General features: G+C 46.6%; 1 protein-coding gene across 1 annotated transcript; it reads right to left on the bottom strand.

Moving 5' to 3' along the window:
- Positions 1–4,448: 4,448 nt before the first annotated feature.
- Positions 4,449–101,963, bottom strand: LOC140372470 (protein kinase C-binding protein NELL1-like; the record flags this gene model as incomplete). Its single annotated transcript, XM_072459568.1, has 10 exons — positions 4,449–4,577; positions 7,728–7,827; positions 10,253–10,326; positions 15,812–15,914; positions 20,344–20,478; positions 36,394–36,476; positions 39,041–39,113; positions 41,391–41,487; positions 97,289–97,459; positions 101,813–101,963. Coding segments are annotated over 10 exons (1,116 nt in total), but the record flags the coding sequence as incomplete, so codon positions are not given.
- Between the last annotated feature and the right edge of the window lie 16,434 nt (positions 101,964–118,397).

Genomic DNA, 118,397 nt, shown 5'->3' with positions numbered 1-118,397 from the left:
AACATGAAATTTGGCGCAGAGGTAGATGGTGACAAGAGAAGTAAAAAATATTATTACGGCAACGCCGTCCACTCAACCAAATGTCGGCCATATTGGATCAAAAATTGCTAAGCATGACTCGGGAGTTTTTACAAACGTCGTACTTTTACGAACTCCTCCTCCTATTTCTGCCGTTTGCGCAGATAAAGTCCGAATTGCGTCAAATTTGAATCAGTTGTTAAACCCTTTACCCTAAACCTAGTTTTTCGAAATGTTACGAAATTTGGCACAAAATTCAATTTTGGCATCCCGATCAAAAAAGTCAATGAGACCCATGTCATATTTGTTACGGCGTAGCCATAGCGATGACAGAAACCGTCCATGTTATTCCAATGGGGAAATCTCTGAAACTTGAACATGACATTTTATACTTTTACAAACTCCTCCTCGGGGCGTTAGCTCTATTAAGGAAAATTGGGGCGCCAACTCTTGCGGCGTTGTGGCGGCGGCGTGGCGAGGGCCGGTCATCTTATTATTTAATAATGATATTTATCATTATTATAATACACTCAGTGTCAACTATAACAGGAGACTGATGGTTCTATAAGTGTTACCTAGCAACCAGACTGTAAACAAGGCCAAAACCCATATAAATGACACAATAATTATGGTTTGACAAATAATAATACTTAACTCCTTTATTACATTAAATTGTTCTTCAAACAGTCAAATTGTCTCTTTAGAACTCAGCTCTACTTCCTGTCATGTTCAGCTCTACTTCCTGTCATGTTCAGCTCTACTTCCTGTCATGTTCAGCTCTACTTCCTGTCATGTTCAGCTCTACTTCCTGTCATGTTCAGCTCTACTTCCTGTCATGTTCAGCTCTACTTCCTGTCATGTTCAGCTCTACTTCCTGTCATGTTCAGCTCTACTTTCTGTCATGTTCAGCTCTACTTCCTGTCATGTTCAGCTCTACTTCCTGTCATGTTCAGCTCTACTTCCTGTCATGTTCAGCTCTACTTCCTGTCATGTTCAGCTCTACTTCCTGTCATGTTCAGCTCTACTTGCTCAACTTCCTGTCATGTTCAGCTCTACTTCCTGTCATGTTCAGCTCTACTTCCTGTCATGTTCAGCTCTACTTGCTCTACTTCCTGTCATGTTCAGCTCTACTTCCTGTCATGTTCAGCTCTACTTCCTGTCATGTTCAGCTCTACTTGCTCTACTTCCTGTTATGTTCAGCTCTACTTCCTGTCATGTTCAGCTCTACTTCCTGTCATGTTCAGCTCTACTTCCTGTCATGTTCAGCTCTACTTGCTCTATTTCCTGTCATGTTCAGCTCTACTTCCTGTCATGTTCAGCTCTACTTCCTGTCATGTTCAGCTCTACTTGCTCTATTTCCTGTTATGTACAGCTCTACTTCCTGTCATGTTCAGCTCTACTTCCTGTCATGTTCAGCTCTACTTCCTGTCATGTTCAGCTCTACTTCCTGTCATGTTCAGCTCTACTTCCTGTCATGTTCAGCTCTACTTCCTGTCATGTTCAGCTCTACTTCCTGTCATGTTCAGCTCTACTTGCTCAACTTCCTGTCATGTTCAGCTCTACTTCCTGTCATGTTCAGCTCTACTTCCTGTCATGTTCAGCTCTACTTCCTGTCATGTTCAGCTCTACTTGCTCAACTTCCTGTCATGTTCAGCTCTACTTCCTGTCATGTTCAGCTCTACTTCCTGTCATGTTCAGCTCTACTTGCTCTACTTCCTGTCATGTTCAGCTCTACTTCCTGTCATGTTCAGCTCTACTTCCTGTCATGTTCAGCTCTACTTGCTCTACTTCCTGTTATGTTCAGCTCTACTTCCTGTCATGTTCAGCTCTACTTCCTGTCATGTTCAGCTCTACTTCCTGTCATGTTCAGCTCTACTTGCTCTATTTCCTGTCATGTTCAGCTCTACTTCCTGTCATGTTCAGCTCTACTTCCTGTCATGTTCAGCTCTACTTGCTCTATTTCCTGTTATGTTCAGCTCTACTTCCTGTCATGTTCAGCTCTACTTCCTGTCATGTTCAGCTCTACTTCCTGTCATGTTCAGCTCTACTTGCTCTATTTCCTGTTATGTTCAGCTCTACTTCCTGTCATGTTCAGCTCTACTTCCTGTCATGTTCAGCTCTACTTCCTGTCATGTTCAGCTCTACTTCCTGTCATGTTCAGCTCTACTTGCTCTACTTCCTGTTATGTTCAGCTCTACTTCCTGTCATGTTCAGCTCTACTTCCTGTCATGTTCAGCTCTACTTCCTGTCATGTTCAGCTCTACTTTCTGTCATGTTCAGCTCTACTTCCTGTCATGTTCAGCTCTACTTCCTGTCATGTTCAGCTCTACTTCCTGTCATGTTCAGCTCTACTTCCTGTCATGTTCAGCTCTACTTCTTGTCATGTTCAGCTCTACTTGCTCAACTTCCTGTCATGTTCAGCTCTACTTCCTGTCATGTTCAGCTCTACTTCCTGTCATGTTCAGCTCTACTTGCTCTACTTCCTGTCATGTTCAGCTCTACTTCCTGTCATGTTCAGCTCTACTTCCTGTCATGTTCAGCTCTACTTGCTCTACTTCCTGTTATGTTCAGCTCTACTTCCTGTCATGTTCAGCTCTACTTCCTGTCATGTTCAGCTCTACTTCCTGTCATGTTCAGCTCTACTTGCTCTATTTCCTGTCATGTTCAGCTCTACTTCCTGTCATGTTCAGCTCTACTTCCTGTCATGTTCAGCTCTACTTGCTCTATTTCCTGTTATGTACAGCTCTACTTCCTGTCATGTTCAGCTCTACTTCCTGTCATGTTCAGCTCTACTTCCTGTCATGTTCAGCTCTACTTCCTGTCATGTTCAGCTCTACTTCCTGTCATGTTCAGCTCTACTTCCTGTCATGTTCAGCTCTACTTCCTGTCATGTTCAGCTCTACTTGCTCAACTTCCTGTCATGTTCAGCTCTACTTCCTGTCATGTTCAGCTCTACTTCCTGTCATGTTCAGCTCTACTTCCTGTCATGTTCAGCTCTACTTGCTCAACTTCCTGTCATGTTCAGCTCTACTTCCTGTCATGTTCAGCTCTACTTCCTGTCATGTTCAGCTCTACTTGCTCTACTTCCTGTCATGTTCAGCTCTACTTCCTGTCATGTTCAGCTCTACTTCCTGTCATGTTCAGCTCTACTTGCTCTACTTCCTGTTATGTTCAGCTCTACTTCCTGTCATGTTCAGCTCTACTTCCTGTCATGTTCAGCTCTACTTCCTGTCATGTTCAGCTCTACTTGCTCTATTTCCTGTCATGTTCAGCTCTACTTCCTGTCATGTTCAGCTCTACTTCCTGTCATGTTCAGCTCTACTTGCTCTATTTCCTGTTATGTTCAGCTCTACTTCCTGTCATGTTCAGCTCTACTTCCTGTCATGTTCAGCTCTACTTGCTCTATTTCCTGTCATGTTCAGCTCTACTTCCTGTCATGTTCAGCTCTACTTCCTGTCATGTTCAGCTCTACTTCCTGTCATGTTCAGCTCTACTTCCTGTCATGTTCAGCTCTACTTGCTCTACTTCCTGTTATGTTCAGCTCTACTTCCTGTCATGTTCAGCTCTACTTCCTGTCATGTTCAGCTCTACTTCCTGTCATGTTCAGCTCTACTTCCTGTCATGTTCAGCTCTACTTGCTCTACTTCCTGTTATGTTCAGCTCTACTTCCTGTCATGTTCAGCTCTACTTCCTGTCATGTTCAGCTCTACTTCCCGTCATTTTAAAATTGTATTATTTCATTTTCCTTCACAAACTGCAGCTTATGTCAAATATGATAAATGTTTCACACCAGACGACACATCAGAGCTTTCAGTTTGTGAGATTTAAGTCTATGTTTCCGAGACTCCGAGTTTTAAAGGTTAACGAGGTCAGTGTGAGGATTATTAGTATTAATCGGTTTATAATTGTGTTATTATGAAGTAATTATCGTTAACTGCTAACGACGTCTGCCACCTTCAAACAGAGGACACAGGTTCAGTCTGTCAGACCTGGTCCAGGTCCAGGTTCTGGTCCTGGTCCCGGTCCTGGTCCCGTTCTGGTCCCGTTCTGGTCCCGTTCTGGTCCAGGTCCTGGTCCAGGTCCTGGTCCCGGTCTCGGTCCCGGTCCCGCTTGGTCCTGGTCTTGGTCCTGGTCCTGGTCCAGTCCTGGTCCCTGTCCTGGTCTGGTCATGGTCCTGGTCCCTGTCCTGGTCCTGGTTCTGGTCCAGTTCTGGTCCTGGTCCTGGTCTTGGTCCTGGTCCTGGTCCAGTCCTGGTCCCTGTCCTGGTCCTGGTTCTGGTCCAGTTCTGGTCCTGGTCCTGGTCCTGGTCCTGGTCCCTGTCCTGGTTCTGGTCCAGTTCTGGTCCTGGTCCTGGTCTGGTCCTGGTCCTGGTCCCTGTCCTGGTCCTGGTTCTGGTCCAGTTCTGGTCCTGGTCCTGGTCCTGGTCCTACCTTCACAGTCGGTCTGGTCTCCGTGTGCAGAGGCGTATCCATGGCGACAGGTGCACTGGGCTCTGGTCCTCAGGTTTTCACAGTTTGAGTTCAGTCCACAGACAAAACCCTCTGAGCAGAAGTCGTGACCTGCAGATGGACAACGAGAAGACACATGAAGGCCACGCCCAAGCCAACTGACCCTGGTTTAGTCCTGGTTTAGTCCTGGTTTAGTCCTGGTTTAGACCTGGTTTAGACCTGGTTTAGTCCTGGTTTAGACCTGGTTTAGTCCTGGTTTAGTCCTGGTTTAGACCTGGTTTAGACCTGGTTTAGACCTGGTTTAGTCCTGGTTTAGACCTGGTTTAGTCCTGGTTTAGTCCTGGTTTAGACCTGGTTTAGACCTGGTTTAGACCTGGTTTAGTCCTGGTTTAGTCCTGGTTTAGACCTGGTTTAGTCCTGGTTTAGACCTGGTTTAGACCTGGTTTAGTCCTGGTTTAGACCTGGTTTAGTCCTGGTTTAGTCCTGGTTTAGACCTGGTTTAGTCCTGGTTTAGTCCTGGTTTAGACCTGGTTTAGTCCTGGTTTAGACCTGGTTTAGTCCTGGTTTAGTCCTGGTTTAGACCTGGTTTAGTCCTGGTTTAGTCCTGGTTTAGTCCTGGTTTAGACCTGGTTTAGACCTGGTTTAGACCTGGTTTAGTCCTGGTTTAGACCTGGTTTAGTCCTGGTTTAGTCCTGGTTTAGACCTGGTTTAGACCTGGTTTAGACCTGGTTTAGTCCTGGTTTAGTCCTGGTTTAGACCTGGTTTAGTCCTGGTTTAGACCTGGTTTAGTCCTGGTTTAGTCCTGGTTTAGACCTGGTTTAGTCCTGGTTTAGTCCTGGTTTAGACCTGGTTTAGACCTGGTTTAGTCCTGGTTTAGTCCTGGTTTAGTCCTGGTTTAGTCCTGGTTTAGACCTGGTTTAGTCCTGATTTAGTCCTGGTTTAGACCTGGTTTAGACCTGGTTTAGACCTGGTTTAGTCCTGGTTTAGTCCTGGTTTAGTCCTGGTTTAGTCCTGGTTTAGTCCTGGTTTAGACCTGGTTTAGTCCTGGTTTAGTCCTGGTTTAGACCTGGTTTAGTCCTGGTTTAGACCTGGTTTAGACCTGGTTTAGACCTGGTTTAGTCCTGGTTTAGACCTGGTTTAGTCCTGGTTTAGTCCTGGTTTAGACCTGGTTTAGACCTGGTTTAGACCTGGTTTAGTCCTGGTTTAGTCCTGGTTTAGTCCTGGTTTAGTCCTGGTTTAGACCTGGTTTAGTCCTGGTTTAGTCCTGGTTTAGACCTGGTTTAGACCTGGTTTAGACCTGGTTTAGACCTGGTTTAGTCCTGGTTTAGTCCTGGTTTAGTCCTGGTTTAGTCCTGGTTTAGACCTGGTTTAGTCCTGGTTTAGTCCTGGTTTAGTCCTGGTTTAGTCCTGGTTTAGACCTGGTTTAGTCCTGGTTTAGACCTGGTTTAGACCTGGTTTAGTCCTGGTTTAGTCCTGGTTTAGTCCCGGTTTAGTCGTGGCTCTTCTGTTTTGGGACATTTTATATTCAGAGTTCGTCTTCTGTTGAAATTCAAAGTTCGTGCTCAGACTCTCAAGTCCCAGGTTCAGGCCTGATCCAGACTCATCTATAAGCCCCGCCTCTTCACAGAGACAAGCCCCGCCTCTTCACAGGGATAAGCCACGCCTCTTCAGTTTAAAACATGGAACAGACGAGAGTTTAATTCTCATATTTTGTGCTGTTTTTGGATCAAAACAGACGAGTTTTAAATGTGTTTCTCGTTCTGTCGTTATAAATATTCACACGGTTTATTTTTACCACTCACACAGCCGCCTCGTGTCCAGTCCTGTCTCCACCTGCAGCCGCCCCTAAAGCTAGTGTGTGTGAGGGGCGTGGCTAAAGCTAGTGTGTGTGAGGGGCGTGGCTAAAGTTAGTGTGTGTGAGGGGCGTGGCTAAAGCTAGCGTGTGTGAGGGGCGTGGCTAAAGCTAGTGTATGTGAGGGGCGTGGCTAAAGCTAGTGTGTGTGAGGGGCGTGGCTAAAGCTAGTGTGTGTGAGGGGCGTGGCTTAAGCTAGTGTGTGTGAGGGGCGTGGCTAAAGCTAGTGTGTGTGAGGGGCGTGGCTAAAGCTAGTGTGTGTGAGGGGCGTGGCTAAAGCTAGTGTGTGTGAGGGGCGTGGCTAAAGTTAGCGTGTGTGAGGGGCGTGGCTAAAGCTAGCGTGTGTGAGGGGCGTGGCTAAAGCTAGTGTGTGTGAGGGGCGTGGCTAAAGCTAGTGTGTGTGAGGGGCGTGGCTAAAGTTAGTGTGTGTGAGGGGCGTGGCTAAAGCTAGTGTGTGTGAGGGGCGTGGCTTAAGCTAGTGTGTGTGAGGGGCGTGGCTAAAGCTAGTGTGTGTGAGGGGCGTGGCTAAAGCTAGCGTGTGTGAGGGGCGTGGCTAAATCTAGTGTGTGTGAGGGGCGTGGCTAAAGCTAGTGTGTGTGAGGGGCGTGGCTAAAGCTAGTGTGTGTGAGGGGCGTGGCTAAAGTTAGTGTGTGTGAGGGGCGTGGCTAAAGTTAGCGTGTGTGAGGGGCGTGGCTAAAGCTAGCGTGTGTGAGGGGCGTGGCTAAAGCTAGCGTGTGTGAGGGGCGTGGCTAAAGCTAGTGTGTGTGAGGGGCGTGGCTAAAGCTAGTGTGTGTGAGGGGCGTGGCTAAAGCTAGTGTGTGTGAGGGGCGTGGCTAAAGCTAGTGTGTGTGAGGGGCGTGGCTTAAGCTAGTGTGTGTGAGGGGCGTGGCTTAAGCTAGTGTGTGTGAGGGGCGTGGCGTTTGAAGCTCTCGTCATGTCGTGCTTTGGATCATGTTTTTTGTGATCTATTATATTATCCGGATAAGACACGCCCCCTCTGTCCGAGTGGCCGCTCAGGTGTAGTGCACCTCGGCTTTACACTTCTGAACATGCTCAGAGTTTGTGCTGTTCTGCATCGTGAGCTCGTCGTATCGTGAGTGAAGATCCGGATATTTGCATTTAGAGATCTTAGAGATTAGAGATGGTCATGTCTGCGTTCAGTCCAAACGCAGCAGAAGGATTTTCTTCAGCCGAGCACGTGTTTCCAGAGCGATGCAGGGAGATGCTGGAGCGAGTGACGGATGCAGCGTTTAGAGCGAGCAGATGGAGCTTTGCAGCCTCGTTAGGAGCCAAGAAAGAGGAATAATGCGGAATTACACGAGCGCCAAAGACACAAACCGTTTAGAGTCTCGTTCCGCTCGGTTTAACACGGATGAGCAGGAGTGTGGGAGGGCATCTGGGTTAGCTACCTGCACAGACGTTGCAGCAGCGTCCTTCTGGAAGAACCCGCTCAGTCGCACTGCAGTTCAGCTCCGGACACGACACGGACACGTTCACCATCTGACCGTCCTGTGGAACCACACGCAACATGTGACAGGCTCAGAGCTCTGTCCCGTGTTCAGTACAACATGTGACAGCTCTGACCCGTGTTCAGTACAACATGTGACAGCTCTGACCCGTGTTCAGTACAACATGTGACAGCTCTGACCCGTGTTCAGTACAACATGTGACAGCTCTGACCCGTGTTCAGTACAACATGTGACAGCTCTGTCCCGTGTTCAGTACAAGATGTGACAGCTCTGACCCGTGTTCAGTACAACATGTGACAGCTCTGTCCCGTGTTCAGTACAACATGTGACAGCTCTGACCCGTGTTCAGTACAACATGTGACAGCTCTGTCCCGTGTTCAGTACAACATGTGACAGCTCTGTCCCGTGTTCAGTACAACATGTGACAGCTCTGACCCGTGTTCAGTACAACATGTGACAGCTCTGTCCCGTGTTCAGTACAACATGTGACAGCTCTGACCCGTGTTCAGTACAACATGTGACAGCTCTGACCCGTGTTCAGTACAACTTGTGACAGCTCTGTCCCGTGTTCAGTAAAACATGTGACAGCTCTGACCCGTGTTCAGTACAACATGTGACAGCTCTGTCCCGTGTTCAGTACAACATGTGACAGGCTCAGAGCTCTGACCCGTGTTCAGTACAACATGTGACAGCTCTGTCCCGTGTTCAGTACAACATGTGACAGCTCTGTCCCGTGTTCAGTACAACATGTGACAGCTCTGTCCCGTGTTCAGTACAACATGTGACAGCTCTGACCCGTGTTCAGTACAACATGTGACAGCTCTGACCCGTGTTCAGTACAACATGTGACAGCTCTGTCCCGTGTTCAGTACAACATGTGACAGCTCTGACCCGTGTTCAGTACAACATGTGACAGCTCTGACCCGTGTTCAGTACAACATGTGACAGCTCTGACCCGTGTTCAGTACAACATGTGACAGCTCTGACCCGTGTTCAGTACAACATGTGACAGCTCTGACCCGTGTTCAGTACAACATGTGACAGCTCTGACCCGTGTTCAGTACAACATGTGACAGCTCTGACCCGTGTTCAGTACAACATGTGACAGCTCTGACCCGTGTTCAGTACAACATGTGACAGCTCTGTCCCGTGTTCAGTACAACATGTGACAGCTCTGACCCGTGTTCAGTACAACATGTGACAGCTCTGACCCGTGTTCAGTACAACATGTGACAGCTCTGTCCCGTGTTCAGTACAAGATGTGACAGCTCTGACCCGTGTTCAGTACAACATGTGACAGCTCTGTCCCGTGTTCAGTACAACATGTGACAGCTCTGTCCCGTGTTCAGTACAACATGTGACAGCTCTGTCCCGTGTTCAGTACAACATGTGACAGGCTAAGAGCTCTGACCCGTGTTCAGTACAACATGTGACAGCTCTGTCCCGTGTTCAGTACAACATGTGACAGCTCTGTCCCGTGTTCAGTACAACATGTGACAGCTCTGACCCGTGTTCAGTACAACATGTGACAGCTCTGACCCGTGTTCAGTACAACATGTGACAGCTCTGACCCGTGTTCAGTACAACATGTGACAGCTCTGACCCGTGTTCAGTACAACATGTGACAGCTCTGACCCGTGTTCAGTACAACATGTGACAGCTCTGTCCCGTGTTCAGTACAACATGTGACAGCTCTGACCCGTGTTCAGTACAACATGTGACAGCTCTGACCCGTGTTCAGTACAACATGTGACAGCTCTGACCCGTGTTCAGTACAACATGTGACAGCTCTGTCCCGTGTTCAGTACAACATGTGACAGCTCTGACCCGTGTTCAGTACAACATGTGACAGCTCTGACCCGTGTTCAGTACAACATGTGACAACTCTGACCCGTGTTCAGTACAACATGTGACAGCTCTGTCCCGTGTTCAGTACAAGATGTGACAGCTCTGACCCGTGTTCAGTACAACATGTGACAGCTCTGACCCGTGTTCAGTACAACATGTGACAGCTCTGACCCGTGTTCAGTACAACATGTGACAGCTCTGACCCGTGTTCAGTACAACATGTGACAGCTCTGACCCGTGTTCAGTACAACATGTGACAGCTCTGTCCCGTGTTCAGTACAACATGTGACAGCTCTGACCCGTGTTCAGTACAACATGTGACAGCTCTGACCCGTGTTCAGTACAACATGTGACAGCTCTGACCCGTGTTCAGTACAACATGTGACAGCTCTGTCCCGTGTTCAGTACAACATGTGACAGCTCTGACCCGTGTTCAGTACAACATGTGACAGCTCTGACCCGTGTTCAGTACAACATGTGACAGCTCTGACCCGTGTTCAGTACAACATGTGACAGCTCTGACCCGTGTTCAGTACAACATGTGACAGCTCTGACCCGTGTTCAGGTCTCTAAAGCTCTAAATCTCTGCGTGTTAAAGGAGGTGAAACATGTCTTACTTTACATTCTCTGCAGTCTCCGGACGAGAAGCGCTGTCCTTCTGCGAGCGCCCGCCCAGCGAGCGAGCAGCTGGCTGTGGCAGGAGGAACAGCTCATTAACATAAACACTAATGACATTAAGGCTGTGGCAGGAGGAACAGCTCATTAACATAAACACTAATGACATTAAGGCTGTGGCAGGAGGAACAGCTCATTAACATAAACACTAATGACATTAAGGCTGTGGCAGGAGGAACAGCTCATTAACATAAACACTAATGACATTAAGGCTGTGGCAGGAGGAACAGCTCATTAACATAAACACTAATGACATTAAGGCTGTGGCAGGAGGAACAGCTCATTAACATAAACACTAATGACATTAAGGCTGTGGCAGGAGGAACAGCTCATTAACATAAACACTAATGACATTAAGGCTGTGGCAGGAGGAACAGCTCATTAACATAAACACTAATGACATTAAGGCTGTGGCAGGAGGAACAGCTCATTAACATAAACACTAATGACATTAAGGCTGTGGCAGGAGGAACAGCTCATTAACATAAACACTAATGACATTAAGGCTGTGGCAGGAGGAACAGCTCATTAACATAAACACTAATGACATTAAGGCTGTGGCAGGAGGAACAGCTCATTAACATAAACACTAATGACATTAAGGCTGTGGCAGGAGGAACAGCTCATTAACATAAACACTAATGACATTAAGGCTGTGGCAGGAGGAACAGCTCATTAACATAAACACTAATGACATTAAGGCTGTGGCAGGAGGAACAGCTCATTAACATAAACACTAATGACATTAAGGCTGTGGCAGGAGGAACAGCTCATTAACATAAACACTAATGACATTAAGGCTGTGGCAGGAGGAACAGCTCATTAACATAAACACTAATGACATTAAGGCTGTGGCAGGAGGAACAGCTCATTAACATAAACACTAATGACATTAAGGCTGTGGCAGGAGGAACAGCTCATTAACATAAACACTAATGACATTAAGGCTGTGGCAGGAGGAACAGCTCATTAACATAAACACTAATGACATTAAGGCTGTGGCAGGAGGAACAGCTCATTAACATAAACACTAATGACATTAAGGCTGTGGCAGGAGGAACAGCTCATTAACATAAACACTAATGACATTAAGGCTGTGGCAGGAGGAACAGCTCATTAACATAAACACTAATGACATTAAGGCTGTGGCAGGAGGAACAGCTCATTAACATAAACACTAATGACATTAAGGCTGTGGCAGGAGGAACAGCTCATTAACATAAACACTAATGACATTAAGGCTGTGGCAGGAGGAACAGCTCATTAACATAAACACTAATGACATTAAGGCTGTGGCAGGAGGAACAGCTCATTAACATAAACACTAATGACATTAAGGCTGTGGCAGGAGGAACAGCTCATTAACATAAACACTAATGACATTAAGGCTGTGGCAGGAGGAACAGCTCATTAACATAAACACTAATGACATTAAGGCTGTGGCAGGAGGAACAGCTCATTAACATAAACACTAATGACATTAAGGCTGTGGCAGGAGGAACAGCTCATTAACATAAACACTAATGACATTAAGGCTGTGGCAGGAGGAACAGCTCATTAACATAAACACTAATGACATTAAGGCTGTGGCAGGAGGAACAGCTCATTAACATAAACACTAATGACATTAAGGCTGTGGCAGGAGGAACAGCTCATTAACATAAACACTAATGACATTAAGGCTGTGGCAGGAGGAACAGCTCATTAACATAAACACTAATGACATTAAGTCTCAGACGTGTTTTCTCTCTCGAGTATAAATAGTGTTTATAAAAGTAAACCAGGACCAGGACCAGGACCAGGACCAGGACCAGGAGCAGGACCAGGACCAGGACCAGGACCAGGACCAGGGACTGGACCAGGACCAGGACCAGGACCAGGACCAGGACCAGGACCAGGACCAGGACCAGGACCAGGAGCAGGAGCAGGAGCAGGACCAGGACCAGGGACTGGACCAGGACCAGGACCAGGGACTGGACCAGGACCAGGACCAGGACCAGGACCAGGACCAGGACCAGGACCAGGACCAGGGACAGGACCAGGACCAGGACCAGGACCAGGGACTGGACCAGGACCAGGACCAGGGACTGGACCAGGACCAGGGACAGGACCAGGGACTGGACCAGGACCAGGGACTGGACCAGGACCAGGACCAGGACCAGGACCAGGACCAGGGACTGGACCAGGACCAGGGACAGGACCAGGGACTGGACCAGGACCAGGGACTGGACCAGGACCAGGACCAGGACCAGGACCAGGGACTGGACCAGGACCAGGGACTGGACCAGGACCAGGACCAGGACCAGGACCAGGACCAGGAGCAGGAGCAGGAGCAGGGACTGGACCAGGACCAGGACCAGGGACTGGACCAGGGACTGGACCAGGACCAGGACCAGGGACTGGACCAGGACCAGGACCAGGACCAGGACCAGGACCAGGACCAGGACCAGGACCAGGGACAGGACCAGGACCAGGACCAGGACCAGGGACTGGACCAGGACCAGGACCAGGGACTGGACCAGGACCAGGGACAGGACCAGGGACTGGACCAGGACCAGGGACTGGACCAGGACCAGGACCAGGACCAGGGACTGGACCAGGGACTGGACCAGGACCAGGACCAGGGACTGGACCAGGACCAGGGACAGGACCAGGGACTGGACCAGGACCAGGGACTGGACCAGGACCAGGACCAGGACCAGGGACTGGACCAGGACCAGGGACTGGACCAGGACCAGGACCAGGGACTGGACCAGGACCAGGGACTGGACCAGGACCAGGACCAGGACCAGGACCAGGACCAGGGACTGGACCAGGACCAGGACCAGGGACTGGACCAGGACCAGGGACAGGACCAGGGACTGGACCAGGACCAGGGACAGGACCAGGACCAGGACCAGGACCAGGACCAGGGACTGGACCAGGACCAGGACCAGGACCAGGACCAGGGACTGGACCAGGACCAGGGACAGGACCAGGATCTGGACCAGGACCAGGGACTGGACCAGGACCAGGACCAGGACCAGGGACTGGACCAGGACCAGGGACTGGACCAGGACCAGGGACAGGACCAGGACCAGGACCAGGGGCTGGACTAGGACCAGGGACTGGACCAGGACCAGGGACTGGGCCAGGACCAGGACCAGGACCAGGACCAGGGACTGGACCAGGACCAGGGACAGGACCAGGGACTGGACCTGGACCAGGACCAGGGACTGGACCAGGACCAGGACCAGGACCAGGGACTGGACCAGGACCAGGGACAGGACCAGGGACTGGACCAGGACCAGGACCAGGACCAGGGACTGGACCAGGACCAGGGACAGGACCAGGACCAGGGACAGGACCAGGACCAGGGACAGGACCAGGGACTGGACCAGGACCAGGGACTGGACCAGGACCAGGACCAGGGACTGGACCAGGACCAGGGACAGGACCAGGGACTGGACCAGGACCAGGGACAGGACCAGGGACTGGACCAGGACCAGGACCAGGACCAGGGACTGGACCAGGACCAGGGACAGGACCAGGGACTGGACCAGGACCAGGGACTGGACCAGGACCAGGGACAGGACCAGGGACTGGACCAGGACCAGGACCCGGACCAGGGACTGGGCCAGGACCAGGACCAGGACCAGGACCAGGGACTGGACCAGGACCAGGACCAGGACCAGGGACTGGACCAGGACCAGGGACTGGACCAGGACCAGGACCAGGGACTGGACCAGGACCAGGGACTGGACCAGGACCAGGACCAGGGACTGGACCAGGACCAGGGACAGGACCAGGGACTGGACCAGGACCAGGACCAGGACCAGGGATTGGACCAGGACCAGGGACTGGACCAGGGACTGGACCAGGACCAGGACCAGGACCAGGGACAGGACCAGGACCAGGGACAGGACCAGGGACTGGACCAGGACCAGGGACTGGACCAGGACCAGGACCAGGGACTGGACCAGGACCAGGGACAGGACCAGGGACTGGACCAGGACCAGGGACTGGACCAGGACCAGGACCAGGGACTGGACCAGGACCAGGGACAGGACCAGGGACTGGACCAGGACCAGGACCAGGACCAGGGACTGGACCAGGACCAGGGACTGGACCAGGACCAGGACCAGGACCAGGGACAGGACCCGGGACTGGACCAGGACCAGGACCAGGACCAGGGACTGGACCAGGACCAGGGACAGGACCAGGGACTGGACCAGGACCAGGGACTGGACCAGGACCAGGACCAGGGACTGGACCAGGACCAGGGACAGGACCAGGGACTGGACCAGGACCAGGACCAGGACCAGGGACTGGACCAGGACCAGGGACTGGACCAGGGACTGGACCAGGACCAGGACCAGGGACAGGACCAGGACCAGGGACAGGACCAGGACCAGGACCAGGGACTGGACCAGGACCAGGGACAGGACCAGGGACTGGACCAGGACCAGGGACTGGACCAGGACCAGGGACAGGACCAGGGACTGGACCAGGACCAGGACCAGGACCAGGGACTGGACCAGGACCAGGGACTGGACCAGGACCAGGGACAGGACCAGGGACTGGACCAGGACCAGGGACTGGACCAGGACCAGGACCAGGACCAGGACCAGGACCAGGGACTGGACCAGGACCAGGGACAGGACCAGGGACTGGACCAGGACCAGGCCCAGGACCAGGGACTGGACCAGGACCAGGGACTGGACCAGGACCAGGACCAGGGACTGGACCAGGACCAGGGACTGGACCAGGGACAGGACCAGGACCAGGGACTGGACCAGGACCAGGGACAGGACCAGGGACTGGACCAGGGACAGGACCAGGACCAGGGACTGGACCAGGACCAGGACCAGGACCAGGACCAGGGACTGGACCAGGACCAGGGACAGGACCAGGGACTGGACCAGGACCAGGGACTGGACCTGGACCAGGACCAGGACCAGGACCAGGACCAGGACCAAGACCGGGGACTGGACCAGGTCCAGGACCAGGACCAAGACCGGGGACTGGACCAGGACCAGGACCAGGACCAGGGACAGGACCAGGGACTGGACCAGGACCAGGACCAGGACCAGGGACTGGACCAGGACCAGGGACTGGACCAGGACCAGGACCAGGGACAGGACCAGGGACTGGACCAGGACCAGGACCAGGACCAGGGACTGGACCAGGACAAGGACCAGGGACTGGACCAGGACCAGGGACTGGACCAGGACAAGGACCAGGGACTGGACCAGGGACAGGACCAGGACCAGGGACTGGACCAGGGACTGGACCAGGACCAGGGACTGGACCAGGGACTGGACCAGGACCAGGGACTGGACCAGGACCAGGACCAGGACCAGGGACTGGACCAGGGACTGGACCAGGACCAGGGACTGGACCAGGGACAGGACCAGGGACTGGACCAGGACCAGGACCAGGACCAGGACCAGGAGGACAGAGGACACACTAACCACTCTGCCACAGGAGGACAGAGGACAGAGGACAGAGCTCATACTCACGTCGACACGTCCTGCAGCAGGCGCCGCTCTGGTGGACGGGGAGCGCGTCTTCAGAGCAGTTTGTGGGACGACAGAAAGTCCTACGACATTCCACAACTCCGTCCTACGAAGACAAAGGGACACGTTCAACCAAGACTGAAACTAGACTAAACCAGGACTAAACCAGACTAAACCAGGTCTAAACCAGGACTAAACCAGGTCTAAACCAGGTCTAAACCAGGTCTAAACCAGACTAAACCAGGTCTAAACCAGGACTAAACCAGGACTAAACCAGACTAAACCAGGACTAAAATAAGACTAAACCAGGACTAAAATAAGACTAAACCAGACTAAACCAGGACTAAACCAGACTAAACCAGGTCTAAACCAGGACTAAAATAAGACTAAACCAGGACTAAACCAGGTCTAAACCAGACTAAACCAGACTAAACCAGGTCTAAACCAGGACTAAACCAGGTCTAAACCAGGACTAAAATAAGACTAAACCAGACTAAACCAGGTCTAAACCAGGACTAAAATAAGACTAAACCAGGACTAAACCAGGTCTAAACCAGACTAAACCAGGTCTAAACCAGACTAAACCAGGTCTAAACCAGGACTAAAATAAGACTAAACCAGGTCTAAACCAGACTAAACCAGGACTAAAATAAGACTAAACCAGGTCTAAACCAGGACTAAAATAAGACTAAACCAGGTCTAAACCAGGTCTAAACCAGGACTAAAATAAGACTAAACCAGGACTAAAATAAGACTAAACCAGGTCAGATTTATTTGTAAAGCACAATTCAAAGTGCAACAACAGGAAAAAAACGCTTTAAAATCACAAACATTCATTTCTGTTCGTTCAGTTTAACCGTTTTTCTGACATGAATCTTACATTTTGTCCGTACTTAGTGGCCCACACTGGCCCACACTGGTCCACACTGGCCCACACTGGCCCACACTGGCCCACACTGGCTCACACTGGCCCACACTGGCCCACACTGGCCCACACTGGCCCACACTGGCTCACACTGGCCCACACTGGCCCACACTGGCTCACACTGGCCCACACTGGCCCACACTGGCCCACACTGGCTCACACTGGCTCACAATGGTCCACACTGGCCCACACTGGCCAACACTGGCTCACAATGGCCCACACTGGCCCACACTGGCCCACACTGGCTCACACTGGCCCATACTGGCCCACACTGGCCCACACTGGCTCACACTGGCTCACAATGGTCCACACTGGCCCACACTGGCTCACAATGGCCCACACTGGCCCACACTGGCCCACACTGGCTCACACTGGCCCACACTGGCCCACACTGGCTCACACTGGTCCACACTGGCCCACACTGGCTCACACTGGCCCACACTGGCTCACACTGGTCCACACTGGCCCACACTGGTCCACACTGGCTCACACTGGCCCACACTGGCTCACACTGGCCCACACTGGCCCACACTGGCTCACACTGGTCCACACTGGCTCACACTGGTCCACACTGGTCCACACTGGTGCACACTGGCTCACACTGGCCCAGACTGGCTCACACTGGCCCACACTGGTCCACACTGGCCCACACTGGCTCACACTGGCCCACACTGGTCCACACTGGCCCACACTGGCCCACACTCGAGACACTCTTTCCCATATGTATGTGTGGTTGCCATGGTGACAGGCGTCTCTATGATGGACACATGTCTTTTAGGTTGATTCTTTCCCATGAGGGACGTCCGTAGACGTCAGCGCACTATCTGCCTCTGCCACGTCTGTGCTGAGCGTGTGGACCTATGACCACCACTCTCTGGGCCACGCCTTTTGGACACAGTCTCAGCTTGACCAGTGGGTGCACCAGGCTCTTCTTTACAGTGTGTGTTCTGACCCTCTCCCCAGACACCTCCTCTGAGGCTTGGACACGGCACAACGGGCCATTGTGTCCAGCGCAATATTTATATGTCCAATTGTAATTGTGTCAAAATAGTAGTTTTATAATTGTAACGAGTTTCTTTGAAGAAAGATTTATATTTGAAGAAATGTGAAGTCAAAACAGTTTAAGACCTAAAAGAGAAGAACCTGTCTCACATCTTCAGAGCAGAACCTGTCTCACATCTTCAGAGCAGAACCTGTCTCACATCTTCAGAGCAGAACCTGTCTCACATCTTCAGAGCAGAACCTGTCTCACATCTTCAGAGAAGAACCTGTCTCACATCTTCAGAGCAGAACCTGTCTCACATCTTCAGAGCAGAACCTGTCTCACATCTTCAGAGCAGAACCTGTCTCACATCTTTAGAGCAGAACCTGTCTCACATCTTCAGAGCAGAACCTGTCTCACATCTTCAGAGAAGAACCTGTCTCACATCTTCAGAGCAGAACCTGTCTCACATCTTCAGAGCAGAACCTGTCTCACATCTTCAGAGCAGAACCTGTCTCACATCTTCAGAGCAGAACCTGTCTCACATCTTCAGAGCAGAACCTGTCTCACATCTTCAGAGCAGAACCTGTCTCACATCTTCAGAGCAGAACCTGTCTCACATCTTCAGAGCAGAACCTGTCTCACATCTTTAGAGCAGAACCTGTCTCACATCTTCAGAGAAGAACCTGTCTCACATTGTAGCGGGGCTCTCTCTCAAAAATATGGCGAAGTCAGATTTCAAGTGCTCAGGTGGATTTATTGAGCCAAAACCCAAGTGCAAAAATAGTGCAATAGTGCAAAATATATACAGTGAGCAAAAAGGTCCAAAAATCCAAAAACATATATTTACAGAGTTCCAACTATGAGTTCAACTTTAACTCTCTCTCTTTTCACTCTCTCTCTCTCACTCTGTTTCCTCCTCTGTTGTTGGAGACAGACTCCTCCCACAGCCAAGAGCGGCTCGCCTTTATTCGGAGTAAAATATATATTAGGAGTGAAGGAGGAGTGAAGGAGGAGTGAGGGAGGAGTGAGGGAGGAGTGAGGGAGGAGTGAGGGAGGAGTGAAGGAGGAGTGAGGGAGGAGTGAGGGAGGAGTGAAGGAGGAGTGAGGGAGGAGTGAGGGAGGAGTGAGGGAGGAGTGAGGGAGGAGTGAGGGAGGAGTGAGGGAGGAGTGAAGGAGGAGTGAGGGAGGAGTGAGGGAGGAGTGAAGGAGGAGTGAGGGAGGAGTAAGGGAGGAGTGAGGGAGGAGTGAGGGAGGAGTGAGGGAGGAGTGAGGGAGGAGTGAAGGAGGAGTGAGGGAGGAGTGAGGGAGGAGTGAGGGAGGAGTGAGGGAGGAGTGAAGGAGGAGTGAGGGAGGAGTGAGGGAGGAGTGAGGGAGGAGTGAGGGAGGAGTGAAGGAGGAGTGAGGGAGGAGTGAAGGAGGAGTGAGGGAGGAGTGAGGGAGGAGTGAGGGAGGAGTGAAGGAGGAGTGAGGGAGGAGTGAGGGAGGAGTGAGGGAGGAGTGAGGGAGGAGTGAGGGAGGAGTGAGGGAGGAGTGAGGGAGGAGTGAGGGAGGAGTGAGGGAGGAGTGAGGGAGGAGTGAAGGAGGAGTGAGGGAGGAGTGAGGGAGGAGTGAGGGAGGAGTGAGGGAGGAGTGAGGGAGGAGTGAGGGAGGAGTGAGGGAGGAGTGAGGGAGGAGTGAAGGAGGAGTGAGGGAGGAGTGAGGGAGGAGTGAGGGAGGAGTGAAGGAGGAGTGAGGGAGGAGTGAGGGAGGAGTGAGGGAGGAGTGAAGGAGGAGTGAGGGAGGAGTGAGGGAGGAGTGAGGGAGGAGTGAGGGAGGAGTGAGGGAGGAGTGAAGGAGGAGTGAGGGAGGAGTGAGGGAGGAGTGAAGGAGGAGTGAGGGAGGAGTGAGGGAGGAGTGAGGGAGGAGTGAGGGAGGAGTGAGGGAGGAGTGAGGGAGGAGTGAGGGAGGAGTGAGGGAGGAGTGAAGGAGGAGTGAGGGAGTGAAGGAGGAGTGAGGGAGGAGTGAAGGAGGAGTGAGGGAGGAGTGAGGGAGGAGTGAGGGAGGAGTGAGGGAGGAGTGAGGGAGGAGTGAGGGAGGAGTGAAGGAGGAGTGAGGGAGGAGTGAGGGAGGAGTGAGGGAGGAGTGAGGGAGGAGTGAGGGAGGAGTGAAGGAGGAGTGAGGGAGGAGTGAGGGAGGAGTGAGGGAGGAGTGAGGGAGGAGTGAGGGAGGAGTGAGGGAGGAGTGAGGGAGGAGTGAGGGAGGAGTGAAGGAGGAGTGAGGGAGGAGTGAAGGAGGAGTGAGGGAGGAGTGAGGGAGGAGTGAGGGAGGAGTGAAGGAGGAGTGAGGGAGGAGTGAAGGAGGAGTGAGGGAGGAGTGAGGGAGGAGTGAAGGAGGAGTGAGGGAGGAGTGAAGGAGGAGTGAAGGAGGAGTGAGGGAGGAGTGAGGGAGGAGTGAAGGAGGAGTGAGGGAGGAGTGAAGGAGGAGTGCGGGGGTGAAAGAAGCGTGTGTAGCGTCTGATGCGAATGAATGAAACAGAGGGAAACGCGGGGAATGTGTGAGTGTGAGTTGGAAAGTGCGCGCGGGCGTGAAGGGCCCCGCGGCTGCACACAAACACACACACACACACACACACACACGTCTGTTCACCTGACACACACAGGTCCTGCAGGTCTCCGGATCGTTCCATGTCTCTGATTCTCGGCGTGAAACTCCGTTGACGTTGCAGGTTTTCTCACAACGACAGTCGTCCAGCTGCGACAGACGAGACTCTGCGAAGTTCAACTGCAACACAACCAACACACACACAACACACAACACACAACACACACACACACACAACACACAACACACACACAACACACAACACACAACACACAACACACACACACACACAACACACAACACACAACACACACACAACACACACACAACACACAACACACACACACACACACAACACACAACACACAACACACAACACACACACAACACACACACACAACACACACACACAATACACAAAACACACACAACACACACACGACAAACACACACAACACAACCAACACACACACCACACACACACAAAACACAACCAACACACACAACACACACACAACATGACAAACACACACAACACACACAACATACACACAGCACACACACGACAAACACACACAACACAAACACACACGACAAACACACACAACACACACACAACATGACAAACACACACAACACACTCAACACACACACGACAAACACACACAACACACACACGACAAACACACACAACACACACACAACACACATACAACAAACATAACAAACACAACACGACAAACACAACAAACACAACACGAAAAACACACACACGACAAACACACACAACAAACACAACACACACAACATGACAAACACACACACGACAAACACACACAACATGACAAACACACACAACACACACAACACACACAACACGACAAACACACACACGACAAACACACAACACACACAACACACATACAACAAACACAACACACACAACACGGCAAACACACACACGACAAACACACACAACACACACAACACACATACAACAAACACAACACGACAAACACACACACGACAAACACACACAACACACACAACAAACACACAACAAACACAACACACACAACACGACAAACACACACACGACAAACACACACAACACACACAACACACATACAACAAACACAACTGTGTGAGAAGAAAGCGTTACAGTCCAAGTGAACTCAGATGTTCCACATTCATGAGTAAATCACAAGTTCATGGAGTGACCTCGACTCTGAAGGTCACAAGAAAAGAGCTCAGACTCTCGAGGTCGATTCGAACAGTTTTGTCTCGTAAGACTTTGTTTACAAATGCAGCAAATATTGTGTCCCACATTTCATCGTTTTACGTCTGGGCCGAGCTCGAAAAGTGAAGGACCAGGAGCATCTGATGATCTGTTGCCGCGGAGATCAGACTCTGACCCGCCCAATCCAGCACCTCACACACTCTGACCCGCCCAATCCAGCACCTCACACACTCTGACCCGCCCAATCCAGCACCTCACACACTCTGACCCGCCCAATCCAGCACCTCACACACTCTGACCCGCCCAATCCAGCACCTCACACACTCTGACCCGCCCAATCCAGCACCTCACACACTCTGACCCGCCCAATCCAGCACCTCACACACTCTGACCCGCCCAATCCAGCACCTCACACACTCTGACCCGCCCAATCCAGCACCTCACACACTCTGACCCGCCCAATCCAGCACCTCACACACTCTGACCCGCCCAATCCAGCACCTCACACACTCTGACCCGCCCAATCCAGCACCTCACACACTCTGACCCGCCCAATCCAGCACCTCACACACTCTGACCCGCCCAATCCAGCACCTCACACACTCTGACCCGCCCAATCCAGCACCTCACACACTCTGACCCGCCCAATCCAGCACCTCACACACTCTGACCCGCCCAATCCAGCACCTCACACACTCTGACCCGCCCAATCCAGCACCTCACACACTCTGACCCGCCCAATCCAGCATCTCACACACTCTGACCCGCCCAATCCAGCACCTCACACACTCTGACCCGCCCAATCCAGCACCTCACACACTCTGACCCGCCCAATCCAGCACCTCACACACTCTGACCCGCCCAATCCAGCACCTCACACACTCTGACCCGCCCAATCCAGCACCTCACACACTCTGACCCGCCCAATCCAGCACCTCACACACTCTGACCCGCCCAATCCAGCACCTCACACACTCTGACCCGCCCAATCCAGCACCTCACACACTCTGACCCGCCCAATCCAGCACCTCACACACTCTGACCCGCCCAATCCAGCACCTCACACACTCTGACCCGCCCAATCCAGCACCTCACACACTCTGACCCGCCCAATCCAGCACCTCACACACTCTGACCCGCCCAATCCAGCACCTCACACACTCTGACCCGCCCAATCCAGCACCTCACACACTCTGACCCGCCCAATCCAGCACCTCACACACTCTGACCCGCCCAATCCAGCACCTCACACACTCTGACCCGCCCAATCCAGCACCTCACACACTCTGACCCGCCCAATCCAGCACCTCACACACTCTGACCCGCCCAATCCAGCACCTCACACACTCTGACCCGCCCAATCCAGCACCTCACACACTCTGACCCGCCCAATCCAGCACCTCACACACTCTGACCCGCCCAATCCAGCACCTCACACACTCTGACCCGCCCAATCCAGCACCTCACACACTCTGACCCGCCCAATCCAGCACCTCACACACTCTGACCCGCCCAATCCAGCACCTCACACACTCTGACCCGCCCAATCCAGCACCTCACACACTCTGACCCGCCCAATCCAGCACCTCACACACTCTGACCCGCCCAATCCAGCACCTCACACACTCTGACCCGCCCAATCCAGCACCTCACACACTCTGACCCGCCCAATCCAGCACCTCACACACTCTGACCCGCCCAATCCAGCACCTCACACACTCTGACCCGCCCAATCCAGCTAAACTGAGCAAGAGATTTACTTAACTCATAGACTGGACACGTGTGTTAAAGACTGGACACGTGTGTTAAAGACTGGACACTGGACACGTGTGTTTAAATGAGGGACAAACTGAACCCTCAGAGCGTCTCAAACCTGTGGGACACTTTACAGTTGGTCCATTATTAATTATCCAAGTTTAATTACACATCAAACGCGGCTCATTTTGTGTTTTGACCCGTTAAAGGTTCATTTTGTTGATTTAAAGCTGGGCCAGAGGAAGCTTCCGGTTTGAACCATGCAGCAGTTCATTTTCTCCTCATTTCACACTGATTCTGTCTCAAATCAGCCACAAAATGAGAATCTCCGCTTTGCCCTTCACGCCAACACCACCTGGTTTAGTCCTGGTTTAGACCTGGTTTAGTCCTGGTTTAGACCTGGTTTAGACCTGGTTTGGACCTGGTTTAGACCTGGTTTGGACCTGGTTTAGTCCTGGTTTGGACCTGGTTTAGACCTGGTTTGGACCTGGTTTAGTCCTGGTTTAGACCTGGTTTAGACCTGGTTTGGACCTGGTTTAGACCTGGTTTGGACCTGGTTTAGTCCTGGTTTAGACCTGGTTTAGACCTGGTTTAGACCTGGTTTAGTCCTGGTTTAGACCTGGTTTAGACCTGGTTTGGACCTGGTTTAGACCTGGTTTGGACCTGGTTTAGTCCTGGTTTGGACCTGGTTTAGACCTGGTTTGGACCTGGTTTAGTCCTGGTTCAGACCCGGTTTAGTCCTGGTTTGGACCTGGTTTAGTCCTGGTTTAGACCTGGTTTAGTGCTGGTTTAGTCCTGGTTTAGTGCTGGTTTAGTCCTGGTTTAGTCCTGGTTTAGTGCTGGTTTAGTCCTGGTTTAGTCCTGGTTTAGTCCTGGTTTAGTCCTGGTTTAGTGCTGGTTTAGTCCTGGTTTAGTCCTGGTTTAGTCCTGGTTTAGACCTGGTTTAGTCCTGGTTTAGACCTGGTTTAGACCTGGTTTGGACCTGGTTTAGTCCTGGTTTAGACCCGGTTTAGTTCTGGTTTGGACCTGGTTTAGTCCTGGTTTAGTCCTGGTTTAGTCCTGGTTTAGTCCTGGTTTAGTGCTGGTTTAGTCCTGGTTTAGTCCTGGTTTAGTGCTGGTTTAGTCTTGGTTTAGTCCTGGTTTAGACCTGGTTTGGACCTGGTTTAGTCCTGGTTTAGTCTTGGTTTAGTCCTGGTTTAGTCCTGGTTTAGACCTGGTTTAGACCTGGTTTACTCCTGGTTTAGTCCTGGTTTAGACCTGGTTTAGTCCTGGTTTAGTCCTGGTTTAGACCTGGTTTAGACCTGGTTTAGTCCTGGTTTAGTCCTGGTTTAGTCCTGGTTTAGTCCTGGTTTAGACCTGGTTTAGTCCTGGTTTAGTCTTGGTTTAGACCCGGTTTAGACTCGGTTTAGTCCCGGTTTAGTCCCGGTTTAGTCCCAGTTTGGACCCGGTTTAGTCCTGGTTTAGTCCTGGTTTAGTGCTGGTTTAGTCCTGGTTTAGTCTCGGTTTAGACCTGGTTTAGACCTGGTTTGGACCTGGTTTAGACCTGGTTTGGACCTGGTTTAGTCCTAGTTTAGACCTGGTTTAGACCTGGTTTGGACCTGGTTTAGTCCTGGTTTAGACCCGGTTTAGTCCTGGTTTGGACCTGGTTTAGTCCTGGTTTAGTCCTGGTTTAGTGCTGGTTTAGTCCTGGTTTAGTCCTGGTTTAGTCCTGGTTTAGACCTGGTTTAGACCTGGTTTAGACCTGGTTTAGTCCTGGTTTAGTCCTGGTTTAGTCCTGGTTTAGACCTGGTTTAGACCTGGTTTAGTCCTGGTTTAGACCCGGTTTAGTCCTGGTTTAGACCTGGTTTAGTGCTGGTTTAGTGCTGGTTTAGTCCTGGTTTAGTCCTGGTTTAGTTCTGGTTTAGTCCTGGTTTAGTCCTGGTTTAGACCTGGTTTAGTCCTGGTTTAGTCCTGGTTTAGTCCTGGTTTAGACCTGGTTTAGACCTGGTTTAGTCCTGGTTTAGACCCGGTTTAGTCCTGGTTTGGACCTGGTTTAGTCCTGGTTTAGTGCTGGTTTAGTCCTGGTTTAGTCCTGGTTTAGACCTGGTTTAGACCTGGTTTAGTGCTGGTTTAGTACTGGTTTAGTCCTGGTTTAGTCCTGGTTTAGTCCTGGTTTAGACCTGGTTTAGACCTGGTTTAGTGCTGGTTTAGTGCTGGTTTAGTCCTGGTTTAGTCCTGGTTTAGTCCTGGTTTAGTTCTGGTTTAGTCCTGGTTTAGTCCTGGTTTAGTTCTGGTTTAGTCCTGGTTTAGTCCTGGTTTAGACCTGGTTTAGTCCTGGTTTAGTCCTGGTTTAGACCCGGTTTAGACTCGGTTTAGTCCCGGTTTAGTCCCGGTTTAGTCCCGGTTTGGACCCGGTTTAGTCCTGGTTTAGTCCTGGTTTAGTGCTGGTTTAGTCCTGGTTTAGTCTCGGTTTAGACCTGGTTTAGACCTGGTTTGGACCTGGTTTAGACCTGGTTTGGACCTGGTTTAGTCCTAGTTTAGACCTGGTTTAGACCTGGTTTGGACCTGGTTTAGTCCTGGTTTAGACCCGGTTTAGTCCTGGTTTGGACCTGGTTTAGTCCTGGTTTAGTCCTGGTTTAGTGCTGGTTTAGTCCTGGTTTAGTCCTGGTTTAGTCCTGGTTTAGACCTGGTTTAGACCTGGTTTAGACCTGGTTTAGTCCTGGTTTAGTCCTGGTTTAGTCCTGGTTTAGACCTGGTTTAGACCTGGTTTAGTCCTGGTTTAGACCCGGTTTAGTCCTGGTTTAGACCTGGTTTAGTGCTGGTTTAGTGCTGGTTTAGTCCTGGTTTAGTCCTGGTTTAGTTCTGGTTTAGTCCTGGTTTAGTCCTGGTTTAGACCTGGTTTAGTCCTGGTTTAGTCCTGGTTTAGTCCTGGTTTAGACCTGGTTTAGACCTGGTTTAGTCCTGGTTTAGACCCGGTTTAGTCCTGGTTTGGACCTGGTTTAGTCCTGGTTTAGTGCTGGTTTAGTCCTGGTTTAGTCCTGGTTTAGTCCTGGTTTAGACCTGGTTTAGACCTGGTTTAGTGCTGGTTTAGTACTGGTTTAGTCCTGGTTTAGTCCTGGTTTAGTCCTGGTTTAGTCCTGGTTTAGACCTGGTTTAGACCTGGTTTAGTGCTGGTTTAGTGCTGGTTTAGTCCTGGTTTAGTCCTGGTTTAGTCCTGGTTTAGTTCTGGTTTAGTCCTGGTTTAGTCCTGGTTTAGTTCTGGTTTAGTCCTGGTTTAGTCCTGGTTTAGACCTGGTTTAGTCCTGGTTTAGTCCTGGTTTAGACCCGGTTTAGACTCGGTTTAGTCCCGGTTTAGTCCCGGTTTAGTCCCGGTTTGGACCCGGTTTAGTCCTGGTTTAGTCCTGGTTTAGTGCTGGTTTAGTCCTGGTTTAGTCCTGGTTTAGTCTTGGTTTAGACCTGGTTTAGACCTGGTTTGGACCTGGTTTAGACCTGGTTTGGACCTGGTTTAGTCCTGGTTTAGTCCTGGTTTAGACCCGGTTTAGTCCCGGTTTGGACCTGGTTTAGTCCTGGTTTAGTGCTGGTTTAGTCCTGGTTTAGTCCTGGTTTAGTCCTGGTTTAGACCTGGTTTAGACCTGGTTTAGACCTGGTTTAGTCCTGGTTTAGTCCTGGTTTAGTCCTGGTTTAGACCTGGTTTAGACCTGGTTTAGTCCTGGTTTGGACCCGGTTTAGTCCTGGTTTGGACCTGGTTTAGTCCTGGTTTAGTGCTGGTTTAGTGCTGGTTTAGTCCTGGTTTAGTCCTGGTTTAGTCCTGGTTTAGACCTGGTTTAGTGCTGGTTTAGTCCTGGTTTAGTCCTGGTTTAGTTCTGGTTTAGTCCTGGTTTAGACCTGGTTTAGACCTGGTTTAGTGCTGGTTTAGTGCTGGTTTAGTCCTGGTTTAGTCCTGGTTTAGTCCTGGTTTAGTTCTGGTTTAGTCCTGGTTTAGTCCTGGTTTAGTGCTGGTTTAGTGCTGGTTTAGTCCTGGTTTAGTCCTGGTTTAGTGCTGGTTTAGTGCTGGTTTAGTCCTGGTTTAGTCCTGGTTTAGTCCTGGTTTAGTCCTGGTTTAGTCTTGGTTTAGACCCGGTTTAGACTCGGTTTAGTCCCGGTTTAGTCCCGGTTTAGTCCCAGTTTGGACCCGGTTTAGACCTGGTTTAGACCTGGTTTAGTCCTGGTTTAGTGCTGGTTTAGTCCTGGTTTAGTCCTGGTTTAGTGCTGGTTTAGTCCTGGTTTAGTCCTGGTTTAATCCTGGTTTAGTCCTGGTTTAGTGCTGGTTTAGTCCTGGTTTAGTCCTGGTTTAGTCCTGGTTTAGAGCTGGTTTAGTCCTGGTTTAGACCTGGTTTAGACCTGGTTTGGACCTGGTTTAGACCCGGTTTAGTTCTGGTTTGGACCTGGTTTAGTCCTGGTTTAGTCCTGGTTTAGTCCTGGTTTAGTCCTGGTTTAGTCCTGGTTTAGTCCTGGTTTAGTCCTTGTTTAGTCCTGGTTTAGTCCTGGTTTAGACCTGGTTTAGACCTGGTTTAGACCTGGTTTAGTCCTGGTTTAGTCCTGGTTTAGTCCTGGTTTAGACCTGGTTTTCGACCTGGTTTAGTCCTGGTTTAGACCCGGTTTAGTCCTGGTTTGGACCTGGTTTAGACCTGGTTTAGTTTTGGTTTAGTGCTGGTTTAGTCCTGGTTTAGTCCTGGTTTAGTCCTGGTTTAGACCTGGTTTAGACCTGGTTTAGTGCTGGTTTAGTGCTGGTTTAGTGCTGGTTTAGTCCTGGTTTAGTCCTGGTTTAGTCCTGGTTTAGACCTGGTTTAGACCTGGTTTAGTTTTGGTTTAGTGCTGGTTTAGTCCTGGTTTAGTCCTGGTTTAGTCCTGGTTTAGACCTGGTTTAGACCTGGTTTAGTGCTGGTTTAGTGCTGGTTTAGTCCTGGTTTAGTCCTGGTTTAGTCCTGGTTTAGTCCTGGTTTAGACCTGGTTTAGACCTGGTTTAGACCTGGTTTAGTCTTGGTTTAGACCCGGTTTAGACTCGGTTTAGTCCCGGTTTAGTCCCGGTTTAGTCCCAGTTTGGACCCGGTTTAGTCCTGGTTTAGTCCTGGTTTAGTGCTGGTTTAGTCCTGGTTTAGTCCTGGTTTAGTCCTGGTTTAGTCCTGGTTTAGACCTGGTTTAGACCTGGTTTAGTCCTGGTTTAGTCCTGGTTTAGTCCTGGTTTAGACCTGGTTTAGACCTGGTTTAGTCCTGGTTTAGACCCGGTTTAGTCCTGGTTTGGACCTGGTTTAGTCCTGGTTTAGTGCTGGTTTAGTGCTGGTTTAGTCCTGGTTTAGTCCTGGTTTAGTCCTGGTTTAGACCTGGTTTAGACCTGGTTTAGTGCTGGTTTAGTGCTGGTTTAGTCCTGGTTTAGTCCTGGTTTAGTCCTGGTTTAGTCCTGGTTTAGACCTGGTTTAGACCTGGTTTAGTGCTGGTTTAGTCCTGGTTTAGACCCGGTTTAGTTCTGGTTTGGACCTGGTTTAGTCCTGGTTTAGTCCTGGTTTAGTCCTGGTTTAGTGCTGGTTTAGTCCTGGTTTAGTCCTGGTTTAGTCCTGGTTTAGTCCTTGTTTAGTCCTGGTTTAGTCCTGGTTTAGACCTGGTTTAGACCTGGTTTAGACCTGGTTTAGTCCTGGTTTAGTCCTGGTTTAGTCCTGGTTTAGACCTGGTTTTCGACCTGGTTTAGTCCTGGTTTAGACCCGGTTTAGTCCTGGTTTGGACCTGGTTTAGTCCTGGTTTAGTGCTGGTTTAGTGCTGGTTTAGTCCTGGTTTAGTCCTGGTTTAGTCCTGGTTTAGACCTGGTTTAGACCTGGTTTAGTTTTGGTTTAGTGCTGGTTTAGTCCTGGTTTAGTCCTGGTTTAGTCCTGGTTTAGTCCTGGTTTAGTCCTGGTTTAGTCCTGGTTTAGTCCTGGTTTTGACCTGGTTTAGACCTGGTTTAGTGCTGGTTTAGTGCTGGTTTAGTCCTGGTTTAGTCCTGGTTTAGTCCTGGTTTAGTCCTGGTTTAGTCCTGGTTTAGTCCTGGTTTAGTTCTGGTTTAGTCCTGGTTTAGTCCTGGTTTTGACCTGGTTTAGACCTGGTTTAGTGCTGGTTTAGTCCTGGTTTAGTCCTGGTTTAGTCCTGGTTTAGTCCTGGTTTAGACCTGGTTTAGTGCTGGTTTAGTCCTGGTTTAGTCCTGGTTTAGTCCTGGTTTAGTCCTGGTTTAGTCCTGGTTTAGTCCTGGTTTAGACCTGGTTTAGACCTGGTTTAGACCTGGTTTAGTCTTGGTTTAGACCTGGTTTAGACCTGGTTTAGACCTGGTTTAGACTCGGTTTAGTCCCGGTTTAGTCCCGGTTTAGTCCCAGTTTGGACCCGGTTTAGTCCTGGTTTGGACCTGGTTTAGTCCTGGTTTAGTGCTGGTTTAGTGCTGGTTTAGTCCTGGTTTAGTCCTGGTTTAGTCCTGGTTTAGTCCTGGTTTAGTCCTGGTTTAGTCCTGGTTTAGACCTGGTTTAGACCTTGTTTAGTCCTGGTTTAGTCCTGGTTTAGTCCTGGTTTAGTCCTGGTTTAGTTCTGGTTTAGTCCTGGTTTAGTCCTGGTTTAGTTCTGGTTTAGTCCTGGTTTAGTCCTGGTTTAGTACTGGTTTAGTGCTGGTTTAGTCCTGGTTTAGTCCTGGTTTAGTCCTGGTTTAGACCTGGTTTAGACCTGGTTTAGACCTGGTTTAGTCTTGGTTTAGACCCGGTTTAGACTCGGTTTAGTCCCGGTTTAGTCCCGGTTTAGTCCCGGTTTGGACCCGGTTTAGTCCTGGTTTAGTCCTGGTTTAGTCCTGGTTTAGTGCTGGTTTAGTCCTGGTTTAGTCCTGGTTTAGTCCTGGTTTAGTCCTGGTTTAGACCTGGTTTAGACCTGGTTTAGACCTGGTTTAGTCCTGGTTTAGTCCTGGTTTAGTCCTGGTTTAGACCTGGTTTAGACCTGGTTTAGTCCTGGTTTAGACCCGGTTTAGTCCTGGTTTGGACCTGGTTTAGTCCTGGTTTAGTGCTGGTTTAGTCCTGGTTTAGTCCTGGTTTAGTCCTGGTTTAGACCTGGTTTAGACCTGGTTTAGTGCTGGTTTAGTGCTGGTTTAGTCCTGGTTTAGTCCTGGTTTAGTCCTGGTTTAGTCCTGGTTTAGACCTGGTTTAGTGCTGGTTTAGTCCTGGTTTAGTCCTGGCTTAGTACTGGTTTAGTTCTGGTTTAGTCCTGGTTTAGTCCTGGTTTAGTTCTGGTTTAGTCCTGGTTTAGTCCTGGTTTAGTGCTGGTTTAGTGCTGGTTTAGTCCTGGTTTAGTCCTGGTTTAGTCCTGGTTTAGTCCTGGTTTAGTCCTGGTTTAGTGCTGGTTTAGTGCTGGTTTAGTCCTGGTTTAGTCCTGGTTTAGTCCTGGTTTAGACCTGGTTTTGACCTGGTTTAGTGCTGGTTTAGTGCTGGTTTAGTCCTGGTTTAGACCTGGTTTAGACCTGGTTTAGTGCTGGTTTAGTGCTGGTTTAGTCCTGGTTTAGTCCTGGTTTAGTCCTGGTTTAGTTCTGGTTTAGTCCTGGTTTAGTTCTGGTTTAGTCCTGGTTTAGTCCTGGTTTAGTGCTGGTTTAGTGCTGGTTTAGTCCTGGTTTAGTCCTGGTTTAGTCCTGGTTTAGTCCTGGTTTAGTTTAGACCTGGTTTAGTGCTGGTTTAGTGCTGGTTTAGTCCTGGTTTAGTCCTGGTTTAGTCCTGGTTTAGTTCTGGTTTAGTCCTGGTTTAGTCCTGGTTTAGTTCTGGTTTAGTCCTGGTTTAGTCCTGGTTTAGTGCTGGTTAAGTCCTGGTTTAGTCCTGGTTTAGTCCTGGTTTAGTCCTGGTTTAGACCTGGTTTAGACCTGGTTTAGTCCTGGTTTAGACCTGGTTTAGTCCTGGTTTAGTGCTGGTTTAGTGCTGGTTTAGTCCTGGTTTAGACCTGGTTTAGACCTGGTTTAGTGCTGGTTTAGTGCTGGTTTAGTCCTGGTTTAGTCCTGGTTTAGTTCTGGTTTAGTCCTGGTTTAGTCCTGGTTTAGTTCTGGTTTAGTCCTGGTTTAGTCCTGGTTTAGTGCTGGTTTAGTCCTGGTTTAGTCCTGGTTTAGTCCTGGTTTAGTCCTGGTTTAGTTCTGGTTTAGTCCTGGTTTAGTCCTGGTTTAGTGCTGGTTTAGACATGGTTTAGACCTGGTTTAGACCTGGTTCAGACCTGGTTCGGACCTGGTTTAGACCTGGTTTAGTCCTGGTTCAGACCTAGTTTAGTCCTGGTTTAGTCCTGGTTTAGACCTGGTTTAGACCTGGTTTAGTCCTGGTTTAGACCTGGTTTACACATGGTTTAGACCTGGTTTAGACCTGGTTCAGACCTGGTTCGGACCTGGTTTAGACCTGGTTTAGTCCTGGTTCAGACCTAGTTTAGTCCTGGTTTAGTCCTGGTTTAGACCTCGTTTAGACCTGGTTTAGTCCTGGTTTAGTCCTGGTTTAGTCCTGGTTTAGACCTGGTTCAGACCTGGTTCGGACCTGGTTTAGACCTGGTTTAGTCCTGGTTTAGTCCTGGTTTAGACCTGGTTTAGACCTGGTTTAGTCCTGGTTTAGTCCTGGTTTAGTCCTGGTTTAGACCTGGTTTAGACATGGTTTAGACCTGGTTTAGACCTGGTTCAGACCTGGTTCGGACCTGGTTTAGACCTGGTTTAGTCCTGGTTCAGACCTAGTTTAGTCCTGGTTTAGTCCTGGTTTAGACCTGGTTTAGACCTGGTTTAGTCCTGGTTTAGTCCTGGTTTAGTCCTGGTTTAGACCTGGTTTAGACATGGTTTAGTCCTGGTTTAGTCCTGGTTCAGACCTGGTTCGGACCTGGTTTAGACCTGGTTTAGTCCTGGTTCAGACCTGGTTTAGTCCTGGTTTAGTCCTGGTTTAGTCCTGGTTTAGACCTGGTTTAGACCTGGTTTAGTCCTGGTTTAGACCTGGTTCAGACCTGGTTCGGACCTGGTTTAGACCTGGTTTAGTCCTGGTTCAGACCTGGTTTAGTCCTGGTTTAGTCCTGGTTTAGTCCTGGTTTAGACCTGGTTTAGACCTGGTTTAGTCCTGGTTTAGTCCTGGTTTAGTCCTGGTTTAGTCCTGGTTTAGACCTGGTTTAGTCCTGGTTTAGTCCTGGTTTAGACCTGGTTTAGTCCTGGTTTAGTCCTGGTTTAGTCTTGGTTTAGTCCTGGTTTAGTCCTGGTTTAGTCCTGGTTTAGTCCTGGTTTAGACCTGGTTTAGACCTGGTTTAGTCCTGGTTTAGTCCTGGTTTAGTCCTGGTTTAGTCCTGGTTTAGACCTGGTTTAGTCCTGGTTTAGTCCTGGTTTAGACCTGGTTTAGTCCTGGTTTAGTCCTGGTTTAGTCCTGGTTTAGTCTTGGTTTAGTCCTGGTTTAGTCCTGGTTTAGTCCTGGTTTAGTCCTGGTTTAGTCCTGGTTTAGACCTGGTTTAGACCTGGTTTAGTCCTGGTTCAGACCTAGTTTAGTCCTGGTTTAGTCCTGGTTTAGACCTGGTTTAGACCTGGTTTAGTCCTGGTTTAGACCTGGTTTAGACATGGTTTAGACCTGGTTTAGACCTGGTTCAGACCTGGTTCGGACCTGGTTTAGACCTGGTTTAGTCCTGGTTCAGACCTAGTTTAGTCCTGGTTTAGTCCTGGTTTAGACCTGGTTTAGACCTGGTTCAGACCTGGTTCGGACCTGGTTTAGACCTGGTTTAGTCCTGGTTCAGACCTAGTTTAGTCCTGGTTTAGTCCTGGTTTAGACCTGGTTTAGACCTGGTTTAGTCCTGGTTTAGTCCTGGTTTAGTCCTGGTTTAGACCTGGTTTAGACCTGGTTCAGACCTGGTTCGGACCTGGTTTAGACCTGGTTTAGTCCTGGTTCAGACCTAGTTTAGTCCTGGTTTAGTCCTGGTTTAGACCTGGTTTAGACCTGGTTTAGTCCTGGTTTAGTCCTGGTTTAGTCCTGGTTTAGACCTGGTTTAGACATGGTTTAGACCTGGTTTAGACCTGGTTCAGACCTGGTTCGGACCTGGTTTAGACCTGGTTTAGTCCTGGTTCAGACCTGGTTTAGTCCTGGTTTAGTCCTGGTTTAGTCCTGGTTTAGACCTGGTTTAGACCTGGTTTAGTCCTGGTTTAGTCCTGTTTAGTCCTGGTTTAGTCCTGGTTTAGACCTGGTTTAGTCCTGGTTTAGTCCTGGTTTAGACCTGGTTTAGTCCTGGTTTAGTCCTGGTTTAGTCCTGGTTTAGTCTTGGTTTAGTCCTGGTTTAGTCCTGGTTTAGTCCTGGTTTAGTCCTGGTTTAGTCCTGGTTTAGTCCTGGTTTAGACCTGGTTTAGACATGGTTTAGACCTGGTTTAGACCTGGTTCAGACCTGGTTCGGACCTGGTTTAGACCTGGTTTAGTCCTGGTTCAGACCTAGTTTAGTCCTGGTTTAGTCCTGGTTTAGACCTGGTTTAGACCTGGTTTAGTCCTGGTTTAGTCCTGTTTAGTCCTGGTTTAGACCTGGTTTAGACATGGTTTAGACCTGGTTTAGACCTGGTTCAGACCTGGTTCGGACCTGGTTTAGTCCTGGTTTAGACCTGGTTTAGTCCTGGTTCAGACCTGGTTTAGTCCTGGTTTAGTCCTGGTTTAGTCCTGGTTTAGACCTGGTTTAGACCTGGTTTAGTCCTGGTTTAGTCCTGGTTTAGTCCTGGTTTAGACCTGGTTTAGTCCTGGTTTAGTCCTGGTTTAGACCTGGTTTAGTCCTGGTTTAGTCCTGGTTTAGTCCTGGTTTAGTCTTGGTTTAGTCCTGGTTTAGTCCTGGTTTAGTCCTGGTTTAGACCTGGTTTAGTCCTGGTTTAGTCCTGGTTTAGTCCTGGTTTAGGCTTGGTTTAGTCCTGGTTTAGTCCTGGTTTAGTCCTGGTTTAGTCCTGGTTTAGACCTGGTTTAGTCCTGGTTTAGTCCTGGTTTAGTCCTGGTTTAGTCCTGGTTTAGTCCTGGTTTAGACCTGGTTTAGTCCTGGTTTAGTCCTGGTTTAGTCCTGGTTTAGTCCTGGTTTAGTCCAAACTGAATGAACATGTTTAATTATTTTCATTAATTTTCAAAGAAACATTTTCTGCCTCAAATGAAACACAAAAGAATAAAAACAGCTTCAGGACTCGACTCTTTCCACATGTGCCACACATCTCCTCCTCTGCTCCTCCTCCTCCTCCTCCTCTGCTCCTCCTCCTCTCCTCCTCTACACCTCCTCCTCTGCTCCTCCTCCTCTCCTTCTCTTACTCTCCTCCTCTGCTCCTACTCCTCTGCACCTCCTCCTCTCCTCCTCCTCCTCTGCTCCTCATCCTCTCCTTCTCATCCTCTCCTCCTCCTCCTCCTCTCCTCCTCTTCCTCTCCTCCTCCTCCTCCTCTCCTCCTCCTCCTCCTCCTCCTCCTCCTCCTCCTCCTCCTCCTCTCCTCCTCCTCCTCTGCTCCTCATCCTCTGCTCCTCCTCCTCTCTTCCTCCTCCTCCTCTCCTCCTCCTCCTCCTCTCCTCCTCCTCCTCTGCTTCTCCTCCTCTCCTCCTCCTCTGCTCCTCCTCCTCTCCTCCTCCTCCTCCTCTGCTCCTCCTCCTCTCCTCCTCCTCCTCCTCTGCTCCTCCTCCTCCTCTCCTCCTCCTCCTCCTCTCCTCCTCCTCCTCTGCTTCTCCTCCTCTCCTCCTCCTCTGCTCCTCCTCCTCTCCTCCTCCTCCTCCTCTGCTCCTCCTCCTCTGCTCCTCCTCCTCTCCTCCTCCTCCTCTGCTCCTCCTCCTCTGCTCCTCCTCCTCTCCTCCTCCTCCTCTGCTCCTCCTCCTCTCCTCCTCCTCCTCTGCTCGTCATCCTCTGCTCCTCCTCCTCTCCTCCTCCTCCTCCTCTCCTCCTCTGCTTCTCCTCCTCTCCTCCTCCTCTGCTCCTCCTCCTCTCCTCCTCCTCCTCCTCTGCTCCTCCTCCTCTGCTCCTCCTCCTCTCCTCCTCCTCCTCTGCTCCTCCTCCTCTCCTCCTCCTCCTCTGCTTCTCCTCCTCTCCTCCTCCTCCTCCTCTGCTCCTCCTCCTCTGCTCCTCCTCCTCTCCTCCTCCTCCTCTGCTCCTCATCCTTTCCTCCTCATCCTCTCCTCCTCCTCCTCTCCTCCTCCTCCTCTCCTCCTCCTCCTCCTCTCCTCCTCTTCCTCTCTTCCTCTTCCTCTCTTCCTCTCCTCCTCCTCCTCTCCTCCTCCTCCTCCTCTCCTCCTCCTCCTCTGCTTCTCCTCCTCTCCTCCTCCTCTGCTCCTCCTCCTCTCCTCCTCCTCCTCCTCTGCTCCTCCTCCTCTGCTCCTCCTCCTCTCCTCCTCCTCCTCTGCTCCTCCTCCTCTGCTCCTCCTCCTCTCCTCCTCCTCCTCTGCTCCTCCTCCTCTCCTCCTCCTCCTCTGCTCGTCATCCTCTGCTCCTCCTCCTCTCCTCCTCCTTCTCCTCTCCTCCTCTGCTCCTCCTCCTCTCCTCCTCCTCTGCTCCTCCTCCTCTGCTCCTCCTCCTCTCCTCCTCTGCTCGTCATCCTCTGCTCCTCCTCCTCTCCTCCTCCTTCTCCTCTCCTCCTCTGCTTCTCCTCCTCTCCTCCTCCTCTGCTCCTCCTCCTCTCCTCCTCCTCCTCCTCTGCTCCTCCTCCTCTGCACCTCCTCCTCCTCTCCTCCTCTTCCTCTCTTCCTCTCCTCCTCCTCCTCTGCTCCTCCTCCTCTGCACCTCCTCCTCCTCTCCTCCTCTTCCTCTCTTCCTCTCCTCCTCCTCCTCTGCTCCTCCTCCTCTGCTCCTCCTCCTCTCCTCCTCCTCCTCTGCTCCTCATCCTTTCCTCCTCATCCTCTCCTCCTCCTCCTCTCCTCCTCCTCCTCTCCTCCTCCTCCTCCTCTCCTCCTCTTCCTCTCTTCCTCTCCTCCTCCTCCTCTGCTCCTCCTCCTCTGCACCTCCTCCTCTGCTCCTCTTCTGGACCTGGATCACAGTCAAAGCGTGTGGCCTCACTTTCACACATTGGGAGAACATCCAAACTGAGGCTCAAACCCAGAACCTTCTGGTCGTGAGGCGTTTGGGTCCAAGACTGTGGTGTGTGTCTGCCTCAGGGCGGCTGTGGCTGCAGACTCACTTTTAGCGTCATCTTGGAAAGAAGATCCTGAAGGTCCATGATCCCCTGGAGCAGGCTCAGGAAGTCACTGCAGGAGGGACAAGCTCCAGAGAGAGAAGAGGTTAAACCAGGGCTAAAGCAGGTCTAAACCAGGACTAAACCAGGGTTAAACCAGGGCTAAAGCAGGACTAAACCAGGACTAAACCAGGACTAAACCAGGACTAAAGCAGGACTAAACCAGGTCTAAACCAGGACTAAACCAGGACTAAACCAGGACTAAACCAGGACTAAAGCAGGACTAAACCAGGTCTAAACCAGGTCTAAACCAGGACTAAACCAGGTCTAAACCAGGACTAAACCAGGACTAAACCAGGTCTAAACCAGGTCTAAACCAGGACTAAAGCAGGGTTAAACCAGGACTAAAGCAGGACTAAACCAGGACTAAAGCAGGGTTAAACCAGGTCTAAACCAGGACTAAACCAGGACTAAACCAGGACTAAAGCAGGGTTAAACCAGGTCTAAACCAGGACTAAACCAGGACTAAACCAGGACTAAAGCAGGGTTAAACCAGGACTAAAGCAGGACTAAACCAGGACTAAAGCAGGGTTAAACCAGGTCTAAACCAGGACTAAACCAGGTCTAAACCAGGACTAAACCAGGACTAAACCAGGACTAAAGCAGGACTAAACCAGGTCTAAACCAGGTCTAAACCAGGACTAAACCAGGTCTAAACCAGGACTAAACCAGGACTAAACCAGGTCTAAACCAGGTCTAAACCAGGACTAAAGCAGGGTTAAACCAGGACTAAAGCAGGACTAAACCAGGACTAAAGCAGGGTTAAACCAGGTCTAAACCAGGACTAAACCAGGACTAAACCAGGACTAAAGCAGGGTTAAACCAGGTCTAAACCAGGACTAAACCAGGACTAAACCAGGACTAAAGCAGGGTTAAACCAGGACTAAAGCAGGACTAAACCAGGACTAAAGCAGGGTTAAACCAGGTCTAAACCAGGACTAAACCAGGACTAAACCAGGACTAAAGCAGGGTTAAACCAGGACTAAAGCAGGACTAAACCAGGACAAAAGCAGGTCTAAACCAGGACTAAAGCAGGGTTAAACCAGGACTAAAGCAGGACTAAACCAGGACTAAAGCAGGTCTAAACCAGGACTAAAGCAGGGTTAAACCAGGACTAAAGCAGGTCTAAACAAGGACTAAACCAGGACTAAAGCAGGGTTAAACCAGGACTAAACCAGGACTAAACCAGGACTAAACCAGGTCCAAACCAGGACTAAAGCAGGTCTAAAGCAGGTCTAAACCAGGACTAAACCAGGACTAAACCAGGACTAAAGCAGGGTTAAACCAGGACTAAAGCAGGTCTAAAGCAGGTCTAAACCAGGACTAAACCAGGACTAAACCAGGACTAAACCAGGACTAAACCAGGTTCAAACCAGGTCCAAACCAGGACTAAAGCAGGGTTAAACCAGGACTAAACCAGGACTAAAGCAGGACTAAAGCAGGGTTAAACCAGGACTAAAGCAGGTCTAAAGCAGGACTAAACCAGGACTAAACCAGGACTAAAGCAGGTCTAAACCAGGACTAAACCAGGTCTAAACCAGGACTAAACCAGGACTAAACCAGGTCTAAACCAGGTCCAAACCAGGACTAAAGCAGGGTTAAACCAGGACTAAACCAGGACTAAAGCAGGACTAAAGCAGGGTTAAACCAGGACTAAAGCAGGGTTAAACCAGGACTAAACCAGGACTAAACCAGGTCTAAACCAGGACTAAAGCAGGGTTAAACCAGGACTAAAGCAGGGTTAAACCAGGACTAAACCAGGACTAAACCAGGTCTAAACCAGGACTAAACCAGGACTAAACCAGGACTAAACCAGGACTAAAGCAGGGTTAAACCAGGACTAAACCAGGTCTAAACCAGGTCCAAACCAGGACTAAAGCAGGGTTAAACCAGGACTAAACCAGGACTAAAGCAGGACTAAAGCAGGGTTAAACCAGGACTAAACCAGGTCTAAACCAGGTCCAAACCAGGACTAAACCAGGACTAAAGCAGGGTTAAACCAGGACTAAAGCAGGTCTAAACAAGGACTAAACCAGGTCTAAACCAGGACTAAACCAGGACTAAACCAGGTCTAAACCAGGACTAAACCAGGTCTAAACCAGGTCCAAACCAGGACTAAAGCAGGGTTAAACCAGGACTAAACCAGGACTAAAGCAGGACTAAATCAGGGCTAAACCAGGACTAAAGCAGGTCTAAACCAGGACTAAAGCAGGGTTAAACCAGGACTAAAGCAGGGTTAAACCAGGACTAAACCAGGACTAAACCAGGACTAAACCAGGACTAAACCAGGACTAAACCAGGACTAAAGCAGGGTTAAACCAGGACTAAACCAGGTCTAAACCAGGTCCAAACCAGGACTAAAGCAGGGTTAAACCAGGACTAAACCAGGACTAAACCAGGACTAAACCAGGTCTAAACCAGGTCCAAACCAGGACTAAAGCAGGGTTAAACCAGGACTAAACCAGGACTAAACCAGGTCTAAACCAGGACTAAACCAGGACTAAAGCAGGGTTAAACCAGGACTAAACCAGGTCTAAACCAGGTCCAAACCAGGACTAAAGCAGGGTTAAACCAGGACTAAACCAGGACTTACTGCGGTTGAGGTTTGGACACTGAGCGATGAATCCGTTTGGAGCAAAAACAAACTTAACGTCCTGAATCACTCCCTGAAAACACAAAAAACAAAAATGAACCAAATAAAAAAAATATTTCTGTTACATAAAAGCTGCATGAAAAAGAGAGAGGAAAGAGGGAGGAAAGAGAGAGGAAAGAGGGAGGAAAGAGAGAGGAAAGAGAGAGGAAAGAGAGAGGAAAGAGAGAGGAAAGGTGGAGGAAAGAGAGAGGAAAGAGAGAGGAAAGAGGGAGGAAAGAGGGAGGAAAGAGAGAGGAAAGAGGGAGGAAAGAGAGAGGAAAGAGAGAGGAAAGAGAGAGGAAAGAGAGAGGAAAGAGAGAGGAAAGGTGGAGGAAAGAGAGAGGAAAGAGAGAGGAAAGAGAGAAGAAAGAGAGAGGAAAGAGAGAGGAAAGAGAGAGGAAAGAGAGAGGAAAGAGAGAGGAAAGAGAGAGGAAAGAGAGAGGAAAGAGAGAGGAAAGAGAGAGGAAAGAGAGAGGAAAGAGGGAGGAAAGAGAGAGGAAAGAGAGAGGAAAGAGAGAGGAAAGAGAGGAAAGAGAGAGGAAAGGGGGAGGAAAGAGAGAGGAAAGAGAGAGGAAAGAGAGAGGAAAGAGAGAGGAAAGAGAGAGGAAAGAGAGAGGAAAGAGAGAGGAAAGAGAGAGAGAGGAAAGAGAGAGGAAAGAGAGAGGAAAGGGGGAGGAAAGAGAGAGGAAAGAGAGAGGAAAGAGAGAGGAAAGAGAGAGGAAAGGGGGAGGAAAGAGAGAGGAAAGAGAGAGGAAAGGGGGAGGAAAGAGAGAGGAAAGAGAGAGGAAAGAGAGAGGAAAGAGAGAGGAAAGAGAGAGGAAAGAGAGAGGAAAGAGAGAGGAAAGAGAGAGGAAAGGGGGAGGAAAGAGAGAGGAAAAAGAGAGAAAAGAGAGAGGAAAGAGAGAGGAAAGAGAGAGGAAAGAGAGAGGAAAGAGAGAGGAAAGGGGGAGGAAAGAGAGAGGAAAGAGGGAGGAAAGAGAGAGGAAAGAGAGTGGAAAGAGAGAGGAAAGAGAGAGGAAAGAGAGAGGAAAGAGAGAGGAAAGGGGGAGGAAAGAGAGAGGAAAGAGAGAGGAAAGAGAGTGGAAAGGGGGAGGAAAGAGAGAGGAAAGAGAGAGGAAAGGGGGAGGAAAGAGAGAGGAAAGAGAGAGGAAAGAGAGAGGAAAGAGAGAGGAAAGAGAGTGGAAAGAGGGAGGAAAGAGGGAGGAAAGAGAGTGGAAAGAGAGAGGAAAGAGAGAGGAAAGAGAGAGGAAAGAGAGAGGAAAGAGAGAGGAAAGAGAGAGGAAAGAGGAAAGAGAGAGGAAAGAGAGAGGAAAGAGAGAGGAAAGAGAGTGGAAAGAGAGGGGAAAGAGAGAGGAAAGAGAGAGGAAAGAGAGAGGAAAGGAGGAGGAAAGAGAGAGGAAAGAGAGAGGAAAGAGAGAGGAAAGAGAGTGGAAAGAGAGGGGAAAGAGAGAGGAAAGAGAGAGGAAAGAGAGAGGAAAGAGAGTGGAAAGAGAGAGGAAAGAGGGAGGAAAGAGAGAGGAAAGAGAGTGGAAAGAGAGAGGAAAGAGAGAGGAAAGAGAGAGGAGAGGGGGAGGAAAGAGAGAGGAAAGAGAGATGAAAGAAAGAGGAAAGGGGGAGGAAAGAGAGAGGAAAGAGAGAGGAAAAAGAGAGGAAAGAGAGAGGAAAGAGAGTGGAAAGAGAGAGGAAAGAGGGAGGAAAGAGAGAGGAAAGAGAGTGGAAAGAGAGAGGAAAGAGAGAGGAAAGAGAGAGGAAAGAGAGTGGAAAGAGAGGGGAAAGAGGGAGGAAAGAGAGAGGAAAGAGAGAGGAAAGAGAGAGGAAAGAGAGAGGAAAGAGGGAGGAAAGAGAGAGGAAAGAGGGAAGAAAGAGAGTGGAAAGAGAGAGGAAAGAGGGAGGAAAGAGAGTGGAAAGAGAGTGGAAAGAGAGAGGAAAGAGAGAGGAAAGAGAGAGGAGAGGGGGAGGAAAGAGAGAGGAAAGAGAGATGAAAGAAAGAGGAAAGGGGGAGGAAAGAGAGAGGAAAGAGAGAGGAAAAAGAGAGGAAAGAGAGAGGAAAGAGAGTGGAAAGAGAGAGGAAAGAGGGAGGAAAGAGAGAGGAAAGAGAGTGGAAAGAGAGAGGAAAGAGAGAGGAAAGAGAGAGGAAAGAGAGTGGAAAGAGAGGGGAAAGAGGGAGGAAAGAGAGAGGAAAGAGAGAGGAAAGAGAGAGGAAAGAGAGAGGAAAGAGAGAGGAAAGAGGGAGGAAAGAGAGAGGAAAGAGGGAGGAAAGAGAGAGGAAAGAGAGAGGAAAGAGAGAGGAAAGAGAGAGAAGGAAACGTACCTTGAAGAGTCCGTGTTTGAGGCTTTTCTGCCCGAGCCAAACTGAAGTGTTCTGAGTCACATGGTTCTGAGGAGGATCGATCACACGCTCATAGATCCTGGACACAGAGGACACAGAGGACAGAGACGTGTTGGACATAAACTACTGAACACAGAGGACACAGAGGACAGAGACGTGTTGGACATAAACTACTGAACACAGAGGACACAGAGGACTGAGACGTGTTGGACATAAACTACTGAACACAGAGGACACAGAGGACAGAGACGTGTTGGACATAAACTACTGAACACAGAGGACACAGAGGACAGAGACGTGTTGGACATAAACTACTGAACACAGAGGACACAGAGGACAGAGACGTGTTGGACATAAACTACTGAACACAGAGGACACAGAGGACAGAGACGTGTTGGACATAAACTACTGAACACAGAGGACACAGAGGACAGAGACGTGTTGGACATAAACTACTGAACACAGAGGACACAGAGGACTGAGACGTGTTGGACATAAACTACTGAACACAGAGGACACAGAGGACTGAGACGTGTTGGACATAAACTACTGAACACAGAGGACACAGAGGACTGAGACGTGTTGGACATAAACTACTGAACACAGAGGACACAGAGGACTGAGACGTGTTGGACATAAACTACTGAACACAGAGGACACAGAGGACTGAGACGTGTTGGACATAAACTACTGAACACAGAGGACACAGAGGACTGAGACGTGTTGGACATAAACTACTGAACACAGAGGACACAGAGGACTGAGACGTGTTGGACATAAACTACTGAACACAGAGGACACAGAGGACAGAGACGTGTTGGACATAAACTACTGAACACAGAGGACACAGAGGACAGAGACGTGTTGGACATAAACTACTGAACACAGAGGACACAGAGGACTGAGACGTGTTGGACATAAACTACTGAACACAGAGGACACAGAGGACAGAGACGTGGATCAGGATTTAAGACTTCACAGTTCCTCGTTTAAACAGAGAGAGACAGTGAGATGGAGAGAGGGAGGTGAAAATGAGGGGAGGTCAGAGGTCATGTGACCTCTGACCCCCCCTTCAGAGGTCATGTGACCTCTGAACCTGGGAAGAGGAGGAACTTTGAAAACTACAAAACAGAATCAACAGCAGAAAATCTGGAACGATATTTTAGTTTGGTTCAAGGCCCTTTTGCTCTTTCTCCCTGATGAAGCTGTCTGTTGTTTAAAAGACTCTCTCTCTCACCCTCCCTCTCTCTCTCTCTCTCTCTCAGTTTAGTCTGGATCAGTTTAGTCTGGATCAGTTTAGTCTGGATCAGTTTAGTCTGGATCAGTTTAGTCCGGATCAGTTTAGTCCGGAACAGTTTAGACCGGATCAGTTTAGTCCGGATCAGTTTAGTCTGGATCAGTTTAGTCCGGATCAGGATCAGTTTAGTCTGGATCAGTTTAGTCTGGATCAGTTTAGTCTGGATCAGTTTAGTCCGGAACAGTTTAGACCGGATCAGTTTAGTCCGGATCAGTTTAGTCTGGATCAGTTTAGTCCGGATCAGTTTAGTCTGGATCAGTTTAGTCTGGATCAGTTTAGTCCGGATCAGTTTAGTCCGGAACAGTTTAGTCTGGATCAGTTTAGTCTGGATCAGTTTAGTCCGGATCAGTTTAGTCCGGATCAGTTTAGTCTGGATCAGTTTAGTCCGGATCAGTTTAGTCCGGAACAGTTTAGTCTGGATCAGTTTAGTCTGGATCAGTTTAGTCTGGATCAGTTTAGTCCGGATCAGTTTAGTCCGGAACAGTTTAGTCTGGATCAGTTTAGTCCGGATCAGTTTAGTCTGGATCAGTTTAGTCTGGATCAGTTTAGTCCGGATCAGTTTAGTCTGGATCAGTTTAGTCTGGATCAGTTTAGTCCGGATCAGTTTAGTTCGGATCATTGTGTTCACACTGAGGAGTGAGACTGGGCTGATTCAGCATTAGTTGGTGCAATGATCAGAAGGAGGCTCCATTTTCCCATCAGCCACTGGGAGGAGCCTGTCGTCCATCTTCACATGTTCTAGTGTTTTATCAGCGTCTGTGTGTGTGTGTGTGTGTGTGTGTGTGTGTGTGTGTGTGTGTGTGTGAGTGTGTGTCCGTCTGTGTGTGTGTGTGTGTGTGTGTTTGTGTGTGTGTGTGTGTGTGTGTGTGTCCGTCTGTGTGTGTGTGTGTGTCCGTCTGTGTGTGTGTGTGTTTGTGTGTGTGTGTGTGTGTGTCCGTCTGTGTGTGTGTGTGTGTGTGTGTGTGTGTCCGTCTGTGTGTGTGTGTGTGTGTGTGTGTCCGTCTGTGTGTGTGTGTGTGTCCGTCTGTGTGTGTGTGTGTGTGTGTGTGTCTGTGTGTCTGTGTCCGTCTGTGTTCGTCTACAGCAGAGGGGTCAAACTCTGGCCCGTGGGCCAAATCCGGCCCGCCGAACATTTCAAATTTATATTTGAAAAAAAAAAAGATAGAATAGAACCGTAGTTACATCCGTAACCGTTTATATGGCTGAAACTACGCGTCCCACAATGCCGCGGGTGGCCGCCCCTCCCCCACGGGGCTCTGCCCCTCCCCCATGAGGCTCTGCCCCTCCCCCATGGGGCTCTGCTGCACTGCTGTGTGAGCTGCCCCTCCCCCACGGGGCTCTGCCCCTCCCCCATGAGGCTCTGCCCCTCCCCCATGGGGCTCTGCTGCACTGCTGTGTGAGCTGCCCCTCCCCCACGGGGCTCTGCCCCTCCCCCACGAGGCTCTGCCCCTCCCCCACGGGGCTCTGCTGCACTGCTGTGAGGGAGAAGTGCACTTGAAGCACTTCTGAGCAGAAGTTTAGTGGTGTCAGTTCAAACAGAGAACTACAGACGTGGAAATGTTAGTTACAACATTTAAACGTTTTTTTTAGATCTTGAGAAGTTTATTTAGTTCTAAAGTCACATGTTTATCTCTGTAGAACTGTAGATCATCTTTGAAGTTGTAATGACATAAACTGAAGCTCATGTTGGTGAAATGACACTTTATGAGAACAAACAGTTTGTAATTTTTTTATCCAGTAATTGCTTCTTAACAGCGTCGGTTTTATAAAGATATTTATGTCTTATATTTTTAATAGTTTTATGTTTTACGTTATGTTCGGCCCGCGGCCCAAATGAGTTTGACTCCCATGGTCTCCACGCTGCAGGTCGATCATAATCGAGTCATCGCAAGAGACTGATATGGAGGACAGAGCGTGTTCTAGAGTCTCTCCTCAGTTCAACTTCTGAACACGCACGATATTTGAACAAGTGACGACGACTGCCAAGTGACCAACTGACAGGGACCAACTGACAGGGACCAACTGACAGGGACCAACTGACAGGGACCAACTGACAGGGACCAACTGACAGGGACCAAGACCAACTGACAGGGACCATGTGACAGGGACCAACTGACAGGGACCAACTGACAGGGACCAACTGACAGGGACCAACTGACAGGGACCAAGACCAACTGACAGGGACCATGTGACAGGGACCAACTGACAGGGACCAACTGACAGGGTCGCCACTAGATCATGGACAGAATGTCAAAGTTCAAGTAGCCGCGGTGTGTGACCTAGCGAAGTCGATGTCAGACACTGTAATATTTTCTGCCCAATCGGATCAATGCTGAATTGTACAGCCGTCTCTCAGCATTCAACAACTGGTTATCCAGATGGTGCCCTCAAAACAACGTTGTCTTTATTGAAAACTGGAGTGTGTTTTGGGGAAAGCCCGGGCTCATACGCAGGGATGGCATCCATCCGACTTCGGAGGGTACATCCCTATTAGTTCGGAATTTGACCGATAGTCTTAGTCGTGTTAAGTGACCATCTAGGGATGAGCCCCAGGTGCAGAGCAGCAGTTCAAGACGCTCCTCTGTCGCTGAACTCTCGCCCGTTCTGTTACCTGTGAAGTGTTCAGATTCAAGACAGATAGAGACTGTGTGTGTCCCTCGTGTCCCTCGTGTCCCTCGTGTCCCTCGTGTCCCTCGTGTCCCTCGTACAAATAATGCCAAAAGAAAAAATATTTCAGGCGTCAGACCAAATAACTTAAGGAAAATAACAATCACAAATGACACAAATATACAAATGAATAAACACGTAAAATGTGGACTGCTAAACATTAGAGCAATTTCCTCCAAATCGCTCTTAGTTAATGAATTAATTAGTGACTATAACATAGATCTTCAGCTCCAACTGAAACGTGGCTTCAACAAGACGACTACGTCAGACTAAATGAGTCCACCCCACCCACCATGTTAACCCCACCCACCCATGTTAACCCCACCCACCCATGTTAACCCCACCCACCCATGTTAACCCCACCCACCCATGTTAACCCCACCCACCCATGTTAACCCCACCCACCCATGTTAACCCCACCCACTCATGTTAACCCCACCCACCCATGTTAACTCCACCCACCCATGTTAACTCCACCCACCCATGTTAACCCCACCCACCCATGTTAACCCCACCCACTCATGTTAACCCCACCCACCCATGTTAACTCCACCCACCCATGTTAACTCCACCCACCCATGTTAACCCCACCCACCCATGTTAACCCCACCCACCCATGTTAACTCCACCCACCCATGTTAACTCCACCCACCCATGTTAACCCCACAGTGATCTCACACTCAAGCGACTCATGAGCCCTAAAACTAACAATGTATTCCACTCATTTAAAGCCTCATGTGTCAATCACATGTCCAAATATGAAAAACCAAAAAGGAGTTTTGTTCATAGTTATCTACCGACCTCCTGGTCCTACTCAGTTTTCTGACTTTATATCAAACTTAGTGTTAGCCTGGGATAAAACAGTTATAGCTGGAGACTTTAATATCCACGTGAACATGAGTGATGACGCTCTCAGTAATGCCTTCAGCGCCTTGTTAGACAGCATTGGTTTCACTCAGAATGTAAATAAAGCGACTCACACTCACAAGAACACTCTGGATCTTGTCCTAACGTATGGAACAGAGATTAGTGACCTCATTGTCCTCCCTCAAAACCCTATATTGTCAGATCATTTCCTAATTACCTTTCAGTTTATTCTTAAAGATCATCCAGCCCCACAAAATAAAGTTATAATGAAAAGGACAATATCTGAAAAATCTTTCTCAAAATTCAAGGAAATAATAGAGCCAATATTCAGTGACATGTCATGTGATCATGTCATGTGATCACGTCATGTGATCACGTCATGTGATCACGTCATGTGATCACGTCATGTGATCACGTCATGTGATCACGTCATGTGATCATGTCATGTGATCATGTCATGTGATCACGTCATGTGATCACGTCATGTGATCACGTCATGTGATCACGTCATGTGATAACGTCATGTGATCCTGCTGAGAACCCTAACCCAGTTTTAGTCCCAGTTTAAGTGATGAATTTGTCGACTTGACCATGAATTCTCTGAAGTCTGCTCTTGACGTTGTAGCGCCGTTAAAACAGAAGGTCATTAGGCCAAAGCGCCTCCTCCTGGTACAACCAAGAACTGCGTTCACATAAACAAAGAGTTAGAAAGTTAGAGGGATTATTTCGTCGCTCTCACACAGAAGAATCCCTAAAAGCAGGAAAAGTTGCTCCTGTCCTGTCAGCAGCTCTGTGTGAGGCCCAAACCAGATATTATTCAAATCTAATAGAAGTCAACAAAAGTAACACTAAATTCCTTTTCAGCACTGTAGCTAGGCTAACAAACTGTCACAGTGCAGTAGAGCCCTCACTCCCAGCTTCTCTCAGCTCTGATGATTTCCTCCAAATTTTTTAACAATAAAATAAAAACAATCAGAGATAAATTAGATGAAATTACCCCCGCTATTAGCCCTGAACTAGCCCAAGTTTATGACCAAAGGTTTTGTACCAAATAGAACTGAGACTCAAGGTCTGGAGGACAAAAGGTCTAAAGGTTTTTCACCAGAAATAGACTTTAGTAGTTTTTACAAATAAAGACTTATTATAACCACGACATGAAACAAAGTCATGACCTTTATAACCTCTGACTGAGATGATTATCAGGCTTATACTTCTGATTTCTTTGTATTTACAAAAAAAAAGAAAATAAAACTGTGCTTAGCTCATCTCTGAAGCTCAGAGTTGTTTCTCTGGAGAGTAAACTGAGTGTTGTTTGTGTGTTTGAGATTCAAATGAGAGCGATAACGACTCGAGCAGCAACAAACGCACTCGTCTGGGTCGTTATGGAGATGTAACAAGCCAGACGAGTGATTTAAGAGAGAGAGAGAGAGAGAGAGAGAGAGAGAGAGAGGAACAAGGAGAGAGAACGCACGAGGAACACATGAAGAACACATGAAGAACACATGAAGAACACATGAAGAACACACGAAGAACGCACGAGGAACGCATGAGGAACTCATGAAGAACACATGAAAAACACACAAGGAACACACGAGGAACATACGAAGAACACACAAAGAACACATGAAGAACACATGAAGAGCACATGAGGAACACAAGAGGAACACACGAAGAACACACAAAGAACATATGAAGAACACATGAAGAACACATGAAGAACACATGAAGAACACATGAAGAAAAGCACGAGGAACACACGAAGAACGCACGAGGAACGCACGAGGAACGCACGAGGAACACACGAAGAACACATGAAGAACACATGAAGAACGCACGAGGAACGCACGAAGAACACACGAAGAACACATGAAGAACACACGAAGAACACATGAAGAACACATGAGGAACACACGAGGAACACATGAAGAACACACGAAGAACACATGAAGAACACATGAGGAACTAATGAAGAACGAACGAGGAACACATGAAGAACACACGAAGAACACATGAAGAACACACGAAGAACACATGAAGAACACATGAGGAACACATGAAGAACACGTGAAGAACACGTGAAGAACACGTGAAGAACACGTGAAGAACACACAAAGAACACACGAAGAACACACGAAGAACACATGAAAAACGCACGAGGAACACATGAAGAACACATGAAGAACACATGAAGAACATACGAGGAACACATGAAGAACACATGAAGAAGACATGAAGAACGCACGAGGAACACACGAGGAACACACGAGGAACACATGAAGAACAAATGAAAAACGCACGAGGAACACACGAAGAACACACGAAGAACACATGAAGAACACATGAAGAACACATGAAGAAGACATGAAGAACGCACGAGGAACACACGAGGAACACATGAAGAACGCATGAAAAACGCACGAGGAACACATGAAGAACACATGAAGAACATACGAGGAACACATGAAGAACACATGAAGAACACATGAAGAACACATGAAGAACACATGAAGAATGCACGAGGAACACACGAGGAACACACGAGGAACACATGAAGAACAAATGAAAAACGCACGAGGAACACACGAAGAACACATGAAGAACACATGAAGAACACATGAAGAACACACGAGGAACGCACGAGGAACACACGAAGAACACACAAAGAACACACAAAGAACACATGAAGAACACACGAAGAACTCACGAGGAACGCACGAGGAACACACGAGGAACGCACGAGGAACACATGAAGAACACATGAAGAACAATGAAGAACACACGAAGAACACATGAGGAACAATTGAGGAACACATGAAGAACACACGAAGAACGCACGAGGAACACACGAGGACCACACGAGGAACACAAAAAGAACACACAAAGAACACACGAAGAACACATAAAGAACACATGAAGAACACATGAAGAACACACGAAGAACACAAAAAGAACACACGAAGAACACACGAAGAACACACGAAGAACACACGAAGAACACACAAAGAACACACGAAGAACACACGAAGAACACACAAAGAACACACGAAGAACACACGAAGAACACACAAAGAACACATGAAGAACACATGAAGAACACATGAGGAACACATGAAGAACACACAAAGAACACATGAAGAACACATGAAGAACACACGAGGAACATACGAAGAACACATGAAAAACGCACGAGGAACACAAAAAGAACACACGAAGAACACACGAAGAACACAAAAGAACACACGAGGAACACACGAGGAACACACGAGGAACACACGAAGAACACACGAAGAACACAAAAGAACACATGAAGAACACATGAAGAACAAATGAGGAACACATGAGGAACATATGAAAAACACATGAAAAACACATGAAGAACACATGAAGAACGCACAAAGAACACATGAAGAACACATGAAGAACACATGAGGAACACATGAGGAACACATGAAGAACACATGAAGAACACATGAAGAACACATGAGGAGCACATGAGGAACACATGAAGAACACATGAAGAACACATGAAGAACACATGAAGAACGCACGAGGAACGCACAAAGAACACATGAAGAACACATGAAGAACACATGAAGAACACATGAAGAACGCACGAGGAACGCACGAGGAACACATGAAGAACACATGAAGAACACACAAAGAACACACGAAGAACACATGAGGAACACATGAGGAACACATGAAGAACACATGAAGAACACATGAGGAACAAATGAGGAACGCACGAGGAACACATGAAGAACACATGAAGAACACATGAAGAACACACAAAGAACACATGAGGAACACATGAGGAACACATGAAGAACACATGAAAAACACACAAAGAACACATGAAGAACACATGAAGAACACATGAAGAACACATGAAGAAAAGCACGAGGAACACATGAAGAACACATGAGGAACACACGAGGAACACACGAAGAACACACAAAGAACACATGAAGAACACATGAAGAACACATGAAGAAAAGCACGAGGAACACATGAAGAACACATGAGGAACACATGAGGAACACACGAGGACCACACGAGGAACACACAAAGAACACACGAAGAACACACAAACAACACACAAAGAACACACAAAGAACACATAAAGAACACACGAAGAACACACGAAGAACACACAAAGTACACATGAAGAACACATGAAGAACACATGAGGAACACATGAGGAACACATGAAGAACACATGAAGAACACATGAAGAACACATGAGGAACGCACAAAGAACACATGAAGAACACATGAAGAACACATGAGGAACACATGAGGAACACATGAAGAACACATGAAGAACACATGAAGAACACATGAGGAACACATGAGGAACACATGAAGAACACATGAAGAACACATGAAGAACACATGAAGAACACATGAGGAACACATGAGGAACACATGAGGAACACATGAGGAACACATGAAGAACACATGAAGAACACATGAGGAACACATGAAGAACACATGAAGAACACATGAAGAACACATGAAGAACACATGAAGAACACATGAGGAACACATGAAGAACACATGAGGAACACATGAAGAACACATGAAGACACATGAAGAACACATGAAGAACACATGAAGAACGCACGAGGAACGCACAAAGAACACATGAAGAACACATGAAGAACACATGAAGAACACATGAGGAACACATGAGGAACACATGAAGAACACATGAGGAACACATGAAGAACACATGAAGACACATGAAGAACACATGAAGAACACATGAAGAACGCACGAGGAACGCACAAAGAACACATGAAGAACACATGAAGAACGCACGAGGAACACACGAAGAACACACGAAGAACACACGAGGAACACACGAGGATCACACGAAGAACACATGAAGAACACATGAAGAACACATGAAGAACACATGAAGAACGCACGAGGAACGCACGAGGAACACACGAGGAACACACGAGGAACACACGAGGATCACACGAAGAACACATGAAGAACACATGAAGAACACATGAAGAACACATGAAGAGCACATGAAGAACGCACGAGGAACGCACGAGGAACACATGAAGAACACACGAAGAACACATGAGGAACACATGAGGAACACATGAAGAACACATGAAGAACACATGAAGAACACATGAAGAACACAAGAAGAACACAAGAAAAACACACAAAGAACACATGAAGAACACATGAAGAACACATGAAAAACTCACGAGGAACACATGAAGAAGACACGAAGAACAAATGAAGAACACACAAGGAACACACGAGGAACACACGAAGAACACACGAATAACACACGAAGAACACATGAAGAACAGATGAAGAACACATGAAGAACACATGAAGAACACATGAAGAACACATGAAGAACACATGAAGAACACATGAAGAACACATGAAGAACACACAAAGAACACACGAAGAACACACGAAGAACACACGAAGAACGCACGAGGAACACACAAGGACCAAACGAGGAACACACGAAGAACACATGAAGAACACACGAAGAACACATGAAGAACACATGAAGAACGCACGAGGAACACACGAAGAACACAGGAAGAACACACAAAGAACACATGAAGAACACATGAAGAACACATGAGGAACACAAGAGGAACACACGAAGAACACACAAAGAACACATGAGGAACACATGAAGAACGCACGAGGAACTCATGAAGAACACACAAAGAACGAGGAACACGAGGAACGCACGAGGAACACATGAAGAACACATGAAGAACACATGAAGAACACATGAAGAACACATGAAGAACAATGAAGAACACACGAAGAACACATGAGGAACAATTGAGGAACACATGAAGAACACACGAAGAACGCACGAGGAACACACGAGGACCACACGAGGAACACAAAAAGAACACACAAAGAACACACGAAGAACACATAAAGAACACATGAAGAACACATGAAGAACACACGAAGAACACAAAAAGAACACACGAAGAACACACGAAGAACACACGAAGAACACACGAAGAACACACAAAGAACACACGAAGAACACACGAAGAACACACAAAGAACACACGAAGAACACACGAAGAACACACAAAGAACACATGAAGAACACACAAAGAACACATGAAGAACACATGAAGAACACACGAGGAACATACGAAGAACACATGAAAAACGCACGAGGAACACAAAAAGAACACACGAAGAACACACGAAGAACACAAAAGAACACACGAGGAACACACGAGGAACACACGAGGAACACACGAAGAACACACGAAGAACACAAAAGAACACATGAAGAACACATGAAGAACAAATGAGGAACACATGAGGAACATATGAAAAACACATGAAAAACACATGAAGAACACATGAAGAACGCACAAAGAACACATGAAGAACACATGAAGAACACATGAGGAACACATGAGGAACATATGAAGAACACATGAAGAACACATGAAGAACACATGAGGAGCACATGAGGAACACATGAAGAACACATGAAGAACACATGAAGAACACATGAAGAACGCACGAGGAACGCACAAAGAACACATGAAGAACACATGAAGAACACATGAAGAACACATGAAGAACGCACGAGGAAGACACGAAGAACACACGAAGAACGCACGAGGAACGCACGAGGAACACACGAAGAACACATGAAGAACACATGAAGAACACATGAAGAACACATGAAGAACGCACGAGGAACGCACGAGGAACACATGAAGAACACATGAAGAACACACAAAGAACACACGAAGAACACATGAGGAACACATGAGGAACACATGAAGAACACATGAAGAACACATGAGGAACAAATGAGGAACGCACGAGGAACACATGAAGAACACATGAAGAACACATGAAGAACACACAAAGAACACATGAGGAACACATGAGGAACACATGAAGAACACATGAAAAACACACAAAGAACACATGAAGAACACATGAAGAACACATGAAGAACACATGAAGAAAAGCACGAGGAACACATGAAGAACACATGAGGAACACACGAGGAACACACGAAGAACACACAAAGAACACATGAAGAACACATGAAGAACACATGAAGAAAAGCACGAGGAACACATGAAGAACACATGAGGAACACATGAGGAACACACGAGGACCACACGAGGAACACACAAAGAACACACGAAGAACACACAAACAACACACAAAGAACACACAAAGAACACATAAAGAACACACGAAGAACACACGAAGAACACACAAAGTACACATGAAGAACACATGAAGAACACATGAGGAACACATGAGGAACACATGAAGAACACATGAAGAACACATGAAGAACACATGAGGAACGCACAAAGAACACATGAAGAACACATGAAGAACACATGAGGAACACATGAGGAACACATGAAGAACACATGAAGAACACATGAAGAACACATGAGGAACACATGAGGAACACATGAAGAACACATGAAGAACACATGAAGAACACATGAAGAACACATGAGGAACACATGAGGAACACATGAGGAACACATGAGGAACACATGAAGAACACATGAAGAACACATGAGGAACACATGAAGAACACATGAGGAACACATGAAGAACACATGAAGAACACATGAAGAACACATGAAGAACACATGAGGAACACATGAAGAACACATGAGGAACACATGAAGAACACATGAAGACACATGAAGAACACATGAAGAACACATGAAGAACGCACGAGGAACGCACAAAGAACACATGAAGAACACATGAAGAACACATGAAGAACACATGAGGAACACATGAGGAACACATGAAGAACACATGAGGAACACATGAAGAACACATGAAGACACATGAAGAACACATGAAGAACACATGAAGAACGCACGAGGAACGCACAAAGAACACATGAAGAACACATGAAGAACACATGAAGAACACATGAAGAACGCACGAGGAACACACGAAGAACACACGAAGAACACACGAGGAACACACGAGGATCACACGAAGAACACATGAAGAACACATGAAGAACACATGAAGAACACATGAAGAACGCACGAGGAACGCACGAGGAACACACGAGGAACACACGAGGAACACACGAGGATCACACGAAGAACACATGAAGAACACATGAAGAACACATGAAGAACACATGAAGAGCACATGAAGAACGCACGAGGAACGCACGAGGAACACATGAAGAACACAGGAAGAACACATGAGGAACACATGAGGAACAAATGAGGAACGCACGAGGAACACATGAAGAACACATGAAGAACACATGAAGAACACACGAAGAACACATGAGGAACACATGAGGAACACATGAAGAACACATGAAGAACACATGAAGAACACATGAAGAACACAAGAAGAACACAAGAAAAACACACAAAGAACACATGAAGAACACATGAAGAACACATGAAAAACTCACGAGGAACACATGAAGAAGACACGAAGAACACATGAAGAACACATGAAGAACAAATGAAGAACACACAAGGAACACACGAGGAACACACGAAGAACACACGAATAACACACGAAGAACACATGAAGAACAGATGAAGAACACATGAAGAACACATGAAGAACACATGAAGAACACATGAAGAACACATGAAGAACACATGAAGAACACATGAAGAACACACAAAGAACACACGAAGAACACACGAAGAACACACGAAGAACGCACGAGGAACACACAAGGACCAAACGAGGAACACACGAAGAACACATGAAGAACACACGAAGAACACATGAAGAACACATGAAGAACGCACGAGGAACACACGAAGAACACAGGAAGAACACACAAAGAACACATGAAGAACACATGAAGAACACATGAGGAACACAAGAGGAACACACGAAGAACACACAAAGAACACATGAGGAACACATGAAGAACGCACGAGGAACTCATGAAGAACACACAAAGAACACATGAAGAACACATGAAGAACGCAGGAGGAACACACGAGGAAAACAGGAAGAACACACAAAGAACACATGAAGAACACATGAAGAACACATGAGGAACACAAGAGGAACACACGAAGAACACACGAAGAACACACGAAGAACACACAAAGAACACACGAAGAACACACGAAGAACACACAAAGAACACATGAAGAACACATGAAGAACACATGAGGAACACATGAAGAACACACAAAGAACACATGAAGAACACATGAAGAACACACGAGGAACATACGAAGAACACATGAAAAACGCACGAGGAACACAAAAAGAACACACGAAGAACACACGAAGAACACAAAAGAACACACGAGGAACACACGAGGAACACACGAGGAACACACGAAGAACACACGAAGAACACAAAAGAACACATGAAGAACACATGAAGAACAAATGAGGAACACATGAGGAACATATGAAAAACACATGAAAAACACATGAAGAACACATGAAGAACGCACAAAGAACACATGAAGAACACATGAAGAACACATGAGGAACACATGAGGAACACATGAAGAACACATGAAGAACACATGAAGAACACATGAGGAGCACATGAGGAACACATGAAGAACACATGAAGAACACATGAAGAACACATGAAGAACGCACGAGGAACGCACAAAGAACACATGAAGAACACATGAAGAACACATGAAGAACACATGAAGAACGCACGAGGAAGACACGAAGAACACACGAAGAACGCACGAGGAACGCACGAGGAACACACGAAGAACACATGAAGAACACATGAAGAACACATGAAGAACACATGAAGAACGCACGAGGAACGCACGAGGAACACATGAAGAACACATGAAGAACACACAAAGAACACACGAAGAACACATGAGGAACACATGAGGAACACATGAAGAACACATGAAGAACACATGAGGAACAAATGAGGAACGCACGAGGAACACATGAAGAACACATGAAGAACACATGAAGAACACACAAAGAACACATGAGGAACACATGAGGAACACATGAAGAACACATGAAAAACACACAAAGAACACATGAAGAACACATGAAGAACACATGAAGAACACATGAAGAAAAGCACGAGGAACACATGAAGAACACATGAGGAACACACGAGGAACACACGAAGAACACACAAAGAACACATGAAGAACACATGAAGAACACATGAAGAAAAGCACGAGGAACACATGAAGAACACATGAGGAACACATGAGGAACACACGAGGACCACACGAGGAACACACAAAGAACACACGAAGAACACACAAACAACACACAAAGAACACACAAAGAACACATAAAGAACACACGAAGAACACACGAAGAACACACAAAGTACACATGAAGAACACATGAAGAACACATGAGGAACACATGAGGAACACATGAAGAACACATGAAGAACACATGAAGAACACATGAGGAACGCACAAAGAACACATGAAGAACACATGAAGAACACATGAGGAACACATGAGGAACACATGAAGAACACATGAAGAACACATGAAGAACACATGAGGAACACATGAGGAACACATGAAGAACACATGAAGAACACATGAAGAACACATGAAGAACACATGAGGAACACATGAGGAACACATGAGGAACACATGAGGAACACATGAAGAACACATGAAGAACACATGAGGAACACATGAAGAACACATGAGGAACACATGAAGAACACATGAAGAACACATGAAGAACACATGAAGAACACATGAGGAACACATGAAGAACACATGAGGAACACATGAAGAACACATGAAGACACATGAAGAACACATGAAGAACACATGAAGAACGCACGAGGAACGCACAAAGAACACATGAAGAACACATGAAGAACACATGAAGAACACATGAGGAACACATGAGGAACACATGAAGAACACATGAGGAACACATGAAGAATACATGAAGACACATGAAGAACACATGAAGAACACATGAAGAACGCACGAGGAACGCACAAAGAACACATGAAGAACACATGAAGAACACATGAAGAACACATGAAGAACGCACGAGGAACACACGAAGAACACACGAAGAACACACGAGGAACACACGAGGATCACACGAAGAACACATGAAGAACACATGAGGAACACATGAGGAACAAATGAGGAACGCACGAGGAACACATGAAGAACACATGAAGAACACATGAAGAACACACAAAGAACACATGAGGAACACATGAGGAACACATGAAGAACACATGAAAAACACACAAAGAACACATGAAGAACGCACGAGGAACGCACGAGGAACACATGAAGAACACAGGAAGAACACATGAGGAACACATGAGGAACAAATGAGGAACGCACGAGGAACACATGAAGAACACATGAAGAACACATGAAGAACACACGAAGAACACATGAGGAACACATGAGGAACACATGAAGAACACATGAAGAACACATGAAGAACACATGAAGAACACAAGAAGAACACAAGAAAAACACACAAAGAACACATGAAGAACACATGAAGAACACATGAAAAACTCACGAGGAACACATGAAGAAGACACGAAGAACACATGAAGAACACATGAAGAACAAATGAAGAACACACAAGGAACACACGAGGAACACACGAAGAACACACGAATAACACACGAAGAACACATGAAGAACAGATGAAGAACACATGAAGAACACATGAAGAACACATGAAGAACACATGAAGAACACATGAAGAACACATGAAGAACACATGAAGAACACACAAAGAACACACGAAGAACACACGAAGAACACACGAAGAACGCACGAGGAACACACAAGGACCAAACGAGGAACACACGAAGAACACATGAAGAACACACGAAGAACACATGAAGAACACATGAAGAACGCACGAGGAACACACGAAGAACACAGGAAGAACACACAAAGAACACATGAAGAACACATGAAGAACACATGAGGAACACAAGAGGAACACACGAAGAACACACAAAGAACACATGAGGAACACATGAAGAACGCACGAGGAACTCATGAAGAACACACAAAGAACACATGAAGAACACATGAAGAACGCAGGAGGAACACACGAGGAACACAGGAAGAACACACAAAGAACACATGAAGAACACATGAAGAACACATGAGGAACACAAGAGGAACACACGAAGAACACACAAAGAACATATGAAGAACACATGAATAACACATGAAGAACACATGAAGAACACATGAAGAAAAGCACGAGAAAGACACGAAGAACGCACGAGGAACGCATGAGGAACTCATGAAGAACACATGAAAAACACACAAAGAACACATGAAGAACACATGAAGAACACATGAAAAACGCACGAGGAACACACGAAGAAGACACGAAGAACACATGAAGAACAAATAAAGAACAAATGAAGAACACACAAGGAACACACGAGGAACATACGAAGAACACACAAAGAACACATGAAGAACACATGAAGAACACATGAAGAAAAGCACGAGGAACACACGAAGAACGCACGAAGAACGCACAAGGAACGCACGAGGAACACACGAGGAACACACGAGGAACACATGAAGAACACATGAAGAACACATGAAAAACACATGAAGAACGCACGAGGAACGCACGAAGAACACACGAAGAACACATGAAGAACACACGAAGAACACATGAAGAACACATGAGGAACACACGAGGAACACATGAAGAACACACGAAGAACACATGAAGAACACATGAGGAACTAATGAAGAACGAACGAGGAACACATGAAGAACACACGAAGAACACATGAAGAACACACGAAGAACTCACGAGGAACGCACGAGGAACACACGAGGAACACACGAAGAACACATGAAGAACACATGAGGAACACATGAAGAACACGTGAAGAACACGTGAAGAACACGTGAAGAACACGTGAAGAACACACAAAGAACACACGAAGAACACACGAAGAACACATGAAAAACGCACGAGGAACACATGAAGAACACATGAAGAACACATGAAGAACATACGAGGAACACATGAAGAACACATGAAGAACACACGAAGAACACACGAAGAACACATGAAGAACACATGAAGAACACATGAAGAACACATGAGGAACACACGAGGAACACACGAAGAACACACAAGGAACAAACGAGGAACATACGAAGAACACATGAAAAACGCACGAGGAACACATGAAGAACACATGAGGAACACACGAGGAACACACGAAGAACACACAAAGAACACACAAAGAACACATGAAGAAAAGCACGAGGAACACATGAAGAACAAATGAAGAACACACAAGGAACACACGAGGAACACACGAAGAACACACGAATAACACACGAAGAACGCACGAGGAACACACGAAGAACGCACGAGGAACACACAAGGACCAAACGAGGAACACACGAAGAACACACGAATAACACACGAAGAACGCACGAGGAACACATGAAGAACGCACGAGGAACACACGAAGAACACATGAAGAACACACGAAGAACACATGAAGAACACATGAGGAACTAATGAAGAACGAACGAGGAACACATGAAGAACACACGAAGAACACATGAAGAACACACGAAGAACTCACGAGGAACGCACGAGGAACACACGAGGAACACACGAAGAACACATGAAGAACACATGAGGAACACATGAAGAACACGTGAAGAACACGTGAAGAACACGTGAAGAACACGTGAAGAACACACAAAGAACACACAAAGAACACACGAAGAACACATGAAAAACGCACGAGGAACACATGAAGAACACATGAAGAACACATGAAGAACATACGAGGAACACATGAAGAACACATGAAGAACACACGAAGAACACACGAAGAACACATGAAGAACACATGAAGAACACATGAAGAACACATGAGGAACACACGAGGAACACACGAAGAACACACAAGGAACAAACGAGGAACATACGAAGAACACATGAAAAACGCACGAGGAACACATGAAGAACACATGAGGAACACACGAGGAACACACGAAGAACACACAAAGAACACACAAAGAACACATGAAGAACGCACGAGGAACACATGAGGAACACATGAAGAACGCACGAGGAACTCATGAAGAACACACGAAGAACACATGAAGAACACATGAAGAACGCACGAGGAACACACGAAGAACACAGGAAGAACACACAAAGAACACATGAAGAACACATGAAGAACACATGAGGAACACAAGAGGAACACACGAAGAACACACAAAGAACACATGAGGAACACATGAAGAACGCACGAGGAACTCATGAAGAACACACAAAGAACACATGAAGAACACATGAAGAACGCAGGAGGAACATACGAGGAACACAGGAAGAACACACAAAGAACACACAAAGAACATATGAAGAACACATGAATAACACATGAAGAACACATGAAGAACACACAAAGAACACATGAAGAACACATGAAGAACACATGAAAAACGCACGAGGAACACACGAAGAAGACACGAAGAACACATGAAGAACAAATAAAGAACAAATGAAGAACACACAAGGAACACATGAAGAACACATGAAGAGCACATGAGGAACACAAGAGGAACACACGAAGAACACATGAAGAACACATGAAGAACACATGAAGAAAAGCACGAGGAACACACGAAGAACGCACGAAGAACGCACGAGGAACGCACGAGGAACACACGAGGAACACACGAGGAACACATGAAGAACACATGAAGAACACATGAAGAACACATGAAGAACACATGAAGAACGCACGAGGAACGCACGAAGAACACACGAAGAACACATGAAGAACACACGAAGAACACATGAAGAACACATGAGGAACACACGAGGAACACATGAAGAACACACGAAGAACACATGAAGAACACACGAAGAACTCACGAGGAACGCACGAGGAACACACGAGGAACACACGAAGAACACATGAAGAACACATGAGGAACACATGAAGAACACGTGAAGAACACGTGAAGAACACGTGAAGAACACGTGAAGAACACACAAAGAACACACGAAGAACACACGAAGAACACATGAAAAACGCACGAGGAACACATGAAGAACACATGAAGAACACATGAAGAACATACGAGGAACACATGAAGAACACATGAAGAACACACGAAGAACACACGAAGAACACACGAAGAACACACAAAGAACACATGAAGAACACATGAAGAACACATGAAGAACACATGAAGAACACATGAAGAACACATGAAGAACGCACAAAGAACACATGAAGAACACATGAAGAACACATGAGGAACACATGAGGAACACATGAAGAACACATGAAGAACACATGAAGAACGCACAAAGAACACATGAAGAACACATGAAGAACACATGAGGAACACATGAGGAACACATGAAGAACACATGAAGAACACATGAAGAACACATGAGGAGCACATGAGGAACACATGAAGAACACATGAAGAACACATGAAGAACACATGAAGAACGCACGAGGAACACATGAGGAACACATGAAGAACACATGAAGAACACATGAAGAACACATGAAGAACACATGAAGAACGCACGAGGAACACATGAAGAACACATGAAGAACACATGAAGAACGCACGAGGAACGCACAAAGAACACATGAAGAACACATGAAGAACACATGAAAAACACATGAAGAACGCACGAGGAACACACGAAGAACACACGAAGAACGCACGAGGAACGCACGAGGAACGCACGAGGAACGCACGAGGAACACACGAAGAACATATGAAGAACACACGAAGAACACATGAGGAACACATGAGGAACACATGAAGAACACATGAAGAACACATGAGGAACAAATGAGGAACGTACGAGGAACACATGAAGAACACATGAAGAACACATGAAGAACACACGAAGAACACATGAAGAACACATAAAGAACACATGAAGAACACAAGAAGAACACATGAAAAACACACAAAGAACACATGAAGAACACATGAAGAACACATGAAAAACACACGAGGAACACACGAAGAAGACACGAAGAACACATGAAGAACACATAAAGAACAAATGAAGAACACACAAGGAACACACGAGGAACACACGAAGAACACACAAAGAACACATGAAGAACACATGAAGAACACATGAGGAACACAAGAGGAACACACGAAGAACACACAAAGAACACATGAAGAACACATGAAGAACACATGAAGAAAAGCACGAGGAACACATGAAGAACACATGAGGAACACATGAGGAACACACGAGGACCACACGAGGAACACACAAAGAACACACGAAGAACACACAAACAACACACAAAGAACACACGAAGAACACATAAAGAACACATGAAGAACACATGAAGAACACACGAAGAACACACAAAGAACACACGAAGAACACACAAAGTACACATGAAGAACACATGAAGAACACATGAGGAACACATGAGGAACACACGAAGAAAACACGAGGAACATACGAAGAACACATGAAAAACGCACGAGGAACGCACAAAGAACACATGAAGAACACATGAAGAACACATGAAGAACACATGAAGAACACATGAGGAACACATGAGGAACACATGAAGAACACATGAAGAACACATGAAGAACACATGAGGAACACATGAGGAACACATGAAGAACACATGAAGAACACATGAAGAACACATGAAGAACACATGAGGAACACATGAGGAACACATGAAGAACAAATGAAGAACACATGAAGAACGCACGAGGAACGCACAAAGAACACATGAAGAACACATGAAGAACACATGAGGAACACATGAGGAACACATGAAGAACAAATGAAGAACACATGAAGAACACATGAGGAACACATGAGGAACACATGAAGAACACATGAAGAACACATGAAGAACGCACGAGGAACGCACAAAGAACACATGAAGAACACATGACGAACACATGAGGAACACATGAAGAACACATGAAGAACACATGAAGAACAGATGAAGAACACATGAGGAACACATGAGGAACACATGAAGAACACATGAAGACACATGAAGAACACATGAAGAACACATGAAGAACGCACGAGGAACGCACAAAGAACACATGAAGAACACATGACGAACACATGAGGAACACATGAAGAACACATGAAGAACACATGAAGAACACATGAAGAACACATGAGGAACACATGAGGAACACATGAAGAACACATGAAGAACACATGAAGAACACATGAAGAACACATGAAGAACGCACGAGGAACACACGAAGAACACACGAGGAACACACGAGGATCACACGAAGAACACATGAAGAACACATGAAGAACACATGAAGAACACATGAAGAACGCACGAGGAACGCACGAGGAACACACGAGGATCACACGAAGAACACATGAAGAACACATGAAGAACACATGAAGAACACATGAAGAACGCACGAGGAACGCACGAGGAACACATGAAGAACACAGGAAGAACAAATGAAGAACACATAAAGAACACACGAAGAACACATGAAGAACACACAAAGAACACACGAAGAACACATGAGGAACACATGAAGAACACATGAAGAACACATGAAGAACACATGAAGAACACACGAAGAACACATGAGGAACACATGAGGAACACATGAAGAACACATGAAGAACACATGAAGAACACATGAAGAACACAAGAAGAACACAAGAAAAACACACAAAGAACAAATGAAGAACACACAAGGAACACACGAGGAACACACGAAGAACACACAAAGAACACATGAAGAACACATGAAGAACACATGAGGAACACAAGAGGAACACACGAAGAACACACAAAGAACACATGAAGAACACATGAAGAACACATGAAGAAAAGCACGAGGAACACACGAAGAACGCACGAAGAACGCACGAGGAACGCACGAGGAACACACGAGGAACACATGAAGAACACATGAAGAACACATGAAGAAGACATGAGGAACACATGAGGAACACATGAGGAACACATGAGGAACATATGAAGAACACATGAAGAACACATGAAGAACACACAAGGAACACACGAGGAACACACGAAGAACACACAAAGAACACATGAAGAACACATGAAGAACACATGAGGAACACAAGAGGAACAAACGAAGAACACACAAAGAACACATGAAGAACACATGAAGAACACATGAAGAAAAGCACGAGGAACACACGAAGAACGCACGAAGAACGCACGAGGAACGCACGAGGAACACACGAGGAACATATGAAGAACACATGAAGAACACATGAAGAACACATGAGGAACACATGAAGAACACATGAAGAACACATGAAAAACGCACAAGGAACACACGAAGAACCCGTGAAGAACACATGAAGAACACATGAAGAACGCACAAGGAACACACGAAGAACACATGAAGAACGCACGAGGAACACATGAAGAACACATGAAGAACACACAAGGAACACATGAAGAACACATGAAGAACACATGAGGAACACACAAAGAACACATGAAAAACACACGAGGAACACACGAAGAACACATGAAGAACACATGAAGAACACATGAAGAACACATGAAGAACACACAAGGAACACATGAAGAACACATGAAGAACACATGAGGAACACACAAAGAACACATGAAAAACACACGAGGAACAAACGAAGAACACATGAAGAACACATGAAGAACACACAAGGAACACATGAAGAACACATGAAGAACACATGAAGAACACACGAAGAACGCACGAGGAACACATGAAGAACACATGAAGAACACATGAAGAACGCACGAGGAACACACAAAGAACACATGAGGAACACATGAAGAACACATGAAGAACACATGAAGAACACACGAAGAACACACGAAGAACATATGAAGAACACATGAAGAACACATGAAGAACGCACGAGGAACACATGAAGAACACATGAAGAACACATGAAGAACACATGAGGAACACATGAAGAACACATGAGGAACACATGAAGAACACATAAAGAACACATGAAAAACACACGAGGAACACACGAAGAACACATGAAGAACACATGAAGAACACACAAGGAACACATGAGGAACACATGAAGAACACATGAAGAACACACGAAGAACACACGAAGAACATATGAAGAACACATGAAGAACACATGAAGAACGAACGAGGAACACATGAAGAACACATGAAGAACACATGAAGAACACATGAAGAACACATGAGCCGGTCTGGTAAAGCTAACAGACATTAGCATGCTAACAGCATGCTAACAGCGCACTTCCTGCTATATTCAGACGCAGCGCACAGCGGTCTTATTCTGACAGATAAAACGGATAAAACAGATTCCACTGTAGGAAATGCAAAAATCAGGAGCAGCTTGTTAAAGACATTTAAATGCACTCTCTCTCCTCGGCCTGTTTCCACCTGCCGCTTAGAGCTTCACTGCTGCAAAGGATTGTGGGAAATGCCCTTGTGTTTGGGAGCGCAGCCAAAACGCCTCATCACCTCAGATTACATCACATTAGATCATATCTGTACTGCAGACGTGTACATGTACTGCATGTACTGCAGACGTGTACATGTACTGCATGTACTGCAGACGTGTACATGTACTGCAGACGTGTACATGTACTGCATGTACTGCAGACGTGTACATGTACTGCATGTACTGCAGACGTGTACATGTACTGCATGTACTGCAGACGTGTACATGTACTGCAGACGTGTACATGTACTGCATGTACTAAAGACGTGTACATGTACTGCAGACGTGTACATGTACTGCAGACGTGTACTGTTTCTTTTGTGCTGTGCCTATGGCTATAATTTTTTCTCTCAAAACTGCTTTAGAAGCATCTCAGAAGAAGAAAGTTTCGTGGCAAATTATGATATGAATCTGATTTAGAGCTGAACCTGAAACATAGACATTATCATCTCTCTCTCCCTAAACCAGGACTAAACCAGGTCTAAACCATGTCTAAACCAGGACTAAACCAGGACTAAACCAGGTCTAAACCAGGACTAAACCAGGTCTAAACCAGGACTAAACCAGGACTAAACCAGGTCTAAACCAGGTCTAAACCAGGACTAAACCAGGTCTAAACCAGGACTAAACCAGGACTAAACCAGGTCTAAACCAGGACTAAACCAGGACTAAACCAGGAATAAACCAGGAATAAACCAGGACTAAACCAGGTCTAAACCAGGACTAAACCAGGTCTAAACCAGGACTAAACCAGGACTAAACCAGGTCTAAACCAGGACTAAACCAGGACTAAACCAGGACTAAACCAGGACTAAACCAGGACTAAACCAGGTCTAAACCAGGTCTAAACCATGACTAAACCAGGACTAAACCAGGTCTAAACCAGGACTAAACCAGGACTAAACCAGGAATAAACCAGGAATAAACCAGGACTAAACCAGGTCTAAACCAGGACTAAACCAGGTCTAAACCAGGACTAAACCAGGACTAAACCAGGTCTAAACCAGGACTAAACCAGGACTAAACCAGGACTAAACCAGGACTAAACCAGGTCTAAACCAGGACTAAACCAGGACTAAACCAGGACTAAACCAGGACTAAACCAGGACTAAACTAGGTCTAAACCAGGTCTAAACCAGGACTAAACCAGGACTAAACCAGGTCTAAAAAAGGACTAAACCAGGACTAAACCAGGACTAAACCAGGACTAAACCAGGACTAAACAAGGAATAAACCAGGACTAAACCAGTACTAAACCAGGACTAAACCAGGTCTAAACCAGGTCCAAACCAGGACTAAACCAGGTCTAAACAAGGACTAAACCAAGACTAAACCAGGACTAAACCAGGACTAAACCAGGACTAAACCAGGACTAAACAAGGACTAAACCAGGACTAAACCGGGACTAAACTAGGTCTAAACCAGGACTAAACCAGGTCCAAACTAGGTCTAAACCAGGTCTAAACCAGGACAAAACCAGGACTAAATCAGGTCTAAACCAGGACTAAACCAAACCATGACTAAACCAGGACTAAACCAGGACTAAACCAGGACTAAACCAGGACTAAACCAGGACTAAACCAGGTCTAAACCAGGACTAAACCAAACCATGACTAAACCATGACTAAACCAGGACTAAACCAGGACTAAACCAGGTCCAAACCAGGACTAAACCAGGACTAAACCAGGACTAAACCAGGTCTAAACCAGGACTAAACCAGGACTAAACCAGGTCTAAACCAGGACTAAACCAGGACTAAACCAGGACTAAACCAGGACTAAACCAGGACTAAACCAGGTCTAAACCAGGACTAAACCAGGACTAAACCAGGACTAAACCAGGACTAAACCGGGACTAAACTAGGTCTAAACCAGGTCTAAACCAGGTCTAAAGCAGATCTAAACCAGGACTAAACCAGGACTAAACAAGGTCCAAACCAGAACTAAACCAAGTCCAAACCAGGATTAAACCAAGACTAAACCAGGACTAAACCAGGACTGAACCAGGTCTAAAAAAGGACTAAACCAGGACTAAACCAGGACTAAACCAGGACTAAACAAGGACTAAACCAGGACTAAACCAGGACTAAACAAGGACTAAACCAGGATTAAACCAGGACTAAACCAGGACTAAACCAGTACTAAACCAGGACTAAACCAGGACTAAACCAGGACTAAACCAGGTCTAAACCAGGTCCAAACCAGGACTAAACCAGGTCTAAACAAGGACTAAACCAAGACTAAACCAGGACTAAACCAGGACTAAACCAGGACTAAACCAGGACTAAACAAGGACTAAACCAGGACTAAACCGGGACTAAACTAGGTCTAAACCAGGACTAAACCAGGACTAAACCAGGACTAAACCAGGTCCAAACTAGGTCTAAACCAGGTCTAAACCAGGACAAAACCAGGACTAAACCAGGTCTAAACCAGGACTAAACCAAACCAGGACTAAACCAGGACTAAACCAGGACTAAACCAGGACTAAACCAGGACTAAACCAGGACTAAACCAAACCATGACTAAACCAGAACTAAACCAGGACTAAACCAGGACTAAACCAGGTCCAAACCAGGACTAAACCAGGACTAAACCAGGACTAAACCAGGACTAAACCAGGTCTAAACCAGGACTAAACCAGGACTAAACCAGGACTAAACCAGGACAAAACCAGGACTAAACCAGGTCTTAACCAGGACTAAACCAGGTCTAAACCAGGACTAAACCAGGACTAAACCAGGACTAAACCAGGACTAAACCAGGACTAAACCAGGTCTAAACCAGGACTAAACCAGGACTAAACCGGAACTAAACTAGGTCTAAACCAGGTCTAAACCAGGTCTAAAGCAGATCCAAACCAGGACTAAACCAGGACTAAACAAGGTCCAAACCTGAACTAAACCAGGTCTAAACCAGGACTAAACCAGGTCTAAACCAGGTCTAAACCAGGTCTAAAACAGGTCTAAACCAGGACTAAACCAGGTCTAAACCAGGTCTAAACCATGACTAAACCAGGTCTAAACCAGGACTAAACCAGGACTAAACCAGGACTAAACCAGGACTAAACCAGGTCTAAACCAGGTCCAAACTAGGTCTAAACCAGGTCTAAACCAGGACAAAACCAGGACTAAATCAGGTCTAAACCAGGACTAAACCAAACCATGACTAAACCAGGACTAAACCAGGACTAAACCAGGACTAAACCAGGACTAAACCAGGACTAAACCAGGTCTAAACCAGGACTAAACCAAACCATGACTAAACCATGACTAAACCAGGACTAAACCAGGACTAAACCAGGTCCAAACCAGGACTAAACCAGGACTAAACCAGGACTAAACCAGGTCTAAACCAGGACTAAACCAGGACTAAACCAGGTCTAAACCAGGACTAAACCAGGACTAAACCAGGACTAAACCAGGACTAAACCAGGACTAAACCAGGACTAAACCAGGTCTAAACCAGGACTAAACCAGGACTAAACCAGGACTAAACCAGGACTAAACCGGGACTAAACTAGGTCTAAACCAGGTCTAAACCAGGTCTAAAGCAGATCTAAACCAGGACTAAACCAGGACTAAACAAGGTCCAAACCAGAACTAAACCAAGTCCAAACCAGGATTAAACCAAGACTAAACCAGGACTAAACCAGGACTGAACCAGGTCTAAAAAAGGACTAAACCAGGACTAAACCAGGACTAAACCAGGACTAAACAAGGACTAAACCAGGACTAAACCAGGACTAAACAAGGACTAAACCAGGATTAAACCAGGACTAAACCAGGACTAAACCAGTACTAAACCAGGACTAAACCAGGACTAAACCAGGACTAAACCAGGTCTAAACCAGGTCCAAACCAGGACTAAACCAGGTCTAAACAAGGACTAAACCAAGACTAAACCAGGACTAAACCAGGACTAAACCAGGACTAAACCAGGACTAAACAAGGACTAAACCAGGACTAAACCGGGACTAAACTAGGTCTAAACCAGGACTAAACCAGGACTAAACCAGGACTAAACCAGGTCCAAACTAGGTCTAAACCAGGTCTAAACCAGGACAAAACCAGGACTAAACCAGGTCTAAACCAGGACTAAACCAAACCAGGACTAAACCAGGACTAAACCAGGACTAAACCAGGACTAAACCAGGACTAAACCAGGACTAAACCAGGACTAAACCAGGACTAAACCAAACCATGACTAAACCAGAACTAAACCAGGACTAAACCAGGACTAAACCAGGTCCAAACCAGGACTAAACCAGGACTAAACCAGGACTAAACCAGGACTAAACCAGGTCTAAACCAGGACTAAACCAGGACTAAACCAGGACTAAACCAGGACAAAACCAGGACTAAACCAGGTCTTAACCAGGACTAAACCAGGTCTAAACCAGGACTAAACCAGGACTAAACCAGGACTAAACCAGGACTAAACCAGGTCTAAACCAGGACTAAACCAGGACTAAACCGGAACTAAACTAGGTCTAAACCAGGTCTAAACCAGGTCTAAAGCAGATCCAAACCAGGACTAAACCAGGACTAAACAAGGTCCAAACCTGAACTAAACCAGGTCTAAACCAGGACTAAACCAGGTCTAAACCAGGTCTAAACCAGGTCTAAAACAGGTCTAAACCAGGACTAAACCAGGTCTAAACCAGGTCTAAACCATGACTAAACCAGGTCTAAACCAGGACTAAACCAGGACTAAACCAGGACTAAACCAGGACTAAACCAGGACAAAACCAGGTCTAAACCAGGAATAAACCAGGTCTAAACCAGGACTAAACCAGGACTAAACCAGGACTAAACCAGGACTAAACCAGGACTAAACCAGGTCTAAACCAGGACTAAACCAGGACTAAACCAGGTCTAAACCAGGACTAAACCAGGACTAGACCAGGACTAAACCAGGACTAAACCGGGACTAAACCAGGTCTAAACCAGGTCTAAAGCAGATCTAAACCAGGACTAAACCAGGACTAAACAAGGTCCAAACTAGAACTAAACCAGGTCCAAACCAGGATTAAACCAAGACTAAACCAGGACTAAACCAGGACTAAACCAGGACATAACCAGGTCCAAACCAGGACTGAACCAGGTTTAAACCAGGACTAAACCAGGACTGAACCAGGACTAAACCAGGACTAAACCAGGACTAAACCAGGTCTAAACCAGGTCTAAAGCAGATCTAAACCAGGACTAAACCAGGACTAAACAAGGTCCAAACCAGAACTAAACCAGGTCCAAGCCAGGATTAAACCAAGACTAAACCAGGACTAAACCAAGTCTAAAAAAGGACTAAACCAGGATTAAAACAGGACTAAACCAGGACTAAACCAGGACTAAACCAGGACTAAACCAGGACTAAACCAGGTCTAAAAAAGGACTAAACCAGGATTAAAACAGGACTAAACCAGGACTAAACCAGGACTTAACCAGGACATAACCAGGTCCAAACCAGGACTGAACCAGGACTAAACCAGGTCTAAACCAGGACTAAACCAGGACTAAACCAGGACTAAACCAGGACTAAACCAGGACTAAACCAGGACTAAACCATGTCTAAACCAGGACTAAACCAGGACTAAACCAGGTCTAAACCAGGACTAAACCAGGACTAAACCAGGACTAAACCAGGACGAAACCAGGTCTAAACCAGGACTAAACCAGGACTAAACCAGGACTAAACCAGGACTAAACCAGGACTAAACCAGGTCTAAACCAGGACTAAACCAGGACTAAACCAGGTCTAAACCAGGACTAAACCAGGACTAAACCAGGACTAAACCAGGACTAAACTAGGACTAAACCAGGACTAAACCAGGACATAACCAGGTCTAAACCAGGACTAAACCAGGTTTAAACCAGGACTAAACCAGGACTAAACCAGGACTAAACCAGGACTAAACCAGGACTAAACCAGGACTAAACAAGGTTCAAACCAGAACTAAACCAGGTCCAAGCCAGGATTAAACCAAGACTAAACCAGGACTAAACCAGGACTAAACCAGGTCTAAAAAAAGGACTAAACCAGGATTAAAACAGGACTAAACCAGGACTAAACAAGGACTAAACAAGGACTAAACCAGGACTAAACCAGGACTTAACCAGGACTAAACAAGGACTAAACCAGGACTAAACCGGGACTAAACTAGGTCTAAACCAGGTCTAAACCAGGTCTAAACCAGGTCTAAACCAGGACTAAACTAGATCTAAACCAGGTCCAAACCAGAACTAAACCAGGTCCAAACCAGGACTAAACCAGGTAAAAACCAGGACTAAACCAGGACTAAACCAGGACTAAACCAGGACTAAACCAGGAATAAACCAGGACTAAACCAGGACTAAACCAGGACATAACCAGGTCTAAACCAGGTCTAAACCAGGTCTAAACCAGGACTAAACCAGGACTAAACCAGGACTAAACCAGGACTAAACCAGGAATAAACCAGGACTAAACCAGGACTAAACCAGGACATAACCAGGTCTAAACCAGGTCTAAACCAGGTCTAAACCAGGACTAAACCAGGTCTAAACCAGGACTAAACCAGGACTAAACCAGGACTAAACCAGGTCTAAACCAGGACTAAACCAGGTCTAAACCAGGACTAAACCAGGACTAAACCAGGTCTAAACCAGGACTAAACCAGGACTAAACCAGGACTAAACCAGGTCTAAACCATGACTAAACCAGGTCTAAAAAAAGGACTAAACCAGGATTAAAACAGGACTAAACCAGGACTAAACCAGGACTAAACAAGGACTAAACCAGGACTAAACCAGGACTAAACCAGGACTAAACCAGTACTAAACCAGGACTAAACCAGGTCTAAACCAGGACTAAACCAGGTCTAAACAAGGACTAAACCAAGACTAAACCAAGACTAAACCAGGACTAAACCAGGACTAAACCAGGACTAAACCAGGACTAAACCAAGTCTAAACCATGTCTAAACCAGGACTAAACCAGGTCTAAAAAAAGGACTAAACCAGGATTAAAACAGGACTAAACCAGGACTAAACCAGGACTAAACCAGGACTAAACCAGGACTAAACCAGTACTAAACCAGGACTAAACCAGGACTAAAACAGGACTAAACCAGGACTAAACCAGGACTAAACCAGGTCCAAACCAGGACTAAACCAGGTCTAAACAAGGACTAAACCAGGACTAAACCAGGACTAAACCAGGATAAAACCAGGACTAAACCAGGAATAAACCAGGACTAAACCATCACTAAACCAGGACTAAACCAGGACATAACCAGGTCTAAACCAGGACTAAACCAGGTTTAAACCAGGACTAAACCAGGACTAAACCAGGACTAAACCAGGAATAAACCAGGTCTAAACCAGGTCTAAACCAGGACTAAACCAGGACTAAACCAGGACTAAACCAGGTCCAAACCAGGACTAAACCAGGACTAAACCAGGACTAAACCAGGTCTAAACCAGGTCTAAAGCAGATCTAAACCAGGACTAAACCAGGTCTAAACCAGGACTAAACCAGGACTAAACCAGGTCTAAACCAGGACTAAACCAGGTCTAAACCAGGACTAAACCAGGACTAAACCAGGACTAAACCAGGACTAAACCAGGACTAAACCAGGTCTAAACCAGGACTAAACCAGGACTAAACCAGGTCTAAACCAGGACTAAACCAGGACTAAACCAGGACTAAACCAGGACTAAACCAGGACTAAACCAGGTCTAAACCAGGTCTAAAGCAGATCTAAACCAGGACTAAACCAGGTTTAAACCAGGACTAAACCAGGACTAAACCAGGACTAAACCAGGTCTAAACCAGGTCTAAAGCAGATCTAAACCAGGACTAAACCAGGACTAAACAAGGTTCAAACCAGAACTAAACCAGGTCCAAGCCAGGATTAAACCAAGACTAAACCAGGACTAAACCAGGACTAAACCAGGTCTAAAAAAAGGACTAAACAAGGACTAAACCAGGACTAAACCAGGACTAAACCAGGACTAAACAAGGACTAAACCAGGACTAAACCGGGACTAAACTAGGTCTAAACCAGGTCTAAACCAGGTCTAAACCAGGTCTAAACCAGGACTAAACTAGATCTAAACCAGGTCCAAACCAGGACTAAACCAGGTCCAAACCAGGACTAAACCAGGTCTAAACCAGGACTAAACCAGGTCCAAACCAGGACTAAACCAGGTCTAAACCAGGACTAAACCAGGACTAAACCAGGACTAAACCAGGACTAAACCAGGTCTAAACCAGGTCTAAACCAGGACTAAACCAGGACTAAACCAGGTCTAAACCAGGACTAAACCAGGACTAAACCAGGACTAAACCAGGTCTAAACCAGGTCTAAAGCAGATCTAAACCAGGACTAAACCAGGACTAAACCAGGTCCAAGCCAGGATTAAACCAAGACTAAACCAGGACTAAACCAGGACTAAACCAGGTCTAAAAAAGGACTAAACCAGGATTAAAACAGGACTAAACCAGGACTAAACAAGGACTAAACAAGGACTAAACCAGGACTAAACCAGGACTTAACCAGGACTAAACAAGGACTAAACCAGGACTAAACCGGGACTAAACTAGGTCTAAACCAGGTCTAAACCAGGACTAAACCAGGTCCAAACCAGGACTAAACCAGGTAAAAACCAGGACTAAACCAGGACTAAACCGGGACTAAACCAGATCTAAACCAGGTCCAAACCAGGACTAAACCAGGTCCAAACCAGGACTAAACCAGGTAAAAACCAGGACTAAACCAGGACTAAACCAGGACTAAACCAGGACTAAACCAGGAATAAACCAGGACTAAACCAGGACTAAACCAGGACATAACCAGGTCTAAACCAGGTCTAAACCAGGTCTAAACCAGGACTAAACCAGGACTAAACCAGGACTAAACCAGGACTAAACCAGGACTAAACCAGGAATAAACCAGGACTAAACCAGGACTAAACCAGGACATAACCAGGTCTAAACCAGGTCTAAACCAGGTCTAAACCAGGACTAAACCAGGTCTAAACCAGGACTAAACCAGGACTAAACCAGGACTAAACCAGGTCTAAACCAGGACTAAACCAGGACTAAACCAGGTCTAAACCAGGACTAAACCAGGACTAAACCAGGACTAAACCAGGTCTAAACCATGACTAAACCAGGTCTAAAAAAAGGACTAAACCAGGATTAAAACAGGACTAAACCAGGACTAAACCAGGACTAAACAAGGACTAAACCAGGACTAAACCAGGACTAAACCAGGACTAAACCAGTACTAAACCAGGACTAAACCAGGTCTAAACCAGGACTAAACCAGGTCTAAACAAGGACTAAACCAAGACTAAACCAAGACTAAACCAGGACTAAACCAGGACTAAACCAGGACTAAACCAGGACTAAACCAAGTCTAAACCATGTCTAAACCAGGACTAAACCAGGTCTAAAAAAAAGGACTAAACCAGGATTAAAACAGGACTAAACCAGGACTAAACCAGGACTAAACAAGGACTAAACCAGGACTAAACCAGGACTAAACCAGGACTAAACCAGTACTAAACCAGGACTAAACCAGGACTAAAACAGGACTAAACCAGGACTAAACCAGGACTAAACCAGGTCCAAACCAGGACTAAACCAGGTCTAAACAAGGACTAAACCAAGACTAAACCAAGACTAAACCAGGACTAAACGAGGACTAAACAAGGACTAAACCAGGACTAAACCGGGACTAAACTAGGTCTAAACCAGGTCTAAACCAGGTCTAAACCAGGTCTTAACCAGGACTAAACTAGATCTAAACCAGGTCCAAACCAGGACTAAACCAGGTCCAAACCAGGACTAAACCAGGTCTAAACAAGGACTAAACCAGGACTAAACCAGGACTAAACCAGGACTAAACCAGGACTAAACCAGGAATAAACCAGGACTAAACCATCACTAAACCAGGACTAAACCAGGACATAACCAGGTCTAAACCAGGACTAAACCAGGTTTAAACCAGGACTAAACCAGGACTAAACCAGGACTAAACCAGGAATAAACCAGGTCTAAACCAGGTCTAAACCAGGACTAAACCAGGACTAAACCAGGACTAAACCAGGTCCAAACCAGGACTAAACCAGGACTAAACCAGGACTAAACCAGGTCTAAACCAGGTCTAAAGCAGATCTAAACCAGGACTAAACCAGGTCTAAACCAGGACTAAACCAGGACTAAACCAGGACTAAACCAGGACTAAACCAGGTCTAAACCAGGACTAAACCAGGTCTAAACCAGGACTAAACCAGGACTAAACCAGGACTAAACCAGGACTAAACCAGGTCTAAACCAGGACTAAACCAGGACTAAACCAGGTCTAAACCAGGACTAAACCAGGACTAAACCAGGACTAAACCAGGACTAAACCAGGACTAAACCAGGTCTAAAGCAGATCTAAACCAGGACTAAACCAGGTTTAAACCAGGACTAAACCAGGACTAAACCAGGACTAAACCAGGTCTAAACCAGGTCTAAAGCAGATCTAAACCAGGACTAAACCAGGACAAAAACAAGGTTCAAACCAGAACTAAACCAGGTCCAAGCCAGGATTAAACCAAGACTAAACCAGGACTAAACCAGGACTAAACCAGGTCTAAAAAAAGGACTAAACAAGGACTAAACCAGGACTAAACCAGGACTAAACCAGGACTAAACAAGGACTAAACCAGGACTAAACCGGGACTAAACTAGGTCTAAACCAGGTCTAAACCAGGTCTAAACCAGGTCTAAACCAGGACTAAACTAGATCTAAACCAGGTCCAAACCAGGACTAAACCAGGTCCAAACCAGGACTAAACCAGGTCTAAACCAGGACTAAACCAGGACTAAACCAGGACTAAACCAGGACTAAACCAGGACTAAACCAGGAATAAACCAGGACTAAACCAGGACTAAACCAGGACATAACCAGGTCTAAACCAGGAATAAACCAGGTTTAAACCAGGACTAAACCAGGACTAAACCAGGACTAAACCAGGACTAAACCAGGACTAAACCAGGTCTAAACCAGGTCTAAACCAGGACTAAACCAGGACTAAACCAGGACTAAACCAGGTCTAAACCAGGACTAAACCAGGACTAAACCAGGACTAAACCAGGTCTAAACCAGGTCTAAAGCAGATCTAAACCAGGACTAAACCAGGACTAAACAAGGTTCAAACCAGAACTAAACCAGGTCCAAGCCAGGATTAAACCAAGACTAAACCAGGACTAAACCAGGACTAAACCAGGTCTAAAAAAGGACTAAACCAGGATTAAAACAGGACTAAACCAGGACTAAACCAGGACTAAACAAGGACTAAACCAGGACTAAACCAGGACTTAACCAGGACTAAACAAGGACTAAACCAGGACTAAACCGGGACTAAACTAGGTCTAAACCAGGTCTAAACCAGGTCTAAACCAGGTCTAAACCAGGACTAAACCAGGTCCAAACCAGGACTAAACCAGGTCTAAACCAGGACTAAACCAGGACTAAACCAGGACTAAACCAGGACTAAACCAGGACTAAACCAGGACTAAACCAGGACATAACCAGGTCTAAACCAGGACTAAACCAGGTTTAAACCAGGACTAAACCAGGACTAAACCAGGACTAAACCAGGACTAAACCAGGTCTAAACCAGGTCTAAACCAGGACTAAACCAGGACTAAACCAGGACTAAACCAGGTCTAAACCAGGACTAAACCAGGACTAAACCAGGACTAAACCAGGTCTAAACCAGGTCTAAAGCAGATCTAAACCAGGACTAAACCAGGTCTAAACCAGGACTAAACCAGGACTAAACCAGGACTAAACCAGGTCTAAACCAGGACTAAACAAGGTCTAAACCAGGACTAAACCAGGACTAAACCAGGTCTAAACCAGGACTAAACCAGGACTAAACCAGGACTAAACCAGGACTAAACCAGGTCTAAACCAGGACTAAACCAGGACTAAACCAGGTCTAAACCAGGACTAAACCAGGACTAAACCAGGACTAAACCAAGTCTAAACCATGTCTAAACCATGACTAAACCAGGTCTAAAAAAAGGACTAAACCAGGATTAAAACAGGACTAAACCAGGACTAAACCAGGACTAAACCAGGACTAAACCAGGACTAAACCAGGACTAAACCAGGTCCAAACCAGGACTAAACCAGGTCTAAACAAGGACTAAACCAAGACTAAACCAAGACTAAACCAGGACTAAACCAGGACTAAACCAGGACTAAACCAGGACTAAACCAAGTCTAAACCATGTCTAAACCAGGACTAAACCAGGTCTAAAAAAAGGACTAAACCAGGATTAAAACAGGACTAAACCAGGACTAAACCAGGACTAAACAAGGACTAAACCAGGACTAAACCAGGACTAAACCAGTACTAAACCAGGACTAAAACAGGACTAAAACAGGACTAAACCAGGACTAAACCAGGACTAAACCAGGTCCAAACCAGGACTAAACCAGGTCTAAACCAGGTCTTAACCAGGACTAAACTAGATCTAAACCAGGTCCAAACCAGGACTAAACCAGGTCCAAACCAGGACTAAACCAGGTCTAAACAAGGACTAAACCAGGACTAAACCAGGTCTAAACCAGGTCTTAACCAGGACTAAACTAGATCTAAACCAGGTCCAAACCAGGACTAAACCAGGTCTAAACAAGGACTAAACCAAGACTAAACCAAGACTAAACCAGGACTAAACCAGGACAAAACAAGGACTAAACCAGGTCTAAACCAGGTCTAAACCAGGTCTTAACCAGGACTAAACTAGATCTAAACCAGGTCCAAACCAGGACTAAACCAGGTCCAAACCAGGACTAAACCAGGTCTAAACAAGGACTAAACCAGGACTAAACCAGGACTAAACCAGGACTAAACCAGGACTAAACCAGGACTAAACCAGGACTAAACCAGGACATAACCAGGTCTAAACCAGGACTAAACCAGGTTTAAACCAGGACTAAACCAGGACTAAACCAGGACTAAACCAGGTCTAAACCAGGTCTAAACCAGGACTAAACCAGGACTAAACCAGGACTAAACCAGGTCCAAACCAGGACTAAACCAGGACTAAACCAGGACTAAACCAGGTCTAAACCAGGACTAAACCAGGACTAAACCAGGACTAAACCAGGACTAAACCAGGTCTAAACCAGGACTAAACCAGGTCTAAACCAGGACTAAACCAGGACTAAACCAGGACTAAACCAGGACTAAACCAGGACTAAACCAGGTCTAAACCAGGTCTAAAGCAGATCTAAACCAGGACTAAACCAGGTTTAAACCAGGACTAAACCAGGACTAAACCAGGACTAAACCAGGTCTAAACCAGGTCTAAAGCAGATCTAAACCAGGACTAAACAAGGTTCAAACCAGAACTAAACCAGGTCCAAGCCAGGATTAAACCAAGACTAAACCAGGACTAAACCAGGTCTAAAAAAAGGACTAAACCAGGATTAAAACAGGACTAAACCAGGACTAAACCAGGACTAAACAAGGACTAAACCAGGACTAAACCAGGACTAAACAAGGACTAAACCAGGACTAAACCGGGACTAAACTAGGTCTAAACCAGGTCTAAACCAGGACTAAACTAGATCTAAACCAGGTCCAAACCAGGACTAAACCAGGTCCAAACCAGGACTAAACCAGGTCTAAACCAGGACTAAACCAGGACTAAACCAGGACTAAACCAGGACTAAACCAGGACTAAACCAGGACTAAACCAGGACATAACCAGGTCTAAACCAGGACTAAACCAGGTTTAAACCAGGACTAAACCAGGACTAAACCAGGACTAAACCAGGACTAAACCAGGACTAAACCAGGTCTAAACCAGGACTAAACCAGGACTTAATCATTTCTAAACCAGGTCTAAACCAGGTCTAAACCAGGTCTAAACCAGGACTTAACCAGGTCTAAACCAGGACTAAACCAGGACTAAACCAGGACTAAACCAGGTCTAAACCAGGACTAAACCAGGACTAAACCAGGACTAAACCAGGTCTAAACCAGGTCTAAAGCAGATCTAAACCAGGACTAAACCAGGTCTAAACCAGGACTAAACCAGGACTAAACCAGGACTAAACCAGGTCTAAACCAGGACTAAACCAGGTCTAAACCAGGACTAAACCAGGACTAAACCAGGTCTAAACCAGGTCTAAACCAGGACTAAACCAGGACTAAACCAGGTCTAAACCAGGACTCAACCAGGACTAAACCAGGTCTAAACCAGGACTAAACCAGGACTAAACCAGGACTAAACCAAGTCTAAACCAGGTCTAAACCAGGTCTAAACAAGGACTAAACCAGGATTAAAACAGGACTAAACCAGGACTAAACCAGGACTAAACAAGGACTAAACCAGGACTAAACCAGGACTAAACCAGGACTAAACCAGTACTAAACCAGGACTAAACCAGGACTAAACCAGGTCCAAACCAGGACTAAACCAGGTATAAACAAGGACTAAACCAAGACTAAACCAAGACTAAACAAGGACTAAACCAGGATTAAAACAGGACTAAACCAGGACTAAACCAGGACTAAACCAGGACTAAACCAAGTCTAAACCATGTCTAAACCATGACTAAACCAGGTCTAAAAAAAAGACTAAACCAGGATTAAAACAGGACTAAACCAGGACTAAACCAGGACTAAACAAGGACTAAACCAGGACTAAACCAGGACTAAACCAGGACTAAACCAGTACTAAACCAGGACTAAACCAGGACTAAAACAGGACTAAACCAGGACTAAACCAGGACTAAACCAGGTCCAAACCAGGACTAAACCAGGTCTAAACAAGGACTAAACCAAGACTAAACAAAGACTAAACCAGGACTAAACCAGGACTAAACAAGGACTAAACCAGGACTAAACCGGGACTAAACTAGGTCTAAACCAGGTCTAAACCAGGTCTAAACCAGGTCTAAACCAGGACTAAACTAGATCTAAACCAGGTCCAAACCAGGACTAAACCAGGTCCAAACCAGGACTAAACCAGGACTAAACCAGGAATAAACCAGGACTAAACCAGGACTAAACCAGGACTAAACCAGGACATAACCAGGTCTAAACCAGGTTTAAACCAGGACTAAACCAGGACTAAACCAGGACTAAACCAGGACTAAACAAGGACTAAACCAGGTCTAAACCAGGACTAAACCAGGACTAAACCAGGACTAAACCAGGTCTAAACCAGGACTAAACAAGGACTAAACCAGGTCTAAACCAGGACTAAACCAGGACTAAACCAGGACTAAACCAGGTCTAAACCAGGTCTAAAGCAGATCTAAACAAGGACTAAACCAGGACTAAACCAGGACTAAACCAGGACTAAACCAGGAATAAACCAGGACTAAACCAGGACTAAACCAGGACTAAACCAGGACATAACCAGGTCTAAACCAGGACTAAACCAGGTTTAAACCAGGACTAAACCAGGACTAAACCAGGACTAAACCAGGACTAAACCAGGACTAAACCAGGTCTAAACCAGGACTAAACCAGGACTAAACCAGGACTAAACCAGGTCTAAACCAGGACTAAACCAGGACTAAACCAGGACTAAACCAGGTCTAAACCAGGTCTAAAGCAGATCTAAACCAGGACTAAACCAGGTCTAAACCAGGACTAAACCAGGACTAAACCAGGACTAAACCAGGACTAAACCAGGTCTAAACCAGGACTAAACCAGGTCTAAACCAGGACTAAACCAGGACTAAACCAGGTCTAAACCAGGACTAAACCAGGACTAAACCAGGACTAAACCAGGACTAAACCAGTTCTAAACCAGGACTAAACCAGGACTAAACCAGGACTAAACCAGGACTAAACCAGGACTAAACCGGGACTAAACCAGGTCTAAACCAGGTCTAAAGCAGATCTAAACCAGGACTAAACCAGGACTAAACCAGGTCCAAACCAGGATTAAACCAAGACTAAACCAGGACTAAACCAGGTCCAAACCAGGACTAAACCAGGTCTAAACCAGAACTAAACCAGGTCCAAACCAGGTCTAAACCAGGTCTAAACCAGGACTAAACCAGGACTAAACCAGGACTAAACCAGGTCTAAACCAGGACTAAACCAGGTCTAAACCAGGACTAAACCAGGACTAAACCAGGACTAAACCAGGACTAAACCAGGTCTAAACCAGGACTAAACCAGGACTAAACCAGGTCTAAACCAGGACTAAACCAGGACTAAACCAGGACTAAACCAAGTCTAAACCATGTCTAAACCATGACTAAACCAGGTCTAAAAAAAGGACTAAACCAGGATTAAAACAGGACTAAACCAGGACTAAACCAGGACTAAACAAGGACTAAACCAGGACTAAACCAGGACTAAACCAGGACTAAACCAGGTCCAAACCAGGACTAAACCAGGTCTAAACAAGGACTAAACCAAGACTAAACCAAGACTAAACCAGGACTAAACCAGGACTAAACCAGGACTAAACCAGGACTAAACCAAGTCTAAACCATGTCTAAACCAGGACTAAACCAGGTCTAAAAAAAGGACTAAACCAGGACTAAACCAGGACTAAACCAGGACTAAACCAGGACTAAACCAGTACTAAACCAGGACTAAACCAGGACTAAAACAGGACTAAACCAGGACTAAACCAGGACTAAACCAGGTCCAAACCAGGACTAAACCAGGTCTAAACAAGGACTAAACCAAGACTAAACCAAGACTAAACCAGGACTAAACCAGGACTAAACAAGGACTAAACCAGGTCTAAACCAGGTCTAAACCAGGTCTTAACCAGGACTAAACTAGATCTAAACCAGGTCCAAACCAGGACTAAACCAGGTCTAAACCAGGACTAAACCAGGATTAAACCAGGACTAAACCAGGACTAAACCAGGAATAAACCAGGACTAAACCAGGACTAAACCAGGACTAAACCAGGTTTAAACCAGGACTAAACCAGGACTAAACCAGGACTAAACCAGGACTAAACCAGGTCTAAACCAGGTCTAAACCAGGACTAAACCAGGACTAAACCAGGACTAAACCAGGTCCAAACCAGGACTAAACCAGGACTAAACCAGGACTAAACCAGGTCTAAACCAGGTCTAAAGCAGATCTAAACCAGGACTAAACCAGGTCTAAACCAGGACTAAACCAGGACTAAACCAGGACTAAACCAGGACTAAACCAGGTCTAAACCAGGACTAAACCAGGTCTAAACCAGGACTAAACCAGGACTAAACCAGGACTAAACCAGGTCTAAACCAGGACTAAACCAGGACTAAACCAGGTCTAAACCAGGACTAAACCAGGACTAAACCAGGACTAAACCAAGTCTAAACCATGTCTAAACCATGACTAAACCAGGTCTAAAAAAAGGACTAAACCAGGATTAAAACAGGACTAAACCAGGACTAAACCAGGACTAAACAAGGACTAAACCAGGACTAAACCAGGACTAAACCAGGACTAAACCAGTACTAAACCAGGACTAAACCAGGACTAAACCAGGTCCAAACCAGGACTAAACCAGGTCTAAACAAGGACTAAACCAAGACTAAACCAAGACTAAACCAGGACTAAACCAGGACTAAACCAGGACTAAACCAAGTCTAAACCATGTCTAAACCATGACTAAACCAGGTCTAAAAAAAGGACTAAACCAGGATTAAAACAGGACTAAACCAGGACTAAACCAGGACTAAACAAGGACTAAACCAGGACTAAACCAGGACTAAACCAGGACTAAACCAGTACTAAACCAGGACTAAACCAGGACTAAAACAGGACTAAACCAGGACTAAACCAGGACTAAACCAGGTCCAAACCAGGACTAAACCAGGTCTAAACAAGGACTAAACCAAGACTAAACAAAGACTAAACCAGGACTAAACCAGGACTAAACAAGGACTAAACCAGGACTAAACCGGGACTAAACTAGGTCTAAACCAGGTCTAAACCAGGTCTAAACCAGGTCTAAACAGGGACTAAACTAGATCTAAACCAGGTCCAAACCAGGACTAAACCAGGTCCAAACCAGGACTAAACCAGGACTAAACCAGGACTAAACCAGGAATAAACCAGGACTAAACCAGGACTAAACCAGGACATAACCAGGTCTAAACCAGGACTAAACCAGGTTTAAACCAGGACTAAACCAGGACTAAACCAGGACTAAACCAGGACTAAACCAGGACTAAACCAGGTCTAAACCAGGACTAAACCAGGACTAAACCAGGTCTAAACCAGGACTAAACCAGGACTAAACCAGGACTAAACCAGGTCTAAACCAGGTCTAAAGCAGATCTAAACAAGGACTAAACCAGGACTAAACCAGGACTAAACCAGGACTAAACCAGAAATAAACCAGGACTAAACCAGGACTAAACCAGGACTAAACCAGGACTAAACCAGGTCTAAACCAGGACTAAACCAGGACTAAACCAGGACTAAACCAGGACTAAACCAGGTCTAAACCAGGACTAAACCAGGTCTAAACCAGGACTAAACCAGGACTAAACCAGGTCTAAACCAGGACTAAACCAGGACTAAACCAGGACTAAACCAGGACTAAACCAGTTCTAAACCAGGACTAAACCAGGACTAAACCAGGTCTAAACCAGGACTAAACCAGGACTAAACCAGGACTAAACCAGGACTAAACCAGGACTAAACCGGGACTAAACCAGGTCTAAACCAGGTCTAAAGCAGATCTAAACCAGGACTAAACCAGGACTAAACCAGGTCCAAACCAGGATTAAACCAAGACTAAACAGGACTAAACCAGGACTAAACCAGGACTAAACCAGGTCTAAACCAGGACTAAACCAGGTCTAAACCAGGACTAAACCAGGACTAAACCAGGTCTAAACCAGGACTAAACCAGGACTAAACCAGGACTAAACCAGGACTAAACCAGTTCTAAACCAGGACTAAACCAGGACTAAACCAGGTCTAAACCAGGACTAAACCAGGACTAAACCAGGACTAAACCAGGACTAAACCAGGACTAAACCGGGACTAAACCAGGTCTAAACCAGGTCTAAAGCAGATCTAAACCAGGACTAAACCAGGACTAAACCAGGTCCAAACCAGGATTAAACCAAGACTAAACCAGGACTAAACCAGGTCCAAACTAGGACTAAACCAGGTCTAAACCAGAACTAAACCAGGTCCAAACCAGGTCTAAACCAGGTCTAAACCAGGACTAAACCAGGACTAAACCAGGACTAAACCAGGTCTAAACCAGGACTAAACCAGGTCTAAACCAGGACTAAACCAGGACTAAACCAGGACTAAACCAGGACTAAACCAGGACTAAACCAGGTCTAAACCAGGACTAAACCAGGACTAAACCAGGTCTAAACCAGGACTAAACCAGGACTAAACCAGGACTAAACCAGGACTAAACCAGGTCTAAACCAGGACTAAACCAAGTCTAAACCATGTCTAAACCATGACTAAACCAGGTCTAAAAAAAGGACTAAACCAGGATTAAAACAGGACTAAACCAGGACTAAACCAGGACTAAACAAGGACTAAACCAGGACTAAACCAGGACTAAACCAGGACTAAACCAGGACTAAACCAGGTCCAAACCAGGACTAAACCAGGTCTAAACAAGGACTAAACCAAGACTAAACCAAGACTAAACCAGGACTAAACCAGGACTAAACCAGGACTAAACCAGGACTAAACCAAGTCTAAACCATGTCTAAACCAGGACTAAACCAGGTCTAAAAAAAGGACTAAACCAGGACTAAACCAGGACTAAACCAGGACTAAACCAGGACTAAACCAGTACTAAACCAGGACTAAACCAGGACTAAAACAGGACTAAACCAGGACTAAACCAGGACTAAACCAGGTCCAAACCAGGACTAAACCAGGTCTAAACAAGGACTAAACCAAGACTAAACCAAGACTAAACCAGGACTAAACCAGGACTAAACAAGGACTAAACCAGGTCTAAACCAGGTCTAAACCAGGTCTTAACCAGGACTAAACTAGATCTAAACCAGGTCCAAACCAGGACTAAACCAGGTCCAAACCAGGACTAAACCAGGTCTAAACCAGGACTAAACCAGGACTAAACCAGGACTAAACCAGGACTAAACCAGGTCTAAACCAGGACTAAACCAGGACTAAACCAGGTCTAAACCAGGACTAAACCAGGACTAAACCGGGACTAAACCAGGTCTAAACCAGGTCTAAAGCAGATCTAAACCAGGACTAAACCAGGTTTAAACCAGGACTAAACCAGGACTAAACCAGGACTAAACCAGGAATAAACCAGGACTAAACCAGGACTAAACCAGGACTAAACCAGGTTTAAACCAGGACTAAACCAGGACTAAACCAGGACTAAACCAGGACTAAACCAGGTCTAAACCAGGTCTAAACCAGGACTAAACCAGGACTAAACCAGGACTAAACCAGGTCCAAACCAGGACTAAACCAGGACTAAACCAGGACTAAACCAGGTCTAAACCAGGTCTAAAGCAGATCTAAACCAGGACTAAACCAGGTCTAAACCAGGACTAAACCAGGACTAAACCAGGACTAAACCAGGACTAAACCAGGTCTAAACCAGGACTAAACCAGGTCTAAACCAGGACTAAACCAGGACTAAACCAGGACTAAACCAGGTCTAAACCAGGACTAAACCAGGACTAAACCAGGTCTAAACCAGGACTAAACCAGGACTAAACCAGGACTAAACCAAGTCTAAACCATGTCTAAACCATGACTAAACCAGGTCTAAAAAAAGGACTAAACCAGGATTAAAACAGGACTAAACCAGGACTAAACCAGGACTAAACAAGGACTAAACCAGGACTAAACCAGGACTAAACCAGGACTAAACCAGTACTAAACCAGGACTAAACCAGGACTAAACCAGGTCCAAACCAGGACTAAACCAGGTCTAAACAAGGACTAAACCAAGACTAAACCAAGACTAAACCAGGACTAAACCAGGACTAAACCAGGACTAAACCAAGTCTAAACCATGTCTAAACCATGACTAAACCAGGTCTAAAAAAAGGACTAAACCAGGATTAAAACAGGACTAAACCAGGACTAAACCAGGACTAAACAAGGACTAAACCAGGACTAAACCAGGACTAAACCAGGACTAAACCAGTACTAAACCAGGACTAAACCAGGACTAAAACAGGACTAAACCAGGACTAAACCAGGACTAAACCAGGTCCAAACCAGGACTAAACCAGGTCTAAACAAGGACTAAACCAAGACTAAACAAAGACTAAACCAGGACTAAACCAGGACTAAACAAGGACTAAACCAGGACTAAACCGGGACTAAACTAGGTCTAAACCAGGTCTAAACCAGGTCTAAACCAGGTCTAAACAGGGACTAAACTAGATCTAAACCAGGTCCAAACCAGGACTAAACCAGGTCCAAACCAGGACTAAACCAGGACTAAACCAGGACTAAACCAGGAATAAACCAGGACTAAACCAGGACTAAACCAGGACATAACCAGGTCTAAACCAGGACTAAACCAGGTTTAAACCAGGACTAAACCAGGACTAAACCAGGACTAAACCAGGACTAAACCAGGACTAAACCAGGTCTAAACCAGGACTAAACCAGGACTAAACCAGGTCTAAACCAGGACTAAACCAGGACTAAACCAGGACTAAACCAGGTCTAAACCAGGTCTAAAGCAGATCTAAACAAGGACTAAACCAGGACTAAACCAGGACTAAACCAGGACTAAACCAGAAATAAACCAGGACTAAACCAGGACTAAACCAGGACTAAACCAGGACTAAACCAGGTCTAAACCAGGACTAAACCAGGACTAAACCAGGACTAAACCAGGACTAAACCAGGTCTAAACCAGGACTAAACCAGGTCTAAACCAGGACTAAACCAGGACTAAACCAGGTCTAAACCAGGACTAAACCAGGACTAAACCAGGACTAAACCAGGACTAAACCAGTTCTAAACCAGGACTAAACCAGGACTAAACCAGGTCTAAACCAGGACTAAACCAGGACTAAACCAGGACTAAACCAGGACTAAACCAGGACTAAACCGGGACTAAACCAGGTCTAAACCAGGTCTAAAGCAGATCTAAACCAGGACTAAACCAGGACTAAACCAGGTCCAAACCAGGATTAAACCAAGACTAAACCAGGACTAAACCAGGACTAAACCAGGACTAAACCAGGTCTAAACCAGGACTAAACCAGGTCTAAACCAGGACTAAACCAGGACTAAACCAGGTCTAAACCAGGACTAAACCAGGACTAAACCAGGACTAAACCAGGACTAAACCAGTTCTAAACCAGGACTAAACCAGGACTAAACCAGGTCTAAACCAGGACTAAACCAGGACTAAACCAGGACTAAACCAGGACTAAACCAGGACTAAACCGGGACTAAACCAGGTCTAAACCAGGTCTAAAGCAGATCTAAACCAGGACTAAACCAGGACTAAACCAGGTCCAAACCAGGATTAAACCAAGACTAAACCAGGACTAAACCAGGTCCAAACTAGGACTAAACCAGGTCTAAACCAGAACTAAACCAGGTCCAAACCAGGTCTAAACCAGGTCTAAACCAGGACTAAACCAGGACTAAACCAGGACTAAACCAGGTCTAAACCAGGACTAAACCAGGTCTAAACCAGGACTAAACCAGGACTAAACCAGGACTAAACCAGGACTAAACCAGGACTAAACCAGGTCTAAACCAGGACTAAACCAGGACTAAACCAGGTCTAAACCAGGACTAAACCAGGACTAAACCAGGACTAAACCAGGACTAAACCAGGTCTAAACCAGGACTAAACCAAGTCTAAACCATGTCTAAACCATGACTAAACCAGGTCTAAAAAAAGGACTAAACCAGGATTAAAACAGGACTAAACCAGGACTAAACCAGGACTAAACAAGGACTAAACCAGGACTAAACCAGGACTAAACCAGGACTAAACCAGGACTAAACCAGGTCCAAACCAGGACTAAACCAGGTCTAAACAAGGACTAAACCAAGACTAAACCAAGACTAAACCAGGACTAAACCAGGACTAAACCAGGACTAAACCAGGACTAAACCAAGTCTAAACCATGTCTAAACCAGGACTAAACCAGGTCTAAAAAAAGGACTAAACCAGGACTAAACCAGGACTAAACCAGGACTAAACCAGGACTAAACCAGTACTAAACCAGGACTAAACCAGGACTAAAACAGGACTAAACCAGGACTAAACCAGGACTAAACCAGGTCCAAACCAGGACTAAACCAGGTCTAAACAAGGACTAAACCAAGACTAAACCAAGACTAAACCAGGACTAAACCAGGACTAAACAAGGACTAAACCAGGTCTAAACCAGGTCTAAACCAGGTCTTAACCAGGACTAAACTAGATCTAAACCAGGTCCAAACCAGGACTAAACCAGGTCCAAACCAGGACTAAACCAGGTCTAAACCAGGACTAAACCAGGACTAAACCAGGACTAAACCAGGACTAAACCAGGTCTAAACCAGGACTAAACCAGGACTAAACCAGGTCTAAACCAGGACTAAACCAGGACTAAACCGGGACTAAACCAGGTCTAAACCAGGTCTAAAGCAGATCTAAACCAGGACTAAACCAGGTTTAAACCAGGACTAAACCAGGACTAAACCAGGACTAAACCAGGTCTAAACCAGGTCTAAAGCAGATCTAAACCAGGACTAAACAAGGTTCAAACCAGAACTAAACCAGGTCCAAGCCAGGATTAAACCAAGACTAAACCAGGACTAAACCAGGACTAAACCAGGTCTAAAAAAAGGACTAAACCAGGATTAAAACAGGACTAAACCAGGACTAAACCAGGACTAAACAAGGACTAAACCAGGACTAAACCAGGACTAAACAAGGACTAAACCAGGACTAAACCGGGACTAAACTAGGTCTAAACCAGGTCTAAACCAGGTCTAAACCAGGTCTAAACCAGGACTAAACTAGATCTAAACCAGGTCCAAACCAGGACTAAACCAGGTCCAAACCAGGACTAAACCAGGTCTAAACCAGGACTAAACCAGGACTAAACCAGGACTAAACCAGGACTAAACCAGGACATAACCAGGTCTAAACCAGGACTAAACCAGGTTTAAACCAGGACTAAACCAGGACTAAACCAGGACTAAACCAGGACTAAACCAGGTCTAAACCAGGTCTAAACCAGGACTAAACCAGGACTAAACCAGGACTAAACCAGGTCTAAACCAGGACTAAACCAGGACTAAACCAGGACTAAACCAGGTCTAAACCAGGTCTAAAGCAGATCTAAACCAGGACTAAACCAGGTCTAAACCAGGACTAAACCAGGACTAAACCAGGACTAAACCAGGTCTAAACCAGGACTAAACCAGGTCTAAACCAGGACTAAACCAGGACTAAACCAGGTCTAAACCAGGACTAAACCAGGACTAAACCAGGACTAAACCAGGACTAAACCAGGTCTAAACCAGGACTAAACCAAGACTAAACCAGGTCTAAACCAGGACTAAACCAGGACTAAACCAGGACTAAACCAAGTCTAAACCATGTCTAAACCATGACTAAACCAGGTCTAAAAAAAGGACTAAACCAGGATTAAAACAGGACTAAACCAGGACTAAACCAGGACTAAACCAGGACTAAACCAGGTCTAAACCAGGACTAAACCAGGTCTAAACCAGGACTAAACCAGGACTAAAAAAAGGACTAAACCAGGATTAAAACAGGACTAAACCAGGACTAAACCAGGACTAAACCAGGACTAAACCAGGACTAAACCAGTTCTAAACCAGGACTAAACCAGGACTAAACCAGGTCTAAACCAGGACTAAACCAGGACTAAACCAGGACTAAACCAGGACTAAACCGGGACTAAACCAGGTCTAAACCAGGTCTAAAGCAGATCTAAACCAGGACTAAACCAGGACTAAACCAGGTCCAAACCAGGATTAAACCAAGACTAAACCAGGACTAAACCAGGTCCAAACCAGGACTAAACCAGGTCTAAACCAGAACTAAACCAGGTCCAAACCAGGTCTAAACCAGGTCTAAACCAGGACTAAACCAGGACTAAACCAGGACTAAACCAGGTCTAAACCAGGACTAAACCAGGTCTAAACCAGGACTAAACCAGGACTAAACCAGGTCTAAACCAGGACTAAACCAGGACTAAACCAGGACTAAACCAGGTCTAAACCAGGACTAAACCAGGACTAAACCAGGTCTAAACCAGGACTAAACCAGGACTAAACCAGGACTAAACCAAGTCTAAACCATGTCTAAACCATGACTAAACCAGGTCTAAAAAAAGGACTAAACCAGGATTAAAACAGGACTAAACCAGGACTAAACCAGGACTAAACAAGGACTAAACCAGGACTAAACCAGGACTAAACCAGGTCCAAACCAGGACTAAACCAGGTCTAAACAAGGACTAAACCAAGACTAAACCAAGACTAAACCAGGACTAAACCAGGACTAAACCAGGACTAAACCAGGACTAAACCAAGTCTAAACCATGTCTAAACCAGGACTAAACCAGGTCTAAAAAAAGGACTAAACCAGGACTAAACCAGGACTAAACCAGGACTAAACCAGGACTAAACCAGTACTAAACCAGGACTAAACCAGGACTAAAACAGGACTAAACCAGGACTAAACCAGGACTAAACCAGGTCCAAACCAGGACTAAACCAGGTCTAAACAAGGACTAAACCAAGACTAAACCAAGACTAAACCAGGACTAAACCAGGACTAAACAAGGACTAAACCAGGTCTAAACCAGGTCTAAACCAGGTCTTAACCAGGACTAAACTAGATCTAAACCAGGTCCAAACCAGGACTAAACCAGGTCCAAACCAGGACTAAACCAGGTCTAAACCAGGACTAAACCAGGACTAAACCAGGACTAAACCAGGACTAAACCAGGAATAAACCAGGACTAAACCAGGACTAAACCAGGACATAACCAGGTCTAAACCAGGACTAAACCAGGTTTAAACCAGGACTAAACCAGGACTAAACCAGGACTAAACCAGGACTAAACCAGGACTAAACCAGGTCTAAACCAGGTCTAAACCAGGACTAAACCAGGACTAAACCAGGACTAAACCAGGTCCAAACCAGGACTAAACCAGGACTAAACCAGGACTAAACCAGGTCTAAACCAGGTCTAAAGCAGATCTAAACCAGGACTAAACCAGGTCTAAACCAGGACTAAACCAGGACTAAACCAGGACTAAACCAGGTCTAAACCAGGACTAAACCAGGTCTAAACCAGGACTAAACCAGGACTAAACCAGGTCTAAACCAGGACTAAACCAGGACTAAACCAGGACTAAACCAGGACTAAACCAGGTCTAAACCAGGACTAAACCAGGACTAAACCAGGTCTAAACCAGGACTAAACCAGGACTAAACCGGGACTAAACCAGGTCTAAACCAGGTCTAAAGCAGATCTAAACCAGGACTAAACCAGGTTTAAACCAAGACTAAACCAGGACTAAACCAGGACTAAACCAGGTCTAAAAAAAGGACTAAACCAGGATTAAAACAGGACTAAACCAGGACTAAACCAGGACTAAACAAGGACTAAACCAGGACTAAACCAGGACTAAACAAGGACTAAACCAGGACTAAACCAGGACGAAACCAGGTCTAAACCAGGTCTAAACCAGGTCTAAAGCAGATCTAAACCAGGACTAAACCAGGACTAAACCAGGTCTAAACCAGGACTAAACCAAGACTAAACCAGGTCTAAACCAGGACTAAACCAGGACTAAACCAGGACTAAACCAAGTCTAAACCATGTCTAAACCATGACTAAACCAGGTCTAAAAAAAGGACTAAACCAGGATTAAAACAGGACTAAACCAGGACTAAACCAGGACTAAACCAGGACTAAACCAGGTCTAAACCAGGACTAAACCAGGTCTAAACCAGGACTAAACCAGGACTAAACCAGGTCTAAACCAGGACTAAACCAGGACTAAACCAGGACTAAACCAGGACTAAACCAGGTCTAAACCAGGACTAAACCAGGACTAAACCAGGTCTAAACCAGGACTGAACCAGGACTAAACCAGGTCTAAAAAAAGGACTAAACCAGGATTAAAACAGGACTAAACCAGGACTAAACCAGGACTAAACAAGGACTAAACCAGGACTAAACCAGGACTAAACCAGGACTAAACCAGGACTAAACCAGTACTAAACCAGGACTAAACCAGGACTAAAACAGGACTAAACCAGGACTAAACCAGGACTAAACCAGGTCCAAACCAGGACTAAACCAGGTCTAAACAAGGACTAAACCAAGACTAAACAAAGACTAAACCAGGACTAAACCAGGACTAAACAAGGACTAAACCAGGACTAAACCGGGACTAAACTAGGTCTAAACCAGGTCTAAACCAGGTCTAAACCAGGTCTAAACCAGGACTAAACTAGATCTAAACCAGGTCCAAACCAGGACTAAACCAGGTCCAAACCAGGACTAAACCAGGACTAAACCAGGAATAAACCAGGACTAAACCAGGACTAAACCAGGACTAAACCAGGACATAACCAGGTCTAAACCAGGACTAAACCAGGTTTAAACCAGGACTAAACCAGGACTAAACCAGGACTAAACCAGGACTAAACCAGGTCTAAACCAGGACTAAACCAGGACTAAACCAGGACTAAACCAGGACTAAACCAGGTCTAAACCAGGTCTAAAGCAGATCTAAACCAGGACTAAACCAGGACTAAACCAGGACTAAACCAGGACTAAACCAGGACTAAACCAGGACTAAACCAGGTCTAAACCAGGACTAAACCAGGACTAAACCAGGACTAAACCAAGTCTAAACCATGTCTAAACCATGACTAAACCAGGTCTAAAAAAAGGACTAAACCAGGATTAAAACAGGACTAAACCAGGACTAAACCAGGACTAAACAAGGACTAAACCAGGACTAAACCAGGACTAAACCAGGACTAAACCAGGACTAAACCAGGTCCAAACCAGGACTAAACCAGGTCTAAACAAGGACTAAACCAAGACTAAACCAAGACTAAACCAGGACTAAACCAGGACTAAACCAGGACTAAACCAGGACTAAACCAAGTCTAAACCATGTCTAAACCAGGACTAAACCAGGTCTAAAAAAAGGACTAAACTAGGACTAAACCAAGACTAAACCAGGACTAAACCAGGACTAAACCAGTACTAAACCAGGACTAAACCAGGACTAAAACAGGACTAAACCAGGACTAAACCAGGACTAAACCAGGTCCAAACCAGGACTAAACCAGGTCTAAACAAGGACTAAACCAAGACTAAACCAAGACTAAACCAGGACTAAACCAGGACTAAACAAGGACTAAACCAGGTCTAAACCAGGACTAAACCAGGTCCAAACCAGGACTAAACCAGGTCTAAACCAGGACTAAACCAGGACTAAACCAGGACTAAACCAGGACTAAACCAGGAATAAACCAGGACTAAACCAGGACTAAACCAGGACTAAACCAGGACATAACCAGGTCTAAACCAGGACTAAACCAGGTCTAAACCAGGACTAAACCAGGACTAAACCAGGACTAAACCAGGAATAAACCAGGACTAAACCAGGACTAAACCAGGACTAAACCAGGACATAACCAGGTCTAAACCAGGACTAAACCAGGTTTAAACCAGGTCTAAACCAGGACTAAACCAGGACTAAACCAGGACTAAACCAGGTCTAAACCAGGTCTAAACCAGGACTAAACCAGGACTAAACCAGGACTAAACCAGGTCCAAACCAGGACTAAACCAGGACTAAACCAGGACTAAACCAGGTCTAAACCAGGACTAAACCAGGACTAAACCAGGACTAAACCAGGTCTAAACCAGGACTAAACCAGGTCTAAACCAGGACTAAACCAGGACTAAACCAGGTCTAAACCAGGACTAAACCAGGACTAAACCAGGACTAAACCAGGACTAAACCAGGACTAAACCAGGTCTAAACCAGGACTAAACCAGGACTAAACCGGGACTAAACCAGGTCTAAACCAGGTCTAAAGCAGATCTAAACCAGGACTAAACCAGGTTTAAATCAGGACTAAACCAGGACTAAACCAGGTCTAAAAAAAGGACTAAACCAGGATTAAAACAGGACTAAACCAGGACTAAACCAGGACTAAACAAGGACTAAACCAGGACTAAACCAGGACTAAACAAGGACTAAACCAGGACTAAACCGGGACTAAACTAGGTCTAAACCAGGTCTAAACCAGGTCTAAACCAGGTCTAAACCAGGACTAAACTAGATCTAAACCAGGTCCAAACCAGGACTAAACCAGGTCCAAACCAGGACTAAACCAGGTCTAAACCAGGACTAAACCAGGACTAAACCAGGACTAAACCAGGACTAAACCAGGACATAACCAGGTCTAAACCAGGACTAAACCAGGTTTAAACCAGGACTAAACCAGGACTAAACCAGGACTAAACCAGGACTAAACCAGGACTAAACCAGGTCTAAACCAGGTCTAAACCAGGACTAAACCAGGACTAAACCAGGACTAAACCAGGTCTAAACCAGGACTAAACCAGGACTAAACCAGGACTAAACCAGGTCTAAACCAGGTCTAAAGCAGATCTAAACCAGGACTAAACCAGGTCTAAACCAGGACTAAACCAGGACTAAACCAGGACTAAACCAGGTCTAAACCAGGACTAAACCAGGACTAAACCAGGTCTAAACCAGGACTAAACCAGGACTAAACCAGGACTAAACCAGGACTAAACCAGGTCTAAACCAGGACTAAACCAGGACTAAACCAGGTCTAAACCAGGACTAAACCAGGACTAAACCAGGACTAAACCAAGTCTAAACCATGTCTAAACCATGACTAAACCAGGTCTAAAAAAAGGACTAAACCAGGATTAAAACAGGACTAAACCAGGACTAAACCAGGACTAAACAAGGACTAAACCAGGACTAAACCAGGACTAAACCAGGACTAAACCAGTACTAAACCAGGACTAAACCAGGACTAAACCAGGTCCAAACCAGGACTAAACCAGGTCTAAACAAGGACTAAACCAAGACTAAACCAAGACTAAACCAGGACTAAACCAGGACTAAACCAGGACTAAACCAGGACTAAACCAAGTCTAAACCATGTCTAAACCATGACTAAACCAGGTCTAAAAAAAGGACTAAACCAGGATTAAAACAGGACTAAACCAGGACTAAACCAGGACTAAACAAGGACTAAACCAGGACTAAACCAGGACTAAACCAGGACTAAACCAGTACTAAACCAGGACTAAACCAGGACTAAAACAGGACTAAACCAGGACTAAACCAGGACTAAACCAGGTCCAAACCAGGACTAAACCAGGTCTAAACAAGGACTAAACCAAGACTAAACAAAGACTAAACCAGGACTAAACCAGGACTAAACAAGGACTAAACCAGGACTAAACCGGGACTAAACTAGGTCTAAACCAGGTCTAAACCAGGTCTAAACCAGGTCTAAACCAGGACTAAACTAGATCTAAACCAGGTCCAAACCAGGACTAAACCAGGTCCAAACCAGGACTAAACCAGGACATAACCAGGTCTAAACCAGGACTAAACCAGGTTTAAACCAGGACTAAACCAGGACTAAACCAGGACTAAACCAGGACTAAACCAGGTCTAAACCAGGACTAAACCAGGACTAAACCAGGACTAAACCAGGACTAAACCAGGTCTAAACCAGGTCTAAAGCAGATCTAAACAAGGACTAAACCAGGACTAAACCAGGACTAAACCAGGACTAAACCAGGAATAAACCAGGACTAAACCAGGACTAAACCAGGACTAAACCAGGACATAACCAGGTCTAAACCAGGACTAAACCAGGTTTAAACCAGGACTAAACCAGGACTAAACCAGGACTAAACCAGGACTAAACCAGGTCTAAACCAGGACTAAACCAGGACTAAACCAGGACTAAACCAGGTCTAAACCAGGACTAAACCAGGACTAAACCAGGACTAAACCAGGTCTAAACCAGGACTAAACCAGGACTAAACCAGGACTAAACCAGTTCTAAACCAGGACTAAACCAGGTCTAAACCAGGACTAAACCAGGACTAAACCAGGACTAAACCAGGACTAAACCAGGACTAAACCGGGACTAAACCAGGTCTAAAGCAGATCTAAACCAGGACTAAACCAGGACTAAACCAGGTCCAAACCAGGATTAAACCAAGACTAAACCAGGTCCAAACCAGGACTAAACCAGGTCTAAACCAGAACTAAACCAGGTCCAAACCAGGTCTAAACCAGGTCTAAGCCAGGACTAAACTAGGTCTAAACCAGGTCTAAACCAGGTCTAAACAAGGACTAAACCAGGACTAAACCAAGTCTAAACCATGTCTAAACCAGGACTAAACCAGGTCTAAACCAGGTCTAAACCAGGACTAAACCAGGTCTAAACCAGGACTAAACCTCAGAGTTCTTCTCACCTGTTACAGTCAATGTGCAGTGTCAGATGTGAAGCTGAAACGGTCAGAGCGATCCTGTGCCAGTGACCGTCGGCGAGTCTGTACGGAAACGTCTCGGAGCGGCTTTTCCCTCTGTGTTTGTAACGATATGTTATCTGCTCCTGCACGCCACTGCTGTCCAGCTCGAAGACACTGTGAAGATGACACAAGACCCAGAGAGACCTGGTTTAGACCTGGTTTAGACCTGGTTTACACCTGGTTTATACCTGGTTTATACCTCGTTTAGACCTGGTTTAGATTTGCTTTAGACCTGCTTTAGACCTGGTTTAGACCTGGTTTAGTCTTAGTTTAGACCTGGTTTAAGATAATCTAGACCTGGTTTAGTCCTGGTTTAGTCCTGGTTTAGACCTGGTTTAGTCCTGATTTAGTTCTGGTTTAGTCTTGGTTTAGACCTGGTTTAGACCTGGTTTGGACCTGGTTTAGTCCTGGTTTAGATCTGCTTTAGACCTGGTTTAGACCTGGTTTAGTCCTGGTTTAGACCTGGTTTTGACCTGGTTTAGACCTGGTTTAGTCCTGGTGTAGACCTGGTTTAGACCTGGTTTAAACCTGGTTTAGTCCTGGTTTAGTCCTGGTTTAGTTCTGGTTTAGTTCTGGTTTAGACCTGGTTTAGTCCTGGTTTAGACCTGGTTTAGACCTGGTTTAGACCTGTTTTAGACCTGGTTTAGTCCTGGTTTAGACCTGGTTTAGACCTGGTTTAGACCTGGTTTGGACCTGGTTTAGACCTGGTTTAGACCTGGTTTAGACCTGGTTTAGTCCTGGTTTAGACCTGGTTTAGACCTGGTTTAGACCTGGTTTAGACCTGGTTTAGTCCTGGTTTAGACCTGGTTTAGACCTGGTTTAGTCCTGGTTTAGTCCTGGTTTAGTCCTGGTTTAGACCTGGTTTAGACCTGGTTTTGACCTGGTTTAGACCCGGTTTAGTCCTGGTTTAGACCTGGTTTAGACCTGGTTTAGACCTGGTTTAGTCCTGGTTTAGACCTGGTTTAGACCTGGTTTAGACCTGGTTTAGACCTGGTTTAAACCTGGTTTAGTCCTGGTTTAGTCCTGGTTTAGTTCTGGTTTAGTTCTGGTTTAGACCTGGTTTAGTCCTGGTTTAGACCTGGTTTTGACCTGGTTTGGACCTGGTTTAGACCTGGTTTAGACCTGGTTTAGTCCTGGTTTAGACCTGGTTTAGACCTGGTTTAGACCTGGTTTAGACCTGGTTTAGACCTGGTTTAGTCCTGGTTTAGACCTGGTTTGGACCTGGTTTAGTCCTGGTTTAGACCTGGTTTAGACCCGGTTTAGACCTGGTTTAAACCTGGTTTAGTCCTGGTTTAGACCTGGTTTAGACCTGGTTTAGTCCTGGTTTAGACCTGGTTTAGACCTGGTTTAGACCTGGTCTAGTCCTGGTTTAGACCTGGTCTAGTCCTGGTTTAGACCTGGTTTAGACCTGGTTTAGACCTGGTTTAGACCTGGTTTAGTCCTGGTTTAGACCTGGTTTAGACCTGGTTTAGTCCTGGTTTAGTCCTGGTTTAGACCTGGTTTAGACCTGGTTTAGACCTGGTTTAGACCTGGTTTAGACCTGGTTTAGACCTGGTTTAGTCCTGGTTTAGACCCGGTTTAGCTCTTCCAGGAGACAAAACAGAAGTGAATATTTGATGAATCTTGTCTCATTAATTACGCTGGTTCTTTACAGTTCCATTATGAGAGTTCATCTGAGCCTGATGTTTCATAAATGTGCAGAACATCAGAGAGTTCCTCCTCCTCAAACCTGGAGAACCCACTTTCTTTTTATGAATGAGGAAATGTAGCGTAGAGTATCTTTTGGTCCCTTTGGTTCCTCTGGTTCCTCTGGCTCCTCTGGCTCCTCTGGTTCCTCTGGTTCCTCTGGTTCCTCTGGTCGTTCTGGTCCCTCTGGTTCCTCTGGTCCCTCTGGTTCCTCTGGTTCCTTTGGTTCCTCTGGCCCCTTTGGTTCCTCAGTTTCCTCTGGCTCCTCTGGTTCCTTTGGTCGCTCTGGTTCTTCTGGTTCCTCTGGCTCCTCTTGTCGCTCTGGTTCCTCTGGTTCCTCTGGTCCCTCTGGCTCCTCTGGTCGTTCTGGTCCCTCTGGTTCCTTTGGTTCCTCTGGTTCCTTTGGGTCCTCTGGTTCCTCTGGTCCCTCTGGTCCCTCTGGTCCCTCTGGTCCCTCTGGTTCCTCTGGTTCCTCTGGTTCCTTTGGCCGCTCTGGTCGCCCTGGTCCCTCTGGTCCCTCTGGTTCCTCTGGTTCCTCTGGTTCCTCTGGTCCCTCTGGTTCCTCTGGTTCCTCTGGTTCCTCTGGTCCCTCTGGACGCTCTGGTTCCTCTTGTCCCTCTGGTCCCTCTGGTCCCTCTGGTCGCTCTGGTCCCTCTGGTCCCTCTGGTTCCTCTTGTCCCTCTGGTCCCTCTGGTCCCTCTGGTCCCTCTGGTCGCTCTGGTTCCTCTGGTTCCTCTGGTTCCTCTGGTTCCTCTGGTCCCTCTGGTTCCTCTGGTTCCTCTGGTTCCTCTGGTTCCTCTGGTCCCTCTGGACGCTCTGGTTCCTCTTGTCCCTCTGGTCCCTCTGGTCCCTCTGGTCCCTCTGGACGCTCTGGTTCCTCTTGTCCCTCTGGTCCCTCTGGTCCCTCTGGTCGCTCTGGTTCCTCTGGTTCCTCTGGTTCCTCTGGTTCCTCTGGTTCCTCTGGTTCCTCTGGTTCCTCTTTCTGCTTTGGTTCTTTCCTTTTTGTTTGTGTCTTTGAAACTGAAATGGGTCAAATTGAAGTGAAGCGTGAAACGAACCAAAACCTCCCGAGTCTGAACCTGGGACGGTCCAGGACCCAAACACGAGGGCCACGAGCCGCCCGCGTCCCGTTTGAGCCGCCCGCGTCCCGTTTGAGCCGCCCGCGTCCCGTTTGAGCCGCCCGCGTCCCGTTTGAGCCGCCCGCGTCCCGTTTGAGCCGCCCGCGTCCCGTTTGAGCCGCCCGCGTCCCGTTTGAGCCGCCTGCGTCCCGTTTGAGCCGCTTGCGTCCCGTTTGAGCCGCCCGCGTCCCGTTTGAGCCGCTTGCGTCCCGTTTGAGCCGCCCGCGTCCCGTTTGAGCCGCCCGCCCGTCCCAGCCGCCATTAACCCGACCGTGTACCACCCTTGTCCCGCTCGCGTCCAGTTCTAGCCGCCCTTGTCCCGTCCCAGCCGCCCTTGTTCCGCCCGTGTCACGCCCCTGTCCCGCCCTTGTCCCGCCCGTGTCCCGCCCTTGTCCCGCCCGTGTCCCGCCCTTGTCCCGCCCGTGTCCCGCCCGTGTCCCGCCCGTGTCCCGCCGTGTCCCGCCCGTGTCCCGCCCGTGTCCCTCCCGTGTCCCGCCGTGTCCCGCCCTTGTCCCGCCCGTGTCCAGCCCGTGTCCCGCCGTGTCCCGCCCGTGTCCCGCCCGTGTCCCGCCCGTGTCCCGCCCGTGTCCCGCCCGTTTCCCGCCGTGTCCCGCCCTTGTCCCGCCCGTGTCCAGCCCGTGTCCCGCCGTGTCCCGCCCTTGTCCCGCCCGTGTCCAGCCCGTGTCCCGCCGTGTCCCGCCCGTGTCCCGCCCGTGTCCCGCCGTGTCCCGCCCGTGTCCCGCCCGTGTCCCGCCCGTGTCCTGCCGTGTCCCGCCCGTGTCCCGCCGTGTCCCGCCCTTGTCCCGCCCGTGTCCAGCCCGTGTCCCGCCGTGTCCCGCCCGTGTTTTGCCCGTGTCCCGCCCGTGTCCCGCCCGTGTCCCGCCGTGTCCCGCCCGTGTCCCGCCCGTGTCCCGCCCGTGTCCCGCCCGTGTCCCGCCCGTGTCCCGCCGTGTCCCGCCCGTGTCCTTCCCGTGTCCCGCCCGTGTCCCGCCCGTGTCCCGCCCGTGTCCCTCCCGTGTCCCGCCCGTGTCCCTCCCGTGTCCCGCCCGTGTCCCGCCGTGTCCCGCCCGTGTCCCGCCCGTGTCCCTCCCGTGTCCCGCCGTGTCCCGCCCTTGTCCCGCCCGTGTCCAGCCCGTGTCCCGCCGTGTCCCGCCCGTGTCCCGCCCGTGTCCCGCCCGTGTCCCGCCCGTGTCCCGCCCGTTTCCCGCCGTGTCCCGCCCTTGTCCCGCCCGTGTCCAGCCCGTGTCCCGCCGTGTCCCGCCCTTGTCCCGCCCGTGTCCAGCCCGTGTCCCGCCGTGTCCCGCCCGTGTCCCGCCCGTGTCCCGCCGTGTCCCGCCCGTGTCCCGCCCGTGTCCCGCCCGTGTCCTGCCGTGTCCCGCCCGTGTCCCGCCGTGTCCCGCCCTTGTCCCGCCCGTGTCCAGCCCGTGTCCCGCCGTGTCCCGCCCGTGTTTTGCCCGTGTCCCGCCCGTGTCCCGCCCGTGTCCCGCCGTGTCCCGCCCGTGTCCCGCCCGTGTCCCGCCCGTGTCCCGCCCGTGTCCCGCCCGTGTCCCGCCGTGTCCCGCCCGTGTCCTTCCCGTGTCCCGCCCGTGTCCCGCCCGTGTCCCGCCCGTGTCCCTCCCGTGTCCCGCCCGTGTCCCTCCCGTGTCCCGCCCGTGTCCCTCACCTCTGCTCAGACTGGCGGATGGAGAAAAGAACTCCTGATGTGGACGACTTCTGCTGAATCGTGGCCAAAAACGTGAAGTCGGATTTTCCTCTGAAATTCTGAAGAAGACGAGACGAAAGAACTGGAGGAAGAAGCACGGCCCGGCCCACATCTGTAACAGAGACAAGAGGGCTAAACCAGGGCTAAACCAGGGCTAAACCAGGGCTAAACCAGGGCTAAACCAGGACTAAAGAAGTGGGTTCTTAACGACAGTTTAAGAACGTCTTAATCCAAAACCAGGTCCAGGTTGAAGCCTGGACTGAGGCAGATGCCGTGTCAGATCTGTGTAAATGTGTCTGAGCCATATTCACTATCAAAATAAAGCGTCTCCATGGAAACGGTGAGCACAGATCATCATTACAACCGCTAAAAATAAAATGTCTGCAGGTGAGACACAGGAGACCGCCAAAATAAGAGCTGGAAACAGAAAGAGGGGGCATGGACCAGAAAGAAGACTAAGACTCAGTTACTGCTTTTAAGGCTCAACTTAAAACCTTTTATTGAGTCAAGTCTTTTAAACGCACTTGTTTTAGGACTGATTTGACTCTTTATTGTTCTATTTGTGTTGTTCACTCAAAGTTTTGTGTTTTTATTGTTTTATTCTGTGTTTTGTGAAGCACTTTGTGACTTCTGTACTTACTTACAATAGCTGCACGACCAACACGGTAACGTTATCATCGACCAACACGGTAACGTTATCATCGACCAACACGGTAACGTTATCATCGACCAACACGGTAACGTTATCATCGACCAACACGGTAACGTTATCATCGACCAACACGGTAACGTTATCATCGACCAACACGGTAACGTTATCATCGACCAACACGGGAAAGTTATCCACGACCAACACGGTAACGTTATCATCGACCAACACGGTAACGTTATCATCGACCAACACGGTAACGTTATCATCGACCAACACGGTAACATTATCATCGACCAACACGGTAAAGTTATCCACGACCAACACGGTAACGTTATCATCGACCAACACGGTAAAGTTATCCACGACCAACACGGTAAAGTTATCCACGACCAACACGGTAAAGTTATCCACGACCAACACGGTAAAGTTATCCACGACCAACACGGTAACGTTATCATCGACCAACACGGTAACGTTATCATCGACCAACACGGTAAAGTTATCCACGACCAACACGGTAACGTTATCCACGACCAACACGGTAAAGTTATCATCGACCAACACGGTAAAGTTATCCACGACCAACACGGTAAAGTTATCCACGACCAACACGGTAAAGTTATCCACGACCAACACGGTAAAGTTATCATCGACCAACACGGTAAAGTTATCCACGACCAACACGGTAAAGTTATCATCGACCAACACGGTAAAGTTTTCCACGACCAACACGGTAAAGTTATCCACGACCAACACGGTAAAGTTATCCACGACCAACACGGTAAAGTTATCCACGACCAACACGGTAACGTTATCATCGACCAACACGGTAACGTTATCATCGACCAACACGGTAAAGTTATCCACGACCAACACAGTAAAGTTATCCACGACCAACACGGTAAAGTTATCATCGACCAACACGGTAAAGTTATCCACGACCAACACGGTAAAGTTATCCACGACCAACACGGTAACGTTATCATCGACCAACACGGTAAAGTTATCCACGACCAACACGGTAAAGTTATCCACGACCAGCACGGTAAAGTTATCCACGACCAACACGGTAAAGTTATCATCGACCAACACGGTAAAGTTATCCACGACCAACACGGTAAAGTTATCCACGACCAACACGGTAAAGTTATCCACGACAAACACGGTAAAGTTATCCACGACCAACACGGTAACGTAATCCACGACCAACACAGTAACGTTATCCACGACCAACACGGCAACGTTATCATCGACCAACACGGTAACGTTATCATCGACCAACACGGTAAAGTTATCCACGACCAACACGGTAACGTTATCCACGACCAACACGGCAACGTTATCATCGACCAACACGGTAACGTTATCATCGACCAACACGGTAAAGTTATCCACGACCAACACAGTAAAGTTATCCACGACCAACACGGTAAAGTTATCCACGACCAACACGGTAAAGTTATCCACGACCAACACGGTAACGTTATCATCGACCAACACGGTAAAGTTATCCACGACCAACACGGTAAAGTTATCATCGACCAACACGGTAAAGTTATCCACGACCAACACGGTAAAGTTATCCACGACCAACACGGTAAAGTTATCCACGACCAACACGGTAAAGTTATCCACGACCAACACGGTAACGTAATCCACGACCAACACAGTAACGTTATCCACGACCAACACGGCAACGTTATCATCGACCAACACGGTAACGTTATCATCGACCAACACGGTAACGTTATCCACGACCAACACGGTAACGTAATCCACGACCAACACAGTAACGTTATCCACGACCAACACGGCAACGTTATCATCGACCAACACGGTAACGTTATCATCGACCAACACGGTAAAGTTATCATCGACCAACACGGTAACGTTATCCACGACCAACACGGCAACGTTATCATCGACCAACACGGTAACGTTATCCACGACCAACACGGTAACGTTATCCACGACCAACACGGCAACGTTATCCACGACCAACACGGTAACGTTATCCACGACCAACACGGTAAAGTTATCCACGACCAACACGGTAACGTTATCCACGACCAACACGGCAACGCTATCATCGACCAACACGGTAACGTTATCCACGACCAACACGGTAAAATTATCCACGACCAACACGGTAACGTTATGATCGACCAACACGGTAAAGTTATCCACGACCAACACGGTAAAGTTATCCACGACCAACACAGTAAAGTTATCCACGACCAACACGGTAACGTTATCCACGACCAACACGGCAACGTTATCATTGACCAACACGGTAACGTTATCCACGACCAACACGATAAAATTATCCACGACCAACACGGTAACGTTATGATCGACCAACACGGTAACGTTATCCATGACCAACACGGTAAAGTTATCCACGACCAACACGGTAACGTTATCCACGACCAACACGGCAACGTTATCATCGACCAACACGGTAACGTTATCCACGACCAACACGGTAAAATTATCCACGACCAACACGGTAACGTTATGATCGACCAACACGGTAACGTTATCCATGACCAACACGGTAAAGTTATCCACGACCAACACGGTAACGTTATCCACGACCAACACGGCAACGTTATCATCGACCAACACGGTAACGTTATCCACGACCAACACGGTAAAATTATCCACGACCAACACGGTAACGTTATGATCGACCAACACGGTAACGTTATCCACGACCAACACAGTAAAGTTATCCATGACCAACACGGTAACGTTATCCACGACCAACACGGTAACGTTATCCACGACCAACACGGTAAAGTTATCCACGACCAACACGGTAACGTTATCCACGACCAACACAGTAACGTTATCCACGACCAACACGGTAAAGTTATCCACGACCAACACGGTAAAGTTATCATCGACTAACACGGTAACGTTATCCACAACCAACACGGTAAAGTTATCCACGACCAACACGGTAACGTTATCCACGACCAACACGGTAAAGTTATCCACGACCAACAAGGTAAAGTTATCCACGACCAACACGGTAACGTAATCCACGACCAACACGGTAACGTAATCCACGACCAACACGGTAACGTTATCCACGACCAACACGGTAACGTTATCCACGACCAACACGGTAACGTTATCCACGACCAACACGGTAAAGTTATCCACGACCAACACAGTAACGTTATCCACGACCAACACGGTAACGTTATCATCGACCAACACGGTAACGTTATCATCGACCAACACGGTAAAGTTATCCACGACCAACACGGTAACGTAATCATCGACCAACACGGTAAAGTTATCCACGACCAACACGGTAACGTTATCATCGACCAACACGGTAAAGTTATCCACGACCAACACGGTAACGTTATCATCGACCAACACGGTAAAGTTATCCACGACCAACACGGTAACGTTATCATCGACCAACACGGTAAAGTTATCCACGACCAACACGGTAACGTTATCATCGACCAACACGGTAACGTTATCCAAGACCAACACGGTAAAGTTATCCACGACCAACACGGTAACGTTATCCACAACCAACACGGTAAAGTTATCCACGACCAACACGGTAAAGTTATCCACGACCAACACGGTAAAGTTATCCACGACCAACACAGTAAAGTTATCCACGACCAACACGGTAACGTAATCCACGACCAACACGGTAAAGTTATCCACGACCAACACGGTAACGTTATCCACGACCAACACGGTAACGTTATCCACGACCAACACGGTAACGTTATCCACGACCAACACGGTAACGTTATCATCGACCAACACGGTAAAGTTATCCACGACCAACACGGTAAAGTTATCCACGACCAACACGGTAACGTTATCATCGACCAACACGGTAACGTTATCCACGACCAACACGGTAAAGTTATCCACGACCAACACGGTAACGTTATCATCGACCAACACGGTAACGTTATCATCGACCAACACGGTAACGTTATCATCGACCAACACGGTAAAGTTATCCACGACCAACACGGTAAAGTTATCCACGACCAACACGGTAATGTTATCATCGACCAACACGGTAACGTTATCCACAACCAACACGGTAAAGTTATCCACGACCAACACGGTAAAGTTATCCACGACCAACATGGTAACGTGATCATCGACCAACACGGTAAAGTTATCCACGACCAACACGGTAACGTTATCATTGACCAACACCGTAACGTTATCCACGACCAACACCGTAACGTTATCCACGACCAACACGGTAAAGTTATCCACGACCAACACGGTAAAGTTATCATCGACCAACACGGTAAAGTTATCATCGACCAACACGGTAAAGTTATCATCGACCAACACAGTAAATGATTTGACCTGATTTGACCTGATTTGATCTGATTTGACCTGATTTGACCTGATTTGACCTGATTTGACCTGATTTGCAGCTTCAGGTGGAGCAGAGGTAGATTCTCATTATGGTTGAAAGTCTTTATATCGACGTTGGGCACATGATTCTCACAGAACTCAGGTCTGTTCTCGAGGAGCAGGAACGTTTCAGAGGTTTGATGATGTCACATGATCAAACTGTGAAACGTCTCAAAAACCTGCATTTTAACAGTATTTATTAAACATACACAAACACACACACACACACACACAGACAGACACACAGACACACACACACACACACAGACACACACACACAGACACAGACACACACACACACAGACACACACACACACACACACACACACAGACACACACAGACACAGACACACACAGACACAAACACACACAGACACACACACACAGACACACACACACAGACACAAACACACACAGACACACACACACAGACACACACACACTAACAGACACACACACACTCACACAGACACACACACACAGACACAAACACACACACACACACACACAGACACACACACACACACAGAGACACACACACACAGACACACACACACAGACACACCCACACACACACAGACACACACACACAGACACACACACACACACACACATACAGTTTCATAAATCCAATAGTTGAGCTCGACGGGAGACTCAGCGTGAAAAAGATCCAGAGCGAAAACAACGATATGAGAATATTCAACACAAACAACACGATCTAATGAGCTAAAGAGAAGAGGACTAAACCAGGACTAAACCAGGACTAAACCAGGACTAAACCAGGACTAAACCAGGTCCAAACCAGGTCTAAACCAGGACTAAACCAGGACTAAACCAGGACTAAACCAGGACTAAACCAGGACTAAACCAAGACTAAACCAGGTCCAAACCAGGTCTAAACCAGGACTAAACCAGGACTAAACCAGGACTAAACCAGGACTAAACCAGGTCTAAACCAGGTCTAAACCAGGTCTAAACCAGGACTAAACCAGGACTAAACCAGGACTAAACCAGGACTAAACCAGGACTAAACTCTCTCCAAACCTCGACAGGAGGATAAACAAGTTTAGCCGGCTTCTTCAGCTGAACACATGGCTGTCCAAAGAGTGTTCCCCGAGAGGACTACACTACATTGAGAACTTCTATCTATTCTGGAAACGAGAGGACCTGTTTAAGAGAAATGGCCCCCACCTATGCAGAGGTGGAGTGAGGGTGCTGACAGAGAACCTGCTCCACGCTCTGAGGCATTGGACTGGGCCTGGACAGGGTCCTGAGCAGATAGTTAGAGAAGAGAGGAATGAGAGAAGAATTCCTGCTCCCTCAGCCAGAGACCGAGCCAATGTTTCACCACAACCTCAGCCTCCACCAAAGGATTCATCAGCAGCTGCTCCACCACCACCAGCAAAGGATTCAGCTCCAGCTGCTCCACATTCACCTCCACCGCCTCCAGCAAAGGAACAGTCTTCAAAGGCCTTGGACCCATCTGTGACAAGCCCAACAACATCCCTGTCATCGCCCCTGCCTTCACACCAGCCCTGGGTTCCCCCTGCAACATCTACTCCCACTAAAGATTCATCATTCTCCTTCTCATCTCCACTCTCACCCATGGGCCTTCCCAGCCATTTTGAAAGTCTGATCAAATCAGGCATTAAGATGGCTCCACTCAAGCCCAATATAGCAAGGGCTATGCCAGTACCGACTACACCAACAAAAGCCCCACCACCCATCTCCCGTCGCCTCTCACCTGGTCCCAAACTCTCCATGGCTACAAAAGCCCCACCACCCATCCAACCTCGCCTTTCACCTGGTATCTCCCATAGCTAGGATGCACTGGGTCTCAGCGTTGCCGGGACTTATTGTCACATTAAAAATCAAACCAACCCGGGGCCCTATGTAAAAAGAGCCCCCCCTAGTGCTATTTCTGTAGTCACATCATCACAGAGATGGAAAAACAAAATGGGAGTCAGGCCCAATCTGAGAAATGTGATTCATATTCCCTGTGAAAAGATAAAGCCCAGTCTCACTGAAACTAGTCTGAAACTTGCTGTGCTAAATGTCAGATCCTTATGTAACAAATCTCTCTTAATTAATAATTTTATTTCTTCTTATAATCTTGATTTTATGTTTTTAACTGAAACATGGCTTGACAAAAACACAGGAAATGTAGTTCTGATAGAATCTGCTCCACCCAACTTTAAGTTTGAATCTGAAACACGAGAAAACAAAAAAGGGGGTGGAGTCTGTGCTGTCTTTAGAGATGAAATAATGACCCGCAGGTTGTCTTTTGGGGTGTTTTCATCATTTGAGTATGTATCCTTTAAAATGGAGCTAAAACGGTCTCCATCCATTCTCTTCATTGTTTTATACAAGCCTCCCCAGCACTGCCAAAGTTTTATTGATGATTTTACTGAGATGCTTTCAGTCATATGCACAGACTTTGATGGTTTGGTCATTACAGGTGATTTCAATGTGCATGTTGATAATATTTGTGACAGAAACGCTAAAGAGCTTGATGCTGTCCTTGAAACCTTCAGTCTTACTCAACATGTGAGAGGCCCCACCCACAGCAAAGGACACACTCTAGATCTCATAATTACAAAGGGGGTAAATATTTCAAATGTTAATGTGATCGATGTTGCTCTGTCTGATCATTTCTGTGTCTTCTTTGACCTGTCTGTTTCTCCCAAACCTCCGGTTGGTCCTGCAGTTGTTCAGAGGAGACACATAAGTGATGGCACAGGTGCACTGTTTATGGAAATGATAAACTTTGAAAATGTCTCATGTTCTAATGTAAATGATTTGTTGAACTCTGTTACATCTAGTGTTTTGAATGTTCTGGACACCATCGCCCCTATAAAGGCTAAAATGGTTAAAAATAAGCAGAAGGCGCCGTGGAGAAATGATGATTGGGTCAGGGCACAGAAAAGGGAGTGCCGCAGGGCCGGACGGAAATGGCGCAAGTCAAAGCTCCAGGTTCAAAAAGAGATTTACAAAGAGAAGCTGAACATGTACAACCTAATCTTATGTAGAACTAGGGAAAGATATTTTTCTGAAATAATTGGAAGCTGCAGTAACAACTCGCGTGTCCTGTTTGCCACAGTAAACAGATTAACAAACCCTCCAGCTCAGCTGCCGTTAGAACTCATTTCCACATCCAAGTGTAATGAGTTTGCATTATTCTTTAATGACAAAGTTCAGGGCATTAAAAATGCTATAAATCCCACAATGCAAAAAATTACCCTAAAACCACAAAGACACTTAGAGCTCACTCACTTTGCACCAGTAACTGACAAAACTGTCCATGAGATCATCACCAGTCTGAGTTCATCTACATGCTGCCTTGATGTATTACCCACCAGATTTCTAAAGTCTGTGCTGAACAGTTTGTTAGCACCATCATTCACATAGTTAACATGTCGCTTCAATCTGGAACATTCCCAATGTCTTTGAAAACTGCGGTCATAAAGCCTCTCCTAAAGAAGAGCAGTCTTGATGCCGCAGTACTGAGTCATTACCGGCCCATCTCTAATCTGACATTTTGGGGCAAAGTCCTTGAAAAGGTTGTTTACAACAGCTCAGAGATTTCCTCTTAATAAACAACTCATTTGATGTTTTTCAGTCAGGTTTTAGACCTCATCACAGCTCTGAGACTGCTCTTGTCAAGGTGACAAATGACATCCGCCTGAACACTGACACGGGCAAAGCCTCAGTCTTAATTCTGTTAGATCTGAGTGCTGCTTTTGACACTGTCGATCATGGGATCCTCTTACAGAGACTAGAGGACTGGGTGGGCATCACTGGCACTGCCCTAAACTGGTTAAGGTCCTATCTGGAAGACAGGAAGTACTTTGTTGAAATTGGTAGCTGTGTCTCAGACCACATGACCCTGACCTGTGGAGTGCCCCAAGGGTCAGTCCTGGGTCCCCTTCTGTTCAACCTCTACATGCTGCCGTTAGGTCAGCTGATACGCAGTGAAAATGTGTCCTATCACAATGATGCAGACGAGTCAGATCTATGTTTCACTATCGGCAGGTGACTATGGACCAGTAGATTCACTCTGTCACTGCATCCAACAGATCAGTTTGTGGATGCAAAACAACTTTCTCCAGCTGAACTCAGACAAGACTGAAATAATCGTTTTTGGCCCACAGAAACAAAGAGAAAGTGTTAGCGTCACCTCCAGAGTCTCGCTCTAAAACCTACAAACCAAATTAGAAATCTGGGGGTAATAATGGACTCAGACTTGAACTTTAATAGCCACGTCAAATCAATAACATCAGCAGCTTTTTACCATCTAAAAAACATTGCCAAAATCAAAAATATAGTGTCATAACCAGATTTAGAGAGACTTATCCACGCGTTTGTCTCAAGTAGATTAGACTACTGTAACGGCCGCTCACTGGTCTCTCCAAACGAGCTGTAAAACAGCTGCAGTACATCCAGAACGCTGCTGCTCGGGTCCTGACTAGAACCAGGAAGCACCATCACATTATTCCTGACTAGAACCAGGAAGTAGCATCACATTAGTCCTGTTCTCAGGTCTCTGCACTGCCCCCTGTGGCTCAGAGAAGAGACTTTAAAGCAGCTCTGCTTGTGTACAAGTCTCTCCATGGCCTAGCACCAAAGTACATCTTGGATATGTTAGTGCCATATGAACCATCTCGGACTCTGAGGACCTCAGGGACCGGCCTCCTGCTGGTGCCAGAGTCAGGACTAAACATGGACCGGCCTCCTGCGGGTGCCCAGAGTCAGGACTAAACATGGACCGGCCTCCTGCTGGTGCCAGAGTCAGTACTAAACATGGAGCGGCCTCCTGCTGGTGCCAGAGTCAGGACTAAACATGGAGCGGCCTCCTGCTGGTGCCAGAGTCAGGACTAAACATGTACTGGCCTCCTGCTGGTGCCAGAGTCAGGACTAAACATGGACCGGCCTCCTGCTGGTGCCAGAGTCAGGACTAAACATGGACCGGCCTCCTGCTGGTGCCAGAGTCAGGACTAAACATGGACCGGCCTCCTGCTGGTGCCAGAGTCAGGACTAAACATGGATCGGCCTCCTGCTGGTGCCAGAGTCAGGACTAAACATGGTGAATCTGCGTTTCAGTTTTATGCAGCTAAAATCTGGAACAGTCTTCCTGAAGATGTGAGACAGGCTTCTACTCTGACAATGTTCAAATCTAAAGCTAAAAACAGTTTTGTTTAGCTGTGCATGTGACTGAAAGGATTTTTTCTTTGCACTCTTCTCTTTTGTTTGTGATTTTATTAGTTTAGACAATCAGTTGGATTGATAATTTTTAATTTAGTTAATTTTATTGTATTTCTGTTTCTGTAATTTCTTTGTGATTTGATGCATTTTTCCTGCTGTGAAGCTTTGAATTGCCTTGTGTATGAAATGTGCGACACAAATAAACTTGCCTTGCCTTGCCTAAACCAGGTCCAAACCAGGTCTAAACCAGGTCTAAACCAGGACTAAACCAGGACTAAACCAGGACTAAACCAGGTCTAAACCAGGACTAAACCAGGACTAAACCAGGTCTAAACCAGGTCTAAACCAGGTCTAAACCAGGTCTAAACCAGGACTAGACCAGGACTAAACCAGGACTAAACCAGGTCTAAACCAGGACTAAACCAGGACTAAACCAGGTCTAAACCAGGTCTAAACCAGGTCTAAACCAGGACTAAACCAGGACTAAACCAGGTCTAAACCAGGACTAAACCAGGACTAAACCAGGACTAAACCAGGTCTAAACCAGGACTAAACCAGGACTAAACCAGGTCTAAACCAGGTCTAAACCAGGTCTAAACCAGGACTAAACCAGGACTAAACCAGGTCTAAACCAGGACTAAACCAGGTCTAAACCAGGTCTAAACCAGGTCTAAACCAGGTCTAAACCAGGACTAAACCAGGTCTAAACCAGGTCTAAACCAAGTGATCTTCTTCACCTAATCATCATCAGTAACTGTGCGGTCCAACATCTGTGTGAGTTTATTATTGCTCCTTAAGAGACAGAGACAGAGGAAAGAGGAAAGAGGAGGTGTGTCTGGGCGTGTTGCAGAGCCGGGGGCAGCAAAGCACACGATGAGAAACTAGATGATAAAAACAAATGAGGTCATTCAAGGTCAGAGGAAACAAGGAGTGAGGAGACCAGGAGATGAGGAGACAAGGAGACAAGGAGTGAGGAGATGAGGAGTGGAGGAGTGGAGGAGTGAGGAGACAGGGAGACAAGGAGACAAGGAGACAAGGAGACAAGGAGACAATGAGTTAGGAGACCAGGAGAAGAGGATGCAAGGAGTGAGGAGACAAGGAGACAAGGAGTGAGGAGACCAGGAAACAAGGAGGCAAGGAGGGAAGGAGGGAAGAGACGAGGAGAAAAGGAGTGAGGAGACAATGAGACAAGGAGGGAAGAGACAAGGAGAAAAGGAGTGAGGAGACAAGGAGTGAGGAGACGAGTCGGGAAGAGACGAGGAGACAAGGAGTGAGGAGAAGAGGAGTGAGGAGACAAGGAGTGAGGAGACGAGGAGTGAGGAGAAAAAGAGACAAGGAGTGAGGAGACAAGGAGTGAAGAGATGAGGAATGAGGAGACAAGGAGACAAGGAGTGAGGAGACGAGGAGACAAGGAGCGTTTGGAGATTTGAACTATTTCAGACAATAAAGTATAGGAGCCACAAAGTGAGACTAAAGAGCCACATAGTGAGACTAAAGAGCCACATAGTGAGACTAAAGAGCCACATAGTGAGACTAAAGAGCCACATAGTGAGACTAAAGAGCCACATAGTGAGACTAAAGAGAGCCACATAGTGAGACTAAAGAGCCACATAGTGAGACTAAAGAGAGCCACATAGTGAGACTAAAGAGCCACATAGTGAGACTAAAGAGAGCCACATAGTGAGACTAAAGAGCCACATAGTGAGACTAAAGAGAGCCACATAGTGAGACTAAAGAGCCACATAGTGAGACTAAAGAGCCACAAAGTGAGACTAAAGAGAGCCACATAGTGAGACTAAAGAGCCACATAGTGAGACTAAAGAGAGGCACATAGTGAGACTAAAGAGAGCCACATAGTGAGACTAAAGAGCCACATAGTGAGACTAAAGAGAGCCACATAGTGAGACTAAAGAGAGCCACATAGTGAGACTAAAGAGCCACATAGTGAGACTAAAGAGAGCCACATAGTGAGACTAAAGAGAGCCACATAGTGAGACTAAAGAGCCACATAGTGAGACTAAAGAGAGCCACATAGTGAGACTAAAGAGAGCCACATAGTGAGACTAAAGAGCCACATAGTGAGACTAAAGAGAGCCACATAGTGAGACTAAAGAGAGCCACATAGTGAGACTAAAGAGCCACATAGTGAGACTAAAGAGCCACATAGTGAGACTAAAGAGCCACATAGTGAGACTAAAGAGCCACATAGTGAGACTAGAGAGCCACATAGTGAGACTAAAGAGCCACATAGTGAGACTAAAGAGCCACATAGTGAGACTAAAGAGCCACATAGTGAGACTAAAGAGCCACATAGTGAGACTAAAGAGAGCCACATAGTGAGACTAAAGAGCCACATAGTGAGACTAAAGAGAGCCATATAGTGAGACTAAAGAGCCACATAGTGAGACTAAAGAGCCACATAGTGAGACTAAAGAGAGCCACATAGTGAGACTAAAGAGCCACATAGTGAGACTAAAGAGAGCCACATAGTGAGACTAAAGAGCCACATAGTGAGACTAAAGAGCCACATAGTGAGACTAAAGAGCCACATAGTGAGACTAAAGAGAGCCACATAGTGAGAATAAAGAGCCACATAGTGAGACTAAAGAGCCACATAGTGAGACTAAAGAGAGCCACATAGTGAGACTAAAGAGCCACATAGTGAGACTAAAGAGCCACATAGTGAGACTAAAGAGAGCCACATAGTGAGACTAAAGAGCCACATAGTGAGACTAAAGAGAGCCACATAGTGAGACTAAAGAGAGCCACATAGTGAGACTAAAGAGCCACATAGTGAGACTAAAGAGAGCCACATAGTGAGACTAAAGAGAGCCATATAGTGAGACTAAAGAGCCACATAGTGAGACTAAAGAGCCACATAGTGAGACTAAAGAGAGCCACATAGTGAGACTAAAGAGCCACATAGTGAGACTAAAGAGAGCCACATAGTGAGACTAAAGAGCCACATAGTGAGACTAAAGAGCCACATAGTGAGACTAAAGAGCCACATAGTGAGACTAAAGAGAGCCACATAGTGAGAATAAAGAGCCACATAGTGAGACTAAAGAGCCACATAGTGAGACTAAAGAGAGCCACATAGTGAGACTAAAGAGCCACATAGTGAGACTAAAGAGCCACATAGTGAGACTAAAGAGCCACATAGTGAGACTAAAGAGAGCCACATAGTGAGACTAAAGAGCCACATAGTGAGACTAAAGAGAGCCACATAGTGAGACTAAAGAGCCACATAGTGAGACTAAAGAGCCACATAGTGAGACTAAAGAGAGCCACATAGTGAGACTAAAGAGCCACATAGTGAGACTAAAGAGAGCCACATAGTGAGACTAAAGAGAGCCACATAGTGAGACTAAAGAGCCACATAGTGAGACTAAAGAGCCACATAGTGAGACTAAAGAGAGCCACATAGTGAGACTAAAGAGAGCCACATAGTGAGACTAAAGAGCCACATAGTGAGACTAAAGAGCCACATAGTGAGACTAAAGAGCCACATAGTGAGACTAAAGAGAGCCACATAGTGAGACTAAAGAGAGCCACATAGTGAGACTAAAGAGCCACATAGTGAGACTAAAGAGCCACATAGTGAGACTAAAGAGAGCCACATAGTGAGACTAAAGAGAGCCACATAGTGAGACTAAAGAGAGCCACATAGTGAGACTAAAGAGCCACATAGTGAGACTAAAGAGAGCCATATAGTGAGACTAAAGAGCCACATAGTGAGACTAAAGAGCCACAAAGTGAGACTAAAGAGCCACATAGTGAGACTAAAGAGCCACATAGTGAGACTAAAGAGAGCCACATAGTGAGACTAAAGAGCCACATAGTGAGACTAAAGAGAGCCACATAGTGAGACTAAAGAGCCACATAGTGAGACTAAAGAGAGCCATATAGTGAGACTAAAGAGCCACATAGTGAGACTAAAGAGCCACAAAGTGAGACTAAAGAGCCACATAGTGAGACTAAAGAGCCACATAGTGAGACTAAAGAGCCACAAAGTGAGACTAAAGAGCCACATAGTGAGACTAAAGAGCCACATAGTGAGACTAAAGAGCCACATAGTGAGACTAAAGAGCCACATAGTGAGACTAAAGAGCCACATAGTGAGACTTAAGAGCCACATAGTGAGACTAAAGAGCCACATAGTGAGACTAAAGAGAGCCACATAGTGAGACTAAAGAGCCACATAGTGAGACTAAAGAGAGCCACATAGTGAGACTAAAGAGCCACATAGTGAGACTAAAGAGAGCCATATAGTGAGACTAAAGAGCCACATAGTGAGACTAAAGAGCCACAAAGTGAGACTAAAGAGCCACATAGTGAGACTAAAGAGCCACATAGTGAGACTAAAGAGCCACAAAGTGAGACTAAAGAGCCACATAGTGAGACTAAAGAGCCACATAGTGAGACTAAAGAGCCACATAGTGAGACTAAAGAGCCACATAGTGAGACTAAAGAGCCACAAAGTGAGACTAAAGAGCCACATAGTGAGACTAAAGAGCCACATAGTGAGACTAAAGAGCCACATAGTGAGACTAAAGAGCCACATAGTGAGACTAAAGAGTCACATAGTGAGACTAAAGAGAGCCACATAGTGAGACTAAAGAGCCACATAGTGAGACTAAAGAGAGCCACATAGTGAGACTAAAGAGAGCCACATAGTGAGACTAAAGAGCCACATAGTGAGACTAAAGAGAGCCACATAGTGAGACTAAAGAGCCACATAGTGAGACTAAAGAGCCACATAGTGAGACTAAAGAGCCACATAGTGAGACTAAAGAGCCACAAAGTGAGACTAAAGAGCAACATAGTGAGACTAAAGAGCCACATAGTGAGACTAAAGAGCCACATAGTGAGACTAAAGAGCCACATAGTGAGACTAAAGAGCCACATAGTGAGACTAAAGAGAGCCACATAGTGAGACTAAAGAGCCACATAGTGGGACTAAAGAGCCACATAGTGAGACTAAAGAGAGCCACATAGTGAGACTAAAGAGAGCCACATAGTGAGACTAAAGAGCCACATAGTGAGACTAAAGAGAGCCACATAGTGAGACTAAAGAGCCACATAGTGAGACTAAAGAGAGCCACATAGTGAGACTAAAGAGCCACATAGTGAGACTAAAGAGCCACATAGTGAGACTAAAGAGCCACATAGTGAGACTAAAGAGCCACATAGTGAGACTAAAGAGAGCCACATAGTGAGACTAAAGAGCCACATAGTGAGACTAAAGAGAGCCACATAGTGAGACTAAAGAGCCACATAGTGAGACTAAAGAGAGCCACATAGTGAGACTAAAGAGCCACATAGTGAGACTAAAGAGCCACATAGTGAGACTAAAGAGCCACATAGTGAGACTAAAGAGAGCCACATAGTGAGAATAAAGAGCCACATAGTGAGACTAAAGAGCCACATAGTGAGACTAAAGAGAGCCACATAGTGAGACTAAAGAGCCACATAGTGAGACTAAAGAGCCACATAGTGAGACTAAAGAGCCACATAGTGAGACTAAAGAGAGCCACATAGTGAGACTAAAGAGCCACATAGTGAGACTAAAGAGCCACATAGTGAGACTAAAGAGCCACATAGTGAGACTAAAGAGAGCCACATAGTGAGACTAAAGAGAGCCACATAGTGAGACTAAAGAGCCACATAGTGAGACTAAAGAGAGCCACATAGTGAGACTAAAGAGCCACATAGTGAGACTAAAGAGAGCCACATAGTGAGACTAAAGAGCCACATAGTGAGACTAAAGAGCCACATAGTGAGACTAAAGAGCCACATAGTGAGACTAAAGAGAGCCACATAGTGAGACTAAAGAGCCACATAGTGAGACTAAAGAGCCACATAGTGAGACTAAAGAGAGCCACATAGTGAGACTAAAGAGCCACATAGTGAGACTAAAGAGCCACATAGTGAGACTAAAGAGCCACATAGTGAGACTAAAGAGAGACACATAACTAAAGAGCCACATAGTGAGACTAAAGAGCCACATAGTGAGACTAAAGAGAGCCACATAGTGAGACTAAAGAGCCACATAGTGAGACTAAAGAGCCACATAGTGAGACTAAAGAGCCACATAGTGAGACTAAAGAGAGCCACATAGTGAGACTAAAGAGAGCCACATAGTGAGACTAAAGAGCCACATAGTGAGACTAAAGAGCCACATAGTGAGACTAAAGAGCCACATAGTGAGACTAAAGAGCCACATAGTGAGACTAAAGAGAGCCACATAGTGGGACTAAAGAGAGCCAC

Source organism: Eucyclogobius newberryi, unplaced genomic scaffold, assembly GCF_026437365.1.
Source record: "Eucyclogobius newberryi isolate DKJ021-1_F unplaced genomic scaffold, fEucNew1.0.hap1 SCAF_235, whole genome shotgun sequence".
NCBI classification, from domain to species: domain Eukaryota; kingdom Metazoa; phylum Chordata; class Actinopteri; order Gobiiformes; family Gobiidae; genus Eucyclogobius; species Eucyclogobius newberryi.
This window is presented reverse-complemented; position numbering and strand designations above follow the sequence as displayed.